At 42.7% G+C, this 121,896-nt stretch overlaps 6 protein-coding genes across 7 annotated transcripts; 1 reads left to right on the plus strand and 5 right to left on the minus strand.

The window, feature by feature from the left end:
* Window positions 1-383: 383 nt before the first annotated feature.
* Window positions 384-2,582, minus strand: HMX2 (H6 family homeobox 2). The gene is made up of 2 exons (XM_075257422.1): window positions 2,296-2,582; window positions 384-913 (listed from the first exon to the last, which is right to left on the minus strand). Exons 1-2 carry the CDS (start codon window positions 2,579-2,581, stop codon window positions 384-386), a joined length of 816 nt encoding a protein of 271 aa, XP_075113523.1. The 5' UTR covers window position 2,582.
* A 30,984-nt stretch (window positions 2,583-33,566) lies between these two features.
* HMX3 (H6 family homeobox 3) lies at window positions 33,567-35,141 on the minus strand. Its single transcript, XM_075258679.1, has 2 exons — window positions 34,835-35,141; window positions 33,567-34,189 (listed from the first exon to the last, which is right to left on the minus strand). Exons 1-2 carry the CDS (start codon window positions 35,133-35,135, stop codon window positions 33,567-33,569), a joined length of 924 nt encoding a protein of 307 aa, XP_075114780.1. The 5' UTR covers window positions 35,136-35,141.
* Window positions 35,142-63,194: 28,053 nt separating this feature from the next.
* ACADSB (acyl-CoA dehydrogenase short/branched chain) lies at window positions 63,195-75,064 on the minus strand. Its single transcript, XM_075288015.1, has 11 exons — window positions 74,985-75,064; window positions 73,727-73,889; window positions 73,130-73,230; window positions 71,051-71,257; window positions 70,049-70,219; window positions 68,599-68,724; window positions 67,993-68,085; window positions 67,004-67,093; window positions 66,372-66,509; window positions 65,033-65,132; window positions 63,195-64,246 (listed from the first exon to the last, which is right to left on the minus strand). The coding sequence occupies exons 1-11, from the start codon at window positions 75,012-75,014 to the stop codon at window positions 64,176-64,178; spliced, it is 1,290 nt and encodes a 429-aa protein (XP_075144116.1). The 5' UTR covers window positions 75,015-75,064; the 3' UTR covers window positions 63,195-64,175.
* A 263-nt stretch (window positions 75,065-75,327) lies between these two features.
* Window positions 75,328-81,771, plus strand: IKZF5 (IKAROS family zinc finger 5). Of its 2 annotated transcripts, none has more exons than XM_075258628.1 (4): window positions 75,328-75,456; window positions 77,964-78,132; window positions 79,110-79,349; window positions 80,123-81,771. In XM_075258628.1, exons 2-4 carry the CDS (start codon window positions 78,000-78,002, stop codon window positions 81,061-81,063), a joined length of 1,314 nt encoding a protein of 437 aa, XP_075114729.1. In that variant the 5' UTR covers window positions 75,328-75,456; window positions 77,964-77,999; the 3' UTR covers window positions 81,064-81,771. The 2 variants fall into 2 exon arrangements, with proteins under 2 accessions (XP_075114729.1, XP_075114730.1); XM_075258629.1 differs by having other exon boundaries at window positions 79,167-79,349.
* A 1,047-nt stretch (window positions 81,772-82,818) lies between these two features.
* PSTK (phosphoseryl-tRNA kinase) lies at window positions 82,819-89,085 on the minus strand. Its single transcript, XM_075287991.1, has 6 exons — window positions 88,856-89,085; window positions 86,087-86,372; window positions 85,327-85,525; window positions 84,062-84,143; window positions 83,637-83,730; window positions 82,819-83,077 (listed from the first exon to the last, which is right to left on the minus strand). Exons 1-6 carry the CDS (start codon window positions 89,078-89,080, stop codon window positions 82,887-82,889), a joined length of 1,077 nt encoding a protein of 358 aa, XP_075144092.1. The 5' UTR covers window positions 89,081-89,085; the 3' UTR covers window positions 82,819-82,886.
* Window positions 89,086-92,143: 3,058 nt separating this feature from the next.
* On the minus strand, window positions 92,144-121,477 carry LOC142183344 (disintegrin and metalloproteinase domain-containing protein 9-like). Its single transcript, XM_075258399.1, has 22 exons — window positions 121,235-121,477; window positions 116,726-116,814; window positions 113,940-114,007; window positions 112,985-113,063; window positions 109,161-109,240; window positions 108,143-108,317; window positions 107,327-107,392; window positions 106,404-106,475; window positions 106,014-106,183; window positions 104,968-105,052; window positions 104,769-104,893; window positions 103,172-103,343; window positions 102,799-102,888; window positions 100,961-101,156; window positions 100,276-100,381; window positions 98,879-99,053; window positions 96,382-96,462; window positions 96,043-96,148; window positions 94,061-94,187; window positions 93,667-93,808; window positions 93,419-93,468; window positions 92,144-92,817 (listed from the first exon to the last, which is right to left on the minus strand). The coding sequence occupies exons 1-22, from the start codon at window positions 121,281-121,283 to the stop codon at window positions 92,730-92,732; spliced, it is 2,391 nt and encodes a 796-aa protein (XP_075114500.1). The 5' UTR covers window positions 121,284-121,477; the 3' UTR covers window positions 92,144-92,729.
* Window positions 121,478-121,896: the final 419 nt, after the last annotated feature.

Consider the following 121,896-nt stretch of genomic DNA (forward strand, 5'->3'; position numbering starts at 1 on the left):
ACAGCAGATATATTGACTGTATATTTATCCAATGGAATCATAAACAACCCATATTAGCAACACAAATTTTTATTAGAAAAGGAACAAAAAAAACAAAAACCTGTTCTGTACAGAATAATACTTCTTGTTGTACAATGGGCTCAGCCTCTCCTCCTGTTCCCCTGTATAACTGTATAACCATTCTAATAATACAGACGCTTGGAGAAGGGACAGGAGGGTCTTTAATAAAAAAAAAAACCCAATATATAATAAAATTCTGTAAATAATACATAGATACATACATAGAAATCTGGTGCAGCAGATAATGGAGGTGAGTCAAGGTGGGCGCATACACATGGTGTATTATTATATTTCCATTGGTGGGCTGGCACAGGGGGCAGCAGTCAGTACTCCAGTTTGTTGTATAGGTTATACAGAGGTAAGGACATGTTGCTGCCTGAATAGTACAAGGGGGCTGGAAATGCAATAGACCTGGGCACTGGGACCCTCAGAACGGAATTGTCTCTAAATACTAAGGGCATGCCAACCAGAGTCTGGGCAGAGGCGTGGGCCATGTTGGCAGCCTCCAGTTCAGCAGACAGTTGTCTCTTCCACTTGTTCCTGCGGTTCTGGAACCAAGTCTTGACCTGGGTCTCTGTGAGTTGGAGGCTGGAGGCCAGGCAAGCCCTCTCTGAGCTGCTGAGATACCTCTTCATGTCAAAGGTGGACTCCAGCTGGTAGACCTGGCTCCTGGAGAACACAGTCCTGGTCTTCTTTTTGGCATTGCCCTGCCTGTCTCCATGGGCCTCCCTCTGCCTGTCTCCTGGGGTGCTGCTGGGGGTTAAATGTCTCTCCTTGTCCCCTGTATAGTCCTGCTGGGAGGGAGAGGGCAGCTGGGTCCGGGATTCTGAACTGTGTGGTCCTTGTGTATTATCTGCAAGAGATCACCAACATGTCAGCGACACTGCTGCTCCTCCATCAACACCCACATTGTTAGACAATTTGCTCGAGTGCCTGCAAGGTGCTGGGGGTTCTGGCATCCAAAGTGTTAATCTGGTTGCAAGCAACTAACGCAAAAGACTAATAAAGCATACAAATGACTAATATCCGGAGGGAATGCGTTTGGTATTATACTTAGAAGCGGTTACTATTCTTAGGGTCGGTGTCACCTGAAGTGCTGCAGAGTTACAAACAGAAATGGAGGTAAATGATGGATAGATAGATAGATAGATAGATAGATAGATAGATAGATGACAGATAGATAGATAGATAGATAGATAGATACCGTAGATAGATAGATAAAAGATCATAAATAGATACGTGATATATGTAGTTAGCTGGATACATTAATATAAGACAAATAGTTTATTAAATATATACACAATTCATGACTAAATACGTATACTCTAAATTTTTCTTTATCCAGAAATTTTTTTACACCAGTTATACAATAGACTATGGGAAGAAGCTGGAGATGAATCTTATCCAACAAGGTATGTATGTGAATTTACAATTTTAGATAAAATATACATAGGCGTGAAGATAGATAGATAGATAGATAGATAGATAGATAGATAGATAGATAGATAGGAGATAGATATTGGTATGAATGTGAATAGATAGATATTATATTATATTGGTATTGGATAGATCGATAGGTATTCTATATGTATGAATGTGGATAGATAGAAAGATAGTATAGATAATATTTATATAAAACAATATTGTTGTCCAGGACGTAGATAGATAGATAGATAGATAGATAGATAGATAGATAGATAGATAGATAGAAAGATAAATAGATAGACATGAAATAGAGAATGGATTTCTATAGATTCATTGATTTGTAAAGTGCTGCAGAATATGTTGGTGCTATATAAATACAATGGTTGTATCTAGATAGATCTTGTACTATCGTCTATGAGACGAGGAGATGATTTGTCCCTGTGCTTTTTTTCCCTCCCAGTGCTGTGCAGTTGGCGCAGGAGATGGATGGTCACCGGGCAGACGCTATTATCCTGTACGGTAAATAATTTAGTACAAGAAGCGCTTGTCATCCTGTGCAGGTGACACATCCCGGGTCCCCGCTCACCGTGCGCCTCTATCACTCCCAGAACTGCTGCGACATTTCCATCTGACATTATTAGTGCACATAGGACCCTGTTCACATGCCTGCACTGTGATGTGAGTGAGCAGTAAGTGGCCAGCACATGCCAAAGCAGATGCCAGGAGAATTTCGGGGTCCAGAGTGACCAGAAGTCAGTGTCTGCCATCCTACATCCCCCCCAATGATTGAGGTATAATAGAGGTACTCACTGAGACACCTATGGGAGCTGCAGGTGTGGGGGGCTTCTTCCCTAGACTCCTTGTTGTCTGATCCAGAGCAGAAGCAGCGCTGATCTCTCCATCCCTCCTCTTCTTCTTCTTCTTCTTCCTCATCTGAGGAGGCACTTGGGCTGGGCTCCCTGCATGTGATAATGGGCTCTCTGCTGCTATAAGTCTTGGCACGGTCAGAGGTGGTGGTGCCCTGCAGGATGGACTGGATAGTGAAGCTGGAGAGTGTGGTTGGGGGGCACTTAGTGGCCTCTTCTTTGCTGCTCATCCTGAGGACATAGGAAGGAAGAGGATGAGGAGGATGATGATGATGGAGTTGCACTGAGGGGGGCTGGAGAGAGGAGGGGGTACTATAGTTTTTTTTAATAATGGGGGTTTCTTTGCTTCCAGTTTGCACACACAGACTGCATCCCTCCCCATCCACTGCACAAGTCCCTACTGATCTGCTGCCTGCCTGCTGGCGTGGCTACATTTGCATGACATTCCCAGCTCTGTAGCACCAATCACCAGCTGCCGGCGGCCCCGGAAAAATTGAAATTCCATTGTAAAAGCCCATGCACCTGTGTGAAGAAGTGACTTGTAGGCTGGGTGGGTTAGCATGAGGTCAGTGGTGTATCTAAGCTTTGAAGGAGATAGACGAGGGAGGGGTCACTGCCAGCACGGGTGGGCATACTATATATGACTTATTTTGCTTTGTACTTTATACTATCAACACCACTTATTGCTCCCTATGTTATATGTTAGTCCTATTTTCACGTATAACGCCCAGTAACTATAACCTACCTCCCCGTAGCCCTACAAGGAATAGGGGAGCAACTAGTTAGACGTGATGGGGCAATGGAAGGGTTAATACGCGTAAAAAGGCGAACCGATGATTCGATGAATATTATAAGACAAGAACCGCCATAAGATAAATGCAAATAAACTCTCAAAAAGGGATCTCCTGCTATATAGTCCCTGGTTCTGATGGGATCTAGATAGACGGAGTGTTAGGTAGACAGAACTGGGATGGTGACATGGAAGGACAGATAGATAGACAACGAGATAGATAGAATGATAGATAGATAGATAGATAGATAGACAACGAGATAGATAGAATGATAGATAGATAGATAGATAGATAGACAACGAGATAGATAGAACGATAGATAAACAATGAGATGGATAGATAATGAGATAGATAGATAGATAGATAGATAGATAGATAGATAGATGATAGATAGATAGGAGATAGATAGATAGATAGATAGATAGATAGATAGGAGATAGATAGATAGATAGATAGATAGATAGATGATAGATAGATGATAGATAGATAGATAGATAGATAGATAGGAGATAGATAGATAGATAGATAGATAGATAGATAGGAGATAGATAGATAGATAGATAGATAGATAGATAGGAGATAGATAGATAGATAGATAGATAGATAGATGATAGATAGATAGATAGATAGATAGATAGATAGATAGATGATAGATAGATAGATAGATAGATAGATACATAGATGATAGATAGATAGACAACGAGATAGATAGAACGATAGATAAACAATGAGATGGATAGATAATGAGATAGATAGATAGATAGATAGATAGATAGATGATAGATAGGAGATAGATAGATAGATAGATAGATAGATAGATAGGACAGAGATTAGATAGATAGATAGATAGATAGATAGATAGATAGATAGATAGATGATAGATAGGAGATAGATAGATAGATAGATAGATAGGACAGAGATTAGATAGATAGATAGATAGATAGATAGATAGATAGATAGAGCTTCACAACGTCCCCTGTGAGCGCCAATACATAGTGTTCAAGATTCTGGAGGATACATTTTTTTTTATCTATATAGACAGACAAATAGATACTGTATGGACAGATATATAGAAATTATGTTATGTCTATTAGATAGATAGATACTGTATGGATAGATATTATGTAGATAATTTACTAAATCGATTCGTCAATTATGTTAAATCGTATCAAAGGATACTGAAGATGAATTATATCCAACAATATCTGGTGTACTTAAGTCTTATACAGGAGCCTGGGGAGGAGGAGGAGGATAAATAGATATAAATCCCCTATACAACGTCATATCTCCATATATTAATAGCAGGGCTTTTTCTATAAATATCCTGCATGATATAAAGCAAATCTTAAAGCCACAAAGCTTTCGGAGAACTACAAGGACCAGCAAGTCTTGGGGTGGGTGGATACTGCCATTCTGATGTCACCTCTCTGAAAAGACCACCCCCTTATCCAGACCACCCCCTGTGATAGGTTTCTCTTTATTCTATTTGCAGAGGACAGATCACCTTCATTGAGTAAATCGCCCCCTAGAGGAGACATTTACAGTGCACTTTTAGGTGTTTTTCTCAAAAAAGGTTTCTCTGTATTATTGCAGCTTTTTATCAGTTCTGCATTGTGCCGCCCCTTCGTATCTGCATCCTCCTATTCTGTACTAATTTCAAATTAACTTTGCAAACTATGCTGCTATGTAAATTGCAAGCTCTTGGGAGCAAAACCTGTGTCCCCTCTACAAACTAGAGGTGTAATATTGTACAGTATAAGATCTCTCCCCGACAAGCTAAAATAAATAGTAACACTAATATATGACCCATGGATAAGATTAATACATGGCCATGTTTCTTTAATGCTGCAGGGATCACTTTCACATGGTCAGTATTTTGCGTCAGTATTTGTAAGCCAAAACCAGAAGTAGAACCTACAGAGAGAAAACATCATGGAAAGATATGCACCTCTTCTGTGTTTCCACTTTATCCTTGTTTTGGCTTACAAATACTGATGCAAAATACTGACCAAATACTGACCATGTGAAAGTAATCTAAGACTACTACTGATCTGTGCTTTATATCATTCAACCAATGCAGTTCTTACCACAATCAGACTCCAAGGGTTTTGGATACAGTGGTATAAATCAGGTGTGTTGTGGATCCAGTGGATGGCGCTGCCCTGGGTTAGGTGTGTTGCCTGATGGACTCATCACAGCTAGAGCCTTGGCATTAGCAGGTGTTGCCTTGTTGAAGCAGAGACTGACTATGCCTATTTATAACTTTAAAGGGGTTGTCCCATGAAAAGCATCCCATCTATACTGCTAGTTTATGTGGATATAAGACATTTCCTAAATACATTGCTGTATCAAAACTGCTTTGTTTGGCTGCTATCTTAATGTATTCACTTCATTGTTTACACTGTGTTTCTACGGCCACTGGGCTTATATGCTCAGTTCCCAAGTGATGTAGCTGCCTGCTCTCAGGGGGGGAGGGAGGGGCTGAGTGCTGGGAGCAGCTCTGAGCTGTGTATGTCTGACAAGTAACGGAGCTCCTCAGATAGGGGAGGGGGGAGGTGAGATCTTCGAGATTTCTGAACTCGGCTCTTCCACTTATCAGTCGGTTTAATTGAATTTGGCTGATAAGGGCTGAGATAGGGAGTGCGGTACCTCTGTATGTATTACAAACTGACTCAAATCCAGCTCTGCTACATGAGCTTCTACATCAGCTTCATACTGTGGTAATGCATTTACAACCAATCCTTCATTACTGACTGCAAACATAGCAGAGCAAGTGAAACCCCGCCCACCAATGTGCCGAGAAAATCAGGAAGTGAAGCACGTACAGAGCCTGCAGGTTGGTAAACAAGCGTGATGGGAATACCCCTTTAACCCACCTGGTTTGATTTGGATACAGTAAGTGTTGCCTTATATTAACAGTCACAAGAGACAGCGCCACCTACTGGATCCAGGCACCTGATTTTACCCACTGCATTCTAGCATCTATCCTGTAGCTAGGCTTCCTTCATCTGGGGCAAAGGGTCAGTTCACTGCCCTTATTCTGCACCTATATACCTAAAAGTACCCCGCTCCGCCTCCCCTCCTGACAACGAGCATCATCCAATCTGTGTCATAAAATTACTTAAAACCAGAGTGCCCCTTTAAACCCCCAATACACCCATAGATATGTATATATATATATGTATCGTATTGACATGTGGTTACAAACAAGGCCATTGCCTGTCTTATATATCAGTCATTAGATGTCTGGGATATGGCGGTTTTCTCTGAATCCTCCCTTTCCCTTTCACACCCCCTCTATACCAGTGTATATGACTGCTGGGTGCTGGGAGAGATGAGAGACAAGTGTCTGGCGCCTGGAACCTGAGCCAACATCATTTCATACACAAGCACTATTACATGATCACCCAAGCTAGCCGGCCCGCTGCCCCCAGCCCCCGCTCATTGTATTACCTGTCATGTTTACTGGGAATAGGAGAAAAGACTCATAAATGAATGTTGCATTTGGTGGAAATGGTTTATTGATCTCCCACGGTGCCCTTATGTGGTTGCAGCGTTAAAACTATTTTTAGGCTGAAAAATGCTGGCTTTTATACGAAAGATCTCACTCAACATATGGGTTTTATATCCTGCCCCATACGCTGATGCAACCACTATGTATATAGGGTGTACAGGGCGCAAATGTATAGTATCATGTAAGGGCTATGTATTGTATATCTCCTCTGTGTTGTCTTTGTATAAAAGGGGCTGACGGGCACATGCGATGGATGGTGGGTGCCAGGACCCACTGGGCAAGCTCCTATGTCTTGGCAAGGATACCCAGATACCGGGCAATAGCAGCAAACTCAACTTTGTGACTCTTCAGGCCATAGCCAAAAATATAAAGCTTGGCCCACAACCCCCTCAGCATAAAATAATGTCGCACCCGACGTTGGCTACTCTCTAATCTCTGAGGAGTCTGTAGGTATCAGGATGGTGTGGGGGCCGCAAAGCCATTTGCAAGCAACCTCTACAACTCCTACGGTTACTCTACCGCCATGGGTAACCCCGGCTGCTCTTTTCACAATACCAGTTCTCTGACGTCAAAAAGTCAGTCTCAAGTTGTGACCCCAAGTTACACCCATGGGGACTCATAGGGACTCATAGCCGGACTCACTTCCCTTCATAGTGGTTTGGCTATGTACTGTAAGACCAGATAGAAACTGGCATAGATTTCCATTTTATCTCACGCCAGTTCTAATAAATCAGTCTTCTCTTGCCCGTCTGCCCACATGACCCACAATATGGCAGATCGGGACTTGTGCCGCACATCTGCCAGCCCCATTCTGACCTTCACGTCGTCTCTGCTAATTGACCCCAACTTTCCTGGTAACAAGTCATGCTGAGATTTGTAGTTCTCCGTCTATAGCCCGCGTTCTTTATCAGTTGCCACCGTACTTTACATTCTGCATTAATCCCAATATAAAAGAAAAGAAATTACAGGACTGTATAGAAATCAATAGAGACAAATGTCAGGGCGTTGCGAGATGATATTTTCATTAGCTCTGAGCCAGTCTATTATGCGAGGGTTATTGAATAAAGTGCTGGTAATGTTATTAAGCGGCTGTCACGTGGCTGCTGTTCTTTGACCAGATGTCTAATCTTTAAATACTCCGCCATAGACTTGGTTAATGGACTAATTGATTCACAATACTCCACTTCTAGGCCCCCCAAATCCCCCTCCTCCCAGGCCGGCCGTCCCTGCGGCATCACACAAATGACTTTCTGATAAGTTGGCGTTCTATATGGTACCATATACGTTCTGTATACTTCCTGATCAATTACATATAGTATTTCGTATGGGTACTGTATGGGGTCCTGCCTCAAATCCAGTCCCCAGGATAAGACTAATTCTTCTGTGGAACTTCTACTCAGATTTTATAGTCCTCATTGAGTCTCATGGAGGACTTGAGGATTGTCTGATGTAATATGGCATGAGTGGCGGCACCAAAAACACATATCTACACACATATGGCGTCACCGACATCTCTACTGGAGAATAATAACAACTTATTACACATCCATACACCCAGAAATAATAGAGGGGAACTATATGGTTGTGTGCACGAACCCTAAATCTACCTATATGTGATTCTGACAACATATTAGGATATTATTGAAGTCGTGGAATCAGGGGGAGAAGGGGTAGCAGTCGCTATTCAACCCTAAGGGGTCCCCAAAAATCCCATGAAATATACCGCTATTCCAAATAACACAAGGTAAGTAGGGGCCCCAACACAGATTTCACACTGGGTCTAGGAGCTTGGAGTTACACCTCTGCCTGTAATATGTATTCTGTATACTAGGATGTGATGTGGAAAATCATCAGAGATCATAGAAAATATGATGAAGTTATGAGCACAGGAGACGAGAGACGGGTCATACATCTGTAGTATTGATAAGGATCGGCCATCTGTCCTACACCAGTTATATAGACTTATCGTCCAGCAGGTGGCACTGTGCTCAGTAACAATACACATAGGAAGATCAGTCAGTGACTAAAGTTACACACAGAGAAAAAGGGTCTGACTGACTGATGTAAATATTCACAATACCCAATATCGATCCTATACTGTCTATACTATACCAAACTATATTAGTCTCTCTATTATACTATTCTATATCATACTGATATTCTACACTATATTATACTATACTATATTATTTTATATCATATTATTCTATATTACACCATTCTGTACTATATTATACTATATTATACTATACTATACTATATTATTCTATATTATACTATATTATTCTATATTATATTATACCATTCTGTACTATATTACACTATACTATATTATTCTATATTATATTATACTATATTATTCTATATTATACTATACTATGCTATTCTATGCAATACTAGTCTACATTATACTATTCTAAACAATTCTATACTATACTGGTATTCTATACTAATTTATATTATCCTATTCTATGCTGTATTATACTATATTATACTATGCCACTCTAAACGGTGCTATTTTATATTATACTATTCTGTATAATACTACATTATTCTATACTGTACTATACTATATTGTACAATTTTATACTATATTATACTATACTGTTCGATATTATAATATACTAATATTCTATTTTATATTATAATATTCTATACTATACTATTCTACAGTACATTATACTTTACTGTACTATTTTGTATTCTACTATACGACACTATAAAACAGGGATCGGCAACCTCCAGAGTGCCAACTCTTGTGATACTACAACTCCCAGCATGCTTTGTTGCTCTGATTTTCTTGGAACTGCCATAGAAGTGAAAGGCACCTGGTGGGAGCTGTAGATAATTGTGGTGCCAGGGGTTGCAGGCGTCTGCTATAGAACAATACAGTATTGTACAATAGTTGTCCCTCCAACTGCTTTCTAGCCGATGTTTAAGGCCAATTTTAGGTGTTCTCTTTTCTGGACTATCCCTTTTTCTTAGACCAGTCACTAGACAATAAGTCGGTCACAGGGTACCTGCTGCTTAGACCTCGGCAATCAGCCGTGATCAGTGGAAGAACCTGATAGCAAGTGTTCAATTTCTCTACAGTGCCTCCACAGGCAAAATGAGGTATTACACAATTCGCATTGAGATCCATGGCTATGGATGTGGCATATCCTCCAGACCAAGGAAAGATCTTTGTAGCTGTTCTCTACTTTATCTCTCTATTATCAGGGTCCTGAATAGTAAATCTAAGGCAGGGTAGATTAGATAACAACCTGTGCCCTAAGGCACTGTACACATTTACTACCATTTACTCTTACAATGCAATTAACATGCAAAGTAATTAGTCTTGATTAAAAACAATCTTACCGTTTTCCGTATACAGCCCCTATGGAGAACTATGTGTCTCCATGGTGTCAAACCACAAACAATCGCTGTGTGATGTTTGTCCCTGAGCTACTCATGTCCATCTGTCCCCTCTTGGTCAGAATAAGAGGGGGCAAGGAGATGAGACATAAATTACAGCGGCGATGGGGGTTGTAATACAGAAGTGCTTATTTAGGTAGATTATACATTAAGAATACATAGACTAATAGGGTCTGCCTAGGTGGTCTTCATCTGACGTAAACGCGTTTTGCTCCCTTTCACTCCGGCATGTCGCACTTAAGAGATGAAGCGAAACGTCTCTAGAAAGCCATTGTTGTTGATGCCACTTGAGGCCCTTTTCTATCCCAGTGTCTTCTTTCTATCTTACTATTTTTAGACCTCTCACCTTCCTCTGTATCAGGGTATGTCTGCCCCTTTGTTCCTCTCCCCAGGCCCCATGGCAGTAAAGAGGGGCAGGTGCAGCATAAAAAGACCTCCTCTTTCAGCACATTAACCTTTTCAGGGTTCGGCAGCACAGTCCAGACACATTACAAATGGTCAGCTTTAATCATGATGTCAGGTCATTAACCCCGGGAGACCCAGTCATTGAATAACTATTTGGGGGTCTATACTTCATCAGTCCAAGTGCATTTCCACATTCATTCACACATATCTGGAATACGCTGGTGCCTCGCAGGCCCTCCGGTTGTTTAGCTGCGAGGTCGCCATTAAAATTAAGTTGTTAAATACAAAATCTTGTAGGGGCGCTGGCAAGGGTCCATCTGGCCCGGCACAATAAGAAGTGAGGGGTCACGTATCTATAGTGCTGTTTGGATGACACCAGGTTTAACATTTTGTTGCCTGTTAATCTGCATTAGATTGGACATGTCGGGGACGGGTCATAAATATGGTGCAAATTGGAGTGGAGGAAAGTCTGTGTGAATACGAGCCATGTGCCCTAATGTCATCACTTTGTTATATGGAATAATCTTAGTAAATATGGGGCATTTTAGTCAACGACTATGCTGTATCTGCTATATGACATATGTATATGTATTACCATGCCATGTATGACAGATTGTGAGGGGTAAAGCGGGGGCTAGGGCATAGTCATGAAATAGGACCTTTCAAAAAGTCACAATAAAAGGTTGTCTTGCAATTCCACCCTGACCTTGGTGTAAAAACCATACCGATTACCAATTCAGAGAGACCCCCACCTCCACCAACTCCAACTCTTTCCATCTTCCAATAGGTGGCGCTCCAATGATTCTGGCGCAGTTGGAATTTTTTCTCTAGCCCTCACCGTTCCTGAGAAATTGGTGTTGTAAGTTCCTGAGCGCAACATTCTAATTGGTGGGCAGTCCAGTCTAGGACTGCCCACTGTCTAATTAGCATACTGCTCAAACTAACAGCACCAATGTCTCAGGAACGGTTGGGGCTAGTGAAAAAATTCCAACTGCGCTGGAGTCAGTGGAGCACCACCTAAAGTAAAGGGTGCAAAACATAGTATTTGGGGATGGTAATAAAAGGGTCTCTAACAATGGGCGTCATTTATATTATGCAACCATATTTGCTCCATATCTGATGAAATGTTGTCTAATATGAGATAAATACATTTCCGTTATTCCGAGGGTGATTTGCACATATTCGTTCAATTATTTGGGAACGGCTGTATTAAGGGTCAGTTTTTAACCCAATGTAAAGGCCATATGCTCTCTGCTCTCTGCTGGCTGAGTCTGACACTTCTTACATGGTGGATAGAGATGTGACATGGCAGCTAGCACGACTACAAATCGGCTGAATCTAGATGGATCAGTCTTCTATGTTTCAATGTTTAGTGTGACAAGTGAAAGAACAGGTGTGTAATGACTGGTGTGAACGAGCGAGCGTGCTACCCTTACACATTGTCTGTTTACAGGACACTACCTGCTATCTGTGATGTAATAGCTGATAGTGTACGGCTGCAGGCCTCCCACAGGCACATAGATGTCTATAGCGATAGTGAGCACAGGCTGTATATGTGTAAATAGGTAAGTCAGACATCCACACATGGAGGCAAGCCTACTGTATACACCCAAAATAGAAAATGCAACTTTTACACAACCTGTGAGATGTAAGGTCTGCTCTGAACTAGTTCCAATGTCACCAATCTAACAACCTTTACTAGGTTTCACTGTAAATATTCCTCTCTACGTAATTCAGGTTATTGGGAGAACTTACTGGCCATGGATGTTCATTTTTGGCCCATTTCTGCCATTTCAGGCAACGACTGGTGTAAAAACTACAGAAGAGTTCCATCAAAGACTGGTTGACTTAGATATTTTTTCCAAAAATCCAAAAATTTCTTTAGGATGGTATTGGCAGTAGACAATTTGTGTGGATTCATTGGGGAGAGGTTAGAGTTCCCTCTACGCCAGTAGATGGTAGGAATTGTGGCAAATTTTGTCCCCTTGTTGTGCCAAAGATGTGTCAATATGATCTTTGAGCAACATTTTTGTTTTACCAAAGTAGGACGGAGCGAGGAACAACTGGGATAGATTTAATTTCTGGTGCAATACAACTCCCATGCTTCTTGTGCCGTACAAAACTGGTGCTTAGAGAAGATCTGTCCAACTCAATAAACCATATAGGTATGGTATGGTCCACGTCTATGGCAGGTGGACCATATAGCAATGGTATGATCCACTTCTATGGCAGGTGGACCATATAGTAATGGTATAATCCATCTCTATGGCAGGTGGACCATATAGCAATGGTATAATCCATCTCTATGGCAGGTGAACCATATAGTAATGGTATAATCCACCTCTATGGCAGGTGAACCATATAGTAATGGTATAATCCATCTCTATGGCAGGTGGACCATATAGCAATGGTATAATCCATCTCTATGGCAGGTGAACCATATCGTAATGGTATAATTCATCTTTATGGCAGGTGGACCATATAGCAATGGTATAATCCATCTCTATGGCAGGTGGACCATATAGCAATGGTGTAATCCACCTCTATGGAAGGTGAACCATACAGCAATAGTATGGTCCTCCTCTATGGTAGGTATCTGCACACATTATATCTAGAGATAAGTCTTTAGGATTATACATATCCTAGATTCAGGCAAATTGCTTTTCCACCCTGTACAACAACAAAGAAGAACCTGATAAAGTCGAGAATAAAGCCCCCGCACATCCATACATTACATCTCTGGAAAGCTCCACTGTGTCCTCCTGGGGAGGGGATGAGCTCCGGGAATCAAATACCAATTGTTATTCTATCAAGGAACCAGCACCAGGAGAAACTTGAGTTGTGTCTTCCTCCACATGAATGTTAAGTTGTCATAAGGACTTAACAAATTACCCGAGTACTCTGATGATAATCCTGCCAAACCTGACCCTGGAAACGAGTTATATCTCCAGATAATACCAAAGAAAGATAAAGTGTATTCTTCCAGAAAATAAAAAAGAAGAATACAAATGTTTCTTGAGTCATTTCCTTCAATTCATCAAATATCAGTTTCTGGGGCAACTGGACGATAGCCAATATGGCTGACATGGACTCTATAACAGGGGATTTATCCAGTGTACATAGTCCCCAAATCAGTCTAGATACCTAGAAACAAGGAATGTGTCTTTGGGTGATGATTGATAGATAGATAGATAGATAGATAGATAGATAGATAGATAGATAGATAGATAGATAGGAGATAGATAGATAGATAAGAGATAGATAGAAGATAGATAGATAGATAGATAGATAGATATTACATAGATAGATAGATAGATAGATAGATAGATAGATAGATAGATAGAATATTCTTATTTACCCTTTCGCTAGCCATGTTACTGTTAGAACCTTTCCCGGATATTCTATGAATTAGTTCTGTGACTATAGACACATGGGCGCAGGTTGTCGTCCGTAGCAACTTCTACTTCCATATTTAGCTTTTTCCTGTACATTTCATTTCCATGTTGATGTCAGTGACAACAATAGGAGTAATTAAATGACTGTCCTGGTGGCAATGACAGAATAAAGCCAATTCAGTAGACGTCCGGCCTTGTATCTCAGCTGTCAAGATAAGGTGTTAAACTAATTAAATGTGCAATAACGTCTTTGTATCAATTACTTGTCAATCCAGCAGGCGACTATTATAATACCCAGAGAACAGGGCGCAGGGGCCCTGCTGGAACAGAGAAGAACCCCAGCAAGGGGAAGCTGCGAGCTCTGCTGTTAACCCCTGGGTGCCTGGGGGTCAGCAAGCAAATGGAATGGATTGGAATTTAAGTAATTCATTTATCCATTGGGGGTCAGGAGGACGTTACTGGGAAATCCTATATAATGTGTAAGAAATCACTGTCAACATACAAAATGTCGCCCACAGAGTTTATATCCAAGGAAATGTATTGTAAAATAGATGTCGCCCCTTCCCCAACAATAACAACTTATCACCTATCCTTTGTATAGGTGTAAGCAGAGCTATAACATGAAGCTCCTCGACCCCAATGCAAAATCTGTACCAGGACCCCCAACAATAATGTACCATTCATAGTATTGCTCGGCTCATATTGGGAAAAGACACCTTATGGTCCCCCTAAGGCTCCTAGGCCCAGGTGTGACTGCATTCCCCCCAAGCTACACCACTGGTGATAAGTGTCTGATCGCTGGGACTACCAATGACCATGAGAACGGGGGTCTCTATGGGGTGATGGAGATAGCTGAGTGCAGTGCCCCGCTCTCTTTCTCAGTACCATAGAAATGCACGACCACCAGTCCATTCAACTGGGCACATAAGACCCATGTTCCCATAACTGGTGGGGGCCTTGCACCAGGGCCTGGTCATGACTGCAGACTTTGCTTCTTCTACATTTTGGCCCTTGACACCTGTCCTACTTAGATCTATTATTATGGGAAAGACCTTCTAATGTTGGGGACAATTGGGACCGCTCTCTACAACCCCAGTGATAATACTATTGATCTATACAACATCCCTCACCACCTGAAACTCTTTACATCATTCAGTTGCCGCCCCTTCAGTGTTTCCAGCACAGTTGGAATTTCTTCTCTAGTCCCCACCGTTCCTGGAAGATTTCTGCACCCAATATGCTAATTATGTTCTCTACTGCCAGGTGGGCGGTCCTAGGCTGGACCAGATAGCCAGTGACTGCTCAACTCACAGCATCAATTGCTCATGAATGGTAAAGACTAAAAAAATAGAAGGATACAAAAATAGGAGTTGGTAGAGGTGATGAAAGGTCTTCCTTAACATGAGCCCTGTGAACAAATCTGCAGGTTTGACTGGAACTATCTTTTGTCTTTCTTGCAACAAATGTGCACCACGGCTCCCATTTCCACAACCATGCAGATGTGCCCAGGTAACTGCTTTTTAATGCATATAGGTTTCCATTTGGGGGGGGTCCTCAAGCGGAATCCCCGAACAGAAACCTGAACGCAGATGTAAACTGGGCCTAAGACTGTCTAGTTTAGACACTTTTAGTAAATCTGCCCCAATATTCTTGCTCTATTTAAGCAATGCTACTCACAACCCTCGGTGCGTGTATTAAATCCATTGGTCCAGTAGGAGGCATCGCCACCTGAGCACAATATATACGCTTCTCCCACCAATCACTATGAGATAATTGTCTGACTACAAACCAGAATTGCCATCCTGTAAATTATAGCGACCAACCAAGACAGCTCCAATACAAAACAGCCTGCGAGCTGCTCTTACTGGATCCAGGCCATTGCAGCACTTGTGCACTTGTCTTGTGGATACCCCTAGAAGCTATATCCGATAATTGACCCCTAATTGCTGAGTATGTACATTAGTCCCCAGACATCTCTATCCTGGGAAAAAGGGACGTATTCCAGGGGCAGTAGGGTTCATAAAGTGAAGATGGTTTGTTATATTGATGCCAGTCAATAGCACCCAGCATGGCCATTTCTAAGAGGCATATGCTAAGAGCAGGGGGTCCCTGCCCGCGGTGACTGGAGACATTGGGCAACTTTGCAGCGGCACAGTTGGGGACAGAATTTACAACCTCTGTAGACAGGCCGTGAAATCTCCTCTGTCAGAGCTAAATGGGGAGGTTTTATACACCCATTTCAGCCTCCGCTTGTTAAATGAGCACATCTGTCAGCCGAACAGAGAATCTCAAAGGCCTTTCGGGCTGGTTTTCCAACTCTAGTAGGCATACTCCACAAATCAATGTCTTATTCCATTTCAGACACCTCATATCCCAGCTCTCCGTCCGCCACAATATACATACACCTTCATGGTCCTGTTCTGCGGGAGAATTGAGCGCAGTCATAGAGTGAGCGGACCTCGCACTTAATTCAGGAGGCTTATGAAATATTAATTCTGCCGGGCAGGCGGCATTAAAACCTGAGCAGCCATGCAGTGGACATGTTTCATAAGTAGGGAAAATTAGAAGAGAAGCCTTGTTAAACTGTTCAATTGAGTGACACAAATGAACGAGGCTAGGGAGGACGGCAAGGCTCATAAATAAAAGCCTCCATGGAGACCTTTAGGGACAATTCACATGCAGCAGAAATTTCTACCGCTCTCCCATACAGTTCAATGAGGTTTGCAGAAATCCGTGCACGTGCTGCAAAAACTGTCCCATTCAGATGTATGTGATAAGTTTACGCTTAAAAAAATAATACGATGCTACCAGACCCCAATGCAAAATCAGTAGCAGGGCCCACAACTAAAATGTATCATCGTATTGGGAAGAAACACCTTATGGCTTCTCCTAAGGCTCCAGAGCCTGGGTGTAACTGCACCCCATCAAGTTATGCCCCTGCACATCTGACATATATGAACATACCATTAAAGAGAGTCAGTTATCAGAATCCAACATATCAACCAAGCCCCACAGGTACATACAGTAGGTTAGGGTCACCTGACAGTGTGTTACCCTGGCTGAGATATTGCCATTTTTGTCACTCTGCAAATAAGTTGTTTGGAGCAATAGCAGCTCTCTCATTACTGCAAAGCACTCATTTGCATATTGCCAAAAAGATAATATATCAGCAATTGAGGCACAAGCGGAAAACACTGTTTGATTCAGGTGACACTAACCTATCTTTCTGCAGGATTGGAGAGATATACTGGGGTCTGATGATTGTAACCTATCTATCTGCAAGGCTGGAGTGATATACTGGGGTCTGGTGATCGTAACCTATCTATCTCCAAGGCTGGAGTGATATACTCGGGATTGGTGACTGTAACCTATCTATCTGCAGTGCTGGAGTGATGTACTGGGGTCTGGTGATCGTAACCTATCTATCTGCAAGGCTGGAGTGATATGCTTGGGATTGGTCACTGTAAACTATCTATCTTCAGGGCTGGAGTGATATACTGGGGTCTGGTGATCGTAACCTATCTACCTGCAGGGCTGGAATGATATAATGGGGTCTGATGATCGTAATCTATCTACCTGCAGGGCTGGAGTCATATAATGGGGTGTGGTGATTGTAACCTATCTATCTGCATGGCTGGAGTGATATACTCGGGATTGGTGACTGTAACCTATCTATCTTCGGGGCTGGAGTGATATACTGGGGTCTGGTGATCGTAACCTATCTATCTGCATGGCTGGAGTGATATACTCGGGATTGGTCCCTGTAACCTATCTATCTTCAGGGCTGGAGTGATATAATGGGGTCTGGTAGCCTAACCTATCTACCTGTAGGGCTGGAGTGATATAATGGGGTCTGGTGATCGTAACCTATCTATCTGCAGGGCTGGAGTGATATAATGGGGTCTGGTGATCGTAACCTATCTACCTGCAGGGCTGGAGTGATATACTCGGGATTGGTCCCTGTAACCTATCTATCTTCAGGGCTGGAGTGATATAATGGGGTCTGGTAGCCTAACCTATCTACCTGCAGGGCTGGAGTGATATAATGGGGTCTGGTGATCGTAACCTATCTATCTGCAGGGCTGGAGTGATATAATGGGGTCTAGTGATCGTAACCTATCTATCTGCAGGGCTGGAGTGATATAATGGGGTCTGGTGATCGTAACCTATCTACCTGCAGGGCTGGACTGATATACTGGGAGATAGAATCCCTATAAAGGGGTTATCCAGATTTTTAAAAAAGTAAAATGAGTCGCTGGAATGGAGAGGGGAGTTCAGCTGATATTACCTCTTTTCTAAAAGTTGGATAAGCCCTTATAAATTGTGATAATCCCAGAAGTGCCCATACTGAGTTCATACATGGTGCAATATCTGTTCTATGGATATATTATTCCGTATGGATTGGTATTTTTTTAAAAAAAATTTCTGTTCAGCTTACGATAAGTTATCTTTGTCTCCTGCCATAGCAAAGTAGACTGTCTGCCAACCTGTGATAAAGGCTATACGGAGACTTGTTGTGTGGCCATGTCACCCTACGACTTCTTCACCCATGTAACCGAATGGAGTCGCGTTGTGCCATCGAGGGTGCTGTGACTTGACTTCTAGTCGCAAAAAGTTTCAGCACTAGAGGTTTCAGGGTAACACAGCGATCCAAAGTTACCCTATAGTCCTAGCCAAAAGCTATTCCTTTCCTTATAGGGGTTGTACTGTTTGTTCCCCATGCTTTACACTGCAGCCAGAACAAACCCATCTGTGAGAACTGGGAGCATACAATAATAATATACTGCTAAGCCACAAAAAAGGAAAACAAGATTTCAGGCAGAAGCTAATAAAGCTCAATTTGGGGATCTTGGTGATCCCCTTCAAATTTTTAACCCTTAAGAGGTTTCTGTCCCAGCAGAAAAGGAGTCTACAAGAAGCAGCCATCATAGACAAAGACTGGCAGTGAGAGGGTGAACGTCTTGTCGCTGCCCAGATACCATCCTGAGACAGCACCTGCTGAGTGCCAGGCAGCGCCGGTGGAATCCACACTTATTCCGGCGTGTGGTTAAATATTTAGAAGTGTAAGAAACTATGGAGGGGGTGTAGTAGCGTAAGTGTAATCCAAGACGCAATGTCGAATCCTTTCTACTTCTCAGTATGCAAGATGATCTCGGACTAAGCTTGGTTTTTCAACCTTCACTTTGCACAAACACTGGATTTTCTACGATGACTGTAAACAAAGCTAAAATTTGATAGTGTGCCCTAAAAACAACAAAACAGATGTAAAAAATAGACCGTACACCTTCACCAGCAATCGCGTCTCTGTCCCAAATGGATTAAAAATTAAAATGAACATTTCTATGAAGTCTTGATTAAAAAATTTTTTTAAAAAAAATCCTACAGCTAGTGTATACAGCTAATGTGCAGACCTATGTGTTTCTATGGTACAGACTACAAACAATCCTGTGTAGTCTGATCTTGTAGTCATATGGTAATCTCTTCTATCTACCCCCATTTCCTATTGTCAGTAGGTTAGCCAGGAGAGGGGGCTTATACAAAGAGGAGGTTGTTCATTCTCTGCAAATGGGGTCTGGAGACCCCTTATACTTGGGATTGTTGGTTAGACCACAGTGATCATGCGTTTATGATATGTTCTGGGCATAGTATACAGAGCCGGAAGCCAGTCAGCTCCGTACACTATGTAGTGGCCAAACTGTAATATTACTGCACTCTCTCTCTCTCTCTCTCTCTCTCTCTCTCTCTCTCTCTCTCTATATATATATATATATATATATATATAATTTTTAAAAGAAATGTATCACTAAACAGTTGGGACACACCCCTTTGAGAATGGAAAGGAGACACATTCCCTTTAAAGAGGACCACTTTTGCCAACTCTTTTGCTCCTCTACTAGGTGCCACTCCGCTGATTCTGGCACAGTTGGAATTTTTTCTCTAGCCCCCACCGTTCTTGAGAAATTGGTATTATTTTCAGGATCCAATATGCTAATAAGACTCTCTACTGTCAGGTGGGTGGGTCCTAGACTAGAGCAGAAAAACAGGGACCGCCCACCTGACAGTATCATTGTGTGAAACCAGCAGAAATGATTGCTTGGGAATGGTAGGGGTTAAAGAAAAAAATTCCAACTGTGCCAGGATCAGCGGAGCGATGTCTCTTGAAGAGTTGGAGTTGGTGGAAATTGTCTTTGAGGCCTGGGAAACGCTGCGGGAAAAATCGCGGCGTTTTACAGTGCAACCAAAGGGGATGGGATTCATGCAAATCCCATGCCCACTTTGCGGAAAAAAACGCAGTGCGGACACGATGCGATTTTCAAAACCGTTGCGGTTTTGAAAATAGCAGCATGTCAATTATATCTACGGAAATGCCAGCAGCTTTCCCATAGATATAATGGTAACAGAAAGTCCACGGAGGAAAACTCCGCGAACTTTCTGTTGAAAGCGCTGCGGAAAGAACTGCAGTGTGTTCACGCCACGGTTCTTTCCGCAGCGCTTTAGCACTGTGATTACGGTCCATGGGGCCTTAGCCTAAGCTGGCGCTGCACGTGGCATTTCTCCATGGCGTTTTACAGTCACTGCAAGGTGGATGGGATTCTAGCAAATCCCATCCACACATTGTGGAAAAATACATGCAGTGGACACGTCACGATTCCCGATTTGGAAATCTCAGCAGGTCAATTATACCTACGGAAACGTCGACGGATTTCCTATAGGTATAATGGAAGCTGAAAGTCCGTTGAGGAAAACTGCAGAGTTTCTGTGAAAAGTGCTGCAAGAAAACCTCCATGCCGTGGTTTTTCCCACAGCGCTTTTTTGCTGTAGCCTTATCCTTAAATAGGGATTCAGCAGGCCTTGCCCACATGGGCTACTATCGGAGATATATACTGTATATACTAGCCAGCAATCCTGTATTACAATGTGATACATTATATTGGCTTGGATCAGGTCAGTAAACGCTCCTGTCCATATTGTACTTGCAGAACGTCCTAGTTTCATCCGCACGGCCCCGAAATACCTCCAGTGAATGTTATCAGCACATAACCTGCAATGAAGGGGTAAATGGCCTCAGATCAGCAGAACGGTTGGTATGGAGGGAGCCGGCCGGGAGCTTTCATGAAGCCTTAATAAAAATTGATCTTTTTTTTCTCTCCCTTTTTTGCAGCAGTTAGAAAATAGGCTTGTAGCTCAGCTGCTATATTGGGAGAAGTCTATGGGAGTAAATGACAGATGGAATCATAAACACGTTTGATCTTGGAATCAAGCTTTGCCAAATATTAAGCACAGGCCTGCAATCCCTTTTTTTTTTTTTACAGGGACGGGGGTTATGATATATGACATGTCCAAACTTTAAAATAAGGAAATTACCAGAGAAAATGATTGCAATAAATTTTCTAAGTATAAACGTTGATTATTTTTCGATTTTCATTCAGCACATATTTTGGAGCAAATGGCATTTGGCACTGTGCAAGGGGAAGGGGGGATGGGAAGAGGAGGGAGGGGGCTTTTTTTTTTCTTTTGGAGAAACCCTGCGCCCTAGAGGTGTACAATTTATGTAATCTGTGCTTGGAAAATGAATTGGGTAATTTATTGGAAAACAGAAAGTCCTAAAGATTGGATCAGCATTGCCTACCCTGACTCCCCCTATCCATCAAGTTCCAATTAACAGGCCAGCCGGAGAGGCCTTTAATGGCTTTCCAATCTAGTTGCCTGATAAACCCATCAATTCCTCTGGGAGAAATTAAGAAAATCGACCGGCCCTTGGCGTTGTAGTGTCATTCCTTTCTGCAACTATATGTCAAATTAAAAACACAATTAAAATTTAAGCTGTTTCAATCAGGGCCTGCCCTCCAACCTATGTTTCACTTAATAGAAGTTTGATGAAAATCTGATGCTTGCTCTCTATCAACAGGAAGCTCGGAAGACGCCAGGGGAGGCTCCAGCACTACAAGTCCAGCCCTGGCCAGCACAGATTACGACCTTTCCCGGATTTGTGGCGTTACCAGGGAGCGAAGGGGTTAAACCCCAGCGCTGTCACATTGATTTGGACGAATGGGGCACTCCGACCCGCTAATGATGACATGGGACGCTGGTCCGCAATTAACCAGAAGCCAAGGACAATTGCAGCAAATTATAGCCCGGGACGTTATAATGCACCAATAGATTATCGCCTCTGCCTGGTTTACATCAATTGATTCTTTATAAATGGATCCTTTGGCAATTTAACATATGCAAAGTAGCGGTGGTGCTACGGATGTAAAAAAAAGACATACCAAAAGTATTTTAGGTTGGGACCCCATGTTGCGAAAACGCTGCGTTTAACAGCTCACCGCACATTGTAGAAGAAAAATCGCAGCATGCCAATTACACCTATGGAAACGCTGCCGATACCGCCATGGTCTTTTCTGCATCGCTTTGTGGCTACATCATCATTGAATATGCAACAGAATTCTTGTTTTTACCTATATTGCAACTTTTTTAAGATTAGGGTTACACCACGTCTTTAACTGCAACTCAAAGATTGCCACGCTGCCAGTAGCGTAACTAAAGTCTTGTAGGCCCTGGAGTAATCTTTTGTCCGGGGCCCCTACCTCATCCCTACAGCACATTCTTGATAGCGATGGTTACGGGTCCTAAGGAGTTTAATCAGCCTCAGTGTGGTTAGGGTAATCTGTGGGGTCTCCTTAGTTTATGGGCCAGATGGAAGCTGCAGTCTCAATACTGATGCCAGTGCTTATGGGCCCCCTAAGGCTCCTGGGCCCTGGTGTGACTGCACCCTCTGCACCCCCTCAAGTTACACCCCTGCGTGCTGCCCTGTGAGTCTTTCACTTATATTAGTGGATGGTATTGTATTGCGACCTCCAGGATACCATGACTGTGACTTCTAATTTCAAAAAGGTCAAAGATTTCTATACTTTTTTGCAACCATCGTGGTACCCTGGGGTCGTAATGCGACTACATTCACTAACATGAATGAAGAAGTTGCAGGGTGACAGGAGTTGCAACCAATGTGACCACATAGCCTAATAGTTGCATCAAATTTATTAAAGGGTTTTTCTAGCCCCTAATTTATGTTTTTTACTGTTGATCTATTCACAGGCTAGCTCATTGGTATGTGATCTGTGGGGGTCCAACAGCCAGACCCAGCACAGACCAGCTGTAACTCCCGAGCCCAGATGCTTCTGCAATGGATGAGGAATGGAAGCAGTCCAGTAATAGGGATTCGCCAGTGCCATCGCTATATAGTGCATGAGGCTGAAGCTTTGCTCTTATTATGTGAACAAGAGCAGAGCTGCTTCCGCTCCCCGTCCACTGCTGTAGTTTATAGCTCCTGGAGGCGGCTGTAACAGCTGATCTGTGTGGGGTCTGGGTGTTGGAGCATCACAGGTCGAATACTGATGACCTTTTTTAAAAAAAAAAAAAAAAAAGAAGAAGCATAATAATGCGCAAATCACAAAATAATGCTGCATTTAATAAAATTGGTGCAAATAATAAAAATGTCGCAAAATAAAAAAAGTTGCAAGAAAAAAAATCAGAAATCTGGCGCAAGAGTGGTCCCATTATATTGTTATACCTAACATAGATAGATAGATAGATAGATAGATAGATAGATAGATAGATAGAAGAATGCATAGATAGATAGATAGATAGATAGATAGATAGATAGATAGATAGATAGATAAGAATGAATAGATAGATAGATAGATAGATAGATAGATAGATAGATAGAAGAATGAATAGATAGATAATAGATAGATAGATAGATAGATAGATAGATAGATAGATAGATAGGAGATAGATAGATAGATAGATAGATAGATAGATAGATAGATAGAATAGATAGATAATAGATAGATAGATAGATAGATAGATAGAAGAATGAATAGATAGATAGAAGAATGAATAGATAGATAGATAGATAGATAGATAGATAGATAGATAGATAAGAATGAATAGATAGATAGATAGATAGATAGATAGATAGATAGATAGATAGATAGAGTAGAATGAATAGATAGATTATTCCTAGTCATATACCTGTATACTTTCTAGAAATAGTAATAGTATTTTAAATAGACCCATCAGTACTTGGTGCAGCCCCTGGCTCTCCCCTCTCCTGTTGCACTACAAACCCCAGCAGTCTTTCCCTTGAGATAGCCCTGGCACTTGTAGTTCTCCACCAGCAGCTGAGCTCTAATCCCCCTGAGCCTGTTCTGGAGTAGGCTAATGAAGTGGCATTTCATCTTTATTTCCCTCAGAACAATGCAGGTGTATTATAGCCCCAGCCCCCCCTGCTCCCTCCCCTCTTGAAATGATTTAAGAAACCTAATCTAATATGTGTAGAAGACAGAAGTGTATTTAGCCTGGAATGGAAAGGTTTGGTGGCTGCTGTGGAAGGTCATCACCATGGGATGAGTTAGTGAGGGGCTCTTAGGGATACAAGGGGAGGGGGGTATAGGGGGGTGGCACCATTTAACTAAGTGCAAATGATGAGCCCCCTCCCCATGTGTGCTGCCTCCCCTGCAGTGATATTTCCCTAAACTTGTTAATCTAATAACACTCATGAAAGGCTCATTTGGCAGTATGAGAACAAACCAAGGTCACTAAGTGACAGCCAAGCACAGGAACAATAGATTCATTTGAAACAATATTTTACAGACATTTTACGATCAATATGGACTGGAGCATTATGCTGCAGCAATCTGTTAATGTTTCTTAATGGGCTTCTCATTCTGTTTGCACACTGCCATGCAAGTCGATAGCAAAAAGTGATTATTTGCAAAGACACTTGTATAGACACATTGCAAACACATGCATATTACACATAGGCTATATACAGTATATACATAGGGGCAGATCTATGGCTCATCAATGCTCAGGAGTAAGGAGCAGGCAGGGACACATTCTCTATGACATTATTATACTCATCATTAGTTGTGATAAGGGGAATGACCAATACTAGATGAACTATTGGGAATCAATGAGCAATGTCTACTTATGGACTATCCACTCCTGAAGGGCAATCCACTAAATCCACTGTCAAGGAGCAGTCATGTGTATACAGTATATCAGTATATTGTGTATTAGTAGTGAGCTGCCTCTATGACTCTACAACTGGCTAATGTCTAGGCTGCCATTCACACCTTCTATTTGTTGGGATTTTCTTCCATCTAAACTTCTGGAGAGTTACTTTAGACTGATCTGTATGTAGGTGTGTTTGTGTGTATAATGTATATATGCATTACATATATATATATATATATATATATATATATATATATATATATATATATTACATGTGCATCTGTATGTATGTGTGTTTGTGTATTGCATGTGTGTGTGTTGCATATACATATATATATATATATATATATATATATATATATATAAAGAGAGAGAATGTGTATATGTAGGTATTATATGTATAGTGAATGTGTATCTATTTGTGTATATCTGTTTGTGTGTGCATAATATATAGATGTTGATAAAAACATATTTGTGTGGATGTGTGTATATAATGTGGTTCATGTATATGTGTATATGTGTTTGTGATTGACATATATATATATATATATATATATATATATGTTTAACTTTTAAGTTATCCAAGGATAACTGTATAATATCAATATAATGTGAATGAATGTAGGAGTCTATAGTATACGATAGATAGATAGATAGATAGATAGATAGATAGATAGATAGATAGATAGATAGATGATAGATAGATAATAGATAGATAGATAATAGATAGATAGATAGATAGATAGATAGATAGATAGATAGAAGATAGATAGATAGATAGATAGATAGATAGATAGATAGATAGATAGATAATAGACTACTAGGAAGTAAGACAGCAGGAGTATATTCTAAGAGATACATTTATGTATTATACATAGAGAAGGAAGGAGAGATAATGAGAGATAAACATAATAAAACACGAGCTAAAGACAAAGAAGAAAGAGAATGAAAGAGAGAAAGAGACAGCATGAGAGTAAAGGAAAAAAAAAGAGATAATGTGAAACAGACAGAATGAAATGGAGAGAGAGAAAGCCACAGAGAAAGACGACCATAGAGAAATAATGACAGAGAAAGAAAGAAAGAAAGAAAGAAAGAAAGAAAGAAAGAAAGAAAGAAAGAAAGAAAGAAAGAAAGAAAGAAAAGAGAATGGGGAAGTTGATCTCTATAGACTGAAGTAACCTATGTTATTCTTCGGTGGTGTCTTGGTCATATATACATCACATATACTGTATATTACATGGAGAAACCTTTACACAATGATGATATTGAATTCCCTAATCACAGCTCCATATTATATATCTGTATACTATATATATATATATATATATATATATATATATATATATATATATACTGAACATCACTAGGCTGAGGTGAGTTTCGCATTTCCACTACATACATAGAATCCATATAATACATCCCCAACTCTGCACAACATCCTATAAACGCTCACCTTATATGTATACTGTGAACTGTACCATATGCTATATATACATGCTATATCGTGCAGTGAGTTTTAACCCTCTACTCCCCACATCCCATGACTACTATGCATCACAAGAATTGCTTTTCAATTGCAATTATCTAAGCATGGAGCCTGCCATAAATCTCCAGCTCATAGATCATGATGGCTCTTCTTTCTCCTCCCTGCAGATCTGGGATGTTCTGCTCATTTGCAGACTGGCGAATCCTTTCTTGTTCTATGAGTTGGAGCATTTGGCACAGAAGGGGTTATAACTTATATCCTACCCCCCACCCCTCCTATTCCCATTGCACTGACCTGCACTGGTCCTTATTGTCCTTCTTGGGTGCCCAGGTCCTGGAGGAAGCTGCAGCCAGGTGTGCAGGGTGTAGTGTCAGCATCTGGTCCTGTTCTGTGTAATGGGAGTGAATGTGGAGCCTGGAAATTTATATAATTCTGTGGTGTTTGCTATACAAAGAGCTGGAGTATTTACTATCAAATAAAAGAAATACATGTGTGTTGTCAGTACAAACAGGCAGGCGAGCTGAGCTCAGGCTGATACCAAACACTGGACATGGCAATGCTGCTCTTCTTAATTGCAAACAACCTGCAAGGAATCAACACAAGTGTCCGGGGACTTACCCACAGATTGCCAAGGAAATGCATCGCTTGACTGGATTGCCCACATCAAAGACAAGGGGCAGGGGCTAGAGCAACTCCAGGAGAGGAGCCAGGGCAAGAGTCATCACCTGTGCCAGCTCTGGAGCCAGCCCTGACACTTCTTAGGATTCCTATCACCTTCATACAAATTTATAGGTGCCATGTTACTAGGGCATCATGTGGTAACCTCAATTACAGGTGGTGGGTGCTATCCCTAATACCACTACTCTTTATTTGGCTGCCAGCTGAAACGCCAAGACTCCAAATCCCTGCCACTTTTTAGGATGCCAACTGTGTTGGTGGCCTCAGGTGCCATTGCTGGGTATTATACAGTACTTAATACAATGACTTCAGCCATTCTCTTCTCTCTAAGCCAAGTGATAAGATAAGATAATCCTGTAATAGTCCCACCATGGGGAAATTGGGTATAGCATGACTTCATTCCTTCTAATATATATATATATATATATATATATATATATATATATATATATATATATATATATATATATATAAAGCTTGGTGCGCCATACTGGTGCCATGTAGAGGCGCAGGACACTACAATATCTGGGAGCCATGGCACAACGAAATACATAACAGTACGACCAGATCCTGTATACCCTCTACCCAGGTGACGTTATAAAGCTGGGGCATCTCACAAGACAACACATCTGCCCCCTCTGCGCCCTGCGCCACTCTCTGCGCCAATTGCGCACCGAGGTCATTACTAATCCTATGAGCGCCCCCTCCTCCAAATAGAACATTGTGCAGAGGAGTTCTCAGGGTACAGGCTGTGCTTGTCCCAGCTTTGCTTTATGTTCTCTATATAATTATATTTCTCCAGGAGAAGAGGAAGATGAGGAAGAAGAAGAAGAAGAGGGGCAGATGTTTATTTTACCCATCCTAAGTCTCGTGTCTATGGGCCGCACAATGATCTCTGCTGTGAAGGCTCCTCTTTGTTCTATTAATTGTTTAATTTGCTGTATTCAGGCTGCACACAGGTGGGGGGGACCCCGGCCCCTCATCTGCACATACAGCCCCTTCTCCATCTTAATGCCCCTCATTTACCATTTACCTCTCCAGCTTCACCAGCGCAGGAAATGTCCCATCTAATCTCAAGAAGTGATTGTGTCTCATTACTATGGGAGAGGGAGGACGAGGAGCCCTTATATATATCTATCTATAGGGTATCATGTATATGTGCAGCACTACATGTTCAGTATACAGGGGGGCTGTCACTTCTGCCAGAAGCAAAGTATTAATAAAATCATTTTATTATATTTAGTTGTATTATTACTAGTGTGGGGATTCTGTAATATCTATCTATCTATCTATCTATCTATCTATCTATCTATCTATCTATCTATCTATCCATCCATCACATCCATATTTAATCTATTTCTATCATCTCGTTGTCTGTCAATCTATCTTTCTTTCCTTTCACCTGTTTTAAATATATTTATCTATCTGTCTATCACATCCCTCGTAATCTGTATATCATGACCATCTTTGTCAATCCATTATCTGATCGGTCTATCCATCGATTCATCTTAAGTCTATCTTCCATGTCTTAAATCTATCTATTTACCTATGCATCGTAAATCTATTATCTATTATATCCAACTCTATCTACTGTATCTATCTCCTATCTATCATCTATCTATCTATCTATCTATCTATCTATCTATCTATCTATCTATCTATCTATCTATCTCATATCTATCTATCTATCTCATATCTATCTGTCTATCTATCTATCTATCTATCTATCTCCTATCTATCTCTCTCTCATATCTATCATCTATCTATCTATCTATCTATCTATCTATCTATCTTCTATCTCCTATCTATCTAAACCAATGCAGCACAAAAATATATTTCTTAATATTTTGATATTGTTATATCCTAGTAAATGTAATGGTTACTCTCTTTGCCACCTGGTAACTCCCCATCCTTGCCAGTGCTGACATGGGTAACACCTACCCATAGGTACCTGCACGCTGAGCTCCACCATGCCGGGGGTGTCAGTCCTCTGACCAGGACAGGTGGTCTCTGGAGCCTGTTCCTGTTCCTTGTGCTGCTGACAATTGATACAATAACACTCCTCGGCTTGTTCTGGTTTCAGCTTCTCTTCTAGCAAAGACTGGATAAGTCTTGGAGCGTTTTGCAGCCACTAAACCCTAAATAAAGAAGTTATTTTCTTGTGATTTGGTAACATGCGAATAATCTCTGTGAAATCTGGCGCTTGTTTGGGATTGAAACACTTTAATGAGCTCCCTTTGACTTGTCTTGGAGTTAGTATTGCAAACAGTGGACGCATCCCTATGTTGTCCCATACACAAGGGCGACATATTTTGACTTCAAATATCCAGGTTTAGTTTCCAGCTGGGTCACATGCCAGGAGATCTGCAAATAAACGCTACATTTCAAAGGATTCAGCCAAAAACACAGCAACAATTTATTCTAAGGGTTTAGTATTTCTGATATCATCACCATCATCATCACAACACAAGTGCAGGCCTGGCTGAAACCTACAGGTTCAACTCTAATAGACAAGTGCACACACACGTACACACTTGTGTCATGTGTACACAACACACACACGCTGTCATCTTAATGACATTTACCGGGAAAGATCTGCAATTGGCTCAGGAAAGCTGAAAATATTTAGAAAAATCGTCTGTAAAATGGAAGAACCTATTTCAATTGCCATATAGGCGAGGCTGACACTGCCATGCTGAGGTAGGGGAAGATGGAGCTGCGATTATTCCATCCTGTTACATTCACTCAGGATGGCTGATAGAGGGTTATTTCGTCTTCTGCCATTCACTAAGGATCCTCACCCCATCAATGGTGCTGACTACAAGTATCCAGGAGTGCCAGCAAGAAGGGGGAAAGTAAAAGATGGTGATGGGAGTGAGGAATTGGAAGATGGAGGAGAGAAGATGGTTAAAAATAATAATATATACAAGTACTGTAAATAATCATCCTTATCGAAAACTGGACGTACTAATAACAGATAGCATGATCATATAACAGTAATATATAGATAGATAGATAGATAGATAGATAGATAGATAGATAGATAGATAGATAGGAGATAGATATGTAAAACACTTCAAGAAACAATCCTCATTAGGTTGCAAAAAATGAACTAAAATACACACAGACATGATAATAATTATTATTAGTAGTGATATATATATATATATATATATATATATATATATATATATATATATATATATATCTCACTACTAATAATTATCATTACCATATACAGGAAAAAATAACGGTAATATATATATATATATATATATATATATATATATATATATATAAAACACTTCAAGTAACAATCATCACATGCTGTAAAAAATTGCTAAAACACACACACACACACACACACACACACACATATATATATATATATATATATATATATATGTGTGTTTAAAACACTACTAATAACTATTAGTATATACAGGACAAAATTACAGGAATACATATATACCTAAAACACTACAATCGTCATCATTATCATATACTGCAGAAAATTACAGGGACACAAACATATATACATAAAACACTACAGGTAATAATCCTCATAATTATCATATACTGGAAAAAATAACACCAACTATATATATATATATATATATATATATATATATATATATCACTACTATTAACAATCATCATCATCATATACTAGAGAAAATATCACAGTAATATATATATATATATATATATATATATATATATATATATATATAATTACAAATAAGAATAGTCATTATCATATACTGGAAAAAATAACAACAGTAATACGTACATACATGCATACACATATAACACACTGCAAGTAACAATCCTCATCATTAGCATATACTGTAAAAATTACCAATAATACATAAAAACTACTAGTAACAAACATCCTCACAAACTGCAAAAAGCAATAATACATATAAAACAGCACTATAAATAATCACCCTCATCAGTAGTAGCTGGAAACAAATAAAACATAGATAAATACATAACAAACTGCTAGTAACAATCATCATCATCCTAAAAAATGGGAAAATAGTAAATATATAGAAAACTACTGGATCATCATTATTATCGTATGCTGGAAAAAATAACAGCAATAATACAGAAATATATACACTAATAGTAACAATCAGCAACTTCCTAAATATATGGAGATATAATATTATATAGACACCATTAGTAGCAATCATCATCCTAAGAAAAGTGGAAAAATTGTATAAATATATATATATATATATATATATATATATATATATATATATATATATATATATATATAACTGCTGGTTCCTCAGACAACCTAATAAGATATATATATATATATATATATATATATATATATATATATATATATATCACCACTGGTCTCTCAGACATCCTAATGATGCATACACATATACATATATAAACCTGCTGGTTCCTTAGACAACCTAATAATAAGTACAAACATAAAAAACTAATAGTAACAATGATGATCATCCTCAAAAACTGGAGAATGAATAAAACGTAATAGAACAGAACTAGTGATAATCATCATCAAATACTGGAGGGAAACAACAATAGTGGAATCACTGTGGGAAATAATGAGACTGCTGATGTGAATAAAGACTACAAAAATCTAATGTGACTAATTATATTATTATTAATAAAAAATACAACTAACAATTATAATAATGATAAGGTTAAACTTAGTATTTCTCATCATCATCAAACGCTACAAAAAGAAATAATAGTAAGAGGAAATATTACTGATAGTGTTGATATTAATAAATAATTATACATAAGAATATTAGTATTATCTGCTTATAATAAGATATTATACTGCAAAATGTAATTATAAGAAGGAGAGAACATTCTGCTAGATCTAGTAATAACTCTAAGAATTGTAACGTGTTGTTCTACTTGTAGGAGTAATAATAGTAGTAATAATAATAAGTGCAATGGTTATATAAACATAATATATTGCTAATAATATAATAAGTATTAGAGAAGTTGTATAAGTAATATAATAATACCAGTTATAATAATCTATTTTATTATAGGAGTTTAATAAAGTTATATTCTACTTATTGGGATTCTACAATGTTCCTATTTTTATTATTATTATTCTTTATTATTAGAATTATTCTAGATATTATTCCTACTATTTATATACATCTATTATATTATAACAACTCATATAAGGACTGCTAATAAGAAGAAGAAGATGAAGTAGACTATTGCAGAACCCTTGACAAATTTCACTCACGATCACTGAATGAACAAATCAGGAACTGAACAAATTATTATTATTACAAATATTATTATTACTCTTATTTTTATTTGCACCCCTATAGATCCATACATTCACCCTTCCATGGGATACGTGGGTGTAAAGTATCGCTTTGGCTTCCTGAACAGATGTAAAGAACACACAGACAAAAATTTAAGGAAATTGTATTTTATTTCATTTTCACAACAAACATTCATTTTTTTTTTACAAATATATTTTATTAAAAAACATTTGTGTAACATGTCCCAGATACAGGTGAGGAGGGGGCTGCCTGTGGCGCTCTGTGTCCCCCTATAGCAACAAGTCATGGAGGGGAACAGGACCCACCTGCAGCCCCCAGCCCACCATGTACTCGTATGGATACTGTACATTTATAAAATAACTTAAATTACATCATTGATTGTCCCTTAATACAAAGCCCAGCTCCTATTCTCAGTGTACACCCTCCTGCCCCTTTCAATATGCAAATGAAAGTTTTTTGTTTTTTTTTAAATATTTCATGATCGTCACCCAATTTATTAAAATTTTTAATTTAGGGGCTGTGAACCTTCTCTCTTCTTCTATTGCACAATCCAAAAATAAAATAAAAATATAATAGAACATTAAAAAAATAAAAATAATAATAATAATATTACAGTTTGCTTCAAGTCATCAACAAGTCTATAAGAGAGAATGTTCTAGATAAAAAGACCAGGACCAGAAGGCTCTGAAGATAGAAGAAGGATTTATATAATAAATAACAAGTGGTTTTATATATATGTATAAAAAAATAACAATAATTAAACAGAAACAATTTTACAAAAAAAAAAAATGAGCAAAAACAATTCAATATACAGCGAAAGCGCCCAAAAAACATAAGACCTCATACAGTGCTCTGTTACTGTAGTCTCTTGGTGCCAGGGAGGGGAGGGGGGTCAGGATTTGGCACATCGAAGAAAAAAAATGGAGGAAAAAAGATAATATTTGCCCTTTTTATTAGCCATCATAAAATTACATTTTGGGGAAAATTTGTGATTTGTTCATGTAAAAAAAAAAAAGAAAAAAAAAAAGTTGAAACCTGTATTTTAAGAAGTTTTTTTTTGTTAAGAAGTCCTCGTTTTGTGACTTTCAATACTTACAAATATCTCAGAAAAGTCCTGCAGCTTTAAGGAGAGGTGGATTGTCCTGTCCACCAGAGGTTCTTAGAAAATAGAAGTCACACTCAAAAAAAAAAAAAAAGAACAAAAAATTCAGACTGGCCTCAGCAAAGGGACTGATGTGACCACAGGGTGGGAGTAGTAGACTGGATGGGGGAAAGTCAGGAGGGGCTGGCTGACTGGCACGTTGGCCGCAGAGCTGGCACTCTCTGCACTGGAGGAGTTCTCATGGTACAAGATGGGCACTCGCACGATTCTCTGGGCAGCCGCATGGCTCAGGTTGGCAGCCTCAAGTTCTGCTGCCAGTTGCCTTTTCCACTTGTTTCTGCGGTTCTGGAACCAAATCTTGACCTGGGTCTCTGTCAAATGGAGAGAAGCTGCCAGTCCTGCCCTCTCCGAGCTACTCAGGTATCTTTTCATATCAAAGGTGGACTCCAGCTGGAAGACCTGGCTCCTGGAGAACACAGTCCTGGTCTTCTTCTTCCTACAAGGCTTCTTATCTGGACTGTCCTCCCTTTTCTTCCAGTCCTCACCACTCTCATCTTTTTTGCCTCCTTCCTCAGCATCACTTTCTTCGAGGATGATCTCTTCTGGGCTTTTGGAGTCACTCTCCTTGTGGTCCAGGTCTTGTTTGAGGTTATGGATGGGTTCTGGAGACTCTCTTTCTCCACCAGAGACTGGGGAGGATGGACCAAGGAGAAGACTCTTCTCAGGAACTATCAAGACAAACAAACAGGAGAGGTCATCAGTCATTGTCCTAATTACATTATCTATGATGTCATCATTACAACCAAGTTATCTGGTGCAGAACAAGGTTATGGAGATAGGGTCCAGCACACAGAGGTCAAGGGGCACAATAATGACCCCAAAATATATGATGCATTGACTCCTATCTAGCTCTAGTATGCAGATCCAGAATAGAGGAAGGTAATGTGAGAAGATGAGGAGAGCCCAATGTACCTAAAAAAGCTCAATCTCCTCTCCCTCCTATTTATCTCATTATCTTCCTTTTCATCCATCAAACTTCTTCTTCCTTGCCCGAACCTCAGCTCCTATTAATACACCTGTCCATTAGGAACCGATTCATTCCAGGCTAAGCTAATTGAAATGTCTCCTCATCCCTCCAATAAAAAGTATTATTACCCTACCCACTCGTGCCTACCTCTTGTATCAGGCACAAATGCAACAAGAACAATCTGGATCACATTCGATTTAATCGTCCGACCCCGTCGTCGGATGCTCGTGCTGTATATTATTGAACTTCCTTATAGTGCAATGTTGAGACTATCCCCAGAAGATATCATAACACCTGTAGTCGGGTGTCGGGTTACACATCTTATGACTTTAACCCTATGATTTACCTTCAGTCCTGGGTGTATGACCTCCATGCGTCAAGGTGTAGGAGTACCACCAGGCAGGCGATCTCTCCAGGTAATGTGCAGGTAACGCGAACCTCTGTGTTGGGATCTCCAACCTGGGGAAGGAGAGATCTGTCAGGGGGGATAAGGCAAAGGCTGCTCCATCCAAGGTCCCTTTGATAGGGGTGAAGAGAGCTTTTGGTGGTCGGGCTGCTTTAGGTGGTTCACAAGTCAGGAGGCTCTTGATGGAGAAGGGAGACTCCTTGGCAGGGGTGCTATTGCTTTCTTGTCCCGTTTCAGGCATGGCTAAGGTCAGCTGTAACCATCAACCACGAGATTACAAAAAAAAATGAAAGTTTTTGTTTTTCTTTTCTTTCCAGTAGAGACCCCCCAAAAAATCCAGGAGATGCTGGCGAGAAGCTGGCAAGGGGGGACTACAACTCCCAAGCAAACATTTGAAAGGAAGGCCAGCAATGACAAACTAAACAGCCATCCAGGGAGTAGCAGTCAGCACCTGCAAACTGGGAAGGCTGATAGCAACTGGGAAAAAGCAAGAGAAGGAAGAGTCAAAGAGGAGGAGGAGGAGGGATGGAGGGAAGAGGACCAGGAGGAGGAGGAGGAGGAGGGCTCAGCTCAGCAGCAGCACTGCCCAGTCCACAAGACTATCCTCTTATTAATGGGGATACAAAGGAGATGGCTCCACAAGTGACACAAACCTGACTGCTGGCACCGCGCAGGGGAACCTGGCCAAGACACAAAATATCGGCCACATTAGCAGACTGTGTCCGACCAGATCCTCGCGCTTGGCACCAACTTCTCCCCCATCACCTGTGCGATGTTATTACATCTTATACACCAGCTATGCCAAGAGCTGCCCATATATCTTATACACAATTATACCCATACAGCCCCCCTTATCTGTATCGTACCCATCAGCAGTAATCGGTGCAATCCCTGAGCCCATATCTCCCGATCAAGGTAATAAATGAGATGATTTATGCAGCAATCTATGTCCCATCTCCATCGCATCGATCTACAGGAAACTCCCCGGGTGCTGCAACTTCTGCCTGTGACATGACGCAGAGTGTGAGCATCTGCCAACTGCAATGTACATAGTGTCTGACCACAGGATATGTCAGGATATAGATGCGTAATGCGTCCGTATTATTCAATACTCAATTATTAAAAAAATAAATACAATAAAATAATTCGTCTAGTCCATTATATTTACATTCTTATCTACATCTAATCTAATATCTATCTATCTATCTATCTATCTATCTATCTATCTATCTATCTATCATCTTCATATTTATCATATCCATCTTAAATCTATAATCTATCTCTATTATCTTCGTCTATCCTTCTGTCTACCTATTTTTTTCTATCATCCTATATATCTAGTCTGTCTAATTCTATTCTATTTTAATCAATTCTTTCTTTCTTTCTTTCTTTCTTTCTTTCTTTCTTTCCTCAGTTTATCTAATGATGTATCTAAAAAGATCGGTTATCGATTTATCTATCTATCAATCATGATATCCATTTGCTACCTATACATCCAATATTTATCTTTTTATCTATTTATCCTTCTAATATCTATATATTTCCCTTTCAAAAATATACCTATATATCCAATATCTATTTGTTATCTATATGCTATCCATCCAATATCTATCTATCTATCTATCTATCTATCTATCTATCTATCTATCGCCTATATCTTCACCTATCTTCCTGTAACAAGTGGTTACTCGGCTATAGCTATACTGTGTGATACTTGTACAGTATTCACACTGCTGTGTCTTAGGACTCGTCTAGCTCTTGCGGTATACGGTGTATATATTATAACGGATCCCAGCGTATCATTGATACGTGTCTATGAGGTAGCCATAGAAGGAATCCCTCAATCTCTGTGACAGTGTAGATAGTATATTAATTGTTTTGTGACGTCACATGTGTCAGTATATGGCATGGGGGACTCTTCTGTGATTATAGACTGTTGTAATGACAGGTATTTAGTAACATAGACACAAGTGAGTTATCTATGTACCTGACATCTGCTTTACTATAATCTATATAATCTCTATCCTATCCTATCTATCTATCTCTCTATCTCTCATTTATACTGAAGTCTTAGGTATCTTATAGAAATATCTATAACCACTTATCTATATATCTCACTTAGCCTATCTAACAACTCTCTCATATCTATCTATTCTGAATTATCTATGTACCTTTATCATATATATCTTACATCTATATCTGCCATATCTCTTTATTATCAATGTATCTCATATCCGTTTATCTAACTTTTACCTACTATCTATCCATCTAGCTATCCATCTATTTATACCATATGTCTCACATCTAATATCTATGTATCTACTTATTTATATCATATCTATCTCACCTCTATAGCTGTCTTATCTCATATTTTCTTTCTATCATCTATCGATCTATCATCTATTTTTCTTGCATCTATAGCTGCCATATTATCATATCTATTATCATACCTATATAGCTATGTACCCTTCGAGTCTGGCTCATGTCTATAGGTGTCGTATCTATCTATCTATCTATCTATCTATCTATCTATCTATCTATCTATCTATCTATCTATCTACCTGCCTCTATCTATCCATCTGTCTACAGTATCTATGTGTCGTATCTATCTATCTATCTATCTATCTATCTATCTATCTACCTGCCTCTATCTGTCCATCTGTCTACAGTATGTATGTGCAGTATCTAACTACCTCCCTCATATCTATATATTTGCCTTTATCTTTCTATATATTATCTATCTCTCTAATATCTATCTCTCATATCTATGTCTCTAATATCTATTTCTTATCTATCTATCTAACTATCTATCATATCTAATCAATCTATCTAATATCTGTCATATCTATCTATCTATCTCTCATATCTATCTATCTATCTATCTATCTATCTATCTCCTATCTATCTATCTATCTATCTATCTATCTATCTATCTATCTATCTATCTATCTCTATATCTCCCTCAGACATGATGATATTTATTAGGGACCTGCAGTTTTTTGGGGTACGCCCGGTATCAGGGTATATATTTGCCCTGTGACCAGGGTATATATGTGCCCTATGACCAGGGTATATATTTGCCCTATGACCAGGGTATATATTTTCCCTGTCACCTGGGTATATATGTTCCCCTGTAATGTGACCATTGCTCAGTATACAGCCGGTGACATGGGGATATAGGAGGCTGCTCTCCATCTTCCGCTGGTTACACGGCCGGCCCGGTGTGCTAATGTCTGCGGTGTTTCATCTCCTTCCCCCGGCACAGGATCGTTCATTTCACCGGCGAATTATCCGAAAACAAAGCGGCGGGCCGGCTGTCGCCGTGTGGAGACGTGTGTAGGTTTTATGGGCGCTCCATAACGAAATATGTTCTCTAAAACGAATTCTCAAACGCTAACAGTATTGTTAAATAGTCGCACAAGCTAAATAAGTCATAAAAATCACAGAACAGCCGCCAATTGCTGCAGTTTACTGGCTCTTGAGGTAAAATGCCGGGAAACTGCCGATGTCTGAGCGCCCTCTGCTGTCCCGTCTGTGGAGGTGACACGAGGTGTGAGGACTGGAGGGCGCACATACACACAGGCCCCAATACACATGGCAGTCTCTTCACCGTGTGCCATCCGTTATTGTGGATCTGTATAAAGGATTGCTTATTCATCTCTATAGCCCCAGGATGTAATTCTTATGGATCCGTGTGTGTGTGTGGGGGGCTTGCTACATATTGCAGCCTGGCCTTATTTATTACACCCCCACATGGAGGCCCGTGTCTGCCCATTACAATTTCCATGTTGGCTGCATACAACCGCCACAATCTGTCAACCGTATTATGGCCAGAAATCCCATTCTGACCATACGACTATATTATACGATAACCCCCGCTATTCCCATTCTAACCATACGACTATATTATACGGTCCATATTATACCTACCATTCCCATTCTGACCATATGACTGCATTATATAGTTCCTGGCTGTATGGCTATATTATACTGTATGGTTCACATTACACCCATAAATCCCATTCTGACCATACAACTATATGATAAAGTTCATATTCTACCCACTATTCCCATTCTGATCATTGGGCTATACTATACGGTTCATATTACACCCACTATTCCCATTCTGATCATAAGGCTATATCATACATTATATATTACGCTCATCATTCCCATTCTGATCATACGACTATATAATACAGCTTATATTACACCCACTATTCCCATTCTGATCATATGGCTATATTATCTGTTTCATATTACACCCACCATTCCGATTCTCCTTCTACGACCGTATTATACAGTTCATATTACACCCACTATTTCCATTTTGACTGTATGGCTATGTTATATGGTTCATATGACAGCCACCATCCCCAATCTGCACATGGGTTTAATGGCCCAGACTAATTTGCTGTAAGTTTGTGTAGTTAGACTTGTGTCTGAATACGGCATAAAAATGACGCTAGGTTCACACCTGCGTTCACCTGTCCGTTCTGAGCTTTCTGTCTTCTGAATGCCAGAAGTCGGAAAGCTCAGACCGGGTCCGGCAGTGAGCGGCGGTGAGCGTTTTAGGCTCTCTGCCGCGAAACCGGATTTTTTTATCCGGACACAGAGTACTGCATGTCCGACTCTGTGTCCAGATTATAAAACCCGGTTTCGCGGCGGAGAGCCTAAAACGCTCACCGCCGCTCACGGCCGGACATCTCTCTCACCCATTCAAATGAATGGGTGAGAGAGACTCCTGCAGGTTTCCATTTCCTGCCTCTGTTTTAGGCAGGAAACGGAAACCTGAACTACGGAGTTCACAACGCAGATGTGAACGAGCCCTAAAGGCATAAAACGGATAATGGATACGATGAGCTATCTACAGGATAGGATCACTATTGCCCAGCGTCCCACACCAGGATCCCACAAGGTATACAGCCAGAAGTGAATGGTAGCAGAGCTGCAGTTCTCCAGCTCCCCCGCTACAGTGTACAGAGCCAGAAGCTGTATACAGTGAATGGAGACGTACACTGTAGCGGTGACACCTGGAACTGCAGCTCTGCTCCTATTGACTTCAATAGGACAGCGCTGCTTCTGGACTGTGAGGCCCCATGCACACGACTGAGGGTGCCCTCTGCACAGGGTGATATTCGAGTGTCATCTGTGATGCAGTCACTTCAGTGGGGGCTTCTGATCTGTTCTGCTTCAGTGACACAGAGCAGGATAAGATAGGACGCCCTCCTCCTCAGAGCCTCGGCCGGCACACACAGTCCTGTACATTAGGCCCTATATGGCTCACACTAGCCAAATCAGCTGATCACTAGAAACCCTCCTAAGGCTAAGGCCCCACGTAGCAAAAAAGCGCTGCGGGAAAAGCTGCAGCAGAAACACATTGCAGTTTTTCCTGCAGCGCTTTTCACAAGAAATCTGCAGAGGTTGTGGATAGAGATGAGCGAACAGTGTTCTATCGAACACATGTTCGATCGGATATCAGGCTGTTCGATGTGTTCGATTTGAATCGAACATCACGTGGCAAACTCCAAAAAAATTTGATTGCCTCCCACCTTCCCTGGCGCTTTTTTTGCACCAATAACAGCGCAGGGGAGGTGGGACAGGAACTACGACACCGGAGGCATCGAAAAAAATCGGAAAAAGTCATTGGCTGCCGAAATCAGGTGACCTCCATTTTAGACGAATAGTGGATTTCAGATCCGGGTCATATGAGAATGTGAACTTTGTGACTAAGAGACAGGGATAGCTGTACAGGCAGGGATAGCTAGGGATAACCTTTATTTAGGGGGGAATGTTATTAAAAATAACTTTTTGGGGCTCTATCGGGTGTGTAATTGTGATTTTTGTGACATAAACTTTTTCCCATAGGAATGCATTGGACAGCGCTGATTGGCCAGAGTACGGAATTCGACCAATCAGCGCTGGCTCTGCTGGAGGAGGTCGGACCTGAATGGAGACTGGTGTGGAGCGATCTTAGACTCCGCCTCCTCCAGCAGAGCCAGCGCTGATTGGTCAAATTCCGTACTCTGGCCAATCAGCGCTGGCCAATGCATTCCTATGGATTCCTATATCCACACTCGGCTCTGCTACATCTGATGTGCTGGTCAGCCCATCTGATATAGCAGAGCCGAGTGTGCACATCTGATGTAGCAGAGCTGAGTGTGCACACTCGTCTTTGCTACATCTGATGTAGCAGAGCCGAGTGTGCACACTCGTCTCTGCTACATCTGATGTAGCAGAGCCGAGTGTGCACACTCAGCTCTGCTACATCTGATGTGCTGGTCAGCCCATCTGATATAGCAGAGCCGAGTGTGCACATCTGATGTAGCAGAGCCGAGTGTGCACACTCGGCTCTGCTACATCTGATGTGCCGGTCAGCCCATCTGATATAGCAGAGCCGAGTGTGCACATCTGATGTAGCAGAGCTGAGTGTGCACACTTGGCTCTGCTACATCTGATGTGCCGGTCAGCCCATCTGATATAGCAGAGCCGAGTGTGCACACTCGGCTCTGCTACATCAGATGTAGCAGAGCCGAGTGTGCACACTCGGCTCTGCTATATCAGATGGGCTGACTGGCACATCAGATGTAGCAGAGCCGAGTGTGCTACATCAGATGTAGCAGAGCCGAGTGTGCCAGTCAGCTCATCTGATATAGCAGAGCCGAGTGTGCACACTCGGCTCTGCTATATCAGATGGGCTGACCGGCACACGGTGTAGTTGAGCAGAACTGGCTCAGCACTGCTAAGTCTCTGCATTCCCATAGGAATGCATTGGCCAGCCTTCGGCCAATCAGCGCTGGCTCTGCCGGAGGAGGCGGAGTCTAAGGTCCGACCTGAATGGAGACTGGTGTGGAGCGATCTTAGACCGCCTCCTCCAGCAGAGCCAGCGCTGATTGGTCGAATTCCGTACTCTGGCCAATCAGCGCTGGCCAATGCATTCCTATGGGGAAAACTTAGCTTGCGAAAATCGCAAGCTGACAGGGATTTCCATGAAATAAAGTGACTTTTATGCCCCCAGACATGCTTCCCCTGCTGTCCCAGTGTCATTCCAGGGTGTTGGTATCATTTCCTGGGGTGTCATAGTGGACTTGGTGACCCTCCAGACACGGATTTGGGTTTCCCCCTTAACGAGTATATGTTCCCCATAGACTATAATGGGGTTCGAAACCCGTTCGAACACTCGAACAGTGAGCGGCTGTTCGAATCGAATTTCGAACCTCAAACATTTTAGTGTTCGCTCATCTCTAGTTGTGGACTTTCTGCTTCCATTAAACCTGTGCGGAAACCGCCGGCGTTTCCATAGATATAATTGACATGCCACGATTTCCAAAACCGCAATGTTTTGGAAATTGCAGCATTTCCACTTCACATATTTTTCTGCAATGCGTGGATGGGAGTCACCCCACTTTGCAAGGGCCCTACCCCAAACTGCGGAGTGTATACCATGTGGGGCCCCGGCCCAAAATCATTAAAACTGACCTCATTTGATCTCATGTACACAGTGCGTTTTGGGGGGGGGGGGGCTGTTTCAGCACCAAAATGTGTGACCAAATCCATAAAATCAAACTTTGCAACAAAATTCCGCAAGTAGAACATTTGGATTTGGCTGTGAATCTAAGTACAGAAAATCTGCAGCAACTGCATGTGAATGTCGCCCTATAAAACTGTTGAAAAAAAAACCCGCTCTGGTGGCCCATAGCAACCAATCGCAGCACAACTTTCATTTTGTATTCTGCCCTTGAAAAATGAAAGCCAATCTGTGATTGGTTGCTCAAGGCAACAAAGAAATTTTTAGGAATCTACCCCATGATATTATCGATATACCATCAAGTTTCACCCTTGTGTCTTTGGGGTATTTAGGTGGTATTTTCCTCTAGTGCAGAGAGAACAATGCATAAAACGTAAAAAAAAAACAGGAAAATTGCCCTAGAACCGAAAATTTCGTTAAATAATCTAAAAAACTATACAATTAATGTAAGACTAAGTTATAATGAAGGGCTTTACTATTGGTTTTAGGCACGCCAAGCATGACAGGTGACCACTAAGGTCCAATCACAGGCCTCGGCGCATGACATCACCAAGAGGAGGCTCCACGTAATACAAGTGACCCCAGAGTATAAGTACCAAACTTATTTGACCAGTAATGAATCAGGGACCCGAACCGAATCCTGGGAGGTTCGCCTATCTCTAGTAATGGACGCCCTTGTCGAAACTGTGAATCTTGATGGTCGGTCGGATACAGTCTAAGTAGACGTCGGCCATAACTTGTCACCAGGGTTAATGGGATATTCATGAAGGAAATAACCTTTAAAATCTGTAAACCAGTCCCTTAATCCATAATGGTTGCTGTAGGTATATACTGTATCCACCACGTAGAGGTCCGTATCCCCAGCTCTAGAAGACGAGGTATTATTTTGTATCAGGACTGACAGAAATGAACCATAAATCCTATCTATCAGGAGTCGTTTCACGGCCTGCCATAAATTGTCCTCTGTTTCTTAGGTCACTTTCTTCTGACTTCATCTTGGTTGGGGGGTCAGATAATAATTCAGTCCAAGCACATTCTTTAAACCAATAAAAATTTGATGCGGTGATCTATGGTTCCAGCGACCACATGCCCACCTTCAGCCCACCATAAATTACCGCATTGCCGGGGATGGTGCGCACGCCTTAACCCATTCAGTGCTGCCCGCACCCCCTTTAGAGGAAGGATACGACGCCAGCGTAACGACGGAACCTTTTTAGGATAGTTGAGGATTCTGTCACCATAGCAGCTGGATCGCAAAAGCCGAGTTTAATCTCGTAGCTTGATTTACTAATGCGAAGAGTAATTTACTGACGTAAGAGAAAGGATTGCATTGATTATGGGCTTTAGCTTTCCATTATTATGATACCCACTAAAGCATAAGTGTCGCTTTAAATGTGAAAAATAAATTGTCGGCGGTTGTCACCGCCATAATTGCTACATCCATTTTCTTAATAGGCTATTACAAAATACCATAAGTTAGTGATTTACTTAAAAATGCACAGATGATGTTCACTGTTTGTTCTCATTCTGGTCGCTCATCTCTATACGACGTTTGATCAATGGCTTCAGTCATTTATTTTTGGAGGCCGCATCATGTGACCCAAACGTAATGACCGTAGGGGGCGCTCACGGCTCCTTATTCAGATACACTAAACCTATTACGAGAGCTCTACTACCAGTGACTTTTTAAGAGGAGATGTCACCAGGTCTGTTACCCCCAATGAGGACATCATCTGATCGGCACGGTCATCCTGAGCAGTTAGGCGTTTCGTTTGTTCAAATCCGTTCAGCCATTCCAAAGATATAAGTCCTTTTACTGTTGATGCATATTAGGGTCTACTAGCCAAGTGGGTGGTAGCACACAAAGAACACGCCCCAGAAGAACCACAGTGTTACCGCCCATTTGGCTAGTAGGTGGTAACTACGCCAAAACTAGTGGAGCTGCACCTATTCATTGAGGTAAAGAGCTGGACTTCATGGAGGTGGTGAAAGTTCCTCCTTAAGTCCCATTTACGACATAGAGCTGTAGTACCTGACCCAACCTGTAGACAGCTGTGGTGCTGTTTCTGGAAGAAAGCAGTCATGTTTTCCCAATCCTGTAGTACCTGTATAACTCTTTAACTAGGTGGCCTGGGCAATCTCCAACCACTGTGCGTTCCTATGGGTATTTCCAGGCCCATTGTCCCTTTTTAGGTGAATATTTACTCATACAGTTGACATGATCTGCGTCTGAAATTCCACTTGGGTGTCTATACTATTTCACAGCATCAACTTTGGTTCACCCTTGACACCCTAATGTTCTCAAACGGGCCAATGTTCTCACTTGACCCCGTTGGGCGTAATAATTCTCTATGAGTTAAAGATATTTGAAGAAAGAAGGCCTTTTTCTCGTGGAGACCTCAGTGCAATGTACGTGAAACTATGCATAAACCACCAATGGTTGACCCACAGTCTTAAAGACTAAGAATAAACCACCAATGGTTGACCCACAGTCTTAAAGACTAAGAATAAACCACCAATGGTTGACCCACAGTCTTAAAGACTAAGAATGAACCACCAATGGTTGACCCATAGTCTTAAAGACTAAGAGTAAACCACCAATGGTTGACCCATAGTCTTAAAGACTAAGCGTAAACCACCAATGGTTGACCCATAGTCTTAAAGACTAAGAGTAAACCACCAATGGTTGACCCACAGTCTTAAAGACTAAGAATAAACCACCAATGGTTGACCCACAGTCTTAAAGACTAAGAATAAACCACCAATGGTTGACCCATAGTCTTAAAGACTAAGAATAAACCACCAATGGTTGACCCATAGTCTTAAAGACTATGAATAAACCACCAATGGTTGACCCATAGTCTTAAAGACTAAGAATAAACCACCAATGGTTGACCCATAGTCTTAAAGACTAAGAATAAACCACCAATAGTTGACCCAAAGTCTTAAAGACTAAGAATAAACCACCAATGGTTGACCCACAGTCTTAAAGACTAAGAATAAACCACCAATGGTTGACCCATAGTCTTAAAGACTAAGAATAAACCACCAATGGTTGACCCATAGTCTTAAAGACTATGAATAAACCACCAATGGTTGACCCATAGTCTTAAAGACTAAGAATAAACCACCAATGGTTGACCCATAGTCTTAAAGACTATGAATAAACCACCAATGGTTGACCCATAGTCTTAAAGACTAAGAATAAACCACCAATGGTTAACCCAATTTTTGGGAGCCAATTTAGGCCAAATTACAAATCAAATGGGCATGGTATGCATGTCACTAAGAGTAGTTATAAGATACAACAGGCCCATACGCCTTCATTTGATACCTGGTCTACGCTGACTTGAAAGGGTTAACCACAGCAAGTTATAATTCACGGACAAGAACTTCAAGACATATCGAAAAGTCAATATACACCAATTATTCCAAGCATGATTGATCGACGTAGAATATTATATAAATATGTAATGAGACCAGAAATTCTATTCAGGTAATTAAGAGAGTGTTTACCTCTCCGGTGATGTCATGATGTGACATCACGGGGGGTGTGGCCATCAAGAATGCGGAATGGAACATGGAACGGCTTTGATATTTGATGAATATTCCAGCTTTTGTCTAGCTGGAGGGGCAGCTGTTCCTCTGATGAGAGGCGATCGGGCTCCCCCGGCCTAACTTCTACTTAACAGGAACTGAAAGGGAAAATAATGTATGGGGGAGTGTTAAATTATTAATTTCATAGCCGAGATATTGATTCTTCCTGTGTGAAAATGACAAATGGTGCTGAGCAGTCACTGATTCCTATTAAAGCGATGATGAGAATAGTGGGCTGCTGGATGGCTAAAGGTTTTAGTTTAGGTATTTTTATAGCTAAACATCCATCACCATCTAACAAGCAAATGATGAAAAATCTCACCCCACCAACAATTCTTTCTCCTTGACTTTTATTTGCAATCTACAAAATATATATAAAAACTAATACGTGGAAAATAATGCGCTGGGAATTATTTTTTCTCACCCCCTCGTGTGCATTTTTCGGGATAATTTTATTTTATTTTTTTTACCTCTCTGCAAAAATATTGATATAGAAGACATTATGGATACGAGAGGGACCATTACCAGGAATAGCAGACGTTATCCCTTTATTAATAAGGAATCAGATGTATGGGGCTTAGGCTTAACCCTCCAGCTGCCGCTGCCTGCGTATGAAGAGCCGCGTTCATTGAACTAACTATAGGATGGAAAAGGAACAATTTTTTTTGGCAAAACTTGAAGAATATTGCAAAAACTGTAATGGGGACACTGGCTACTTATGTTTTAGAGAGGCTTCTGGGCTCCCTTATGTCTGTAATATCTGCACCCCTATAGCGACGTCCTTGGGTCAATGGCAGTTTTGCAAAAAAAAAAAAAGCACCTTTTTCTGTCGATCACACCACTTTTTTAATAGGTGGGTATGATATGTACAGGTATGGGCGGACATGGCTGGTGAGGGACAGAGCCTTGACAGAGCAATACATTGTGGATTACCAATGCCAGATTTTGGTAAGATACGTCACTGCCTCTAAGGTTAAGGCCCATGTAGTGGGCCGCAGCAAAAAGCGCTGCAGGAAAAAACGCAGTAGCAACATGGTTTTTCTACTTTTATAATACCTATAGGAAAACCACCAGCATAGACTTTCCTAGAATCATGTCTACTTTTCAGGGACTGCAAACCATGGTGTATAACCCTATATATCCCAGAGCTCAGCTTCTCTCTTCTATCATATAACCCTATATATCACAGGGCTCAGCTTCTCTCTTCTATCATATAACCCTATATATCACAGGGCTCAGCTTCTCTCTTCTATCATATAACCCTATATATCACAGGGCTCAGCTTCTCTCTTCTATCCTATAACCCTATATATCACAGGGCTTAGCTTCTCTCTTCTATCCTATAACCCTATATATCACACAGCTCAGCTTCTCTCCTCTATCATATAACCCTATATATCACAGGGCTCAGCTTCTCTCTTCTATCATATAACCCTATATATCACAGGGCTCAGCTTCTCTCTTCTATCCTATAACCCTATATATCACACAGCTCAGCTTCTCTCCTCTATCCTACAACCCTATATATCACAGAGCTCAGCTTCTCTCCTCTATCATATAACCCTATATACCACAGAGCTCAGCTTCTCTCTTCTATCCTATAACCCTATATATCACAGAGCTCAGCTTCTCTCCTCTATCATATGACCCTATATATCACAGGGCTCAGCTTCTCTCTTCTATCCTATAACCCTATATATCACACAGCTCAGCTTCTCTCCTCTATCATATAACCCTATATATCACACAGCTCAGCTTCTCTCCTCTGTCCTATAACCCTATATATCACAGAGCTCAGCTTCTCTCCCTCTATTATATAACCCTATATATCAATATCACAGAGCTCAGCTTCTCTCCTGTATCCTATAACCCTATATATCACATAGCTCAGCTTCTCTCCTCTATCATTTAACCCTATATATCACAGAGTTTAGCTTCTCTCTATCTTATAACCCTACAGTATATATCACAGAGCTCAGCTTCTTTCCTATATCTTAGAACCCTTTGTATCACTGAGCTCAGCTTTTCTCCTCTATCCTATAACTCTATATATCACAGAGCTCAGCTTCTCTCCTCTATCCTATAACCCTATATATCACAGAGCTCAGCTTCTCTCCCTCTATCCTATAACCCTATATATCACAGAGCTCAGCTTCTCTCCTCTATCCTATAACCCTATATATCACAGAGCTCAGCTTCTCTCCTCTATCCTATAACCCTATATATCACAGAGCTCAGCTTCTCTCCTCTATCCTATAACCCTATATATCAGAGCTCAGCTTCTCTCCCTCTATCCTATAATCCTATATATCACAGAGCTCAGCTTCTCTCCTCTATCCTATAATCCTATATATCACAGAGCTCAGCTTCTCTCCCTCTATCATATAACCCTATATATCACAGAGCTCAGCTTCTCTCCTCTATCCTATAACCCTATATATCACAGAGCTCAGCTTCTCTCCCTCTGTTATATAACCCTATATATCACAGAGTTCAGCTTCGCTCCTCTATCCTATAACCCTATATATACATCAAAGAGCTCAGCTTCTTTCCTATATCATAGAACGCTTTGTATCACTGAGCTTAGCTTCTCTCCTCTATCCTATAACCCCATATATCACAGAGCTCAGCTTTTCTCCTCTATCCTAAAACCCCATATATCACAGAGCTCAGCTTCTCTCCTCTAACATATAAACCTATATATCACAGAGCTCAGCTTCTCTCCGCTATTATATCCTGCTCTCAGATATGGCAACAGAAATCACCCCATAGGATTAAAGTTGACTTTTCCGCAAAGTACATGCTTGGAAAGTATCTTAATAGACCTAGGAGCCCTAAGTATGGTTCTTTATACAGTATTATTATTAAGATGTTGCTCTGGAACATGTGGAGTTCTTGCATGAAGTCTTGTCCCTATGACCCTCTCCTTTAGTAAGAATAAGTCTGTGCCATTAACATCTCATTGCACCACTGATAATGGGAGTACCTCCCCTTTAAAAAATTATGATATTATACAGCACATATATCATTGTGCTATTTAAGGACATTTGTATGTATTACTTGCATATATATATTGCATAATAACCTGAATTGTGGGTTCACCAAGTGAGGTGCAGAAGCCAGGGCCCCCTATAATTTTCTTATATTATGTTATATCATATTTTTTTATACTATTTCCTTCCTATCGCTTTCTATCGCTTGCTCCCAGCCAGGCATATTTGGAGGCTCCTATGTTATGCTTTACAGCCTGAGATTCTCCTAGGACTGCGGCTACCTAAATCTCTCATAAACCTTCCTGCCTATGAAGGTGTAAGCACTTGAGCACTGAAAATAAGCTGCTTTGGTAGAATGCCCCCTAAGTCAAAATGCTGCATTGCCACAAACGGCGGTAGAGTTTATATAAGTGTGGAGGGCTGAGGCCGGCTGTTATCCATCATGTCTATTCGTGGTCCCCAGCTATAGTGCGCCCAGTTTATGCAGTATACAAGCCTATGGCAGCAGAAGATCTTATAGTGTAAAAATGTATTGGAAGATTCTATTCATTGTGTACAACTATTGTCAACAGGCAGGCGTTGGTGGAATTATTTTAATTTTTTTATTTTTTATTTTACAATTTTGAATACATATTTATATTCCTTTAACCTTTACTAACACTCAGCCCATTGAAATTCTATTTTTTATGATATTTTGTCATGGTCCTATAGCCAAATTCACATTGGATCCCACTAACATTCTGGCTGCATAGAGGCACCACTAGGGGGAGCTATCTGTATATGGCTTTATATAATCTATAATTTACATAACTCATAATTCCTAGTGGGCTCCCTTCCCACCCCAAGCCTCATAGGACTTCTGTGCACCACCTTTTGTTTTAGTACCCATGTACGCAACCATAGTCATGTGCGGGTGCTTTGAATATGGAACCGATGTCAAATGGATAACATCTGCGTACCGTCTATGTTTTCCACACACCTTATCAATAGAATAGACAAGACCAAGCCAAAAAAACAGGCAGAATAAGTCCTGCTCCATTTTTTTGTTTGCAGCTCAGTCCTATGGCTGTAAAACATAATGCCATATGAGGCCAATAGGAATTAATGGAACCATATTAACAGATAGCACTCGGACCAATGGGGCTGTATTATTACAGACATGTATTTCGGATCTGAGTCCTACATAATCCACCATTACAGACTACAGTTGATGTTTAGGGTACCTCCATATTTGGTGCGGATCTTCATGTATTGAATCGTGCACGTCAGATTTTACATCTATGCAAAGTGTGAAATCTGTAGTACGAATCTATGACATTTCTGCAATCTAATGAGAAATGCGTTTTTTTTTGTATTGTACCGTACTGAATCTGCGCAAATCTGAAACAAGCCGACATGGTTAACCTCATCCTCACAAAGCGAGGTTAGGTTCACATTTGCCATCGCTTGGGATCCAGGAAACGGAGAGTCCAACCACCACAATAGCAGTTACCAGTGGACACTGACGGTTCCCATAGACAATAATGGGGTCCGGTTTTTTTAATGTAGATTGTGATCCCCATATAGGGATCACAATGTACATTTTTTTCCCTGTCAGTATGCCTTTGTAGAATGGGAGGAAATCCACGCAAACACAGGGAGAACATACTAACTCCTTGCAGATGTTGTTCCTGGTGGGATTCGAACCCAGGACTCCAGCACGGCAAGGCTACAGTGCTAATCACTGAGCCACCTCCAAGAAGGACTTTTCTCTTTGCCAATTTCAGGGGCCTTTTGTGGTGCAGACGCCGTCACAGATTTGTCTTATAGGCGGGGGTGTAACAGTGGTAGTCACAGGACCCGGGAAATTAGGGGGTCCGGCAGCCGTTGCAGATTTTTCATTTTTTTTTAATAGGCTGTTACCTGCTGGTGTAAGTCCAGCAGGTAACGGGCCCAATTTACTTACCAATCCTGGCTCCTGCTCACGGCCGCCGGAAAGTTCGCCACGGGGTCCCACCATTCCTAGTTACACCACTGCTCACAGAGTTGGTCCTCCTTCCAGGACGTGACATTTTGCTCCCCTGTGTGAAGCAGAATATACACAAGACCACCATGAGTCAACCACAGGGCGAATAACCCTAATGTGGGTGTGATTCCTTGAAACTCCTTATGAGGGTGAATGGACTCTGTCTGGACGCCCTCTGTCACCGAGTGTGATGATGTGTGAGAGGGGCTTAAAGGGCTGTTCTGGAGCTGTCAGCCTAAGATATAGATATGGACCAGATTACAAATTGCACAGAGAGCGGCAGAGAGGGGAGCCATCAATAAGGCAATTTCTAATGTCATAACAGCTGAGCTTTTTTTTTTCTCTTTTTTTTTTTTTTGCACGGCACCTTTCAAAAAATTTCCTTCTGAAAATGCTACAGCCGACCATTAGGGCTGGATTGTGAATTTAATGGATCTCGTACAAATAATATTCCATCGGAATGGAAAAGGTTGAAGCCACCGAAGACAGATGAAGCCATAAACACGTATAATTGAGAATCAAAGACCGATAAATTTTAAACTGCTATTCATTTTGCCTCTTAGATGATGATCTATGAGTTAGAGCTGCCGGGAAAATGGAGGAGATTACTCGGGGAAAATTATAACAATAAATTTTCCAAACATACACCTTGATTATGCTTCGATTTTTTGGAGGCTAGGATTGCTGAGGAGCTTGCTGGCTAAATGGCTCCATAAAGCAGAGGGTGTGCAGTGTGCTGGGAGCAGCCACAGCCTGCAGGGGAGATTCTCTCCGGGAAGCGGCCCTGTAATTTATGGCAGCACAAAAGCCAGTCAGATCAGGCCTCCATATCCCATCAAAAGGAACGCAATTCATCAAACTCTAGTTAACAGCTTGAAACGCATAAACCGGACCTGCTAATAGCTTTCCAATTTATTAGATTGATAGACTAATGTGTTCCCGGGGGAAGAATTACAAAAAAAAAAAAAAAAATCACCCCTATAAGGACTCACTGTCCCCTCTCCCCCATCCTCTTTTCTTGGGGTGATCGCACCCATGGTATAAAAATATTAAGAAAATACTTGGCATTTTGGAAGGGGACGCTCCATGCTGTTGGGGACAGACCAGTATGGAAAGGTTTTCTTTACTGGGATCATCATATTATAGGGGATTATAAGGGATCTATTTTGGACTAGCTGGGACTCATCAGTACTGGTCAGGATGTTGCACTTGGAGGGTATCCTTCATGTATTAAAGGGGATCTTCTCACTACCTCCACCAACTCCAGCACTTTGCATGTCTTAAAGAGGACCTTTCATAAGGGGCCACACGGTGGCTCAGTGGTTAGCACTGCAGCCTTGCAGCGCTGGAGTCCTTGGTTCAAATCCCACCAAGGTCAAAAATCCATCTGCAAGGAGTTTGTATGTTCTCCCCGTGTTTGCGTGGATTTCCATCCCATACTCCAAAGACATACTGATAGGGAAAAATGTACAATGTGAGCCCTACGTGGGCTCACAATCTACATTTAAAAAAAGAAAAAAAAAAAAGAGGACCTTTCATGTCCTCTGATACAACGATGGCGCTGAGCTGTAAGGCCCGCCCTTCTGACAGTGGAGAGATATCGGTGCCAAAACTAACAGCACCGATATCTACGGCACCGGGATGCATAAAGTCAAAGTTGACAGTGCGCTGAATTTAGGGTGCAGGAGTTGGTGGAGAAGGTGGAAAGTCCTCTTTAATAGTTACCAATCCACTGATTCTGGCACAGTTGGAATTTCTTCTCTAGTCCCCACTATTCCCAAGAAATCCGTGCTGGTAGTTTTGGTGCCTGATATTATAATTAGGCTGTCCAATGTCAGGCAGAAGCAGGCAAGGGGGCGTGGTTCAGAGCTCTGTCACTGTTTGCCTCTGATTGGTCAGTATCCAAGCTCTGAGCCTTGCCTGCTCCTGCCTGAGACTGCCCACCTGACAAAAAAAAGCCTAATTAGCATTTCAGGCACCAAAACTACCTGCACTGATTGCTCAGGAACAGTGGGGGATAGAAAGAAAATTCCAACTGTGCTGGAATCAGTGGAGCAGCAGTTATTAAAAATGGAAATGTATGAATAGATTGACGACTGCATGTTACTCTTTCAGGGTGTGTTCTTATGGACCCTGACATTGTCCAATCGATTATGTCAATGTCGGGCTGTCTAGGGACAATACTCTTTGACATGGGGAATGGTATTACCCAGTTAATTATTTAGACATTTCCAGGAGGAGTAACAAACAGAGTAATGCCATAGTGAAAAAATAATAATTAAAAAAATTATATATGTATATATATATATATATATACACAGTAATATGTATATATATTTATTTATATATATATATATATATATATATATATATATAGCAATATACATATATATAACAGTGTATACATATTAATATAAAAATATATACTGTACATATCTATCTATGTATATCGCACTCATAGATGGTGTCTCTGATTATTTCTTACATTCCCATTGGCTAGACACGAAACGCAGGCCTTTAACCTCTTCATTGCTGCAGCCATCAGCCCTATAATATAGCACCAGGAATTTAAAGGGATTGTATTTTAGTCTGCTTGATGTGGTGCTGAGCAGAACAGATGTACATGACCTTTAAACCTCAGATACAACAACCATTAGTCTTGTGCCGAGGTGTCAGAATCTGCGGCTGTGTGAACAGGGTCATTTAATACCATAATACATGTGACAATCATCATATATACAGGCCTGGTGCTCAGTCCTATCCATTATACAGTGTGTCCCGTGGATAAAGATGGAACGTAGAGGAGCCTGTAGCAGATCTACCATATCTAAAACACCAGTAAATACAAGTCCTTGAGCTCTTACAGTTGAGCAGTATCTGTTTCTGGGAAAGCTGGGTGACACGTTACAAAATCATTAATACAGCTCTGATAACGCGGCCCCAGCTTTCCCACTCTTACATGTCTAGCCTACCTATGCAATGATAAATTCCTGATGACCTTCTCTTCTCCATATTGCAGGATAACTAGGCTAATTGAGCATTCAGCAATCTGGGAAAGCTGGGTAACAATTTCTATGGGTTCTGCTACGTTGGTCATACAGTTTGACACCCCAGGAACAGATATGACATTATAAGATGATTTTATTTGTGCTTGTGAACAGCCCATTTTACAGATAAAGCAAAAGATAGCCACTGCCCCCTAGTGTCAGCAGCAGGTTTTACAGGAATACATCACTCCAGCAGTGTTCTGTTCACCTTGCGGTCACGCACAGATTATTTACTTGATTCCTATTATTTGTATAGCACCAAAATATACACTGCATCACCGCACACAAATGATACTTAATGGCGCCAGCCCTTGTACCGCTCACTTTCCGTCATCCATAAATTTTTATGGGGCAAATCATAATTTTTAGGTAAGTTTTTTAGCACGGAGAGATGCATTTTTTTTCTCCTTTTTCTAATGGCGATCACCTTTGAGCTGTGAGATATAACTTTGCGTATTATTATCTTCCCAAAATAACGGACCTGTGACGGATTTGGTGAAAATGGACACTAACGGACAACAAACCAAATCCCATTGATTCAATGGGATTTGGTTTGTTGTCCATTAGTGTCCGTTTTTTTAACCTATTTTTGACGGATCTGTTAGTGTCCATTCTGATGGATGCCAGCAACGGACATTCATAGCGGCAGTGAGAACGTGTCCTGAGCGTGCTGCAAGGTACTGGATATTGACAAGAGGAATCGTAATGTTCAGTGGAATTTATTCATGCATTTTCAGGAGGAATAACATGAGCACAGCACAAATAGTTCTACACTAAATGTGGGAATGAAAGGTTTTCCCTAAAACTGACTTGTAAGCAAGGTATTACCATATGGGAACCCACTATAACATTCTATATACGTTCCCTCTATTTTGGAACTATATCCTGTACATCACTGCTGCATTGCCTAAACCTCACTGTTCACCATATTTTTTCCTCCTTTATTGTCCGCTTCATGGGCGGTTTTGCCTTCCTATGGATCAACTTGATGGACTTGTGTCTTACCTACTACGTTACTATAAGAATCGGACACTATAAAGATCTAAAAAAAAATTTAAAAAATTGTACAGTCCACAACTCCTACTCCGAAAGCGAGACCACGGCTGAGAATAATATTTCGCAACGCTCCCGTTGCCTGGGAAGGGGTTAACGCGTTTTGTAGATTCTCTTGCTCAAAAATAAATTCCCTCATATTGGCTCGTTTAAGAATGAAATTACTCTTAACTCCCCTTGTTCCCTCGCCCAACCTCTCGTTTCCCTGATTTATAGAATGGCTTTTTTTTTTTCCTGGCGCTTGGCTGTATTTTATTTTTATCCTTATGCATTTTATCGGCATCGGGCTCTTCAAGCATTTCCCGGTGAGGGATCCCCAGTGTGTTTCCCCAATTTATTTCAGCATTACGTTCTGAAAGCTTTTGCATGCTCAGTTAACTCCCCACTTTCTCCTGCTTTTAAACATTACACATGTGCAGGATATCTCCCAATCACCCTAATGTGATGCATGATGGATGGATAGTGCTCCGCGCTGGCGACGGACCGGCCCGGTGCATGCACCTCTGCTTGGAGGACACGGTAACCTTCATGGGGGCACATTAGCATCATGCAATGGAACAGTTTTTAGGTTAAAAATGCTGAATTTTGCTGTCTATTAAAATATAACACTTTCTATACTTTTGATACATGAAAACTTTGGGTTGTCGATAGAAACCTTGCAAATACAATAGAAAAGGCTAAATTGCCAATTTTAAACAAGTATCTCATGGGTTGCAAAGTACAAGACCATAGGTCCTAAGGTTAGGAGTCTTCGCCCCAAAAATCGACAAAGGGAAAAGTCTTGCATAGAGGACTTTTCTCTCCAACGGTTCCAGTATAAACATGGTGGAAACCCAACAGACACCTGGTGGACCCCATTATAGTCTATGGGGTTTGCAGGTATCCACTGTTTTAGCAGACGGGCTCTCTGTCGTTTGGGTCCACCGGTGTGAACCTAGCCCAAGATGAAAAAGTACCAGCCTAGAATCCACTGCCTGCTGACCAATGGTGGCCCTTATCTATGCTATTTTGACTTCTAGTGGCCCAATGGGCAAGAATTGACTTGACTTGATTTTGAGCGCCTAATCCCTTCGGCTTCAATAACATAGCTCACATACTATTGTATTGTTTAATCCCTGGTGGCCGTCTCCTGGCGAACCAACGGCAAAACGTTCACAGTCTCTTAGTTTGCCAGGTGGGCCAAAAATGGTCCGGTGTCAACTCATTGGTGATCTTTGGTATTTAGTAGACCTTCCTCCATGCTTTCTAGATTGAGGATTAGCTGTGTCAGATTTACCACCAACTATTGTGTCATGGAGGATCTGCCGGTCTCTGATAATTATTATGTTTTATGTTTATTAGTCCAATAGTTGGTTCCATCATAAATGGACAGGTAGTGACTTATTTATCCAACCTCAGGACATGTTGAAGCCAACAAGAGGAATCGTAACATCCAGCTTTCAATTTATTAATGTGTTTTCAGAAGGAATAACGTGAGCACACCATGCTCTCAGTTCTACGTTAAATATGGGAATGAAAGGGTTTTCTAAAACAGACTTGTAAGCAATGTATTGCCATATGGGAACCCACTATAACTTTCTATATACTTTCCCATTTTTTTGGAAATCTATACATCACTGCTGCATTGCCTAAACCTCACCATTTGCCAACACATGGATCTTCCAAACACCCTTTTAACCCTATGTAGAAAACTTACTATAGCGGTGAACCACATATGACCGACGCCATACAATGATCTATTGCTGCCATCTCTGGTAGGGGTCCTGGTATTTTGGTTGATGTTCTCCTGGTTTCCTCCTCAGTCCATCCCTCAGTAGGGTTATTGATGAGGATGACATTGGAGCTTTCAATTTCTTCTCAGCTGACCGGTCTGCAGAGCGCAGCTGAGTCCCCGGACTCCAATCAATAGAGGTCATGGATCAGTCACCGTTCCTCACTATCAATCCCTCCATAGAGCCAAAACTTCAGCACGGCTCAATGTAGCTTCTTAACCGCAAGGCCATAGGTAGATCATACACTGTACATATACACGGTAACAGCAGCTACACTGCATGACAAGGATCTACAAGGCCCCACGGACATGACCCTAACTTTATCCGTAATTGTGGATAAAAGTACAAACCCATACATTTCAATGGGCCCATATACACAGACATAGTTTTTGCGGCTGTGTCCAAGCCGAACTGAATATGGAACATTTCCTATACCTGTCCAAAATTGCGTCTCTGTCAATTCAGTGAAAACCACGGATGACACACGGATACCAATCCTAACCTGCTGACTGCACACAGTCATGTGCATGTAGCCCAAGTATAGCATGACAAAAGGGGAGCCCGCCACCTGATTTAATAAAATTATTATAATTTTAAATTTATTTATTTATTATTTGCAACCACACGAGTCCTGGTTTACCAGATTTGCCTGCAGACAGGGGACCCTTTAGAGGTTGAAGATGTCAATCACTGGCTAACGGTGGCTTTAGTGATTGTTCCAGAGGAGAGCACTTGTAGATGTCACTAGGTACACCTGTCGAGATGGTTCCGCCCCCAATGCACTTTGAAACTCATTTGCATATCTACACAATGCTGGTCAGCTCTGCTTATATTAAAGGCGCATCACACAGCACTATTATTGTTTTGGGAGACATTTTGCCCAAGTTATCTCTTCTCTGACTGGAGTGGTTTCAGTTTCTTCTCCACTTCGCCCAGACCTCTATGACAATGTCTTCTGACAACTACAGATTTTGCTGCGGAAATATCATTTGCCCATCACTTCGGCAGCTTTTTCCAATCTTTGCAGTAAAAAAATACACTTAGATAAAGACCAGACCTCAAAGTAAATTCGGCGCCCCCAAATAAGACCTCTAAATTATTTCAGACTCCAAATCAGATGCCAAGGGCTTAGCTATAGGGGATGCAGAGGTAGCAATCACTACCGGGCCCTGGAGCCTCATGGGGTTCAAAGGTCCCCAATATAAGAAGACACCAGTATTATAAATAGCACATGGTAAGTGAGGGGGCCCCCATTACATATTCTGTATTGGGGCCCATAATACAGTCCCCAAACCCTCTAAACTACTGCAGTCTCCAGACAACCCCAAACAGATACAGACCACCAGATATAGACCTGTTCAATACAAATCCAGACCCACGTACCTAGATACCCAAGACCAAATCCCTTAGACCTCTAAATGCATCTACTTTGGCTTTATGACATGCAATCATATAGTCATGTGACCGTACCTGTGCAGGTTCTTCTACAGACACAAGATTGAGCCTTATGGTCACGTGACCAAATGTGTGCAGGACCATCTACAGTAAAAGGTCCTGCACACATCTGTTGTTATAAGGCACCACTGAACTTTTTCACAAATCATCATGAAGGACAATGTTGTGTCAGAAAACTTTGGATGTCTATGGGCTCCTCCAGGAGCTTTGGGTGACCGCCCACATTACGAAAATGTAGTGGGGCATTGGTTCCTGGACCCCCTTACTTCTTGTGGTCACAGGAGTGATCGATATGTACCTAAAAGAGGCTATTAATTCCTCCCAGGGCTGCAGCCATCACTGTCAGGCCCTGGACCCCTTAGGGCCACATAAAATATACCACTACTCTCAATGGCACATTACAGATTTTACATTATGCATTCATGTACGTGCATATGCATAACAGCCTTCATTACACCATTACGTAAGAGAATCCAGGGGTGCAGGTTGATCGGACTGTGTTTTTCTATGAGAAAGATACACAAGGATTCATCACGCAGGGTTCAGTAAATGAAGAGTTTGGGCCCGGATTGATACATTTGATACAATGTGGCTAGGAGTGATGTACTCAAGCGCGCGGCCTCTCAGAGCATCACTCACCTGCGCTCTCCGCTGTGAGCGCTGACAGCGGCGAGAAATACTCCCACTTTTCAAACTGTACAAATGGCACTTGGACACAGTAAGTCAATGCCGGACACCTCATTCAGAGTTTAGAGCGAGCTCGCCACTCACCGCCGGCTCCTTAATCTTCTTTATTTGTGGAGCTGGCTTTTGTTCTCCTTCAGAATCAAATAAATACCGGCATAATGGTTGGAAGGTGCCATTCCCATGGAAAATACGGCTAAACTCAGCCATAAGTCTTTCTTTTTCCACCCAGGTGAATTTATGAGCCGGGCAGAGAGCGTGTCGCAGACAGTAACAGGGTGTTTTACAGATTCTTGCATTTGTCCTTAATTTGGCCGTCTTCTTTATTTCCATGAAAGCGGTCAATACGCTGAGGGAGAAAGGTCACAGCGAGCTCGCAGGGATGGGGGATCCAGCCACATGCTGGGAACCACAACATACTACTAATATATTAATAGATAATATAACCTACTAATATATTAGGGGGGCATTATAGCAAGGACTACACCTCCCAGTGGACAAGGGCCAGGGGACACACATATGGGCGCATTCTCTGTGAAGCAAGGAACAAAGTGGACAACGGTGACATAAACATCTATCGTCTCCCGACCCCAAGGATGGGTGGCAGAAACGTACACAGGTTGTTACCCTAAACCCCAACGCATATCAGCATTCTGGTAATTTAATGGTCCCAAAACTCCTGACCAGTTACGAGTGGATTTCCCACTACGGTTTAGGAACTAAAGGTTGTGACACATAAGATAGAAGTAGGTGGATGGCTGGACCACCATTGCATGGAGGGGTGTAACTAGGAAAGATTGGACCTCAAAGCAACCTTTTGACTGAGACCCCCTCCTACTTAGTATAACGGCTGGGTGCAGTTGTTGATGGTTGAGTAGGTATGCCCAGGCCGCACTCCATACTAGTTGATGGGTAGATGTTTTACTATCCTCCTGTATTCTGCTATTTTGATCTAGATCCTGTCTCGTGTGTCTTTTGGAATCTGTAGTTCCATGGAGTCGTGCGTTCCCTGTATATTTTGGAATCTAAATTTCCATTAAGTTTTAGGCTTCTTGCACACAACTGTAGTGGTATTTACGGTCCATATAAAACATGTCAGTAAATCATTTGCAAACATAGATCCTTGAAAAGACTTGTAGACTACACTTGCTATGCCACAAATTCGGGCAAAAATAGGACATGCTTCAAAATTTGCGCTCCTTGTATACGGCGTTCAAAAACTACATTTGTATGTACGGGTGTATAGAAACGAATGGGTCTGTAGTTTTATCTGCAATTTCGGATAAAAACTACAACTGTGCGCAGGCCGGTTGCAGCACGGTCGTCTGTAACGGACCTTAAAAGGATCCCCTGATCTCCTCACGATCTGAGCCAGGCGCAAAGACTTGTCTTAACACAATGACATCATAAGAGCTTCTCATGATGCAATGATCGTACCGGCCAGTTCAATTCAGCTAAATGCCGACAAGTCCAAGTTCAACAAGAAAGACAATGACAAATTCAGAGCTAACGTTTCGACTGGTATTAAAAGGGAACCTGTCAGAAGGTTTTTGGACAATATATCACTAAGGTTATGCCTTTGGTAGCCAGTCTACCCATTCACCGGCGTGAAAATCACTAGAAGAGAGAGGGGTAAACTAGTTTATTTTTTTATTTGCACCTTGTGCTTTTAAAAGAAAAAAATAAAATATGAAAAACATTCCATTTTTGCTTAAATTTTCCTGGATATTGAAAGAGAACCACCTTTCACTACCTCCTTCAATTCCAGTTCTTAGCATCTGCATAGGCATCGCTCTACTGATTCCAGCACAGTTGGAACGTTCTCTCTAGTCCCCACCATTCCTGAGCAACAAGTGCAGCTAGTTTTGGTGCCAGATGTGCTATATAAGCTCTGTAATGTCAGGTGGGCGGTGACAGACAGGGGAGCATGATGGGCAGCCATTTTCACGGCTCAAAATCACACCCCTTGTCTCCTCCTGCCTAACAACACCCTCCAGACAGTACAGAGTCTACATGGCGTATCAGACACCAAAACTAACAGCAGTGACTGCTCAGGAAAGGTGGCTGCCGGAATCAGTGACCATTTAATGATATAAAGAGCTGGAATTGTTGAAGGGGGTGAAAGGTATAAATTCCTATGTATATAATGTAATATCCCTCACAAGTAGCAAAATACCTGAAAATGTGTCTGGTCATGAACGAGGAAAGTGCCTTGATCCTGAAGGGGTTAAACATTTCATTTACTGCAAGTACTAATATGCGCTGGGTTGTTGTATAACTCAGCCTAACTCCAGAGGGTATCGGAGTAGCATTTCCAATGAAGCCAGAGCACTACACCTCACTTCAGTATGTATGCACGCTGTGTGCTATCTCATTGCAGAAATTCGTGTGTAATACCAAGCAGAGCCTATGCCTAACAGTAGCGCTGTTTCTGAACTTTAGCAGACATATTCCTAATTCCATATACCCCTTTCATCTTCTATCAACCCCCTACTACAAAGCATCCGAGGATCATCCCTAGGGCAGCATATACCTAGATAGAGGCCGGATACAGCGGGGTGGAATTGGTCTATAATGACCAGTGGATACCACCCAACCTGTCACCTCCATCTCCCTCCTCCCTACTACTTTATTACATAACACACAATACGTGAAAATTAAAGGCATCTTCTAACAAGTCATCTAAGATCTATCTGGCGAGGTGATGACTATGAAGACTGCAGGAAGTGCGGTATTATCTCTGACAGTCGCCGCTCGGGGAGCAGCTGAGACTTTTTCTTCCCCCTTCATCTTTTAAAGATAGCAAATTGTTGGAGTTTTCAGCAGGAAATTAATGTGTAATCTGTGCATTGTTCCCTGCTTGCCTGCACTCTCATTCCTCGCTCCTCCTGACACGCTGCTCCATTGTGCGGGGGCCACTTGATAGGGGGAATAATTAGAGGCGAGAGGCGAGGTGTTTAAAGAGAAAACCGCTTTGCCACTGTAACGTGTGATCAGGATAATAGTATTTTCATGAAAGACGGCAATTACATTTATTAACTGGGACAGGCCTGGCAGTGAGGAAATTAAGTAAAGGGTGAGTTTAGCAAAAGACACAAAAAAAGCCCCCTTCCATATACACACAGCTCCCACTGGGCTCCTTTCATCTGCCTCTTACAAGCTGCAAGGCTCCCGCTGAGACGTAACTCGAACATAAATATCTGCAGCTTACCAATAAAGCCATCTTAACCTTTGGAGATGAATGATCTGGATATAGGGTCCATTGTGCTCAAGTAACTGGGGTTCACTTTTTATGCAAAAAATCCCTTTCCCAATGCATTCACCTGAAGATTGCTTTCTCTTCTCGCCCGGGCCTGTAAGACGCCGAGTCCTACCGTAATTGGCTGTTCCCGGAATTGTTTCATTGGGATTAACACATCTCCCTCCAAGTAGATTTTCTCTATTCGAGTGGCCTTAGCGCTATTCTTTTTCTATGGATGATCGGGAAATTGGAAGAATAAACATAAAAACAATATTTTTAATGAAGTCGTCGGAGCGGGTGATTTTTACGGGACGCCGTAAATTTAAAGGGACATCAGAGCATAAAAAAAATTTAAGGAAAAAAAGAAAAGAAAACACTAAATAGATCATCCTTCTGTTCTGTCCGATTGAAGTGAAACCGTAAGAAAAAAAAAAAATGGCGGTGTCTAATACATCGCACTCGTCTTCTTTGGTGTGAGTTAAAGGGAATGTGTCGCCAGGAACTGAGCTATCGTTTAAATTACATTTTCATATTTAACATATTTTTAAATAATTTTTTTGTGATGTTTTTGATTTTCTAGGCGATTACCTGTATTAAAAATATAATAATAAATAATAAAAAATAATAATATTAATTCTAAAAATCTCATAAACATAAAACGGTGTCCTATATGTGAATCCAATATAGAAATATTTTGATGAAGACTCTGACGCATGTTATTGTGTAGGCATATAACAGACACCCATAGGCTTCCATGTTAGAAAGGACAGAGTACCGGCATCCATCAGGTAAGCGGCGTCCTATCACTTACCTTGTCCTCTCCACAATAGGACGACGTTCACGTTCCACCATTCAACATTTACCAAGAACTTCTCTTATTTTTATTTTTCAACATTAAACAAAAACAAAAAATAATTAAAGTGCTACGAGCTGTAACAAGTGCCGCCATGTTCACACCCTCATTTCCAAAGCTTATAGAACAATCTGAGCTTTCGCAATTTGTAGACCCCGGACAGCCCAAAAAGTTTGACAGTAACCAGTAGAAGTCTTGATATACCGGTAAAGGATTCGCCATATTCAATAATAGCTCATTTCTCATTGGATTACGGAAACCTTTGCAGGCTGACAAACAAGTAGGGGAAATCTTTCTGTCTTATTCTTATCTGTAATAATTGTAGGTTTATTGTGCGTTTAATGGAATTGACCGTTCTGGCAATAGAGGGCATTGCAGCCGACCACGTATGGCTATGGTTAGGTTCACATCTGCTTTGGAGTCTATGTTGCAGATTCTGCCTAAAATAGTCAGAAACCTGACAGACCCCATTATAGTCTATGGGGTCTGCAGACCCGAACGATGGAGAGCTGAATGCTAAAGTGAACCTAGCCTAAGTGTACACTGTATTTGTGAACTTGGCTGCAGAGAGTTGTTTCCATGGTCTCTAATTCACTAGAGAAATGAATGACTTTTTACCCTCCGCCTGGCTGATATGGGTATGACGGTATTTTCCAATACCGCCAGCTAAACAACCTATGGGTGACAGATGACAAGGTATCTAAATAGGAGCACCATGACAGAACCCTTCTAAAATCCAGACATGTAACAGTAGTGATATAGATCCAAAAGGTTGCTTTGTGTCAAATGTCCATAAAAAAATAAAAAATATCAGTAATAAAGAGTGTCGGTAATATAACATCATTTATGGATATTACTCCAACTCTTTCCATGGAGTAGATGTGCGGCAGTGACTGTAGGTGTCATCTACTACTATTGTACCTACAGTTACCTCCTATCATTTATGAATAGATGAATCATGAAGTAGCGCCAATGATGATAGATTGATGATTCTGCATTGATACAGATGTGGACATTCACGTGTGAGGACCAGATCTCCTCCGATCCCGATGGTTAGTATTCCTGGTCTATAAACTTGGCAATTGTGCTCAGCTGGATGTTGGAGGTGCCCTCGTATATTGTACCTGGAAAACAAAGTCTCATTTTACTATTGTTACCATTAAAATAGTTTTCTGAGATTGTTTTTTAAGGCCTACACCCATCCCCAAACCAATCAGTTGTTTGCGAAGAAATAAAATCCCTGTGTACCCCTTTAGGCGGAGGACCTATGTTGTGGAAATGCTGTGTTTTTTTGTGGCAGGGTTTGCTGCGTTCCTTTGAGCCAAAGCCAGGGGTGGATTTAGCAGAAGGAAGACATATAGGTGTTTCCATTATGGTTCCCATTCCTTTTGAAGTCACTCCTGGTTTTGCTAGGTTCACACACCTAAAAGACGAAGAGCCTGTCTACTTGAAAAGCGGTTACCCGCAGACGCCAGTGGACCCCATAAACTATAATGAGGTCTGTCGGGTGTCCGTCGGGTTTCTGCCAGTCTGATACTGAAGCCGGTGGAGAGAAAAGTCCTCTGTGCAGAGCTTTCATCTCCGCTGATGTTAGCAGAGTGTCCAACATAGATGTGAACCCAGCTATTGACTAAAAACAACATAAAAACAACCAACACCACATAGCAAAACCTGCAACAAAAAAACCACAACTTTGCTGCAATGTGTGGCCTCAGCCTTAAATGGGTATTCCCATCTTGTACAGCGGTGGCATGTTGCTAGGATATATTTTTTGATCAATAGAGTGAGGATAGTGGGGGGTCTTGACCTTTAGGACCACCACTGTTCCTAAGAATGAAGGACACAGCAGTCTGCTTTTTTATTGTATAGCCCCATTCACATTCTAGAGCATGTTCACATTCCATCCTTACCAATCTTTGCATCCCTGTAATATTTCTCAATGGGATAATCCTTGGTATATCCAACACCTCCCATCCACTCCAAACATTTACTAGTTGTCAGTCCAGCAACCTAAGGAAAAAAAAAAAAGACAATATAAAATGATTTTTCAGATACATATACATGATTTTAAATATATTTAATAAAGTAGTGCGTGAAGATAAACCGGTATATAATATATAATAAGGTAGTAGTGAAGCTCTATGGCAGGGATAGGGAAACTTGGCTCTCCAGCTGTTGCAAAACTACAACTCCCAGCATGCATACTTGCTCTGCTGTTCTTGGAACTCCCATGGAAGTGAATGGAGCATGTTGGGAGTTGTAGTTTCACAGCAGCTGGAGCGCCGAAGTTACCCTACCCCTGCCATAGAGCAATGGATAAATGACAGCTTATACTAAATCTGTTCCCACTAACCTATACATCAATGTGCTCAGCTCCTCCTGCCCTATGGCATCTCACTGGCTAAGACTACATATGGAAGTACATATGGAAATATTCATGCGACACAGACACTGAGCTGGGCACACATAGTGCGCTACATTACACACCGTACATGCAGAGCTATTCTCCCCTAAACACACACGGTCTAATATCTAGTACATTTGCACCAACGCTTTTGTAAAGTGGCATCCAGTGAAGCCCAAAGGTTCACTAATGGCTCCAGGTTCCAGTATGGATGCCCCTTTTTAGGTTCCTTCCAAACAGAGCCATATAATGGCCATGTGTATGAGGCCTAGCCCAACATGAGTGCTCATGTGTTAGACAGACTGTATCGTCTTTATCTTGCTGAGCACTTTAAACACAAGTGACTAATAAAGATATATCCAAGATGGCTGATTTTATATCTATTTTTTACCTCTTCACCCTAAATATCCTCCGACTGGATATTAAAGGATGAGAAAGCGCAAATAATTTAGGATGATGTAGAAGAACACACTACACTATCTATGTTAGACTAAAGACTGGTTTTTGAATTCCATCCCTGTGGCGCCACCTGTTGGTGATAAATAAATATGACACAGTCTTGGAGACTGGAGTATTATAAATGTATCCTCTCCATAATATTAGAAGTATACTCCAGGCACAAGAGGAGCCCTAATGCAGGGCCTGTGGGGATCTGGTAACCCCCGGCCACTCTCAAGCCTTGCACTTGACAGTGTCGTAGCTTTTCCTTGCTCCCATAGTCTTAGAATCTCTCTAAAGGGTGTCACATGTCCTAACTTTCTAAAGTGAGAACCAGGTCACTAGCCATAATTCATAATTAATTCAGAAGTAATCTGAAATATTTCCGTATAATCGACTACAATTACCTCTGATGCAAAGTACTTTGCCATGCACGCCTCCTTCTTGAAAGGTTTCCCCGCTTCCTTTAGTCTGGCGGCGTTGTAAGTTAGTAGTCGTGCAGCTTCCAGCTGGGTAGCCACTTGCGAGATCTGGTGCTGCATACCCTGCACGGGACAGAAGGAAAAATGGTTAGAGGGCTGCACTATGGATGGGTATAGGTCTGAATACAAGCAGGAGAACGTCTGCATGAAATTTACACATTCTCCTTCCTCCACAACAGGGATTGTTCAGTTTGGTCATCACTTTCCGAGACTGATCCCCCATCAGTCACAGATATGTTGCTGGATAAATATAGTAATGCTGTGTGTGTGTGTGTGGGGGGGGGGGGAGTCAAAAACCTAAGACATTTGTAGATTATTAGGTGGAAATGCAGCTTCTTTTGTTGCAGATTTGGCTGCATTTTTTGAGCCAAACCTAGGAGTGGCTAAAAAAGGAATGGGAAATATATAGGAAGTTCCTATACTTCTACCATCTGCTCAATCCACTCCTGACTTTGGCTCCAAAAAACCACAACAAAAAAAAAGCTGCATTTCCACAACGTGGGGCCTCAGCCTTAAAAATTAAAATATTGGAAAGTAATGTAATAACAGGAACAAACCTGAAAGTCAAATATTCTCTTTCCAAACTGGATCCTCTGTTTGGTGTATGGGATTGTGTGATCGAAGCAACCCTGCGCCAAGCCCACCATCTAAAACAAATAAAGAATGAAAGAGTTAATTGTATAAAATAATGGTAAAAACATGATATTATGTTGTTTCTTATAATAAGCTGCTGAGATGATCAGTAAGTGTCTGATCCTTAGGTGTAGCGCTACAAGACTATAAAAACGTATCAGAAATGTGCTATTTGTATGTATGGTTTTTAATAGGGGGAATATCCCAACAATTTTAATCACTTATAACCCTCCACAGGATAGAAGATGCATCAGATCACTGGTGGGGTGACCACTGATACCTCAAGTGATCATAAGAATGGGCGTCCCCAGTGCCCCATATGAATTGAGTACCACTCCATTCACTTCTATGTGACAGAGGAAGATTGCTGTTCCAAAAAGACATGCATGCATACCACCATTCCATTCACATAGGGCACTCGGGGACCCCCATGCTCATGATTACTTGGGGTCCCAGCAGATGATCCCCCAGCGATCACTTTATCTTATTTTGTGCATAGACTATAGAAGTTTTACTAGTACATCTTATCGTAACATACTCCATTACTTTATTAATTCCAACCAGTGAAGGGGTCCCAGCAGAGATTTAGCAGGGCACCACCTTTTAAGTTGTCCCTGCACAACGGTATCCTAAACACCGAAGCATTGTACCAGTTGCTTTGTACAGTCTGATAGTTTTGTGTCCCCTTCATGGCTAAATCAGTGGGACCCCCTATCTTAGGGATATGCTATCATTTTATCAGATGGGAGTAGTTTACCCTGTACCTTGCATTTTAGATGTAACTGCCAACCAGTGTAACCCAACAACACTCACAATATACTAAAATGTGGACTTAGTTCAAGATATTACTTATTACTTTAGAATATGTGAAATCTTTGACACTAAAAACGTATACTAGCACCCTATCCGTTACCTGCGCTCCAATCCCGATCCGACCTTCATTCAGCATTCCAATAGCGTACTTATACCCGTGCCCAAGCTTGCCAAGCACGCTGCTTTCTGGGACCTGCACAACACAAAGAAGATGGAGACATGACATGCAACAAGAGCTGCCAAGTTTTATTACATTCAAGTCAGGCCGTTACGTCTTACTATCTAATGCTGAAATTAAAGGGGCTGATACGTTACATACTGCCAGGTGGTGATGAGGATGTGACAACACATAACTAGACTACAGTGGCCAATGAAAGAGACATCCGGATGGACCATATCACAGAGACCGGCGATTATGGTCAGGTTTTGTTTGGTCACTATGAATAATATCTACATATTGGGTTTCCAACATGGAACGACAGGGGACCAAGAAGACACACGGTGTGGAATCAGTGATGTCTAAGTAACATATAGTGTCCATTTATTTATTTTGCTTACTTGTATTGCACTAACATATACGGCTGTGCTTTACAGATATTGTCAGTCACTGTCCCACATAGGGAATGTAAATTGTTAGCTCTATCAGTGTGTCTTTGGAGTGTGGGAGAAAACCCATTCTGACCACATGACATCTGTACAGCCATACCTTAACATTGTCAAAAGTCAGTGCACATGTTGAAGATGCCCGGAGTCCAAGTTTATCCTCCTTTTTGCCAATGTGGAATCCTTCTGTATCTTTGGGAACAATGAAGCATGTGATTCCTCTGTATCCCTATTCAAAATAAAGCAAAGTTACCAATCCAGAGCCCACTTGTCTGAACGGTCATCAGGATAGATGGATATACTACAAGATAAAAAATATTGCTTGTATGAAACATATTAAATATGTAATACTGGACATTAAATGGACCATATCCTGGGAATGAAAAGACTTTAGTGCTAGTTACAGTTTCTTAGGAAAGGTCATCAATATGTGATTGGTGGAGGTGCTAGGTGTTGGCTGAAGGAGAGGCCATGGTGTGCCGGTACACAGTGCTGAATGTAGTGTACAAACCGTACTTGGTATTACAGTTCAGCTCCATTCACTATATGAGACATGGCATCCGACAAGACAACACTACCAGTACAGTTTTTTTTTTGATCCAGCTCCTGCCATCTGGCACAAGTTATGTAATAGATCTTAAAGACAACTATGAGATCTGTCTGGCATCAGTTTTCCACTGGCTTGTGTTCATCACATCAGAGGGAAACTGAGATGGACGGGGAATATATATGAACGTACTCTAACATGTCGAGCAAGATTCATCGAACTTGTATGCAGCGAGAGCCAATGCAATAAATATGGCACATCATTATGCTGCCTGCTATAAGTTTACACTGTCTAAATAGTAGACAGGATTGGTACATTTGCTCCAATGCTTTGAGGCGGTTGCGCAACAATGAACGGCTAGGCCCCAAGATGAATATTTGATATGGGACGTCACCAAACAAGCCCCAAGCCTGCCGAAGTGCTGGAAGGATAAGCAACAGTGTTTTTACGTTCCCTCAGCTCCCCTGAGCCTCACATCGTTATACTCTAGGCTCTGAAAAGACCCCATAGTATAATAATAGCAATGTTTGTGGGTTTCATAGGCCTGTGGATTCACTTACCGATCCCCTCTCCTGATCACAGTTGTCTCCGCTTCTGCAGAAGGGGAACTGCAGGCAGTATGTGACTAGGAGCGGGATTGGTAAGTAAATAGGACCCATTACCTGCTGGGGTTACTTCGGCAGGAAACAGTCTAACAAAAAAAACACACCAGGGGGCCCCCCTAATGTCCCGGGCCCTGTGGCACCCGCTACCGCTGCTACCCCAGTAATTACGCCACTGTTTTGAGGGTACAATAAGACATCTGATTGACCATACAGAGGTTGCCTATTGGTGCCCTATTATGGCTCTCACACCCACAGTATGGCAGCCTTATCCTGCAGCCTCCTCCTCCCCCTGTAGAAGGAACATACACTTTAATGAATAGTTGTTAGAAATAAAAAGAAAACCCTTATGGCCTAGAAACTTAGAAGAGAAATAGAAGTCATGATCACAGAGGAGAACTTACAGCTGATACGTCCGCATTTGCCATCACAAGGAAGACCCCGGCCTGCTCGGAGTTACTGATCCACATCTTGGAGCCGTTGATCACATAATAGTCCTTGTGCTTCTGAGCTGTGGTTTTTAGAGAAAAGGCATCGCTGCCAGAACCGGCCTCTGAAAGACAGAAACTGCCCACCTACAGAGAGGGATAAACATCAGCATTATCTCCATGGAAAATAGGCATTCCAGCACTTCTAATAGGAATAGAGCTGTCCTGTATATATTTAAGGGGCTGTATGAGAACGGAGATTGTGCTATTCTAGCCCATGGGCCAAGTCTGGTACTGCAACTCTGCTCCATTCATGGGAATGGGGCTGAGCTTTGCAACTTACGGACAAGCGTGGGATTGTTTCTAGAAGTAAGAAGCCATATTTATATATAACACATTAGCACTGTTGGACATGTTATTACCAGAGAGACAATAGGCTTGGCTTTCTGCTGAAGTCACAAGGCTATGATCACCTTCTATAGCTACAAGCAAATCCTGAACAGCATTTATGTGTTACAACTTTCCATCTTTTACCCCTTCTACTGTCTGTAAAGCCCCTTGCAGACGACCATGGGCTGGCGTCGGCTGTGATTGAACGGCATGACCAGCACATGGACTTCATTCGTGAGCCGCCTGTGCACTAACTAGACAGGACAGGAATAAGACTTATCCTAAGTTTTGAGGCCCAGACTGCCAGCCCGCACACTGGATCATGTAATTCATGGTCATGTGCATGAGCAGATATTAATTAATGGGTCATTGTGCAATCTGAGAAAAACCTGAATTATCCACAGATGTCTGCAAGGGTCCTAAGTTTATAAGAAGAGGGGATATAGAAAGTGCAGTAACACAAGATTGTAGGGTCAGTGCTGTGTAAGAGCAGTGCTGTGCTCTATTCACAACTCCCATACAGGTGAATGGGACTTACGGAAACAGCATAGCACATTTAGCTTATTCCAGCAGTTAACCATCTCTCACCAAGTCTTTGCACAGCCTGGGCAGGTAAGTCTCTTTCTGTTCTTCTGTGCCGAGCTGCCGGAACAATGCCGTGATGAGGGTGTTCTGAATGTCACAGAAAACAGACACAGATGGGTCCACCTTGGCCAACTCTTCAATCACAAGAATAGATGAGAAAAAAGATGCTCCTGTGCCGCCATACTTGGGCTCCACCTCGACACCCATCAGCTATAAAGAGAGGGAAAGAGTTAATGGCCAAGCCCAAAATAACTATATGGATATACAGCAAGTTATTATAGAGGAAATGATGGGAACAAAAGGAATATTCCAGATTAAGCAATAAATACAGCAAATTCTAGATATACAGACATCTGCATAAAAAGCTGGACCAATTCTGGGCCAGTGTCTTTATTACTGTCAAAGACTATATACACAATGCTGGATTCAGAGCTGACATCTGACATCATTGTTTGCTTTCAAAGGTGATGTGATGTCACAGTGCAGGGATATTACACACAGTGATGTCACAGTACAGGATAATACACACAGTGATGTCACAGTACAGGGATAATACACACAGTGATGTCACAGTACAGGGATAATACACACAGTGATGTCACAGTACAGAGATAATACACACAGTGATGTCACAGTACAGGATAATACACACAGTGATGTCACAGTACAGAGATAATACACACAGTGATGTCACAGTACAGAGATAATACACACAGTGATGTCACAGTACAAGGATAATACACACAGTGATGTCACAGTACAAGGATAATACACACAGTGATGTCACAGTACAGGATAATACACACAGTGATGTCACAGTACAGGGATAATACACAGTGATGTCACAGTACAGGATAATACACACAGTGATATCACAATACTGGATAATACACACAGTGATGTCACAGTACAGGGATAATACACACAGTGATGTCACAGTACAGGGATAATACACACAGTGATGTCACAGTACAGGATAATACACACAGTGATGTCACAGTACAGGGATAATACACACAGTGATGTCACAGTACAGGATAATACACACAGTGATGTCACAGTACAATGGAAAAAGAACTCAAAGATTGCACAGTACAGGGATAATGCACACAGTGATGTCATAATAAAGAGACAACAGTGATGTCACCGTACAGGGAAAAAACACACGAAGACCCAGTTCATATCTGTGTTCGGGTCATTCTGCTCCCCTCTCTGTATGAAAAATGCAGAGAGAAAAGCGTTGCAAGCAGCAGTTTTCACTCTGCATTTTTCGTGCGAACACAGAGCAGAAACCACACAGACCCCATTATAGTTACTGCTTTTTGTGCGGATTAGGTTTCCGTTCGGGGGTCCCCAAGTGGACTTCCTGAACGGAAACCCATATGCAGATGTGAACCGGGCTATAATTAAAAACTAATGCACATGATAATGTCACAGCAAAGCAATAATAATCGAAAGAGTTAAGTGAAGTTTCCTGTTACAGAGATAGATTTCCCACATATTATGGAAGTTGAAACACAGGTTTCTCTTACAGTATCTTCTATCCACCTACAGCTCTGTAAGAGGAATTTGCCAATGCAGCAGATTTTCAGAGATTTGCTCATGTTTAATGGACCCAGAGATATCAAAGTACAGAGATAATAGCCATATTAATATTCTGGCACTGACAGATATGTGAATCGTTGGCATTCACAGAACGACTCCACCGCTATTGGCATCAGTAGCACTGCTGGTATTTGTTGGTCCAAAGTCCCCTGGCGGCTCAGCTGGCACAGCGCTGTGTAACATCTGACATGTCAAGTCTGCCACGTCTTCAGCTGCACATGCTGGGATCTGACTGCTGTCTCTTTCTTTATATATAAAGCTCATTATATGTATCTTTGAATCTCTGCACCACGACTGCAGCCTGACCACTACAGTACGCCCCTTGTTAATTGTCTACACTGAGATTTTTCAGCAGAATCACAGACATACGCGAAGGAGAATAGCAGAAAAACAGGAAAGAAAAGATAATAAATGACATAAAAACAAACATATAATGTGAGATATTGTGGCAGAGTGTAGAGCAGCAGAAATACCAACCCCAAGATCAAATAGACCTTGAATAACTGAGCTGTCCATCTTTGACTCGGCATCCATGGTTCTTACAAGTGGGGCGATCCGGTCCTGGGCAAATTTTCGAACTGAGTAGAAAAGACGACATCAGCGTTACTGAGCACAGATCTTATCACTTGTTGATAAAGTTTATATCTCTGATCCAAATGGTCTATAAATGATAATAGTACAAGATATAATAGTGCCGAACCCATACTATACAGTGTATGTAGCCAGAAGCAGGTGGCTCCATACACTATATACCAGCGGGTCCGTCCTGCATCAGTCCCAAACAGCTGATCGGTCCAGGGGACGCCTCACCGATTAGATCATGATGGCTTATTCCAACATCAAACCTTCAAAAAAAATTCTGGAAGACCCCTTTAAACGTCATTACGTTTTAGGTTAGTAGTGACGTTTAGGGCCATGTTGCAGTTAAAGAGCAATTCCTTTCACTTTCATTAGTGAAGGAGTCGCAGGACAACATGGCAATCTTTGTCATGTGACAGCAGTCATGACGAAATTCGTTGTGTAGGTGGGGATTAGTCTCTCCGCACCAGAGAGTAGTAACTGTCCTATATTTACCCATATCTCTCAGCATGACCTCTTCTTCCGTGAATGTGTTCAGGGGAGCAAATATCGTTCCTTCCTTGGGTTCTTCAGCCAATGCATCAGCTTTAGAAGATTTCAGTCGACAGTGAAGATTGTGGGATGTGGCCAGGCAGGGCCGTAACCCTCTGCCCAGCACCTAAATCAGAATAAAAGGAAATATTAATACAAAGAGAATTATATATACAAGAATAGACTCATTTATAACACACCAAAATGCTGTCCGGCACATGCCGAAGATTTCACGAAAGCAAAGCCAGGATAGAGGGCGGTCCTTCTTCCCTGCTAGGTACTCTGTATTTTTATATGTTACTAGCTTTTACCCGCGACTTCGTCTGCGGAACCCCGACCTCCTGCGGGAACCACCTGGAGCGGTGCGCAGACTTGTTCCTTTGCCTTGTGTCCGCAGCGGGCCCTTCCTACACCTGTTGACCCTCGGAGCCCACCCTGCGGCCCGCTGGAACTGTTTACCTCCTCTCCCTCCTGGCGCCCGCCACCCCCATGTAGACTATCGTTCAATCTGGGACCCAAGGTATGTGTGTGCACATTTTCAGACAAATCCGTTCGCCCATGTAGGTGTGATGGAGGCACAAACATCCAAACACACATATTAGTAGGAGATAGGACATTGTGCTGACAGACTCCCTTTAATCATATGGACGTATTCACACCAAAGCTCTATGGCTACATGCAGAATAAGATCCCACAATAGAAATGGAGGCAAAGTGTTCCAATATAGTTTGCTAGCCACAATGCTATGGATTTTTCTTCTCTTTCAAACCACTGAAGTTATAGCAACCTGGGAAACATATGCTTAACCTTGCAATGCTGGAGTCTCGGGTTCGAATCCAACCAAAGACAACATCTGCAAGGAGCTTGTATGTTCTTCCCGAGTTTGTTGGGTTTCCTCCCGCACTCCAATGACACACTGATAGGGAATGTACACTGTGAGCACTATATGGTATGGTGACTGCAAGGTCTATAAGGCGCCACAGAATATGTTGGCGCTATATAAGTAATGGACAGATTTACCAAAACTGGTGCAAAAGTAAAGCAGCCAGATTCCAGAAACCTGACAGGTTGCTAGGAGCAACTGCTCCACTTTCTGCACCAATTGTCTGAAATTTACCACACAACTTAAAGGAACAGTATAGCACCCCCTGTGTCAGAGCATTAGGTACTGCCACCCCCAGGCACATAACCCCTGACACAGGACAGTCCTTGTCCTTCTCACCTGAGCGCTACGATACAGAACTCCAGCCATTTGCCCGTCAGACACAGCCCAATTGTCGCGAGAGTTGAGATCCTGGAAGTAAAGTCTTGTTCTGCGTTCCAAGCCTCCCTCTAAATTACCGACTCCTCCCCCTTCTTGTTTTAGCTACAAATTAGTTCTGACGTCACCGGTAATATCTTTCCTTCTTGGCCATATTTATATCACGGTACTTTATTCTATGTTGAGTCAAATTGAAAAAAGAATATGAGCGAACCCTGAACTACAAGTACCGGCATGCAACGCGGCATGCCAGCGTCATGACGACAACACGCGTGACTATGGAGGTGGGCTTCGGTGTGCGCATGCGTAGATGGGTCTGCCTGGGCCTGGACAACAGAATTGATCGGTGGGAACGGGCAGTGGTCCGCACCGGCATCCAACTCTACAGTGGAGGCGGAATGCGGTGCCCGGTTGTAAGGAGCTCCCGGTAACGGTAAGAGGGTGTGGGTTACCTCTACAGGGGGCGGGGCCTTGTTACGTGACGTCAGAAGAAACAGTCCATAACAATAATATAGAGCTGTGTCTGTGCTCCGGTGTGATAACTCCTAGTGGCTGTAATGTGTGATATACAACGTATCTGCTGTGTGATTATTGTATCAGATGTGTGAGGTCATCACTTGTGTAGTGACATCACCGTGTCTATATAGATGCATGAGTGATGACATCACTAGAGATCTAATCTCATCTATCTATCTATCTATCTATCTATCTATCTATCTGTGTGTGATGACCTAAGTATATCTGCAGGATTCTATATGTTATGACATCACTATTTCTGTAATTTGTTGTATATTTGCCTGATGACATCACAATATAAAATTATATATATATATATATATATATATATCACTATTACATTTACCATTTGTGTGTGATCACATCACTATCTCTGTAATATTCTATATACAATTACCGATGACATCACTATCTCTCTAATATTCTATATACAATTACTGATGACATCACAACATTCCCTCCACGTTACATGTATGACTGTTGTGTTATTTCCACCCAATGACATATGGCCATAAATTGTAGAATTGCTGTATGTAATGCCGCATGCCTTATAGCCACTCCCACATGACAACTCTATAAATATTACAGCATTATAGCTCAACCAGTTGCCTTTCCAGATATGGCCCACTACCTGTTGTAACATCGGGAGACGAATGTGCATGGGAAGAATAGCTATTGGGGGTATGAGGGGCCCTTAAGGGCTGTTGGCGCCATATTCTGGCTTGGTCTTTTTGCTCTGTGTGTTGCTTTATGGCAAAGTTACAGCCTATAGAATAGTATGGAGTCTCCCAATGTTTACAATGCCTTCTTGATATAATCCAGGAAGGTCAGCGGGTATGGGCACTGGTCATGCGAATGTGAACTTTCTCAGGCACCCCTAATAACTCTTCTGGATGTTGTATAATATATCCAAAGATGATATCTGATGTCCATTGATCACTATCTGGGTAGATAGGGACCCCTTGCTTTGTATCATGGCTTCCTATATAGTGTGTCTGCTCTCAGGCCACCCAGATCTGTGTACAGACGCTCGGCTGTTACATTAGGATAAGAGCGGGCTGTATACACTACACCCTGTGTCTGTGGGTGGGCGCACAGCAGACACACTGCAAGGCTTGTGTAAGGAGGCATATAAAGGAGCTGTGTCCTGCCTGTCTCCCTCTCCGCTCCTTCGGCAATGTCTGTGCTGCTTGTAATGCTTCAGAATGAAGCGATCGCTAGATCAGATGTTGTGTATGACCTGGGCTGATACCGGTCACATGACAACAATGAAGCACAGGTAGCGTTTGTACTGTAGCGGTGGTTGTTTAAGTCGACATGTGCCCTAACCCTTCATTTGTGTAACAGCTCCAGTGCTAACACTCTGCTTACCCATTAAACAAAGCAGCCTTCATCTAGAAGGAAGAAAACGGTCTCTCTAGTGTCCCCTATAGGTGCCTACCATATAAGTCGGGGGTAGGTAACCTTCAGCACTCCAACTGTTTTAAAACTACAACTCCCAGCATGCATACTTGCTCTGCTGCTCTTGGAACTCTCATGGAAGTGAATGGAGCATGCTGGGAGTTGTAGTTTCACAGCAGCTGGAGAGCTGAAGGTTGCTGCCCCCTGCTGTAAGTCAATGTTTGATCAATTAAAGTAGTTTTCCAGCCCCAAATCGAGTTTTCATACTCATGACCTATGTACAGGATATGTCATCAGTATGTGATATGTCGGTGTCCGACACTCGGACCCCACACAGATCAACTTTCCTGTCCACTACATCGAGGTGATTCTTGTGTAGAAGTGATGCTACATGCACTACCCAACTAATAGCAGCTTCCAGCACAGGAGATGCTGCATCAGCTGATCTGTGTAGGGGCCAGGCATTGATCCGCAACAGATCGCATACTGATGGTTTATCGTGTGGATAAGTCATCAGTATATAAATTTGATTTGGGGCTGAGCAACCCCTTTGCAGTGAGCCGCAGCCAAAAAAACATTTTGGAAAAGACTGCGGCAGAAACGCATCTTGGTTTATCCAGCAGCGTTTTTCACAAAGTCCACAGCATTTCCGTAGGTGTAATTGCCATACTGTGACTTTGAAAAACGCAACGCTGCAGATTTTTTTTTTTTTCTGCAATGTGTGGATGGGATGAACTAGAATCTCATCCACTTGTAGGTAATGTAAATCGCAGCGGTTTTTGTTTTCATAACGTGGAGCCCTGGGCTAAAGGAGTTTCCCAGAACTTGTATATTAATGCCCTAGCCTTAGGCTAGATGTAGTAGATCTGTCAGCGGCCGCTTGTTGATGGTTTCCGGCAGCACTGCTCCCATCCAGACACTGCACAGAGAATTATAACATATCTCTAGCCTACAGAGCTGGCTCAGGAGAGGTGATGTTGTGGTCAGCGCTGTACCCTAGCCTTTACTTCTCTCTCCTTTCAGGTAGGGGGCTGCTGCAGGAACACACCAAAACTGAATATGGGTGAGAAAAAACCAGAGGCGCTGGACTTTGTGAAGGATTTCCAGGAGTACCTCACCCAGCAGACGCACCACGTCAATATGATCTCTGGCTCTGTCAGTGGAGACAAAGAGGCTGACACTTTACAAGGAGGTAGGTGACCCTGCTGCCCCTGCCAGCACTTACTATATTACTGACCGCCATATCATGGCCATCCCATCTACTAATACTGCATGGATAAATGATCTGAATTCTGCATGGTGCTCTCCTAATGTAAAAAAAAAATCCTTAGCAAATCTAAGTTCTTTAAGGGGGTTTTATAAGACTTATTAATAGATGACATCCCTAGAATAGGTCATCACTTGAAGATCTGTGGGGATCCGATGCCCAGAAATTCCCCCGACACCCTGGATCAGCTGTCTGAAGTGTCAGTATGCACTGCTTCCACTTCACAGGTTATATGCATCACATCTACATCATCAAGTGAATGGGCTGAGCTGCGATACCAAGCACAGCCACTGTACCATGTATGGCGCTGTGCTTGGTAACTGAACAAGATGCAGTGCTCAACCAAACAGCTGATTGACCGGGGGCCTGGATGTCAGAACCCTGGCGGACTTTATTTCATGACCTATCCAAAGAATCTGTCATCAATTATTTAGCTTGGCTTATTAATTGATTACTTGATTATTAGTTGCCTTTTGCTATGTGGGGCCTTAGAGGGGATATGCAGTGGGTAAAGATTTTTTTTACAAAATGTTCATATAATATATTATTATTGTTATTTTTTTTTTTTTAATATCTCTGGTCGCTTCCATTCTGACTATGGCTGGGTCCACATCAACACACAGGGAATGCTGCTCGACTAGTCACTTACTAAGGCGGTCACCGCTGTTGCCATCCTGTGTGTTGAGAGGGACTTGGGCAGTGTCAGAACGGGAGGTGAGGCGAGTGTTAGAAATGGTAATAGTTTATTCTGATAGGTTGTAATCCATAATCTACAATCCATCCGTAATCCATGTATCCGATTCCACATTGACCATCATGTCTCTTGTATCTGTGTGCTGACCCCTTTCCCCATAAGAGCTTGCAGTGTGGTTCTCTTCATTGACTCACTTTCTATAAATCAGGGCCACAAAACCACGATGTGTTCACCGCTAACTCTCCGTGCCTTGCTCTACCGGCAGCTGGGACAGACAGTGACCAGAATGGGCTGGACCACCCGTCTGTGGAGGTGTCTCTGGATGATAGCGCAGGGATGCTGGTGGATGGCTTTGAGCGGACATATGATGGGAAACTAAAGTGTCGCTACTGTAACTATGCCAGCAAAGGCACCGCTCGTCTCATAGAGCACATACGTATACACACAGGTAGGAACTGGCTTTATGTATAGGGGATGGCGGGTGTTTGTGAGAGGTCCTTGTATAGACTTGTGACATGACTAGTGTAGTAAATGCTTGAAGTCTCAATAAAAGGACAATTCTGGAGCATCTTTTCTTAAACTCTTCACTTTCATATGACACCAGATTACAGTTCTTCCTGTATTATTACCAGAGATATCACCAGTGGAAAGCACAGTCAGTATTGTGAGAAGCTGCAGATAAATATCATAATCTGCTCTGTGTTGACAACTGGTGATATCTGAAAACAATTCACGGAGAATGGAGAATGCTGAGACTCTCATCTTTCATAGGACACCAAAACCACTGTTCTATATTTTATAATACTCCAGATATAATAAGTATATTAAGCAGAGGCAATCAAACATAAAAACAGTGTTCCTCACCTCTCCTGGGATCTGGCCCGACTCCCTGTTCTCTTTGGCACTTCTGCCGGGGACCGCTGAGGCCTATGATTGGGCCTCAGCAGATAATGTGGCATCATGATGCATAGATAAGTGTCACAACGCTATGTGATTGGGCCTCAGCGGTCCCGGATATCAGTCAGAAGACCTGAAAACAGCAGGGAGTCATGCTAGAGCCCAGGAGAGGGGAGTAATACTTTTTTTTATGTTTGCTCGTAAAAGCACATTATGGATGACATCACATATAAATTCTGCTATGACAAGATAGTCGGCCTTATTGGCCTTTTGTAGTTTTTACCAGTTGTGTAATATTGCGCATGTTTTTTTTCCTTTTTGCAGGTGAGAAGCCACACCGCTGTCACCTGTGTCCCTTTGCATCAGCCTATGAGCGCCATCTAGAGGCTCATATGCGCTCTCACACTGGGGAGAAGCCTTACAAGTGTGAGCTATGTTCCTTCCGATGCAGTGACCGCAGTAACCTGTCCCACCATCGCCGCCGTAAGCACAAGATGCTGCCCATCAAGGGCACACGTCCCACACTCGGAAACAAGAAAATGTGGGGCGTGCTTCAGAAGAAAGTCAGCAGCTTGGGGTACGGTCGTCGAACACTTATTAACCTCAGCCCGCCATCCATGGTGGTGCACAAGTCAGACTATCTGACTGACTTTTCTCATGAGATCCCCAACATCCAGAGCGAGGCCTACGAGAACCTAGCCAAGGCTACGCATGGATCTGGACTGTCCAGGGATCAAGAGCTCATGGTTGACAACCCCTTAAACCAGCTATCCACGCTGGCAGGACAACTTTCCAGCCTTCCTCCTGATACTCAGAACCCAGCCTCCCCCGACACCGGGCCTTGTCCAGATGAGAAACCATTCATGATTCAGCAGCCTCCAGCACCAGCCTGTGCCTCTGCTGTCTCCACCAGCGTTCCTCAGAGCTCCTCCCCAGCCAGCCCCGAGGTCCGTCAAGCACACAATCACAGGAACTGTAGCCCCATGGCCGGCCCCAGCAGTGAACGTAGCGGCCGAACCAGCACCCCCAGCATTAGCAACAGCCAACCTAGCACACCAGCCCCTGCGCTGCCAGTCCAGGACCCACAACTTCTGCACCACTGCCAGCACTGTGACATGTACTTTGCAGATAACATACTCTATACAATCCACATGGGATGCCATGGATTTGAGAACCCTTTCCAATGCAACATCTGTGGTTGCAAATGCAAAAACAAGTATGACTTTGCTTGCCATTTTGCTCGAGGTCAGCATAGCCAACACTGACTTCTAGTAGCCTTTTTCTTTTTATCTCACTCTGCTCCTCAGGAGACAGTCTGCCTATAGAGTGCCTGTCATATGAGGAATATGTATAGGGTGTAAGTATATATATGTGTCTCTCATTTGGTCCTATGGTCTGACTTTATATGAAAATCAAAGTAAATACAAGATGGCTGTCTTGTCAGTATTGAAGGAACCAAGTGCTGCCTCATGGACAGATGCCTATAGCGATAAATGGAGAAGGTGACCCTTCTGAACTGGACTAGACACCTAATGTTTAGTTGTCTTCCCAGTCGTCCTCATGTTGACCCCCTGGTGAAGAGTATAAGGGGGGGGAAGGGGGGCTTGATTTTTTTTTGTTGTGAGAACCTCACAAATCCTCGTACTCACGGAAGGTAAAAGACTGTTTGTCGGGATCTCCATGAATGTCGTAAACCCTGTCCGTACTTTTATTGTCCATTGTTGGGATGCTACATTTTATTTCCTAGTGCCCTTTGGTGTGAAGGGCTTGAATGAAGTCATTTTAAGTTTAATGATGGTTTCCAACACGAATAAAGTGGTTTGTTTTTTTTTTTATAAATTAATAATTTATCCTCACTGGTTGTTAAATATGTTTGTACAGATCTATTCACGGTGCGTTTAGTGTTGCTCCAAAGAGTCAAACTTCTTTGTAAACCACGCTGTTTAATAAATGTGTGTTGTCTACCCACCTCACCGGTGTCCTCTGCCTGTTACCTTCTAACCAGATCCTCCATGGTAGACGAGAGAAAGCTAAAAATCTATGTCCCTGTATTGGGTATCTAAAGAACTTCCTCCATCTTCTGATTTATGCAGGTTTCAGGGGATTATGGAGAGTTAAAGTAGTGACGTGATGGTTGCTAAGCTTTCTAGCGGTATATAATATTGCCCATCTCCAAGGAAATGAAAGGTCCTCTTAATGGGGCCTTATTCACATAAGTGCATTGAAATCTTTAGAAATCACAAGATACAATGGACTCAACATTCAAAGGGCTTTTCCAGCCCCAAATGGATTCAGCATATTGTGGATAGGCCCTCAGTATGTGATCTGTGGGAATCTGACACCAGACCCAGCACTGATCAGATGGTGCAGTGGACGGGGAGTGTGTGCAATCTGCTCCTATTCAAGTAATAGGAGTGGAGTTGCAGTTCCCTGTAATTACCACAATACAAAGATGGGGCTGTAGTACCACTGCTATTGAGTATAAGCACCCTGTTTGCATTCCCTGCCACTACAGCAGCATCTGACCCCCGAGGCTTTTGGAACAGCTAATCTGTGCGGGGTCCAGGTGTCGGACCTGACAGATCATATATTGATCTTCATCACTATGAAATAATTTGGTGCTGGAAACCCCCCTTTTAAGTAATAAACTCATCATTCAGGACTGTGATATTCATGGCTTATGTATATCCCAATGAAGTAAAGGAGACTGAGCTGCAATGCTAAGCACTACAAAATGCAGGGCACAATGCCTGATAAAAGTCAAGGGGAGCAGTGTGGCCCCTTTAAAGCATTAATATGGGAGGGGAAGGGTGCCAGGGATCAAACCTTGACTCACATCATGTTGATGGAGTATTCTAAGGGTATCATTACAAAAAAACCCTACAGGATTAAAAAGAATATAATTTTAGTTCTGTACATTGCAAAGATAAAGAAGTCCTTCAGTTTTGTCCTGCAGAACATGAGAAGATAACCTGCAGAATGTCATAGCGGATGCACTTACATTCAGGCGTATGACCAGCGCACAGAAGTAAGGATTCACCGCCATCCACTAGGAAGCTGACATAGTCATATGACAATCCATTTGACCCTAGTGTAAGTATCGCTGCACAATACAGTCCACTTCTCTCCTGAAGCAGGCCTGTACACTGGTGACGCTATCTGCGGCAGGAGTGTGGACAGTCCCCCCTGCTATAGGCTGCCTTAGCCGCTCCAGGGCTTTAGACTTTGCTTGTTGTAGTTCTTGTGCAATCTGTTTAATATCTTTTGCCGAGACCAACCCTAAAAATAAAACAAAAAACAAAAGTAGTAAAAAGAACCCACTAAGGCTCTATTCACACAACCGTATTTTTCATGGATCTGTGTGTGATCCGGGTTTAGACTCATTCATCTCTATAGATGAATCTGTCCATGAAAATAGACCCAACAGGCTCATCTGTAAAAAATAATAGAGCATGCTACAGCTGAAGACTTGGTCATATGTGAGTAGACTGATGTAGAAGGGAAGAATTGTGCTCCGCTCCTTCTAGGTGTCTTTGTACCATGAGATATCTCGGAAGTAGAGCTGAAATCTGAGTAACGGCTTTTCTGTTTGTCAGCACTAGGGGTATTAAAAAGGATATTCTTGTCTACGATATTTATGGCATATCTACACTTGGCAGGACCTCCCCATACTGAAAATCAGTGCAGGAAGCTAAGAATAGGCCATCAGTATTATAGTCTCATGTATTCAGTACACTATATAAAGATAATATGGCCTTGTATATAACATTTATATAATGAAGGGATATCACAGAATGTCACTATAAGACATTGTTATAGGAGAACATACACCCCTTACCCTTCACGGTCTGCATGGTCTCGGAGATCAGTCGACGAAGATTTTGATCTGCTTGATGGATGACGTTGGCTGCACAGACGTCACGATCCCTCTCCTGTGAACAGATTGGGGAAATAACAAGGAGTGTTAGGAATATATGAGGTAGACCTATGGCATGGTGGATGATACTTATATTGCACTATTATTTACTATGTTCACTGTATCAGACCAGTGTGAACGAATAAAAACATCCTTAGAAAGGGTCAGAATAATGGGGGAATAGAAGGATCTGACACCTTCACCAATCAACAGGGCATGCTCGACTTGCAATCACAGTCTCAGATATCATCACTCAGCTTACTGTTACAATTGTGGCCTAGATCCTGGTTAATAGCGCTAATGTAAGGATCTTATATCCTTCCTGTAAGGGTCAGGTCACCACTTACCCTCTCCTCGCTGTCGTCCTCTACTGGCAGCACAGGATTCTCCAAGACTTGACTTATTAAACTGGTGATTCTCGAACTGAACCTGTCACATAAAGGCACAATTGTAGAAGACATCACAACTATCATAGTGCCAGGGATATACACAAAGAATAAGTATTCTGGAACATTGATATCCTTGTAATTGATCATGAAAATTAACCTCACACCCCGACTGATCAGCTTGCCGAAGTGGCTGCAAAGGTGCTGAATCCCCCTTATTGTTTACCAGGCACCTCGGTGTATATTGTAGTGTAGTTGGCCACGCCTAGTACTGCAATGAAGGCTATGCAGCGTTTACCAGCTGATCAATGATATTGGTCGTCTATCCTAAGAACTGGCCATCTCTTTCAAAGAGCCAGATAATCCCTTTAATTCCATATTGTTTCACTTCACACTACATGTGGCAAATTATGTCACTTCATAGTTATCAACAGGTCAATAAAAACTATAATGTGGTGGGACCAAAAGCACCAGCAGCCTTCCACTAAGAATATGGCAGGAATATGAAAGCTGGAATATCTGACAACCCTGCAATGCTACAATATATCTGCTCTGTACGCTATTGGCTCTGTAGTACTGATTTACTTACCCTGCCCACTGTCCTTTAAGGGCCTGTTTCATACTGACAACCCATCCCCTTATTCCTTATTTCCAGGCTAAAAATACTAATCTATCCAAAGGATAGGTCATCAATATTAGATCTGTTTGACACCTGACACCCCCTCCATCAGCTGATACCAAGAGAACGGAGCAGGAACCAGATAGCGCAGTCTTATGTGTAGTGGCCAGACCAGGTACTGCAGGTTGACTGCCGCTCATTAAAATGAGAGCTAAGCTGCAGTGACTCATTTCTGCCACTACACAGAGAACAGCGCTGTCTGCTTCCTTCTCCTTTCTCTCCTGAAAAAAAGCTTATTAAAGGAGGTGGGTGTTGTCAGTCCCATACAGATCTGATATTAGTGAACTATTCTTCGGTCATCAATCTTTTTAGCCTGGTAAGGCATATGGATATCATTATGGGCTTAGGGGATCCCTGTATTAGCTGAATGACTGCCATATAGTACTACATTACATGTATCATAAATATCTGGCTAGAAGTCCTTCCCCAGCAAAATTAGCCAGGGTGTTGTGAGCCAGACCAATCTTTATATGAATGGCTACTACAGGAAGACACTGTGGATGAGCCTCTACTACATATGACATAAGATGTGTGCTCGTGGGCTTACTCATCCATATTGATGACATCAGAGCTGTCCACCATCAGACTGTCTTTTTCCCATGTATTTTTCTCAGGATTTGGCTTCTCTAGTTTGGAGTCCATTAGGATCATTGTTCTGTTCGTGACACGATTCTGTCTCTTGTTATTTCGTTGTAAGCAGGAGTCAATGGGACAATGCAAATAGAGCTGACAAAATCCTAAAGAATCTGAAAAATAAAGAAGACTAGTGAGTGATAATATTCATGGGCTTCATTATAGCAGCGCACAAAAATCCTATTAGAAAAGGCCAAGATATAAATTGTAGAGAAGGTAATCTTTTTACCAATGGCTATACTTCTGCGTTAACCACTCTCTTCTGGACTTCAGCTGTGTCATGTGACCTGCAATAAGGCTTTCCAGTCCACATGCCTTGAGCATATATTTGCATATGCTCAAGGCAGCTGTAACCTTAAAGAGAATGTATCGCCTAGATTTTTTTTTTCTTTAAAAGTAGATGTTTTTTCCATCCCAATCTGATTTTCTTTCCAGTTTCCCAGTACATCCTACAGAATATTAAATAGTACCATTATTGTCCTGCACACATTAAGCCCTCATACGGCTCTGTGAACCGAAAAATAAAAAAAAGTGATGGCTTTTGGAAAGAGGGGAGTAAAAAAAAAATAAAAAATTGAAAAATGGCCGTAGCAAGAAGGGGTTAAATCCTCTACTGTAATATAGTAAAACAAAGTAATGGCAGTAATGTGTGAATGGCACGGATAGGCACGTACACTTGCGGGCCAACTGGAACACTTCATACCGCATACTCTGATAGTAGAAATTATCATCCAATATGAAACAGACAGGACTGGACGTCACGTTTATAGACAAGCCGTTGAATTCAGAGTCTACTCCAGAAGAAATGAAGCCTTGACTTTCCATGCACTGAACAAATCGGTTCCAGATTTCTTCAGTTTTCCCACTCAGGGGTTTTAAGGCAGAACAAGTGAGCAGAGTGATTATAAGATGCTCCAAACACTGCAAGAGCTGCTGCCGATGCTGTTTCCAAAGAGACGTCTGCAGAATGAGAGCAATAATAATATGGGATTATGAATGACATGGGATGAAATACAGATATGTTTTTTTTGAGAGCTATGGATTGGATTTTGTGGACAGTAATAATCACTATGATTGGAACCATGGGGAAATGTTTGAGTCAAGGCCAGAAGTGGAAACAAAGGAACTTGGGGCCGGTTCACACAGTGGAAATGGAAGAGGAAATTGAGGTAGCTGCTGCCTCAAATTCCAATCTCTGCCAGAGATTTTGCCTGAGAGGAATGGGCCTAAGTTCGAGCAGGAGACTTATTTTTTCAGCTTTCTGCTTTGACCTCTGCCTCCTGTTGAATACAATGGGAGCATATTCAGGGCAGAATTTGGCACAGATTTTGAGACGGAATCTTCCTCAAAATCAGTGCCAAATGATGCTGTGTGAACATACTCTAAGGGTGCATTCACACTACGGATACGGTGATTGATTCTGAACGTTAAAACACGTTCAGAATAAGCGGCGTATAAAGCAGATCCCATTCATTTCAATGGGAGCGCTCCCCATTGAAATGAATGGGCTGCTTTTTTCCCTACGAGCGCTCCCATTGAAGTGAATGGGAAGCGCTCGCGTGTACGGCTCGCCATGTGAAGGGGCCCAGCGCTCGGCTCATTCCGAGCCGTACACGCTCCTAGAAAAAAAAGCAGCCCATTCATTTCAATGGGGAGCGCTCCCATTGAAATGAATGGGATCTGCTTTACACGCGCTGATTCTGAATGTGTTTTAATGTTCATAATCAGTCACCGTATCCGTAGAGTGAATGCACCCTTAGGGCAAGTTCACACAGGGTTTTTTGGATCACAACCTGAGGCTGCCTCAGGTTCCAATCCAAAAACCGGGTAGCCGTGACTGGAAGCCGGCGCACTGCACCGGCATCCAGCCGCACGCTCCGCTCGGGATTAGTCCCAATGAATGGGCCTAGTCCAGAGGAGGGAGTTTCTTCAGGCCGAATCGCTTGGCGACTCGGCCTGAAGAATAAGCATCTTGCTTCTTTTTTCCAGGAGCCGGAAGAAATGGCTCCTGGAATAAAGACCTGAGCGGCTGCCATTGATTTCAATGAGAGCTACCTTTTTGGTCAGGGTTTTGAGGCGATTACGGCCTCAAAACCCTGACCAAAAAAACCCTGTGCGAACTTACCCTAAGGCTACATTCATGCGACTAATAATAGTGAATAATGGTTTTGTGACAGCTGTGTTTTTAATGGACGTCAGATGGCAGAATTGGCAGTGACTTTCAAAATATAGATCATGTCCTGTTTTTTGCCATTTTCACGGATCCTTCCATGAACTGAAATTTATGGGGAAATCCGTGAAAACAGGTGCCCCTCAGTTGAATGATGACCGCGAAAAAATGGACGTTTTTCACATCTGTTTTGCAACTCAGTCGTCTGAATGTAACCTATACCCTTCTAATTCCTTCTGGTTTCACCTACTCCTTTGGCTCAAAAACTGTATGAGGGATTCCTGCCTTATAACAAGAAAATGGCAGCCACAAACTTGTACTGAAATATTCGCCCTGCATCATGAAAACAAGGTAGTGCGGTTGCCTTGGGAGATGGACAACACCCAAAAAGCACTTCAGCCATTGCAGTTTCCTGATCAACCCGACTATAAATCAGTTGTATCATGGATCCAGTAGGTAGCAGGAGTGTTTGCGGGCTCTGTCTACTAGATAACACCCCAAAAACTTCAACATTTTCGGGTGTTGTACTGTTAAAGGTGAGGCTAACTAAGACTCTCCTATATAGCTGGGTCCACATTTGCGTCAGAGATTCCACAATGACTGCCGAAAGTCACCGGATGAAACAGTGCTGCACGTCCGTCGGTTTATAAGAAAGAACCCCCCCCCCCCATTATAGTCTATGGCGTCCGCTGGGCAACGTTGGTGTCCGCTATTTTGGCGGTCAGTCTGTCTGTTGTACTGATCCTCCACTAGGTTTGCCGTGGATACAGCAAGTAGTGCCTCATATTAACAGTCACAGGAGGCAGCGCCACGTACTGGATCCACGGCCGACCAGGCGTCTCCTCATGTTACTCCCTCCATTCTAGGAGATCACCACAGCGCGTGTACCCTACTTTTCTAGTGTCAGAAATAGAGAATTCTCTAGTTATACAGTAAAGCAAGGCCTTCATAGCTATGTCTGCCCAACCAAGTCACATTTTCCTCTCAGGACCCGGGTAAGCTGAATAGTTTCTTCAACTTGACCTAAAGGCTCACACCCACAGCTGATATGCTGTATATATAAGGTAGTGACGTATTTACAGCTCTATAACATGTCTCAGGACCTTTCATAGGAATCCTGACAGGAATTAGCGCAAATATTCTGGTACAGTACAGAGAATACCACAACAAACATGAGTACTACGGACAAGGGACCACGTTACATCACAGTCTCTGATTGGCTAAGCCAAGAAGCGGTTATCTATACGCGTGTCCGATTGGCTACTTCACCCACTTTACTTCCCGCCGGATTTTCGGATTGGCACGAAACATCGCGATACTCGAGGACTGAGTCTTCCTTGAAGGCGTCGTCTGCCATAACGTCATCATAGGATATTATAACCGCCGTGAATGGCTTGTGTCTGGTCTGCAGCTGCCGAGCTAACGTGGATTTCCCCGCTCCGGGAAGGCCGCACAGAACACACAGCCCGATAGGAGAGTTTTTAGCCGGCTCATCCATAGTAACGTTCCGCAATGTGCGCATGCGCCGTGAAAAATGATTGCCAGTCTTGCGTTCCAATCAGCGCTATACAGTCACGTGATCATGAATTCTTTCCTGAAGGATTGTGGGAGTTGTAGTCTTTATAGTCAGAGCTGGCCTACTGGAAAACATTACTAGGACATTATTTTAGGACATAAGGTAGCAGTCAAAACTGCAATGGAAACAACAGTGGGTTTTTGAGGCAATTTCTTAATTTTTCATACATGTGTTTAACCGATAATATTCAGGCTACGTTCACGTCTGTATGTGGAGACTCCATCGCCGTATGAAAAACTGCTACAAGTTAGATTTTTTTCCTCCAGCGGTATCAGTTTAAAAGAACGGGCACCCAACGGTTAATGAGGTCCGCATGTGACCGCTATCCTCTAACGGACCAGAACAATGGAAAGGCCGACACTAATGTGAACCCAGTGTCAGAAACTGCACCCCAATATGCAATGCTGCAATTTCCAACTACACCATGTGAACGCACCCCTATTATAATAACTTACAATGTGATCTAGAATACAATCACAGATCAATCACATGATAGATCAGACATTTATAGAAAGTAGACAAAGCGAAAAGTCTGATTTTGTCTCCATCACTTTCTGTTTGGTGGAAATGTGACTGTCGGGCCCCCAGTGATCCTGAGAATGGAAGGGCCACAGCCCTACTTCATTGCTGCATCCCCTATACATGCCGCACAACTATTCAGGGTTCAGCAGGGAAGTCCTAGATTTTGGGTCCTGTCCTGCAGTCAAAGACAGTGAGAGGTATGTCCCGATTTCCACATATCTGTGTCCTATGGCATGTACAGGGGGGGGGGCAGTATAAGATGGCGGTATATACAGAAGGATATTATAAGGTGAAGGCGTATTCAAGGGACGCTATAAGGTGGAGGTATATTCATAAATGGCAAATCTGAGTATAAGGTATGCTTAAGGTCGGGGCCTCACGGGCCAGAAACGCCGTGACTTTTCCCATGGCGTTAGGGTGTGTTCACACGATGTAACGTGCAGCGTGATGTGGCACGTATACGGCGTGTGAGAGTTTGCGCGCCGCAAAAGCAATGGGAGTTAGGATCGCATACGCCGCGTTATTTTATGGCGGTGATTTTGCGGCTGCAAAATAACGCGGCGTATACGATCCTAACTCCCATTGAAATCAATGGGAGCTTTTACGGTGCGCAAACTGTCACACGCCGTATACGTGCCACATCACGCTGCATGTTACATCGTGTGAACACACCCTAAGAGTAACTGCAAAGTGGATGGGATTCATGTGAATCCCAGGCCCACTTTGCCTTTAAAACCGCAGCGCGGACACGCTGCGATTTCCAAAACCAGCACGTTTTTGGAAATTGCAGCATGTCAATTATATCTACGGAAACACCGGCAGCTTTCCCATAGATATAATGATAACAGAAAGTCCATGGAGGAAAACTCAGTGAACTTTCTGTTCAAAGCTCTGTGAGAAGAACCGCGATGTGTTCCTGCCGCGGTTTTTCCTGCAGCGCTTTAGTGCTGCGTATCGTCCCATGGGGCCTTAGCCTAAAGGGGTTTTCCAGGCTAAATAATTGTGTGCTCTGAGTCAAGCAGCTGATCCAACAGGGGTAAGGATAGGTCATCAGTCTTCACAGCTTTCTACCTGTGTATATTATCATGCTGGGAAACAAATACATGGCATACTGCACTTCTGTATCTAGCCCCCAAAAAATCCTTCACAGAAATGGTAAAACGGACACTTCTGCTTTTTGGTATTCAGACACATCCCTCCATTGGAAGGGTCAGCGAAGAGGCAAAATGTGATGTAACTGGGACCTTAGAGAACAAATAAGCCGTCGTTGTGTCAGCCATGGCAATCCTTCATCTACTGACTGCACGTTCACACAACCCACAAAACTTGGTCCGTGTGTGTGCCGCATTTGCCAGCCTGACCACATGCCGAAGAAGGGACTACTAATATTATAATTATCTATAGGAGTTCCTGCCTCCCAGCGACATACTATTCCATAGTGAGTACAATATAGAACAGAATGTCGCTGGTAGACAGGAACGCCTATAGATAACTATAATGTTTGGAGTTCGTCTCCTGGCCTATGTTCAGGCTGGTAAATACTGCGCATACATTGAGCGAGTTTCATTGGTATAACTTGGTTGTGTGAATGTGCAGTTCAATTACTTTGCAGCAGGTTGTAAAGTGAGAGAAATTGGATCATCCATTCAGAATTACAATAAAATATATTACTGATGAAATGTAGAAAAAAAAACTTGGGCAAAAATTGTATTAAAATAAACTTTATTCAGGACAATCAATAAGCGGAAGCAGATCAGGGTACCAGCACATTCTCCTGTGGGTCCAGCAATCCAGCAGAAGACAACCCTATCTGGAGCTGACTTTGGCACAATCACTTTTCACTCTATTCAGATGGTTACAAATAACCTATCGGACCTTCTTACTATTTCCTTTGTGTACAATGACAACGCTAAGGTGCAATACCAGGCACAGCCACTATATAATATACGGCACTGTGCTTGGTTTTCTATGCAGAGACTACAGCGTTCACCTGAACCATGCAGTCTCTTCAGTCGCTGGCTGGCGTGTGGCCCCCCACCGATCTTAAACTGATGACGTATCATAAGGATAGGTCATCATATGATAAGCCCAGAATCCCCTTTAATATTATATCTTCAGGGACCACTTGTATATAAGCTCCCCAGTACCATACTGACACGTGACTGTCACAGTAGTAATTGCCCCAGCAGTGTCAATACTGTACTACTAGGGATCTTTGGTATATAGATTGTAACACGACATCAGATACAAAACCTTCCAATTTGCAGGAAATCATAGAGGCATGAACCCATTGTCTTATAAGAAACCGATGACATCACTCTCATCATCTGCTTGCAGTCAGTGACATCACCACATTTTCAAGGAAGTAGTGACATCACAGACACAAACTAGAGATATGGCAAAGGCTCAGAAATGTAATACAATGAAAGAAATAATAAAGGTTTCACATTATAATATCACAGAATAAACACAATTGTATATACAGGTTACCAAACTAGATCTTATAAAAGTGCATTTCTAGGTAATAATCCTTGAAGGCGATGAGTTAGATACGTTGGTTCTGGCTTTAGCAGCCTTATATGTTTCCTTCATCCCGGGATTGTCTTCACAAAGTGGTTATAAGTTCCTTATGACTATATTCAGTGCTGTGCCCATGATCCATGATTCTAGTGGCTCCCACACTGCACCCATAATCCATTGATTCTAGCAGCACCCATACCGCACCCATTATTCATGCATCCTAGCAGCACCCACACTGCACCCATCATCCATGGATTCTAGCGGCACCCATACCGCACCCATTATTCATGCATCCTAGCAGCACCCACACTGCACCCATCATCCATGGATTCTAGCGGCACCCATACCGCACCCATTATTCATGCATCCTAGCAGCACCCACACTGCACCCATCATCCATGGATTCTAGTGGCATCACTCACGGAGTTATTGGTTCCAGTTGGAACTTTGGCAAAAGTCAGTAAATCAGATTCCGTCCTGAGATATCCCAGTTCTGGTTCTGAAATGCTTAGTACAGTGTGAACTGTTGTCAGACGTTATAGGGCCAGTTATACTGTGGGGCTGTAGATGGAGGAGGAGGACGGGTAGGTGGTGGAGGTCTGGGGGGCGCTGGTTGTCTATTACACAAAGACAAAAAGTAATAAGATCAGTCTCCAAGGTCACAAAAAATTTCCGTTCAGTAACATTTAGGATACTATGGAGTGATAAATCTGAAACATCTTGCACCTCACCGCACCGAGTCCAATTCTTGACCTGTTTACCAGAATGAACCATAAAACTGGATATCTCATGAACTCTTCCAGGAATACAGGAGGTCACCTTTTTCCGTGAGCCTTTTGGACATTCCCGGAGAGTTGGTATCTACGCTTTAGGCCCAGTGGCTCATCTATACATATGACATACATGGGGATGTTAATCGTTTGAACAGGGGTGATACCATACTCGCCGACTGTCCTGGGTTCACTCGGACCGTCCCTAATTTTCAGGGACAGCCCTGGCAAATCTTATCCAGGTCAGAAATAGGGTGTGTGTGTCATAGATAACTCCACCTCAAAGTGTGTGAACCCGGACAGTTTAGGCTGTGACAGGTTTGGGTCGGCCTTTGGGGGCAATGGCCATATAGTAAATACAGTATGTTAAAATGACATAATGGGAAGTTGCCCGGCTGGAGAAACTGCCCCATAAACTGTTAGTTTCTAAGCAATAAGTAATACAAACCTTTGCGGAAAGTTGTGCGATATAGTAAAGACATCAGAAAAGGTCTGGTCCTGTAAAAATCAAACAGAAGACTTAATACAGCTGCTAGGACTATATGGAGTTATTCCCTGTCCGGCTACCCATTGTAAAATACGGTTGTGTGCAGGGAGGAATTATGGGACATCTAGTATGGCTTATTTATTTATTCATGCTTAGCACCAACATATTCCGCAGTGCTGTACAAAGATCATCACAAAGCCATGTGTTACCTGGTTCCTTGGCGTGTTGCTGGCACCATTATAATTGGCATACGTATTCTGGTTGCCATTGTCATACGCATTTTGGTTGCGATTGGCATACGCATTTTGGTTGCGATTGGTGTTCTGCGCTTGACTTTGTTGATTTCCACCTCTGTTTAGAAAAGAAGAGGGAAAAGGTAAAATTCTATGAAGTTCTGGTAACAGGGGCCAAACCAGTAATTTAGGGAGAAGAAGAATTTTCAGCCTAAAATTTATTTTAGGGTTTCCAGGGCTCTGACATTGGTGCCCGATCCTTACGATAGCCATATGAGCTCTTAGTATGAGTGCAGCCTATTCTAATATTTGATATGGGGGCCCTATGACTTGTGCACTCCTGGAGATAGCAATGTTATGTGACAATTACCTGCTTCTTCTCCTCCTACAAAACCTCCTTCTAATTGCGTCTCTCTTGATGAACATCACAACTATGACGATGATGATCGGCAATACCAGGAGGAAGAAGATGAGCAGTCCGTCACGTAAGGAGGTGTCTGGGAAGACATAAATAACATGATCAGAAGAATTAGTTGCTGAGCACACAGGATGTAGTCAGTCATGTTTTAAAGCATAGCTCTAGCAAAATAAGTTTATAATATATCTTATTAAAGAAATCTGTTTCCTTCTCCACTTTTCAGGCAGTTACTTTCTCTATACTAGTCTATGAAGAGAGGAGAAGGATAGAAAAGACAGTCAAATAATTGATGCTGTTATTTACTCTGCAATTCCTTGCTTTTTTTTAACACTGCTAAGTTGTAGATAAGAGGCTACTAGTGCACAGAATGAGGCAATAAATGAATTAACTAGCTGGCCGGAGAATCCTACTCCATCCCTCCCTAGAGCTCTATATGTGAGGCCAGAAACAGAGACCAATCTAATTAAAACAAGCAGTTAGACTGAAGATAAGGAGCAGGGGAACAGCTTAATAGGTGCTGAAGGAACAGATCTCCTTAATAAGATATATTACAAAGTTTCTTAATTTCACCTGTATTATCTGCTTATGAAAAGTTGTTTATAACTGGAGGTACACTTTAAAGGGGTTGTCCCATCACAAGGATCCTATCTTTACTGCTAGTTTATGTGGATTTAAGACTTTTCCTAAATGCATTGCTTTATCAAAACTGCTTTGTTTGGCCGCTATCTTAATTTATTCACTTCATTGTTTACACTCTGTTTCTATGGCCCTTGGGATTATCTGCTCATTTGTTAAGTGATGTAGCTGCCTGCTCTCAGGGGGGGAGGGAGGGGCTGAGTGCTGGGAGCAGCTCTGAGCTGTTTGTGTCTGATAAGTAGCGGAGCTTCTCAGATTTCTGAGCTCTTATCAAGGTTAAGGGGATATTGTCATTCCTTAGGGAGAGACCACCATATAGGTGTGTGGAGATTTATTAAGCCTTTAGCACTCCACTGTGCAAGGAACCATGGGAAGAATATGCAAATCTGTCTTCCATGATGTAATCAGGAAGTCAGAAGCTGCCTCAGTGTTGCAAACCAATAGAGAGCGCTCACTGGAATGTGCAAGCCTGTCTTCCCTGATGTAGTTAGGATGACAGAATTCCAGTGAAATAACCCAATAAAGGTTGCTCCCTTTCGCATCATGGAAGGTCGAGCATGATGCGAAAGGGAGCAGCCTTTATTGGGTTATTTCACTGGAATTCTGTCATCCTAACTACATCAGGCAAGACAGACTTGCACATTCCAGTGAGCGCCCTCTATTGGTTTGCAACACTGAGGCAGCTTCTGACTTCCTGATTACATCATGGCAGACAGATTTGCATATTCTTCCCAAGAGCTCTTATCAGTCGGTTTAATTGAATTTGGCTGATAAGGGCGGAGATAGGGAGTCCGTTACCTCTGTATGTAATGCAAACTGACTCAAATCCAGCTCTGCTACATCAGCTTCACACTGTGGTAATTCATTTACAACCAATCCTGTGCAAGTGAAACCCCGCCCACCAATGTGCTGAGAAAAGCAGGAAGTGAAGAGAGCACAACAGCCTCCAGGTTAGTGAACAAACATCATGGGAATACCCCTTTAAGTTTCTTTGATAAACTGTGACTCCTCCTGAAAAAATAAGAACCCTATCTTACTATCCCAGCTGGTAGCATAGTGCTTATTCTGATTTTGCAAGCCCCACTTATGAACACCAGTGTATAGAAATTGCTGAGACTTGTAGTTGCAGAGCAGCTAGAGCGCGACAGGACTTCTTATGTAGAAATATGGAAAGTTGTCTACCATGCAGATTTCCTGCAGATTTTTCTAGAGACATTTGCACCATGTGAACATGGCGTACATACAATACAATGGAACATATTAGAGATAGTAGATGCATGAGATACTTTATTACTTACCAATGTGTGCGGGGCCACTGTCAATGCTACCACCATAGCCTGATTTGTCGCAGTACGGGGGTGCCCAGCCATCATTGCAGTGACAGTTCCCTTTGTTATTGCAGACCTGATGTTAAAGTAGAATTAACACAATACAATGAAAAGTTATTTAGATGTTTACAAAGTATACGCCATTGATATACAGGCGGTCAGGTAAGCAGGCATGTTATCTATATAGTAAAGCAGGGAATATATACCGCAAACAGGAACATTTTTATTTTAAATTTCACATGTATTGTGCTGTTTCTTATGGATTTTTGCACTAAAATCCACATTTTTTTGTTATAGTAAAGGACTCACCCCATGGTCGTTGCACTTCCCTTTGACGTCACAGTTGAATCCTAATTCCGAGGCATTGACACATTTATTGTCTAGACAGGCCTGTGGAGAATGATAGGGGATTACCTGAAGATGCCATTATATGTCATATCAGTCACTATATATAGCTATGGCAATGTAGGCCTCATTTATACATAGTATATACTTGCGTACAAGAGGATTCCAACCATGAGATATTTATGGCATAGTCACAGGATGAGCCATATACAGTATATTTGCCACGACCATCACCTATCAGCAGGGCCGGTGTTAGGTGGGGAGGCAAACTGGGCAATTGCACAAGGCCCCAGCACATACAGGGGCCCCCTGGCGGTGGAATACATTCCCTATTAATATAGGAAAAGTATATGTCAGGAGGACACCATGTGCAGCTGCGGCATCGGCTAATACAGGGGTCGGCATCCTGCAGATATTGATAGAGAGGAGACCCTTCTCTGGCTGCCCTCTGTCTACCAATGAAAGGGGAGAGGAGAGCCCAGGAGGCGGAGCTTATCACTATACAGCACAAGGCCCCTGCGGAGCTCCTGCCATTACAACCTGCACAGAAGAGAAGGAGCAAAGAGAGCTCTGAGGTAAAGTGAAAGTAAAAAAAAAACACCATGTACATGCTGAGATTATTAATGTCAGGCACTTTGGGGTTATTAATTTAGTTTTAGTAACTGCATGTGCCTCACATTAATGACAAATAACCCCATCATGTCCCTCATATTAACCCCTGTGTGCTTCACATAAGTGTTACTGATATGTGAGATATATGGGGGTTCTAATAATGAAGATACCTTATTATTACCATCATGTCTCTCACATATCAGTAAGTCTTATATGAGGCACACAGGGGGTTAATGTGAGGGACAGGATGGGGTTAACTGCTATTACTATGAGGCCCATGGAGTTACTAAGCTGTAATGCACATGACCAGACTTTGTAGCCACAATTGTGGATAATATGGTGGACTATTATAGTTCAATGGACCCGTACACATGACTGTTGTTTTTGCGGCTGTGTGTCCGGGCCAAATTGAAGAGCTTCAAATTATGGAGCAGGTCCTATATGTGTCCTCTACCTGTCCTATATCTTTACCATATCTGTCTGCATTTGTGGCCCTGTCCATTAATTTTTAATATATAGGTCAGTGAAAACCATATCCGTGCCGTTTGTGTGCGGGAGGCCTAAGGGGAGCAGCACAACCGTGTGTGAAGCCCGTACGTGTGTCAGCCAGATTTAGACTGGGTTCACACTACCGTAGGTGTCCGACAGCTAGTGTCCGTAGCTAATGTCCGCGCAGGAGCCGACCTGTTCCGGTGACAGACGGGAGTCTACTGAAGGCTCCCAAGCCTGTCATAGCAATATTACTATCGCGGCTAGTCTATGACCAGCCATAATAGTAATGTACAGAATCTCCCATAGACGGCAACACTTGTATTGCTGTCTATGGGGACTTGCAATCAGATGATTGCAAGTTAAAGCCCCATAGGTGGGGGCTAATAAAAATAATTAAAAAAAAAGTTTAAAAAATATAAAAAATAAAAAAAAGTTCTAAATCACCTCCTTTCCCTAGAATACATATAACAGCAGAAAACTACTGTGATACATATACATATTAGTTACCCCTATGTCCGAAAATGCCCGGTCTACTTATAAAATATTTTTCCTGTACGGTGAACATCAAAATCAAAAGTGCCAAACCCCCTTTTTCTTTCACTGTTTCGCCTCTGATTTAAATAAAAGGTGATCTAAGCAATAGACATTCCCCAAAATGGTATATCTACGGTAAATCTGGCCCCGCCAGATTCTGTGCAAAAAAACAACAGGCAGAGACGCCGCAAACGGACACCAGCGGTTTGCTTTACAACCCATTCAAATGAATGACCGCTGGCAAGCTGCCGCCTGTCCAGTTTCTCCAGGGTGTAGGATGGAAATCCCAGGGTGGACAGCAGCGGTAGTGTGAACCCTCCTTTACATAAAAGATGGTTCGGGACTAGAGATGAGCGAATAGTATTCGAACACCAAGGGGTTAAGCGCTGGCGTCAGCCACTTCCATTCATTCCTATGGAGCAAGGTATTCGAATACTATTCGCTCATCTCTATTTGGGACTGGAAAGCAAATAAAAAAGCATTAAAGAGTATGCCAAGAGGTAAGTATGCATTAAAAAGAGGTACCCCACAGAAGAGGGGTAGTCTTATACAGTGAGTATATCCCAAACTCTACTTTTTAACTGGAAAAGTTGGGGGTCGTCTTATTCGCCCAGTCGTCTTATGCGCCAGAAAATACGGTACTTTTGCACTACACACTACAGTTGAATGTTAAATAGTTGGGGAGGAGCCTTGTAAAGGGGTGTGGCCTGCAGGAAGGGGAGTGACTTGCTCCCAAGCATTTGCTTGGCACTCTGTGTGCTGCATTTAGAAATCTCCCTTTAAGACAATTTACAGTAATGAACAAGTGTGCAGATGAACTGACCTTATCTGCTGCACAAGGGGTTCCTGGGTTGACAAGTCCAGGATCAGGTACATCAGGGCCCAGGTTAAAGTCTATTCCAATACAATTCACCCCATCGTAGTTGGTGACAATGGTCGTGCTGTTTATTTGTGGCACGTAGCTTCCTATACATTGTAGTTTACCGCACAATGTGTTCCTGTATGGAAAGAGAATACAGCATAAATATATCATAACCCTCATCTGGGGACACCCCCATACCCATTACTCCGATGTTAAAGGGCTCTATCTATTAAAAAGGCTATTCAGGCACCGTAAATGTTATATTAAACTACCCCACAGTTTTAAAATAATAATCTAAAAAAGAATGTGATCTACTTACGCATCGTGCACGCTGGGCGGGCATTCAGGGTCCGCTGTCTTCTTCATCCACGCCTCCTCTTCCTCCGATGTCCTCCGGTCCCGTCCTCCTCCGGCGCTCGCGAACTGACACTGATAAAAAAAAATGGCCTGGGCGCATGCGCAGTAGCCGTAGTAGAAGCTGCATGCTACTGCGCATGCGCCCAGGCCATTTTTTTTTTTTATCAATGTCAGTTCGCGAGCGCCGGAGGAGGACGGGACCCGAGGACATGGGAGGAAGAGGAGGCGTGGATGAAGAAGACGGTGCACCCTGAATGCCCGCCCACCTCACGATGCATAAGTAGATCACATTCTTTTTTAGGGTTTTATTTTAAAACTGGGGGGGGGGGGGGGGGGTAGTGTAATATAACATTTACGGTGCCTGAATAGCCTTTTTAAAGGCTATGCACGCATATGTGGGGCTCTAGCAGCATGATTTTGCTGATAGAGCCCCTTTAAAGAGGTTGAACCAAGTTATTCACAAGGGTACAGCGGCAGGGGGAGTATAAAGCTTTTTGATCTTAAATTGCAGGCATAGATGGCAATTTTGGACACTAAAACCCTGGTCCATAATGACTTGTGGGGGGTTTAGTGTCCTAAATTGACCTGACAGGTTCCCTATAATCTGATGAGTATGACCACCTTATAAAGGGGTTGGAGCAAGCTATTATCACCTATTGCTAACTGGTGGTATTCCGTCATCTAGGCATCCCCACCATCCCCCACAACAGGGTCCTGTTTTTTCCATATGACTGGAGCAGCAGGACTTGTAGGCGCTCCATTCATTTCTATTGGAACAGTCAGAAATAGGAAAAGCTCTGGATGAGATGAATGGACACAACTTGCCACTTTTATCCATATGGGGGGGGGGGGGAGATATTGATATATGATATATGGAAACACAGATGGGGGAACGTACGAGCGCTTTAGCAAACTTTCCTCCCCCATGTAGTTTGCACTGGCCGGTGTAAAGTCCGAGCCAATCACAGTGATATATTCACCAATATGTCCTATTTACTTACGCTACTGAACATGGCGTGGGGCGTCCTCCTACATCCCCACAGTTTCCATATTGATCTCCCCTTATGTTTATCGTTTGATAGCAGATGTCAGGGGCTTTTCTTGTACCTTTGTGAGAAAAAACAGGAATAATCATCACTAAGAAGCCGTCTGTCTCCCCCTCCCCACCTTTACTTTTCAGAAAACCTTGGATAGGCCAAAAAAAATCCTTGATCCTAGACAATTCCTTTAAGTATCCCAGTTCTCAGGATTGTGGGAGTCCCAGCAGTTGGACCCCCAATGGTTAGACTTTTAACCCATTTAAGTACCATGATTTAAAGGGGTATTCTGTGAGTAATATATTAAGGGTTTATGGTTGTTGTAGGTAGGGGTCAGACATCTGCCACCCCAATGTACAGCTCAAATCCAGTCTCTAGACTGAGCAGCTGCTGTGGTATGTGACTGATGGACACAACTCCAGGGAAGAGGCCACAGCATTTGTGAAACAGCTGATCATGGGGGTGTCGGGTGTTGACCCCACCGATTACATATTTATGACCAATCCTAGGTCATCAATATACTCGAAGGTTGGTATTGTCACATGCACAATACTCTGTATAATAAAGTTAATATTTTATTTAAACCACACGGTATATGGCATACGAAATGCCGAAAATTATAGGCCTGGTCCTCTTGAGAAATGTTTACCTGGACCCAGCAAGGCCTGGCACTGGATGTCATAGTTCTGGCACACTCCGTTGTAGCAGTAAGAGGCTGAATCGTTGCAAGGGTAGCCATTCATGATATAAACGTCCACAGGACACAGGGCGTAGGATCCATTGCAGTACTCGGGCAGGTCACACATGTTAGCATTAGATCGGCACATTGTTCCTCCAACCTTAAACTGAATCATAGGGAAGAAAGAAAAGATTATTATGAGAATCCTCTAAATCCAACTGAAGGTAATATATGTATAAGCACCTGCAATAAAACATGCCATAGAGGAATAGATTGCGTGTAGGGGGCTAAGCAAGTTCCTCTATGCAAGTAAGTTCGGGCAAAGAAACCCCAAGCATGTGATCATACACTGCAGAGTATAAGCACATTGCAAGTAAGGGCCCCTTCACACGGCGGATACTCTGGCTGATCTGGAATGTGTAATCGTTCCGAATCAGCAGCGTTTAAAGCAGGTCCCATTGCTTTCTATGGGAGCCAGCATACGTGTGCTCCCCATAGAAATGAATGGGCTGCTTTTTCCCATTCATTTCTATGGGGAGCGCGCGTATGCCGGCTCCCATAGAAAGCAATGGGACCTGCTTTAAACGCTGCTGATTCGGAACGATTAAACGTACCGAATCAGCCAGAGTATCCGCCGTGTGAAGGGGCCCTAATACAGCATGGATGCACTAGGGGACTTGTACCATGGGTTAAGATTGTAAGGGCCATATTAAGGTGGCCATTATACTGTGTGGGCCATATTAGGGGGGCCACGTTACTGTGGTGACCTTTATACTTCTGGGGCTATATAAAGGGGAGCATTATACTGTGGGGACCATTATACTGTCAGATCCATATAAAGGGGTCATTATATTGTGGGGGGCATATTCAGCAAAGCATTATACTGTGGAGGTCATATTAGGGGAGCATTATACTATGGGTATCAGATTAAGGCGAGCATTATACTGTTGGGGCCATATTATGGGAGTATTATACTGTGGGGACCATATAAAGGGGGCTATAATACTGTCTATACTAAAGGGGCCATTATATTGTGGGGGACATATAAAGGAGGCATTATACTGTGGGGCCATATTAAGAGGGACATTATACTGTGGGGCCATAGTAAATTGGCACTTTAGGCCGGGTTCACACGATGTCTTTTGGCACGTAATGTGGCACGTAGACGGCACGGGAACTTTTGCGGGCCGTATACGCTCCCATTGTTTTCAATGGAAGCCGGTACCGTATACGCAGCGCAAAATCACGGCCGCAAAATAGCGCCGCGTATACGGTACCGGCTCCCATTGAAAATAATGGGAGCGTATACGGGCTGCAAAAGCTCCCGTGCCGTCTACGTGCCACATTACGTGCCAAAAGACATCGTGTGAACTATGGACTACAGGCATTATACTGTAGGGGCTACAAATAGACATTATATTGCATGGAGACCACAAGCCGCATGATACCTTCTCGGGTCCAATAAAGAGGCATGGTTGGAAATAGGTGGAGCTGGAGGTGTGGCTTATAATCTTTTTTATTTCTTTGAAAATTGGGATGTATGCTACTATGTTTATTTATGAGGGAATAAGGGCTCTCTAAGGCTTTGTTCACACTAGTGTACAATAAATATTTTTGCTATCTAAAGTGATGAAAACTGAAATGAAACCCATTAACTGAATACTAATGTGAACAGAGCCTAAATGCACTGGTGCTTACCATCCATGAGGTAGATAACAGCTGTAGTGAGACCCCTGTTATAGCCATTAGTTACTACTGAATTAATAGTAATAAACGCAGCGGACAATACAGAAAATGACACTTTTTACCTTGCAGTTCTCACAACATAATCCTTTGTCACACTGTGATCCACTTGTCAGCCTGCAGGTGGCAGCATCACAACACGTGCTTTTGCAATCCTGCAACAAAGTAAATAAAAGTTATGTAGTTTTTTTGTAGGTATTACTATGTTCACACAGTGCAGTTTCACTGCTTTAGTATAGAATATGGCCAGGGAGACACTTTCCAGATTACGCTGAAAAACCCCTTTAATTTTTTTTTTTTTTTTTAGTCTGACAAGCCTATTAAGGAACATATATCGTGCAATGGCGTGAAGGGACAATGGTTGTCTCCAAACCCAAGCAGCGTAACATAGTAGGTGATATAACTAGTATAATAATATAATGAGACAAGAACTCCTACCTGTACAGATCCGCAGTCGCACTCTTCTCCTTTCTCGACGATATTGTTACCGCACACGGGTATGCTGAGGACCAGGTCTGGATTTGGTTGGTTATGCAGACAAGTCGCACGACCAGTCAGGACTAGCGCTTCAAAATCATCGGAGCTGCACTTACTGAACGAGTTTACGTTACTGCGGACAAGTCACATGTCATTAGGAAATCATGGAATCAGGAGGACTAACAGTACCAGCAATGTTACACGTTTCATTCACGTCAGGTTGCCTGCTCACAAAGAGGTCATTGTGTGCGGCTGAAACGAAAAAAACTGCAGCGTTTTACATGAACTGCACAGGGAATGGGATTCTGGCAAATCCTATCCACAGATTGCAAAAACTATTCCGTACTTTTTGCAAATTACAGCATCACAATTATACCTACGGAAACGCTGGTGGTTTCCATATTGTTATAATGGAAGCAGAGAGTCCGCAGTGGCATTTCCACCAGCCCACTACGTTGGGCCTTAGCCTAAAAATTGCCTTGCTATGCGGGTTTTGAATACAAAGCATGTCAAATATTCTGGATTCGGGAACAGTTTTGAACCTCTGCAATGCAAAAGTTCAACGCATGGCGAAAGCAGATGACTTTGGCTAGTTTTAGCTATGGCTGGGCTCGCTGAGTAACCTTAACCTTAAAAACATTTCCAGGAGGAATAATAGAGGAATGACAGAATACAAGTATTTAGTAAATCAGACTGAGCAGTGACGGGTCCATTTTTTAAAGATATGAGGATGAAATTGTCGGGAAAAAGGAAACAAGTACAAGAAGGTAGACCATGTCCATTCTTATTTTTATACATGCGTTATACTGCTTAAGAAATTATATTTTTCTTTGTGCAACGTTTATACATTAAGATGGCGCCTGTATCCAGTACCGCACCAAGATGCTGACGCACACGATCGTCATGTGGTTTACAAGAAAGACAGTATCATTTCCTGGGAACTCGAAAGCTAAAAGATGTTGAAATTTAAGGGCCAATGACTGATCGCCAGTGTATTCAGATACAAGACGTATATGCTTACAGCCTGCCTTTTTCTTATCTTTCTTGCATTCCTGTATAAAAACTGTAACTTCCTCAATAAACCTCAGTTCTGTGTGAACAGGCATCACGCTCATTGCATGGACTGAGATTGAAACTGCATCAATGTCAGTGTTTATCTTTGTCAGCGCGCACATGCATGATTAATTTGGAGCAGGTGACTGACCACTGGAAGTGACCCGTATTCTGACGGGGGTTCTCCCTCAACAGTAAATCAGACTGAGCAGTGATGGGTCCATTTTTTAAAGATATGAGGATGAAATTGTCGGGAAAAAGGAAACAAGTACAAGACGACAGGTCTATAACATCCTTCCTATAGTGCAGGGGTAGGGAACGTACGGCTCTCCAGCTGTTGCAAAACTACAACTCCCAGCATGCATACTGGCTCTGCTGTTCTTAGAACTCCCATGGAAGTGAATGGAGCATGCTGGGAGTTGTAGTTTCACAGCAGCTGGAGAGCCGAAGGTTCCCTACCCCTGCTATAGTGGATATTGACATTGACCTCACCAGCAATACTCACTTGACTATGCTGAACATTATATAGTTGCTGGGGCATCGGCCATCATCGTGGTTCATTCCCAGGACGTGCCCAAGTTCATGAGCGACTACCACGGCATGGGATGGAGGAGTGGACCCAATACTGAACTGCACAGACAAATGCAGGGTGAACATCTCAAGGAAAGCTACAAACACTGGAGGAGACGCAAAACTTTACTTACTGTACTAATGGAATTGGAATAACTTGGTGAACACACCGTGCCAATGAATGCCATGCCAATAAAATCGCCGAACGCGCCGCGCCCTCTGAAAGTAATAACTGGTTAATTCTGTAATGTAATTATGGACTGGGAAGAAATACTGTATGGTAAGTGACTGTAATATGTCAATATATATAGGGGTAATAATAACCTATTCTTAGGACCGGTTATCAGCATTAGATCAGGGGGTCAGCTGTCTGAAGTGGTCCGATTTACAGGCCTGACATGTATGCGACTGAGATGCAATACCAAGCATAGCCACTACACATAGTGTGGCGCTGTGCTTGGTGAGCAGTGAAGAGGTGTCAGCACTCATCTGCAGACTGTGGCCTCTTCAAACAGCTGAGTGTTGGGGGTTATCAATATTATAGGCCCAGAAAACCCCACAAGAGTAAACTACAGGACTTTTCTCCCACTGCACATTCAGCCTGAGTGAAGCCAGACTCAATGTGGGTAGGACACGTAGAGGACGGCGCTCATATTTACTTCAATGGGAGCGTTGGCCCCTGGCTAATCAGCCCTAGGCTTCAATGCTGGGATGAGCGCCGTATATTTGTATAGTGGCTGTGCTTGGTATCACAGTTCAACCCATTCACTTGAATGGGACTAAGCTGAAATCATGTGACCAATAAATGTGATATCACATGGGCTGTGAAGCGGCATTCAGGGAACACTAGTGTCCCTTCAAACAGCTGATCCTTGGAGGTCCCGGATGTCAGACCCGATGGATCTACAACTTATGACCCATCCTAAAGATAGGTCACTAATTAAAAACTCCTCCATAAGGATACAGCCCATAGACACCTTGTAATTGTGTATAGCAGAAAGATAACATCCGGACTGGAGAGAGGTGTATAGAAGTAATAGTAATGGTCCTGTATGGGCTGACCAGGCAGAAGAGCAGAGGCCCCATATGTTGTGAAATTGGCTTCTAAGCAATGTTGTCCTTGCCCAACCAGATAGTTGCATTATATCCCTGATGTCTGTGATGTTACGGGATCACTTACATAAGCAGATGATAGATGTCACATCTCTGTAGGGTATTCGTGTTACTCCTCCACTGTGAAAACCTTCCCAGCACGTCTCCAGCGGTCCCTGAATTGACATCAATGGGATTCTCGGTCGTCCATGTGATCAAATTAGTCAGGACTATTCGGATGTTAAGGGGACGAAACATCTAAGAACACAGAAAACATATTTAGACAATAAGACGTCCTTAGGCTCGTCTCACTCTATATTTGGGATCAGGGTTTGGGGTCTACGGCACAAAATTTTGGCACACCAGCATGTGACTGATTTATGAAGAGACCGGTGCCACTTCCCAAATCAGTCACGCCCCGTCATGTTTGCACTTTCTGGCATAGTTGGTACATAGTGATCATGGTAATATCACTTACCCCATCCACAATATTCACCAGCTGTATGGTCTCCACTTCCACTGCGGTGCTGTTAGAGTTAACACCTTTGTACTGTAAGAAGACGGATAGTTTTATACCTTATAAACAAGTTTGTTCACTGTTAGAAAAAAAGGGATTATTTTTTAAAGAAACAGCGCCTCTCTTGTCTATAGGTTCTGTCAGGTATTGCAGCTGAGCACCATTACCTGGAGTGAAATCAATGGGACAGATTTATTGGCATAAATAGTGCCAATTTTTGTGAAAATCGGGTTTCTGAACAACAAAAATGCAACTTTATTTTGCGTCGCCCTTGCCACTTTCTTAAAAATGGGGTGTTGCAAGGTCATGCAGGGGGAGGGGCCATTAGCCCCACAAGATTTATTATCATTTATGCCAGAAATCTTGTGTACATGATGCTAGTAACATACACCAGCTATGAGGCGGTGTACTTTACTCTCATCACCCACCACATAAGATGGCACCAGATCTAGTTGGCTTCTCGCCCTGTATAGTGGCCAGGTGCCAGATCAATGGGAGCTGAGCTGCAGTACTATGGCCCGGAGCTATCTCCTTCTGGCTCTGTGTTGTATATAGTATGGACAGTACGCTGTTTCTGTACCTCCCATAAAGGTATATGGGATCTCCGTAAACACTGTAGGTCAGCTGTGCTACACTATGTCCATAGCTCCCATTACCCTCTATGAGAGATATGGAAACAGTGTACAGCAGCGCCGCTTGCCTTTTTCCATAAGTCCTGCCCTGATGGTCGGCACTTGCGGCCACTTATTGTAGTCCAGGCGGTGATCTGCCAATATGGGAACAGCCCAGGGGTGAGCAGAATTTTGTTGTGATATACCTTGATAACCTATGTTGTACTCATATTCTGTCATGTTGTAATAAGAACATAGAGATGGATTTCTTACCCTAAGATTATCCACCACTACCCCGAGCTCTACGTAACTGGTTACAGGAAGAACAGCTCGCTTCATCTGCAAAAAAAGAAAAACACATCACTGTATATTCATGTGATAGACACTGGATAACAGGCATTAAAATATACAAAAATAATATATACAGTAACAGATGATACCCCTGCTCCACTACAGGGTGTGATGTCACTAGTCTGAATACAATACATACAAGGTAAGGGGGGTATCGTCACTCCTTCGGGAGAGACCACCATATCGGTGTGTGGAGAATTATTAAGCCTTTAGCACTCCACTTTGCAAGGGACTATGGGAAGAATATGCAAATCTGTCTTCCATGATGTAATTAGGAAGTCAGGTGCCTCAGTGTTGCAAACCAATAGAGGGCGCTCACTGGAATGTGCAAGGAGTGACGATATCCCCCTAACCCTGTCTAAGCCTCTCACCTCTACCAGGTTAGTCTTCTCTACACTGGGCTGACGAGATGCAATAACATCGAAACGACCGTCCTCGGTTGAGAAACTATACCTGGTAATAATCCCAGCATCATTGCAAAACAAAGGCCTCTTGGAAGGTCGAGCATGATGTTAAAGGGAGCAGCCTTTATTGGGCCATATCACTGAGATTCTGTCTTCCTAATTACATCAGGGAAGACAGGCTTGCACATTCCAGTGAGCGCCCTCTATTGGTTTGCAACACTGAGGCACCTGACTTCCTAATTACATCATGGAAGACAGATTTGCATATTCTTCCCATAGTACAATACATACAATATATGTGATCTGTATCATTACACGGCACAGAGGTCCTTACCCTACGGAGATGGAAATACGAGGGCAGTAAAGTTTGTGAGGTGTCCATGTTTCCCTCCACGCCGCACATAGAGTGTCCATCAGGCTCCTCCATCTGATACAGGCGATGGGCTCCAGGAAAGGGATGCTCCATAGGCTCAATGCCGTAATGCATATCATTCCAGTACATGATTCCCCTGGGACAGGTAGTTACAAAAACAGTAAGCAAACAACATCGCACTACAATACACAGCATTGACTTTAGATTTCTAGCAAAATATTGCAAATGTAGATGATATTTCTCATGTATTATTATTGCATATCCCTAGGATACTGCACAATGCTTTATTGGTAGTGGGGGGCACATCTGATACTTTCAGAAACTAGACGAACAGACCCCTTGTCCCCTGTTCTGCTCCTGAGCACAAAGTTTGCAAGAAACTACATCAACCCCTTTCTAATGAATGGAGCCATATTGTTCCCTGCAAAGTAGGCAACAGGGGACATTGCTGTGAAGGGAAACTTTACAAGCGCTGTGGCGTCTATGCATAGAATATAGTGGGCATCCCCCATCATTCAGTAAGTGACGGCATATCCTACCCCTGTGGCATCGGATACCACTAATCTGTTTTCAGGTGACAGCTTTAGATTGAGGAATTTACCACTCAAATTGCTGGGATCCATCAACCAACATGTAATATCTATGGAAGACTTTACAGGGGCTTCAGGGCTTATCAATGGATGATCTGTCCTTAGGTCATCAGCTGAAGTTTGTGGAGGACCCAATACTCAGGTCCCTTGCCGATCAGCTGTTTAAAAACAGAGCGTTTTGTCCTCTTTCACAAGATCTGACATATTCTTACAGTATATTCAAGATTCTTCTACAAACCCAACTCCACCCAAGACTAAAATGCACTCATAATTGTGTTACAGTGTTTGCTTATGGATAGGTCCTTTTATCACTCTCTCCAGCACTCAGTACTTGGCGCTCACAGCTCAACCATGATGTCACCAATGCAAATATATGTATGCAAACCAACCTGAGGCCATGGCAGTCGCTGAGGGCGATAACAGAGTCTTCCTGTCCTTCCACCTGTCCATGATAATAACAGGAGTAGTCCTGCAAAAAACACACGTAACAATAACCTGTCCTATGAAATGTCTCTCATAATACAAAATGTATTACTGGGTGTAGAAAATTGTTTAAAACAACAGACATCCGACGGACTCCATTATAGGTAATGGGGTCTGTCACTCACTGTTGGAGTCTGCTCTTTTAATAGTCCGTGTGTCTTTTGTTCTGGTCCTCTGACGGACCAGAACAATGGACACCGAGCTCAAATGTGAACAATAGGAGAACAGCTACAAACAGCATCTCTTCCTCTGGAGGAAACCCCATGTATCACCATTTTAGAGGGATTGTCCCACCATAAGAATTTTTACCTATCCACAGGATACATTTGTCACCTTTGGCCATCCAGCTATTGAGAAACTACAACTCCTATTTGCTTGCTTTGTTGACTTCTATAACTAGTGTGCATGCTGGGGACTGTAGTTTTGCACAGTTGGAGTGTGCAAGTTTGCTTAGGGGGCGTTCACACTACCGTTGGTGTCCGACAGGTAGTGTCCGCTCAAAATCTGGCACGGACATTAGGAGCGGACTCTAGCTGTGTCCGTGACACCTGTCATTTATTTAGATGAGCATCGGGTGCGTTCTTTTGCACTCTGTGCCCTTCCTTCCCTGTCCGCATGTAAAGATGTCCAACTCAAGTGTACAGAAGAACCGTACATGTCGGATTTTTCTGTCCGCTTGAGAAGTCGGACATCTTTACATGCGGATAGGGAAGGAAGGGCACAGAGTGCAAAAGAACGCGCCCGATCGCCATTTAAATAAATGACAGGTGTCACGGACACAGCTAGTGTCCGCTCCTAATGTCCGTGCCAGATTTTGAGCGGCCACTACCTGTCAGACACCGACGGTAGTGTGAACGCCCCCTTATTCCTGGGAAAAGGGTCTGATCACTGGACCCCCACCTAGAGAACTAGGTCCCAGAGTGACAGCCCACTGCCGCTTTATTCATTTCCTAAGTACCTATCTCTGTCTGCCCTACAGAAGACAATGAGGACAGGTGGAGACCCAGGGAACCCAGTTCGCGTCATTGATGGCGATCCCAGCATTGGGACCCCCAGTAATCAGATACCTATCACCTATTGCTTGGATATATGCAGCACTGTGATAGTTAAACAATCCTTTTAACCATAAATGCCTATAGGCGCTGGTTAAAGTTCCAGGACTGTTACTTATTAGTAAATGGAGGTCTCAAGACCCTCCTTCATCAGTCTGCAGTCGTGGGTGTGCTTGACTCTTTCCGTAATGTTCATAGACATCAATAGTCAAGGGGCTGACACAGATAGGCAAAGGAGTCACAGTCCTGGCAGGTCATTCAGAATACCCCTTCAGGGTAAGACCAGAAGGGTAAATTTTCCACTGCAGATTTTATCACAAATCTGATGTACCATTTACAAATTTGCCATGGATTTAACCCTATACATTGCAAAGAGTGAAATCTGCAATAGAAATCTGCAAATTGAGTTGACTTGTCATCAAATGTCAATTTTTTTGTTGATTTTGTTCTGCAGTGCAAGGATGGGATTTGTTAAACCTTCGTCCACTTTGCTGCTACTGTAACATACAATGGTTTTTCCGTCTGAAAATCCAGACTGTAAATCTGTAGAGTAAACACCACATGTGGCCATCCATCCCCTAAATGTATTGTTGTAATCACTGATGCCTTATCACTGGAGTTCTACTTTATACTTTTATACTTTTTATATTATACATGCATACCTCCCAACCGTCCCGATTTCCGCGGGACATTCACGATTCTGGTGACATGTCCCGCGGTCCCGGTTGGAGGGAGGTATGTCCCGATTTCAACTCAGATCTGCATCCAGAGGACGCAGATCTGAGTTGAATACATACGCGGCTGAAGCAAGGAGCTGACACAGGTCAGCTCCTTGCTTCGCCGCTGAATGCCGCCTACTGACTTGTAGACACGATGTGATGATGTCACATTGCATCTACAACTGTGCGCCAGTGAGAGAGAGAGAGAGAGGCGCGCAGAGAGCAGCGGGGGAACGAAGGCGAAGGTAAGTGTAATGTGGAGGTGGAACGTGAAACTGGGGGCAGATGGAGAGGACGGCATGACACTGGGGGCAGAAATGTGGGGACATGAATCCGGGGGCAGAGATGGAGAGGACATAAATCTGGGGGCAGAGATGGAGGGACATGAATCTTGGGGCAGAGATGGAGAGGACATGAATCTGGGGGCAGAGATGTGGGGACATGAATCTAGGGGCAGAGATGGAGGGACATGAATCTGGGGGCAGAGATGGAGGGACATGAATCTGGGGGCAGAGATGGAGAGGACATGAATCTGGGGGCAGAGATGAAGGGACATGAATCTGGGGGCAGAGATGGAGAGGACATGAATCTGGGGGCAGAGATGGAGGGACATGAATCTGGGGGCAGAGATGGAGAGGACATGAATCTGGGGGCAGAGATGGGGGGACATGAATCTGGGGGCAGAGATGGAGAGGACATGAATCTGGGGGCAGAGATGAAGGGACATGAATCTGGGGGCAGAGATAGTGGGACATGAATCTGGGGGCAGAGATGGAGAGGGCATGAATCTGGGGCAGAGATGGAGAGGACATGAATCTGGGGGCAGAGATGGAGGGGGGACATGAATCTGGGGGCAGAGATGGAGGGGACATGAATCTGGGGGCAGAGATGGAGGGGGGACATGAATCTGGGAGCAGAGATGTGGGGACATGAATCGGGGGCAGAGATGGGGGGGCATGAATCTGGGGGCAGAGATGGAGGGGACATGAATCTGGGGGCAGAGATGGGGGACATGAATCTGGGGACAGAGATGGATGGGACATGAAACTGGGGGCAGAGATGGAGGGGGGACATGAAACTGGGGGCAGATGAAGGGTGTATATGAAGCTGGGGGAGAGATAGAGGGGGAACATATAATTTACAGGTGACTGTAGGAGGATTATACTGTGTGCGGGCACATGAAAAATTTATGAGAATGGGCGGAGTCAACACAAAAGTGGGCGGGGCTAAATTTGCCGCAGCGCACTACGCCGCACATTTTGTCCCTCTTTCGGTTCTTCAAAAGTTGGGAGGTATGTACATGTTGTGTGTTACAAATACTAATTTTTCCTTGCTACCAAGCTAATCAGTTATGAAACAAAGATGGCGCCGACATCCTGCCTGCCACACCTCACGGCAAATTCCTCAGGTTGAAACCGACACTGGATCTGGTTGTGCCGCAGAGTCAAGAGCCAATGGGAGGTGGACAGCTTAGGGGTGTTAGAGGAGTTTCGTACTGTATTTTGCATTAACCCATGCTTTCCCCTTCCTGTATAAATATGTGTGACGTAAATAAACCCCAGCGGTGCGGCCTCAGGGCAATGTAGCACGAGCTGAGTAAAAAACCAGAACAAGGTGTCTGAGTCATTCTGAGCGCTGTGCACACGTGCTTTCTAATTTGGACTGACTGATTGACCCGATATTGTCGATTACGACCACAACAGTATATTTCCATTTTACCTACTTTATACAATGAGCCATTATTGGTATATTCTCAGAAACAATGGCTCCTCTGTCTTTATTGCATGGTATGTCGACGCTGGGTGAGTTTGGATTTGTAGTCCAAAAAAGGTTTCGTTAGACCTGGGACTTTATGCCTGATCCAAACTAGTTTTTAGAATTTTTTACAAGTTTGGGATTTGATCCATTTTCACATGTAGATGAATCCTGCCTGACTGAGACACTTGTGATGAGACGTACCAGTGCGGTGCGATTCAGGGCCTCCAGTCCGTCATCTTTGCTGTAGGTAAAGTGCTCAAATTCTTTACTCACAAAATCCCTATGGAAATATACAGGACACAATCAGGCTCTGTATTATGAATCTTCATTCTACATGCTGACTGTTTCTCTAGCGTGTTCCCATCACACCTGCCTCTACCTTCTCTCTTCCTCTATAACAGAGACATTGGATTTTCACTGCTAACTGGGAACCACAAAAGAAAGGAAGATCCTGACTACTCTACCGCAACACCTTCTGCGGCCTAGAGACTACAAAAAAGATCTCCTCCATCTTTAGCTCTGCTTCTTTCCTCTAAAAGTGGATATATACCATGGATGGCTGCCAAGTAAACGCTATTTCATCCGACAGCTATTCCTTCCTCCCCATACCTCCGGTACACATATATGGTTGTGCCCGCTGGTTGGCCTACACTTTGTTAGTCCCTCTTCGGGCTGCCCATCATACAAAATATACATTTACAATCCTCATTCTAAGCTACAAAGCCTTCAAGCCTAAAACTTCCAGTCCACCATGATCACCTCCGTACTACCTCTCGAATCATCTGCTTACTGACAAGACTTCTCTTGTGCTGCCCCTCTTTTCTGGAATTACCTCCTTTATTCCATCTTACATTCAAACCCTCAAACTCTGACTGAAAACTAACATCTTATGACACATGTATAACCTGTCCCCCAACTGGTATTCCACCATTGACCCCTCATGCACATGTCTGTAACCACGTATGTCATTCTCTGACCTGTTATACCTATTCTGGATCCTACCTACTGTACCTTATTTTGTTTGTACCATGTTATATTGTATATATTGTACTTGCTACAAAGTGTTACCCCACTATTATACTATATAAAGTGTTATGGAAGCTGAAATATGAAATAGTAATGGCTGCCCTCATATCATCGGTGATATCCCACATACCTGTTCCTCTGGAGATTGAGGACTAGAGTATCATTTGCAGTTTGGATGATGTAGGATACGTGTTCGTCCTAAAGATAAAATGTTAAACAGCTCAATTTTACATGACGTCTCTCGAAAGAGATGAGAAGCTGAACTCAAGATTCTTATCTACAGAAACGCAAATAAGGAACAAGGATAAATAGAAAAGTACCAGGCAACCAAAAAGTACCTAATAGTCAGGTGCGCCAATATGAAAACTAGCTCTTTACCATATACGACACTCCCATTTAAAGAGAACCTTCCCCGTCTCCCCCCCTCCTCCTCAATTGATTCTGGCCCAGTTGGAATTTTTTCTCTAGCCCTGAGAAATATAATCTTTGTTAGTTTCAGCGCCCAATATGCTATTTAGGCTGTGTACTTTTAGATCCCAGGACCTCGTCCGTCTAACAGTAGAGAGACCTCAGCATATTGGGTGCTGAAAGTAAAAGTACTGATTGCTCAGGAATGGTGTGGGGTTATAGGAAAAATTCCAGCTGCGTAAGAATCAGTGGAGTGGCACCTATTAAAGAGCTTGAATTGGTGGAGATGGTGAAAGGTCCTCTTTTAATATATAAATGCATGCTGAAGGCCTGTATACACCCTAGTGGCAGGCACCTGAGTGACAACAAACAGACTTTAAGTGCCCTGCCACTACTTAGGATTGGACATTGAGGCAGCACTATGGTTGGCTCGGTGTCACTGAGCTCTGATTGGCTGCAGACCCAGACAAAGCTTCACTTGTAGGAATAGCAACCTTAACGCATCGGCTGTGAGCACTGCTGCACTGAAAAGTATGACGGCTGCAAATAGGTTAACACATATTGAGAATCTGCTGTATCTGTCTCGCCTGATACTTGTGTCTGACTCCTGAACCATTGCTGTCTGTCTTGACTACCTCCTTGCATCTGACTACTTAATCATTGTCACTTGCCCTGACTATCTGCCTAGACCTTACCCTTCTCTTACCCCTGTGTCTCTTGGCCTGCTGGACCAGCTGCAACCAACACCGGGCAGTCTCTCCATGTATGGTCCATATCTCTTTATGGGGCTTAAAGTGTAATTATGGGGCTACTTATACCTCACCACGAGGTGGTCCATAGTCAAATTGGTTTGGTAGCACAGTAGGTCCACAACCCCCTGACCCTTAATGTTGGCTTTGGTGAATGTTCTTACGGTACTGATTCAGAAAGTATTTAGGAATCATTTTTTACCCACCCCAAAGCCGCTTCCGTTGTGCTCTTGGCCTATATCTATTTCATGTGGAGTTTCCAGGTAAGACGTAAGGGCATATTCCTGTTAGGGTTTCCTTGCTTACATAAGGTGATCCTGATACCATGGTTTATTTGCTTTACTTGTGACAACAATTCACCTGTAATACCTGCTGCAGACGTGTATAATGTAGAACAGTTTATAGACAAGGCATGGCAGTAATCCTCATGTACATCCGTTTTTTGGGTGTGTTTATGGACATTTATGTGATAACAGCAGCTTTTGCTTATACTTAGAGTATGTATTGCACATTTATGTGACTTGTATAACCAGATCTCCAGGATTGACTGTGTAAACCAGAAGACCTTGAAGGTCCCTTGAAATCCAAATACCAGTAAATCTGCCTTGAAAATTTTTCTCAGAAAAGTTCTTTAAGAATTGTGAAAAAATAGAAGTTTTAGCCCGAGGCTACAAGGCGACCTTCCTGACAACTGCTGTGCACATGCACCTTATGATGTCGGAGCACACCAGTTGTTTCAGGTTGTCCTAAAAGAAAAGACAACTAAAGGGTGCATTCACACGGAGTAACGTGCCGCGTGATGTGGAACGTATACGGCGTGTGAGACTTTGCGCACTGTAAAAGCTCCCATTGATTTCAATGGGAGCCTGGATCGTATACGCCGCGTTATTTTGTGGCCGTGATTTTGTGGCCATTGAAATCAATGGGAGTGCAAAGTCTCACACGCCGTATACATGCCACATCACGCGGCACGTTACTCCGTGTGAATGCACCCAAAAGGATATTTATTACCGAGCCCTCTGGGAAGAAGCATCATATCCCGAGCTCACTAAAAAACAGTACTCACTTCAGTGAAACCCACCGCTTCCGTTCTGACAGCGGATCCCTGGTCGTCTCTACTTTTTGGTTGAATCTGAACACACAGGGACCTTTGGAGTGGGTAGAAGTGCGATCTACAAAGCATCCCTTTAAGGGGTTGTACCACCGGGCAGTAGATAATTGTACAATCAATGGGAGCCCACCCACCTGGATCAGGAGAATGGGGGCTGAAAGCCCCTCATGTGAATGGTGCACTTGCCTGACCGGCGCTCCATTCAATGCTATGGGGCGGCAGGCGCTGCCAGAGATTACAGTTGCAGTGAATGGAGCTCCCATCTTCCATTCACACTTGATGGATTTTTGGTCCCCCGTTCTCCTGATCACTGGAGATATATATCCGGCGGATGGACCCCATCAATCAGACACTTGCGGATCATGTGGATAGGGATAAGTGCCCTTAACGGCGCAACCCCTTTAAAGAAACAAATGGGTTGGGTTGGTAAAGAATGACTTGATGTTTTTGTTCTATGATGCCAAACAAGGCGAAGAGTTGAGGATGTCTCTGTACACATTGGACTGTTGGTCTATATCACGGCGGAGATCTATCTTGCCTTGTACACCAGCCAATTCTGATCACATGACCCCAGGTCCAGGTGGAGTAAGTAAATTACATTCCCTGGATAATCCCTTTAAGATATGGCTTGTTATAAGATCTTCTTACTGTGCTGTGCCCCGCGTCCCTCTTCACTCTATTCACCAGTCGTTCTGGAAAGACAATTTCGTGGTCCTGCAGTCCAGAAACGTAATATCCTAGAGATAAAACACAGAGGTGCGATCATTATGGAGGACCTAGGCTGGCTATATGCTTTGGATAACTGGCAGTGAATGCTCTTGTGCTGACAGCTATTCCTTGCAATCCATCTCAGACACATACATGCTCGACTTGGCAGCTGTTCTGGATAGGAAGTGCAGAGTACCTACTCCTCAGGTGGCAGCTTATCTCTCTGGAGAACAAAGGACTGGGCACATTAAAATTCACCCATTCATCAATTTGGTTAAGTAATGGCCTATAGATTATCCAGTCTAATCTCTCACTAGGTGTATAACAGAGGATTAGGTTAAAGCTCCTGGGCCCTGATCCAAAAACTGTAACTGGGCCAACCAACGTTCATGTAGTATTTGTAGTACTAATGTAACATACGGGGCGTTGGGTTTCCTCAGTCACCAGGACTTAGATGCAACTTCAATTTTTGCACCCCTGCTGGTGAAGATCGCACTCCCCTGCTCATCAACAGTCTTCATAGATGTCTGAAGTTTCATTGGACAGGAATTCTCAAACTTTTTCTGCTTTGCTATCACTAGTTTTTGGTCTGCTTTGCTTACTGTCTGACTGAACTATTAGCGATCGGTTTATATCTCATGCCTGAATTTCTTCAAATGAACATTTGTAAGGGGATTTCTAGTTGTGCAATTCCCCAGTGGTGCTGCTGATACCAGGGAGGACGGGAAAGACAGAGACAGTGAGTCCTAAACTGGACCCAACCCCTGTCCCTACGTACTAATGACAGGGACAACTGGGCGACAGCCCCTTCTCTGAATAATTGTAAACACTAAACGCGGAGAAGACAACACAACACGGAAGAGGAGTCAGCAAAACTGCTGTGATCATAAGTGTGAACCAAAAGTTGGCTTGTCTGGTGATCAGGACCAGCCCACAAATCCTCCCGGCTGCTGTGGTAGTCAATTTGTGACATCCGTGCACCGCCCATTCGCCAGCCCACAGCCGTCTGCAAGAGACTGAACCCCTTTCATGGCCACAAGGTACAGAAGGGGACTTCACTGTGAAAGAACAGCCGGCTCCTTTGCTCTGTTAGGGTCAGGCACGCAGTAACCGCACTGTGATGCTGCCTCCTTGCTTATGGGAAGACCAGTTTCAGCCGAGCATGTATGTACAACAGCGGCCATGTTTTTTTAAACTCTGGATAACCCCTAGAGAACTCATCTGTATGTGTCTTAATTAATCCAGTAACATCAGGACTCATAATACCAGACTGGTGTGAATTCCACCCTCTGGTAAAATTTTTACATACGCATGTTGTTGCGACTGCTGTCAGGCAGGGCTCGGCCGAAGCGACGTTTGTTCATTGTTCGTGCACCTTGGCCAAAGTGCATGTTTGGAAAGTTTTTTATTTTTTATTTTTAGACAATGTCAAGGAGAGGCGATGATGATCTAGTACAAATACCTCGTACTGTAAAGGTGTACATGTCGCTCAGTCATTATGGAATGAAAATTTTTGCAACTTTTTGCTGTGCTTTTCGATTCATTTCCTTGCAATTTCCAAAATCTCTGCTGGTTGTCAGTGAACGGAGGGATTATTGAGAACTTGTACATTGGCATTGCAAGTCCTATGGCTAAAATACTGCTTGTACATTTAGGGATGACTATAGTACCATATGAATACCCATCTGGTGGCATTGGGAAGCGTCTATGCTACGGCATGTTCACATTTTGCTGCATTTTGGCTGCTTATAGAGAGATTTCACATTATGATAAATGTCAATGTAGAAAATCTCAAAAATCTCAAACCCCATTCACATTGTACCGTATACTTAATACGTATTTGTGGTGCACAGTCCACAAAATAAATCCGCCATGAATCTGTGATGTGTGACCACGACCTGATATGTTATATACGATACACTGTATTGTCTATTTAGTAAAGATATAAAGGGTTACAGGTCTGCAGACTGTGCTCGTGATCATGTAGTGAGGCGCTTTGTTTTCTGGGATTTAGGGATTATCCACAGAATATTATCTAATTCTCCATCATGTGCTCTATTTTTTCACAGATTGAATTTTTAGAGCCTCAGTTTGTCCATAGAGGTGAATGAGCTCATGGAAAAAATGGATCCCTGAAACACACGGACGAGAAGGGGCTGCTTTGTGTGAATACAGTGGTAGGGATTATCCATATGTGTATAATCTGTAAATCCTGATGGAGTTTTGTGCTATTTTGTGTGAATGTAGCCATAAGGCGGCCATTTTTAAGCCTCACACTGAAATAAGGCATCATTTTGGGGTCTGTATGAGGTCGCAACACTCAGAACCCCCACCCAGGTCTAGCGAACCAAAGTAACTAGCTATCCCCTATGCACTGAATAACTGCAAGATGGGTGAAGGTCCGACTGCTGGGACTCTACAGATCAAGATCATGAAAATGGGGATCCCAACTTCACTAATAGAATGGCGTGATAGTTACACGTGTACTGCTGGTCTATTCATCTCTATGGGATTGCCAAAGAGAACTCAGCTATCTCCAGCCACCCCATAGAACTGAATTGAGTGGTCATGTGCGTGTGTGACCACTTCTCTAGTCTAATGGGGGACCTCGGGACTGCCTGCCTCATGATTGGTGGGGGTCCCAACTGATCTAGCACTTACTACTAGCATACCCTTTCAAGGTCCATTTATACATTGCAAACCTACAAGTATCATGAAGTCGTAGTAAGTATAGATCTGGACCGGGCTCCGTATACGGTAATAATGCAATAATGTTATGTTAATACTACTAATATTACTGTAATACTACTAGTAACAATAAAACATTATAATGATTATCATCTACACCGCCAGTCACCTTGTAAGCTAGATAGATACTAGATACAATGCCAGGATAGTAGGAATGGCAGCTATGGGGTAAGTAAGGAACAATGGACGCCTGTCTCCGATCACAGGGGAGGGGGACTTCCTCATAGATATGGAAAATTGTAAGCCCTCGCCGATCACTGTTAGTATGATATCTACCTGTATATCTTGTGTATTGTATGTAAACACCCAAATGTAAAGCACCATGGAATTAATGGTGCTATATAAATAAATAATAATAATATGAATGCAGATGACCGAATGTAAAAAACAGTAATGGAATTCCTAACCATGTGACCTATGGGGTATATCAGGAGGGATCATGTGACCTATGGGGTATATCAGGGGGACTCATGTGACCTATGGGTATATCAGGGGGAGTCATGTGATTATGGGTATATCAGGAGGACTCATACGACCTATAGGGTATATCAGGAGGATTCATGTGATTATGGGTATATCAGGAGGACTCATATGACCTATGGGTATATCAGGGGGACTCATGTGATTATGGGTATATCAGGAGGACTCAAGTGACCTATGGGGTATATCAGGAGAACTCGTGACCTATGGGGTATATCAGGAGGATTCATGTATTTATGGGGTATATCAGGAGGACTCATGTGACCTATGGGGTATATCAGGAGGATTCATGTATTTATGGGGTATATCAGGAGGACTCATATGACCTATGGGGTATATCAGGAGGACTCATGTGACCTATGGGGTATATGAGGAGGACTCATGTGACCTATGGGGTATCTCAGGAGAACTCGTGACCTATGGGGTATATCAGGAGGACTCATGTGACCTATGGGGTATATCAGGAGGATTCATGTATTTATGGGGTATATCAGGAGGACTCATATGACCTATGGGGTATATCAGGAGGACTCATGTGACCTATGGGGTATATGAGGAGGACTCATGTGACCTATGGGGTATATGAGGAGGATTCATGTATTTATGGGGTATATCAGGAGGACTCATATGACCTATGGGGTATATCAGGAGGACTCATGTGACCTATGGGGTATATGAGGAGGACTCATGTGACCTATGGGGTATATCAGGAGGATTCATGTATTTATGGGGTATATCAGGAGGACTCATATGACCTATGGGGTATATGAGGAGGACTCATGTGACCTATGGGGTATATGAGGAGGACTCATGTGACCTATGGGGTATCTCAGGAGGACTCATGTGACCTATGGGGTATATCAGGACTTATGGTTTATTGGGTAGATACAGGTATCTGCTCTTAATATTGAAGAGTCCATTTCTGAAGGTGTTGTGTTAGACAATGACTCCATCCCCTCTCTACGTGTCGTGTATATGTACGAGTCTGCCAATCAATATATATAATTAACTCCTTATGTCCCATTCACATAACTATTGTAACCCATGATAAAACAGGGGACAGAGTATTCCTGAGCCTTTCAGTCCACTCTATCGTCTGTACAGCCAGAGTCCATGTTCACTTGTTACACCCTGCCCTGTCCATGCCCTGCAGTTATATTGTCTCTACTCTCCGCATATAACACATATCTGTAACCCCCCAAAAAACCCCAATTCACTCACCGCTCAGCTGAAGAGAAAGCAAACACAGCAGCATCCATCTCTCCCCCATGTCTTTGTGTTTTTGGGTTCCTTATGACAAAATCTTTTCGTAGCCTTGTGATACGATCATTTCGCAGAACTGGATGGGCCAGGTCTCACCCCTTCCCTGGCAGGCAGAGAATGACAGTCCACTCATAACTTGCACTGGAGAGCTCGCCGGCGGTCAGGCATGTGCAAAAACCAGTCTCACAAGTTATGCGAGTGCTGTACAAGACGTGAATGGAGAAGAATGGGCCGACAGTGACTCAAAGACTGATACACATACTGGATAACGTCAGACTTCTCTATACAAATGTATTGTCTCCTTAACGCCTTTCCTGCCTTGGCCAATTTTTTAGATTATTTTTTGTTTCATTGCCTTCAGAGAGCTGCACCCCAGGGTGGGTTCACACTGCCATTATTTAATGTCTGTCATGTTTTTTGCATTATAGTCAAAGGGGGCTCCGTCCGCATCCTTCACTCCACTGTCGTTAATGTCCGTTGCTCTAATCCTATGACGAATAAGAGCAACGAGCTGTAATAATGGAATTTTCCCATCGACATAGCAGTGTAAGGTCTTGATTTGCACAGAGCAAGTTCTATTATTAAAGGGGTTGTCTGGCCCCAGAGCTTACAGTAATAGA

This window comes from Leptodactylus fuscus, chromosome 10 (genome assembly GCF_031893055.1).
Source record: "Leptodactylus fuscus isolate aLepFus1 chromosome 10, aLepFus1.hap2, whole genome shotgun sequence".
Taxonomy (NCBI): Eukaryota; Metazoa; Chordata; class Amphibia; order Anura; family Leptodactylidae; genus Leptodactylus; species Leptodactylus fuscus.

Excerpts from the sequence above, each read along its gene's own strand:
- LOC142183344 (XM_075258399.1), bottom strand. The coding sequence starts at position 121,283 with ATGGGGGAGAGATGGATGCTGCTGTGTTTGCTTTCTCTTCAGCTGAGC. Across the intron at positions 96,149-96,381 it reads GGAAGTGCAACGACCATGGG|GTCTGCAATAACAAAGGGAA; the intron begins GTGAGTCCTTTA and ends CTTTAACATCAG. Across the intron at positions 94,188-96,042 it reads CAGTGGCCCCGCACACATTG|ACACCTCCTTACGTGACGGA; the intron begins GTAAGTAATAAA and ends ATGTCTTCCCAG.
- IKZF5 (XM_075258628.1), top strand. The coding sequence starts at position 78,000 with ATGGGTGAGAAAAAACCAGAGGCGCTGGACTTTGTGAAGGATTTCCAG. Across the intron at positions 78,133-79,109 it reads GGCTGACACTTTACAAGGAG|GGCCACAAAACCACGATGTG; the intron begins GTAGGTGACCCT and ends TCTATAAATCAG. Across the intron at positions 79,350-80,122 it reads GCACATACGTATACACACAG|GTGAGAAGCCACACCGCTGT; the intron begins GTAGGAACTGGC and ends TCCTTTTTGCAG.
- ACADSB (XM_075288015.1), bottom strand. The coding sequence starts at position 75,014 with ATGGCTGGAGTTCTGTATCGTAGCGCTCAG. Across the intron at positions 73,890-74,984 it reads TTCTGTATCGTAGCGCTCAG|GTGCTGGGCAGAGGGTTACG; the intron begins GTGAGAAGGACA and ends ATTCTGATTTAG. Across the intron at positions 64,247-65,032 it reads TTACAGGGATGCAAAGATTG|GTACAATATACGAGGGCACC; the intron begins GTAAGGATGGAA and ends TTTGTTTTCCAG.
- HMX3 (XM_075258679.1), bottom strand. The coding sequence starts at position 35,135 with ATGCCTGAAACGGGACAAGAAAGCAATAGCACCCCTGCCAAGGAGTCT. Across the intron at positions 34,190-34,834 it reads TCATACACCCAGGACTGAAG|TTCCTGAGAAGAGTCTTCTC; the intron begins GTAAATCATAGG and ends TTGTCTTGATAG.
- HMX2 (XM_075257422.1), bottom strand. The coding sequence starts at position 2,581 with ATGAGCAGCAAAGAAGAGGCCACTAAGTGCCCCCCAACCACACTCTCC. Across the intron at positions 914-2,295 it reads CAGCTCCCATAGGTGTCTCA|ATAATACACAAGGACCACAC; the intron begins GTGAGTACCTCT and ends GATCTCTTGCAG.
- PSTK (XM_075287991.1), bottom strand. The coding sequence starts at position 89,080 with ATGGATGAGCCGGCTAAAAACTCTCCTATCGGGCTGTGTGTTCTGTGC. Across the intron at positions 85,526-86,086 it reads GTTCCAGTTGGCCCGCAAGT|ATTCTTTAGGATTTTGTCAG; the intron begins GTACGTGCCTAT and ends TTTATTTTTCAG. Across the intron at positions 83,731-84,061 it reads AGGACGACAGCGAGGAGAGG|GAGAGGGATCGTGACGTCTG; the intron begins GTAAGTGGTGAC and ends ATCTGTTCACAG.